This window comes from Mauremys reevesii, linkage group 2 (assembly GCF_016161935.1).
Source record: "Mauremys reevesii isolate NIE-2019 linkage group 2, ASM1616193v1, whole genome shotgun sequence".
Classification (NCBI taxonomy): Eukaryota; Metazoa; Chordata; order Testudines; family Geoemydidae; genus Mauremys; species Mauremys reevesii.
In genome coordinates this window covers 266499819-266614150 of record NC_052624.1, presented here as the reverse complement: position 1 = coordinate 266614150, position 114332 = coordinate 266499819, and the positions used below count along the sequence as shown (strand labels likewise).

General features: G+C 43.9%; 3 protein-coding genes and 2 long non-coding RNA genes across 14 annotated transcripts; 2 read left to right on the top strand and 3 right to left on the bottom strand.

Moving 5' to 3' along the window:
* Window positions 1–6489: 6489 nt before the first annotated feature.
* NDUFB9 (NADH:ubiquinone oxidoreductase subunit B9) lies at window positions 6490–14092 on the bottom strand. Of its 4 annotated transcripts, none has more exons than XM_039521893.1 (5): window positions 13959–14091; window positions 11537–11676; window positions 11258–11450; window positions 7889–8002; window positions 6490–6756 (listed from the first exon to the last, which is right to left on the bottom strand). In XM_039521893.1, the coding sequence occupies exons 2-5, from the start codon at window positions 11593–11595 to the stop codon at window positions 6625–6627; spliced, it is 498 nt and encodes a 165-aa protein (XP_039377827.1). In that variant the 5' UTR covers window positions 11596–11676; window positions 13959–14091; the 3' UTR covers window positions 6490–6624. The 4 variants fall into 4 exon arrangements, with proteins under 4 accessions (XP_039377827.1, XP_039377825.1, XP_039377824.1 ...); XM_039521891.1 differs by lacking the exon at window positions 13959–14091 and adding an exon at window positions 13521–13610; XM_039521890.1 differs by lacking the exon at window positions 11537–11676 and having other exon boundaries at window positions 13959–14092.
* Window positions 14076–41998, top strand: TATDN1 (TatD DNase domain containing 1). Of its 7 annotated transcripts, none has more exons than XM_039521885.1 (12): window positions 14076–14208; window positions 14923–14988; window positions 18407–18456; window positions 22135–22198; window positions 24286–24429; window positions 24519–24561; window positions 31877–31962; window positions 32069–32109; window positions 33275–33351; window positions 35047–35117; window positions 37233–37359; window positions 41875–41998. In XM_039521885.1, the coding sequence occupies exons 1-12, from the start codon at window positions 14187–14189 to the stop codon at window positions 41975–41977; spliced, it is 894 nt and encodes a 297-aa protein (XP_039377819.1). In that variant the 5' UTR covers window positions 14076–14186; the 3' UTR covers window positions 41978–41998. The 7 variants fall into 7 exon arrangements, with proteins under 7 accessions (XP_039377819.1, XP_039377820.1, XP_039377818.1 ...); XM_039521886.1 differs by lacking the exon at window positions 14076–14208 and adding an exon at window positions 14215–14338; XM_039521884.1 differs by lacking the exon at window positions 14076–14208 and adding an exon at window positions 14283–14420.
* Window positions 16514–40940, bottom strand: LOC120396796. The gene is made up of 3 exons (XR_005593394.1): window positions 40017–40940; window positions 17785–17919; window positions 16514–17350 (listed from the first exon to the last, which is right to left on the bottom strand). It is a non-coding gene; the product is annotated as an uncharacterized LOC120396796 (long non-coding RNA).
* A 1891-nt stretch (window positions 41999–43889) lies between the features above and the next one.
* RNF139 (ring finger protein 139) lies at window positions 43890–53031 on the bottom strand. Its single transcript, XM_039521881.1, has 2 exons — window positions 52579–53031; window positions 43890–45770 (listed from the first exon to the last, which is right to left on the bottom strand). Exons 1-2 carry the CDS (start codon window positions 52757–52759, stop codon window positions 43969–43971), a joined length of 1983 nt encoding a protein of 660 aa, XP_039377815.1. The 5' UTR covers window positions 52760–53031; the 3' UTR covers window positions 43890–43968.
* An 11242-nt stretch (window positions 53032–64273) lies between these two features.
* LOC120398316 lies at window positions 64274–107923 on the top strand. Its single transcript, XR_005594313.1, has 4 exons — window positions 64274–64355; window positions 79130–79294; window positions 106717–106809; window positions 107505–107923. It is a non-coding gene; the product is annotated as an uncharacterized LOC120398316 (long non-coding RNA).
* Window positions 107924–114332: the final 6409 nt, after the last annotated feature.

Genomic DNA, 114332 nt, shown 5'->3' with positions numbered 1-114332 from the left:
TAGTTGCTAAAACAAAGGAGCTGTTGGAACTAGTTTATGGAAAACATCTCAAACTATCCTGATTTTTGGGTGGTGTTTTTAGATTGCAAGTTTATTTGATAAAGGCAATAGTGCTGACGTAATATATTTAAGACTTCTGTAAGACATTTGACTTGGTACCACACGACATTGATTAGGAAGTTGAAATAATGCAAAATCAACATGGTACATATTAAATGGCTTAAAAACAGGTCTTAAAATGTAACTATAAATGGGGAATCATCAAGCAGGTATGTTTCTAGTGGGGTTGTGCAGGGATTGGTTCCTGGACCTATGCTATTCAACATTTTTATCAATGATCTGGAAAACTGTCATCACTGATGAAGTATGTGGATGACACATAGATTAGGGTGGTGGTAAATAATTAAGATGAAGTGATCTGGAATGTTTGATAAGCTGGGCACAAGCAAATGTGTTTTTAATACCACCTAATGTCAATGTATATGTCTAGGATCAAAGAATATAGGCCATTCTTATAGGATGGGGGACTCTTGAAAGGACTTTGTGCTTCTGGTGGCTAATCAGGTGAACATTAGTTCCCAGTGTAAACCTGGTGGGCAAAAGGGCTAATGCAATCCTTGGATGTATAAACCGGCATCTCAAGTAGCTTGAAGAGGGAGGTTATATTACCTCTGTACTTAGCACTAGTGGAACTGCTATTGCAATACTATACCCAGTTGTGGTGTCCACAATTCAAAAGGGATGTTGATAAATTGGAATTCAGAGAAAGCCATGAGAATGATCAAAGGACTGGAAAACATACCATATGGTGATAGCTTCCAGGAGTGCAATCTATGTAGTTTACCAGATTCAGGTGTGACTTTATTATTATGTAAATACATGGGGAACAGAAATTTGGTAATAGAAGGCTCTTGAGTTTATCAGAAAAAGGTGTAACATGATCCAATGGGTAGTAATTGAATCTAAACAAATTCAGACTAGTAACAAAGGACATTGAATAATTAGGGTAATAAATCATTGAAACAACTTACCAAGAGTCATCATGGAGTCTCCATCACTGGCCATTTTTAAATAAGGATTGGATATTTTTTCTAAAATATCTGTTCTAATTTGAACAGGAATAAATTTGTGTAAGTCCTATGGCCTGTGTTATGCAGGAATCAGATTAGATAATCACAATGGTCCCTTCTGACCCTGGAATGTATTATTTTGGACTGGCTAACTTCCAAAATGTTGCTGCAATGCTACAAAGAACCTAGCTCTGGCAGAGAGTGGTTTACAAATGCATGCGTAAAGGAGGCTTAGATGGGACTCCTGCTACAAACAAGTCATCTCTACAACAGCCCTGTCACTGAGAGCCACCTCCTCCCTCAGCCCAAGACATAGCAGGGAGCTAAAGGGGGAAGAGGAACATCCTGTGTCTGTGCAGAACAGTTTTGTGCTAAAGATCAGGGGTCATATGTAAGAGAGAGTCATGCTCATGTTGGAGAGGAGTGCGCGAATGTGGCACAGAGACCACCTCCTGAAGGGAGAAGGCCCTGTTCTGTTGAAGATCAATAATCTTCAGGCGGGTGTGCCACAGAAAAGCTAAAATGTATATGAATTTCAAAAGGCAGATAAGTCAATCTTAGTTAAGCAGTGCCAGTGTATTTAAGTCTAAGGGAGGCACTGTGGCCCAATGGATAAAGCCTGGTGCTGTAGTCAGGAGACCCAGCTTCTAGAGAAAGGCATAACCCAGTCAACAGCTGGAAGTTAAAGCCATGTACATTTATATTATAAATGCCACTTTTTAATCAATGAGGGTGATTAACCATTGGAACAAACTACTAAAGCAAGTAGTGGATCCTCTGCTTCTTGAAATTGTCAAGACTGGAGGCCTTTCTGGAAAATGCTTTAGTCAAACAAGTATAGGACTCAATAGTGGGATAACTGGAGGAAATTCTGTGGCCTGTGATATAGAGGAGGTTGGACAAGATAGTCCTGTCTGGCCTTAAATCTATGAATGTCTGATTCTGGAGATTAGAGAGACAAAGTAGGGTAATATCTTGAGGCATACAATTATATTGCATGCAAAGACTGGAGATGACATTTCAGTTCATTTGTAAAGTATGAAATAGTCCAAGTGATTTAACTCATTTCCCCACATGAGTTTGTTGCTCTTACAAGCTCCATTTTTGTGAGCTTTGATAGAACTATGCTGAGGTGACTAGCCTGCAATGTAAAAAAGAGAATAAAGTAGCAATCAGCTTTATTCTCCGCTCTTCAATCTTGTGCACCCTGGTTAGAACTCACACCTCTCACTTCTCCCCTGCAACAGTCTAGCTGAGAACAAGCGTGGCTATAATAGAAGCTGCTGTTCTCTAAAGGTGGCACTGTTGGATACTGACTTACCTCCATCTTCCTAGACCAGTTTGGTTAGAATACCTTCAGTACCTGATACAGAGCTGGACCAACCTTCTGTCCTTTACCATGATTGCAGCAAACAGTGGTAAAGGATGTAAGTAGTGATTCAACAATTTTGGTCTATGACCCACCCACATCCCACAATCTTTTACAGCCACAGAGCACTGGAATTATGTCCCAGGCTGCAACGGTGATGCCTGTTGTTTCTGGTGGCTGTACAGACTGTGCCCTGGAAGGCACAATGCTTTTTGAGCAGGCTAAAACAGTATCCGCTTTCTGCAATGTCTACTTCAAACATGTCCAAATTCTCCAACCAGCTCCAGCTACAACCCACTAACATGATCACATGTTGCAAAACACCAGCTGAGAGTTTTTGGATTCGATTGCATTCACTATCTAGAAGTGAAGACAACATGCACATGAAAATTTTAAATTTCTCCCATTAAGTTGCCAGGAGCTAGTTTTATAGAGAGAGACACACTTCTGCCTTCTGGGCACCTGATGCTCCATAATCTCTTGCAATTGGGTTTTCTTCAGAGTCCTAACACATTCTTTTAACCTCTTCTCTAGTTTCACAAATAGTGCCAGCGGGTGGAGCTATTCAGAAAATGTAGTGTCACTCTCTGCTCCAAGGAGCAGGACTAAGGGCAGGTCTACACTAGGGGGGTGGGGGAAAAAAAAAAAAAAAAAAAAAATCGATCTAAGATATGCAACTTCAGCTACGTGAATAGCGTAGCTGAAATCGAAGTACCTTAGATCGAATTACTTACCGTCCTCACGGCGCAGGATCGACGTCCGCGGCTCCCCATGTCGACTCCGCTACTGCCGTTCGCGTTGGTGGAGTTCCGGAGTCGACAGGAGCGTGTTCGGGGATCGATATATCGTGTCTCATCTAGACGCAATATCGATCCCCAAGAAATCGATTGCTACCCACCGATCCGGCCGGTAGTGGCGACGTACCCTAAGGCTCTGGCTCCAGGCAGGCATGTTTTCCATTGAGTTGGCTCTCTATCGTCTGTGCCCTGCTGTAGAGAGAGGCTTTTTGATGACAGGAGTCTGCGTGAAACTGGTATTTAGGAGAAAGCACGGTAGCAAGTCCACATAAGATCAACAGGGCTTCTGCTCCCAGCCCAGCTGCATATTATGGCACCAAGGCAGAACTAAAACTATTTGGGGAAGAAAGTCAGCTACAAGAACTGGCTTTGTAGAGTCTCCAAACCCAGTAGGCTTTGCATACTTGGTGCTCCCGACAAGGTGCAACATGGTAGCAAAGGCCGACACCAACAGCAGCAGCTTGGCAGGCAAGTCTTAAGCAGCTCAGAATGGAAATTCAGTAGTACCTGGCATTTTGGAATCAACAAGCTCAAGGATGTTAAATATAGTATAGGAGCAGCTTCAAGATGCTGGAAAAATCCACTGAGCAAGATTCCCTGTCCCTTTCAGACTACTACACAAGCCTGTAATTGCTTCAGGAAGAGCTTTAGTGAGTTCTTTGTATGGTCAATATCTTGAACCCTCACTCTTCCCTCTCTGCTGGGCAGTCCTGATGCCTAGAGGCTCCAACACCAATGCCACATTACATCGCTCACCTAGCTCAGATGCCTCATATTTGATAGTACTAGTTGTTGCTATCCCATTAGGATAGCCTGAGAGTTCTATCCAGTAAGCCTGTTCTCTCAATTCCTTCATATCTGCATTACTGTACCATGGCCCTGCCTGCCACTCTCCTGCCATACTGCCAGCCTGTTGGTGATGAACCCTCTATTCCCCTTGCACATGACCTAGGCCAGTGTCATTTTACCACAGCTGTCGCCCACCCCATATTATTACTCCTGGGGGAATGCTGTACTGTGCACATGCAGAATTCATACACCCCCCCCCAGATTTTTCTTTCCCCCACTGCAGAATAGTGCATTCTAACCCATACTCCTACCCCCCCCCCCCAATCTTTTCTTACCAGTGCAGCAGAGCAACCTAGCTCATTATGTCAACCTACATGGCCCAAGGGATCACTCACATTTCTGGAATACACAAGTGTGATAAAGCTTTTCTCTTTCATAGGTGCCAACAGACTTGCCTACCATTTCATTCAGCCCAGTAGAGGTTTTCATTCAAGCAACACTCCCAGCTATTTAATTGCTCAAAGCCTCAGCATGAGGACTCCAATACACAATTTGAATGGCTATGATTCTACACTAAACAAGTACAAATTACCTATCCAGCATTTGTCTTTCTTTGAAGTGGCCAACTGGTGCTCTGAGAACCCCACCCAGGACATCACCTAATTGGCATTAAATTCCTATTAGAGGGAACGCTTTTCTTTTTCCCTTACAAAGCTTCCTGCAGAGAGATGGAGATTCTTAGAATTCTCACAAGGGACTCTTCCTTGCTGTAAGTCTTTTCCATTTGTTATGTATTAATGAAAGAGTAGCTAAGATAGTATACTGCATGGAGGAGGCTATCCTTAGAAAGGAGTAATCAAAATTGATAGTTTGTTTTCTCCACTTCAGCAGTTTTCTAGAGTTAGTGAGGCAATCAGTTTTCTAAACATGTCCACCTGCTGGTACTACATGGTAATGCTAGAGGGGATTAAGGGAAAAAAGGCTTTGTGCTTGGCAGATGAGGAATTGCTCAATTGTACTATATCAAGAGCACCATAAGCCAACTTCAGAGAAGGAAAAGTGGTACTTTGACCCATCAACCTTTTACCCTCAATCGAGGGTATTGCAGATGATGTATTCCTTACACCACCCAATCTTAAACTGAACTTCACACCCCTTGATAATTGGTAGGTTATTCCCTGATAACCAGAAACTTCTATGCTTAAACTCTGTACTAGTCACTTTTTTTAAAACATCTTAAGTTTATCTCAAAGAGCACTATGGGCCAGCTTCGGAGAAGGAAAAGTGATGCCTTGCATAAATAATGTTGGTACTGCTGCATAAACAAACTTGCATCTAGCATTTGCATTACCTTAGTTTCATTAAGGAACATTTAACTTAATGAATGCATGAGCATCCAGATTTCCCTGCTGACTAACACATTTACACAGTTTAAGATAAACAAGTCATTTATTCCCAGTGCTTGAAACTAGGACTTTTTCTTCCAGCAGGAGACTGCTGCATCAAGCCAAATACCATTAAAATGGTTCTTTACGGGTTGGTTTTTTTTTAAAAATCAAATCACTTTTAGTCCATTTAGCCAAATCAGTAGAAGGCTCACAAGCACTCTAATGTGAAACAAAATAATGCAACTAGTTTACTAGAGATGCACCCATAGTTTGTAGTACTACTTAAAATGTCTGATATCCAAATGCATTTTTGGACAACTGCTTACATTTTAGCTTATTCTGTCTTGCCATGTAGTAGTTGCGAAGTGCAGTGTCTTAAAGCAAAAACAGCAAAGAGAAGCAAGTAGGACTTTTGACCTTTCCTTCTGCTTCACTGTACAGAGGCAGCCTGGCCATCTTTTTCTGCTTGTCTTTCACTTTTGAAATTCATATCCTGTCTAGGAGGAAAGACTAATAGAAGAACTAGTGTGAATGATAACACAAGGCATGAGTGAAAGTTCAGTTATTAAGAGGATTAGAGACTGCTCATCACTGTTAAGAACTTGGCACGTGTTTAACTTCAATAAAAGCCTCAATCCTCCTCCTATCAAACTAGGAAAGGCCAGAAATTAACATTTCAGAAGCAGAATTAACATTTCAGAAGCAGAATTAACGTTTTACAGGAAGAGGTCAGTGCAGAGGGATGCACAGCACCCAACTAAAATGTTGTTTACTTTTTTTTCCAGCCATCTGGCCTACAGGCCCCAAATGATTTGTGAAGATACAGATGCCTACACACTACAGTAGAACCTCACAGATACAAACACCAGACTTACAAACTGACAGTCAACCACACACCTCATTTGGAACCAGAAGTACACGATCAGGCGAAACAGACGGGGGGAAGCAAATATATAGTACTGTTAAACTACTAAAAAATAAAGGGAAAATAGCATATTTCTTCTGCATAGTAAAGTTTCAAAGTTGTATTAAGTCAAGGTTCAGCTGTAAACTTTTGAAAGAACCATAACATTTTGTTGAGTGTGATGAACATTTCACGTTTATTTTAGTTTTATTGTGCATTAAGTACAGTAGTGCATGTTAACTGGAATTCCTACTGGTTATGGAGAACAAACCACAAGTGTAATTTGCTTGTTCATGCACAGATTCTTTTACATTGGCCGTTCTCGGGGTCTGGTTACATACTGCCACCACAGAGGTGGCAGATGCCCTTCTTTGCGAGCTGGGGGCAAGGCTTCATTCACAGGACCACCAGGTGGAGTTTCGGCCTCTAGTTGCTTAACCTAAAACATACAAGAAAACAACTTCACCTAGTATACTTAAGTCTTGAATCTTGATGTGTTTCTTTTGGTATTTCGCTTTGGTCTCAAATATAGGCCCAGAACAGTTCCTTATATCACAACTATAACCAGATGAAGAACTGACCTCATAAACAGGATAGAGCCAATACCAATAAAATTCCCTCATTTAGGTTGACTGCACTATCAAGTGCTCATTTGCAATTTCAGTTACAGATCTTCTGCCCCTACAATAGTTTAAGTTAAAACTTGTTAATGACAAAGCAATATTTTAAACAGAAGCTTGTGATTATTCCATTATTTGTTACAGTTAATGAGTATCCTCCCTCTGCTTTGGAAGCCTATCAGATACTCTCGACCACAAGCCAGCACCACTGGAGTCAGTAAGTGCCTTTTCATTGATTTTAATGGACTTGCTCTAATGTTCTTGCAGGATACAGCCTTTTTAAACATGAAATAAGTTCTGTATGAAGCGAAGAGCCTCAGCTCCCATTTGCTGTTATTTTGAGTTGATCGTTTCTGAAGTTAAGAATGTGACAACTAGTGTTAAGGTCAGCTTCACCACCACTATGTAATTGCACAGTCACAAATCCCATCCATTTACCTAAATATTAACGTTTGGAAAAAGTTCAAGATTCCAACATAATTAGCAACTTTTTTTCTCCTGAAAACTAAATGGAGAATAGGCCAAGATTGTTCTGAATTCTTTAAAGCACATTGACAAAATGAGCTTTTCAAAAGCATATATCTATTTCTTCAGAGCTACCTGCAAAAGGTATATTACAGTAATAATAATAGAGTTAGTCCTATTTGTCCTAGTGTAACACTTAACTTTCAGTGTACCTGGTGCAATACTTAACCACAACAGGATGAGACAAGGATATAATTGCAGCTTTAACTCTGAAATGATCTTTGAGTCCTTATGAAGGTGTGTCATTAAGAAAGCTGTCAGTATCACAGTGCTTAACAACTTTACTGGAGTATTCTATTAAGACTTCAGTAGGGAAATTTAAGTGTTTCTTGTCACCCAGTTGGAGTCTGGAATATGTTAAGTTTACTTCTTTGAAAGCACAGAGCCATATACTAAAGCTTCACTCCGCATTGAAGTAGCACTGACCTCTTTTTCCCAGCTTTCTAACTGCAGCTTCTTCCATTGCTCTCTTTTGGCGAAATAATCAGGATACATTGCCTTCTCAGAAGGATGCCAGAAATCCAAGACCCACTCAGGAGCCTGTCAAAAATCCAGGCACTAGATATGAGAAACTACAGAATATACAGCAACACAGCTTAGACAATCACATTAATACAACATAGGTAAGTGGTCCATAAAGCAAAGCATTACATAATACTACCTCTTATATAGTACTCTTCAGTAGTAGATCTCAAAGTGTTTTACAAAGGATGTCAGTATTTTTAAACTCCATTTCACAGAAAAAGGAAATGGAGGCACAGTGAGGTGAAGTGTCTTGCCTAAGGTCACCCTTAGGTGGCAGGGATGGAAACTGAACTCAGGCCTCCTGAGTTCCAGTCCAGTGTTCTGTTCACTAGGCCAATTACTTTCATTTTTGCCCTTGAAAGAATGCCAATTGCTTATACTATTAGTTAAGTTACCGAAGAGGGGTAATTTAAAAACTCATGTCCTCCTAAATTTGGGGTTTAGTTGCCAGCATTTGTGGTGCAAACCAGATGAAATGATGATGGCAAAATATAATTAGAACACCACAGTGATCCAACTTTCAGAGTTTACTTCTCCTTGTCTGCAAGGGTGTAGCTCAGCAGTCACATATCCAGAAGATTATGGTACAATCTGAACTCTGAAGTGATGTCTAGTCGAGACAAGGTGGTATATCTGGATTAAAGGTGGATGCATCTTCTGGGCTCCAAGTAAGACATACACAATCCCCCAGTAGAGAAAGATAAAATCGTAGTTCCAAGTACTACCCCTGTCCAAGACCTCATGAAAATTTTTATGTGGTACAAGTTCCTGTTGTAAATATTTTCCTTCTCTGTTGTAAGGTGAAAGATGCATATCATCAAGAGGAGAAAAGGGACTATACAGAGGAAACAATTAAACTGACTAGTGCTATCAAGTGCACAAAGTAAAAACAAAAGAGAAGAAAAAACATTTCTCTAACCCCTTTCAGTTTGTCATCTTAGGTGTTACTTATCCCCACATAAGTGTCACTTCTAAATTGATGGTGTCCCCTTAAACAGCATTTTTGCTGCTACTTGTTTCAAATCAGTTACTATACAAAGTGCTTTAATCTCAGTGACAATTTAATCTTCTCCCTGAAATACATTTTAAGAAAATGGGATTTGAAAAGCTGTAAAATGCATCAGACCAGCCAGTTAGCTACATTTACACTGTTCAACCATGATGGAGTCATTAGTGAACCCATTCTAGACTCAATAGGTTTTTTTTGCACATGCAAGCAAAAGTGTTCAGCTTGAAGCCTTGCATGCTTCATCTTAAATCAAATCAGAATTTTGGGAAAAGTGGATAAGCTATTTAAGTTGTGGTTCTTACAACTGAGAACATGGGGAGTGCACATTTTTGTTTTTAAGTCTCTAGGCACAAAGAATTCAGACACCTTGTACACATTTATCCTTAATTAAAAGTAGAATATAGACCTAGCTTTACTTTGTTGAGGGGGGGGTGTCTTCAATTATTTATAAATTCTGAACGAACAGGCACCACACGTGAACATTGTTAAAAAGTTCTTGTGTTAATATTCCTACTCTGGGGTCTATCTTCCTTACAACACTGGAGCATAAACTTACACTGGATTTTCCGCTCTTGTGAAATCCCTTAACCCACAATCAGGGGACAGACCCCTGCAGCAAAGTGATAGTACACCAAGGGAAGAACAATGAAAGATGAAGTGAGCCTGTTACTGACCCTTTAAAAAACAAAAAAACCACTGCACTTAATCAGAGGGTTATAAACTCCACAGCAAACTCCCACTCCCACCCAGTTCTGGCATTTTTATGAGGAAAAATAAAATAAAATAAAATAAATAAAGTCCCTTCCCAGCCCAGGAACCCCCTGTGGCATCAATACTGATCTAGTAAAATCATTGCGGCAGTGCCCCACCCAGGAAACTGCCATGTCTTGGGAGGTGAGGAAGACATAGGCATGTCTCCCATTTCCTGGACTCTTAGGGCAACTACTTTTTGAAGTAGCTGTATCCTTTTCGGACAGCCGGTGCTGTCCATCTAGCCTCATCCCCAGCAATTATGGTTCTACTTGGGATTTAGCCAAACAGGAAGAGAAAAGGAGAAGAGATAGTTAAAAAAAAAAATTATGTTGAGATGAATCTTGTCCATTTTTCTTTCATCATATACAATTCCCATTGATTTAATTCTGTAACTGTTGACACCACTATCATCCTCCCTATCACTCAGGCCCATGATCTGGGAATCATTGATTCCTTCTCCCTCACATCCAGGCCATGTACAAATCATGTTGCTTCTCCCTCCATATCATTTCCCAAACTGACTGTCTTCTGTGCATACTGTTAAGACTCATTCATCCCTCACCTTGATTACTGCAACCTCCTCTCTAGCCTCCCACAACCCATGTCCCTCCCAAGTCTGTTCAAGTACAGCTAAGGTGATTTCTTGTCTTTTGCACTGATCATGTAAGTCCACCCCCCTTTGAATCCTTCCATCACAGCAAATTCAAGCTTCTTCCTTGTTCTTGCTTTCAAGATCTTTCACAGCTCTTCCCTTTCTTATGTATTTGCTTGTTTATCAAGTTGCCATTCAATTCCCACTGCTATTGTCAGCCTTGCTTTCCATTTGTTTCTTTCTTGCTACCCTTTATGCATGGAACATCCTGCTGGATTTATCTGGAAGGCCATTATCCTCTCTGTCAAATCCTATTTACGGATGTAGGAAAGGATGTATCTCGGTTGTACCTAAGGTGACCAGACAGCACATGTGAAAAATGGGGATGGGGCTTAATAGGCTTCTATATAAGGAAAAAAGCCTCAAATATAAAATCAGGACATCTGATCACCCTAGTTGTACCATACAGAACTATAGTCTTAATGTAATGCATATAAGAAACAGGAAGAGATCAGACTTAGAGTTCACATAAGAACTTTAACTAGGAGTTTCTTTATTTTTAAATTTTTATTAACTTTACCATTCTAAGAACACTGAAGTAAGGCTCTTGTTTTTTCTTAGTGCCCATCATACTGTAGTATTCAAGTACCAAACATATAATTAAGATCCACAAAGCATCTTCTGAACATCTACAAATCTAGTTTGTAATATTAGTGGAGTAAGGCAATGGGGGACTGAAGTAGCAGAGGTCTTTCAATAGACCAAACTAAAACTAGAGTCCTGACAGACCAGCAAAAGAGCAAAACACTATAAACAGTGCTTGAAATTCCCATCTTCCACTCCCAACAGAACGAGACACAACTTATTAAGACAGGAGAGAACAACATAGGTCAAACATTCCACTGATACTACCTACCTTGTAACATTCATATCTCTCATAAGATGTGCCTCCAGGAGAATCAGGGAAGATGTAAGGTTGAGGATGCTGCATTGCCCAAAGTTCTTCCTCAGCAGCTCTCAGCAATTTTACTGCTTTCACCATATCCTTCTCATTTTTGTGTTCTTCGAACCGTTCTCTCAGCACGCAGGCAAAGAATCGATACTTGTCCCTATAGATACAAATAATGTGCAACATTTCTAGTGGTAAAAATATCAGGGTTGTTTTCTAATATGGGAATATTAGAAGTTTCCTCACCACAGACTAAAAGACTTGCCCTTGACCTTTAGAGAATTCACATCATCACCATTCTTCATGGAAATCAGGGATAGAAGAGCCTCCTTGTGTCATCTAGTCACTGGATGTCTACAGTAGGTTCTCCTTGTATACTGTCTAGTCTGAAATGAGTCAAACTCTTTATCTAGTTATAAAGAAGTTAAGCCCTTTCTGCAGTTCTACCCATCCAGGCACTGTCTAGACAATTCCTTCATAACATCTCCACAATCCTGTTTGTCCTCTCGGTCCACATCACCAGAACTCCCATAATCTTGCACCCTGACTACTGCAACCTCCCTGGGCTTGACTGCAAACTGACCTTCTCAAGTTAATTTGAAATACTGATGCTATGATAAGTGGTGTGAGCCAGGAAAACTATCACATCATTGCACTAACCTAATCCCTGCACTGGTTCCTTCTTGTATCAAACAGTACTTCTTGACTATCTTTAAGGCCTTCACAATTTGCCCTGTTCTAGCACTTGAGACACTGCCCACAGATAAGCTTCTCCCTTAAATTTTCTGCACTTGACCATGCTGCCCCTTAAGCAAGTAACAAAACTGTGCCTATTTCAGTTATTTTTATGTTCTATCCCCATCCCTAATCCTTTGTCTGCTCCTGTATTTTTTAAGACTCATGCCTTCCTGGGTAGGGGCTGTTTCTTTATCCATGTTTGTAATGCAGATGGCACAATGGGGCCAGGATTTTGATAGGAGCCTTTTGGCCTACTGGAATGCAAAAATTTGTTAGTAATAAGCAACCTACCCAAAAAAAGTGTTAAACCCTTTTGGGCAGAGAACATCTAAGTATTTGTACATCAACCAGCACAGCAGAGCCCTGATGATCCTATCCTGACTGAGGCCACTGGACACTACTGTAATACAAATAGATTAAGGCCAGAAGGGACCATTATGTTAATCTAATCTAATCTTCTGCGTAACACAGAAGATAGAGCAGTGGTGGCCAGCATGTCCCTGTAGCCCGCACTGCTTCCCACAGCACCCATTGTCCGGGAACGGCAAACCGCAGCCCCAGGAGCTGCAGGCGGCCGTGCCTGTGGAAGGTCAACATAAACACTGTCTCGCAGCCCACCAGTTGATTATCCTGACGGGCCGCAGGTTGCCCATCAATGCCATAGAGCCTCACCCAGTAATTGCTGCATCAAGCCTGTAACGTCTGTTTGAGCTATAGCATATCTTTAAAAAGAATAGTGGGTCCTGATTTGAAGTCCACAAGTGATGGATATTCCGTGATGTATCAGATAGAGCACTGGAGTGGACTTCAGGAGGCCTAGGTTCTATTCCTGGCTCTGTTGCTATTCTGTTGGGTGACCTGGGGAAAATCCTGTCAAGTCTCTGGGCCTCAGGTTTCCCCATCTGTTAAATGGAGATGATGATACCAATTGCCTTCACAAAGCTGTTTGAAGACTCTGGATAGAAAAGGCTAGTTTAGAGCTAGGTATTAATACAATGGACTACTGTTTAACTGCAACAAAGAGTCCTGTGGCACCTTATACACTAACAAATGTATCGGAGCATAAGCTTTCGTGGGTGAATACCCACTTCATCAGACGCATGATGGGTCTGATGAAGTGGGTATTCACCCATGAAAGCTTATGCTCCGATACATTTGTTAGTCTATAAGGTGCCACAGGACTCTTTATATACCTGCCCCTGGACATTTCCACTACATGCATCCGACGAAGAAGGTATTCGCACACAAAAGCTCATGCTCCAAAACGTGTGTTGGTCTATACAGTGCCACAGGATTCTTTGCTGCTTTTACAGGACTCTTTGTTGTTTTTTACAGATCCAGACTAACACAGCTACCCCTCTGATACTGTATAACTGAAAAGTTTGAAGTCAAGGAAAAGTTCAAATGAGACTGAACATAAGAGACTTTAGTACAGCAGCACCAATGCCAGAGATCTTTCAGACAGCGGAGATGGGCTGACGCCTAAACTGACCGGTCTCCTTTCAATGCCCTTTTCTTTCCCTTCAGGCCCCAGCGTGATCCCACCTCGCACCGACCCGCGTTCCGCCCGTTGATTACTGACCGTTACTGACATCAGAATATCACCGGTGGGCGCAGACAGCGACCTCCGCGCGCAGCAGCCCCATCCCCCGAGCTCACCTCCCGCCCGCCCCCGGGCAGGGGAAGGGGCCCGAGGTTTCAGCGCTGAGGTCAAGGGGCCTGCGCTGCGGAGGGATGAGAGCCGGGGGGGCGGGGAATGGGGAAGGCTGCAGCCTGAGGCGCCCTGCCTGGCGCCCAGCCCCCATGGAGACGGCTCAGGGGGCGCCCCACCCCGGCGCTCACAGGGCGCTTCGGCGAGGGGACCGTGCACGGCGCTGAGGGCGGGGGCGGCTCGTAGGGGGCCCGAGATCCCTCCGCGACCCGCTCTCACCGGTGGATGCACCAGGACTCGAGCTGGCGCATCGCCCGCTTGTAGAGCCGCATCACCTTCTGCTGGTGCGTGAGGTAGGCCGCCATCTCGGGCTTCGGCCCACCCCTCACCTTCGCCAAGGAGGCGCGCGCGGGCCGACGGGAAGGGGGAGGAGCCCGCGGCGCCCAGGCTGGACGTTTCCTTCCTTCCGCCGGCCCGGAACCAGGAGACTGCGGAGCTGCTGTAGCCATGAGCCGCTTTAAATTCATCGGTGAGGGGGCGGGCGTGGGGTCCGGCTGTGGGGAGTGCGGAGCCCGGGCAGAGGGCTCCGGTGTGTGCCCCCCCCCCCCCGCATGGGGCGCGGGAGAAGTGAAGGACGCTTCCCCCCGGGGCTGGCCTGTGTAAGCTCAGGAGCTTGTCTCGTTCACGGGCAGAAGCTGGTCCGCTGAAAGATGTTTCCTCCCCCGCCCTGTCTTTCTGCCGGTGGGTTGTCCCGGGGGAGGCCGGTCGGTTTTGAGAAGCTGCCAGCCACTGACCCAGCAGGTGCGGGAGACGCTGCGTCTTTCCCTGTGTCGCTGCCCTGCCCGGGACTGGCACTAGGGAGCACAGCTGGAGATGTGCCAATACACACCGTTACATAGTGGGCTTATTATTGAGGCGTTAGCTTTGCTGCAGGTGGAGTCGGGTTTTACACATTTTATAAGGTAGAATGAGTCTGATGCTTATTCCAAAACAAGCCAGAATTTGTCATTCTAGCAAGTCTAAGAAGAATTAGTTAAACTTCAGGCTTGTTGAAGAAAACACATGGTTACACTTTAAACTACTCATCTAGCTCTGTGGTATCGGGTGCCTCTCAGAACCATCATGTACACGAAGACGTATCTGTTTCTCCATGTCTTACTTTCAGCACCAACCCTGTTGATCTACATGTGAAAAAGAAAGACTATAACAGTTAATTCAGCCTGCATTGTTTTTCTCACTGCAGATATTGGTATTAACTTGACAGATCCTATGTTCAGAGGCATTTACAGAGGTACACAGAAACATCAAGGTAAATGTTTGTAACTTTTGACAAATTCAAGGAGTTTTTTTATCATATTTCTTACCTGAACAGTAAATATGAAATAGTCATCTTTTTTTCTCAGCAGTTGCGTATAGTATCTAAGCAACATTATCTATATTATGAGATTCCAGGGTTGTCATTCTGAAGCTTAGATTAAATCTCAGGAAAAACTTCCGAACTGTAAGAACAGTAAGACAATGGAACAGCCTGTCTCTGGAGGTTGTGGAAGCTCCTTCACTGGAGGTTTTCAAAAGGAGGCTGGATTGCCATCTGTCTTGGATGGCTTAGACACAATAAATCCTGCATCTTGGCATAAGAACAGCCATACTGGATCAGACTAATGGTCCATCTTGCCCAGTGTCCTGTCTTCTGACAGTGGCCAATGCCAGGTGCTTCAGAGGGAAGTAACAGGGTTATTGGCATGGGGTTAGACTGCTAGACCCTTGCAGTCCCTTCTAACCCTATGATTCTAAGCTTAGAATGTCTGTTTTAAGGTAGCGTGAAATGATGGGAACAACTACAAGCATAGTTGAGAGCTCTTTTTGTTTAGTATACCACCAGGTTCAATCATCACTGGAATTTGTGGTCTGTTAATGTCCAGTTTTCAAGTTCTCAGACATTTTCCACTTTTTTACACTTACTAACTTACACCCATACAAGGTGACATTGGTGCTTTAAAAATAAATGTTTATACCTTCTAAGTAGTGTGTGTGTGTATATATATATATATATATATATATATATATATTATTTTTTTTTGCAATGTAACTTCCATACAGATACTAGTCTAAGTAGCTGAACATTTTGGTAAAGTCTTTCCGAAGTGGTTTTACAAGGTTATACAGACAGATCTGAGTTTAGACCTCCAGCCTTTGTATTTTGTGGGCCAGATCATCAGCTGGTATACTTTGCTGTAACTCCATTGTAATCAGTGGAGCTACTCTGATTTGCACCAGCTGAGGCTCCTGTCCTATATTTTTAGACTGCAGTGTCTGTCTGGTTTAGATTGTAAGTTTTATGTGACAAGGTCCATGACTTCTGTTGTGTATGTACAGAGCTGTACCCACTGTCTCTCAGGAAATATTTATTAGTAATGACAGTCAAGATTTCTGTCTGTAAATCTTCAAGCTTCTTTTTCTCTTTAGTTTCCATGTGAATTATTTTGTGATACATTGTATTACAGGACATTAATTTCATATTTGTCAGAGAATTCTCTCCTACACGTTCCTTTTCTTTTCCACTCTCTTCTTTCAAAAAAAAAAGGGAGATTCAAAAATCTTAGGTGTGAGGTTTTATACAATGTAGTGACATGAATTCTAGATGATTATTATTATTATTTCAGTCCTAACACTGAGCAAATTTTCTTCTATTTTTCTTTCCTCTGGGGTTTTCTTCCTATACATTTTTGTTCACCTCCTTTTTATTGGTCCATCTTTCAGGGGAAGAGGAAGCCCCATCCTCCTGCCTCCAGCCCAGCTGGGACTAGCAGTTGATCCCGGCTCAGGGTAGGAGCCACTGACTGGGGTGTCCCCAGCCCTGCAGTGATTTACCTCTCCACCAGCTACTCCGGGTGCCTTAAACAATGTACCTGCACAGCTAGGGAGCAGAGTGTGACTGCTTTTGCACCTTCCCTTCGTTTCTCTGTCAGAAAGTCATTTTTCTGCAGGGAATCAAAGAAATCTGTGGGGGACATAAATTCTGCGCGCGCACAGTGGTGCAAATTTTTCCCAGGCATAATTAAAGAAACCAGATAAAGTAAATTGTATTGTATGGTATAATTTTGATGTTTTTTCTTATATTCACACAAAATAAATCTTTCAGCTGGTCACTTCTTCTAAAAGGAAGACACTTAAAGTGTAGCATATTATTATCCTGCATATCTTAACTCCAGTGCTTTCCTACTATCTACTTTTTTTTTTTTAGTTTGTGGGAACTTCAGCCCTAATCCAGTCCATCTCTTCTGCTGAAGACAAGATAGTTGGCTTCACTTTGTTATAGCTATCCAATTATTTATGTCCAAAGACTATTCATACCATATTAATCATAATACATCAAAGTTAAACAGCAATGCATATGAAATTCACACAGGTTTTTAGAGTGCATTTCTTTATGCTACAAATTCACAGAATCAACTTTGTCATATCAGCAGGAGTTGCATTTATGTCAGTATTTTAAATATTTAATTGGTCTATTTTGTAAACCTGATAATTGTTCTTACAGTACATGGGCAAATCATAGGAGCATATTCAAAATACAAATAAGTATTAGTTTGTTTAGATTCCTGAAGATAGTTTCCCTCAGTCTGTTGCTGTTTTATGATGTGGAAGGATAAAGTAGCTAAGGAGTATGGCTGTAAGAAATACACAAAGTTATAAAATAACATTGTAGTAAAAGATACAGAGTAGAGCCAGATAATTTTTTTTTATAAATGACTTTTTGGCTAAATGGAAATTTTTTTGAGAACATTTCCATTTTCATTAAAAAATTGTAAATTAAAAAATTCTCTATTTTTTCAGTTTTGTTTGGTGGCGAAAATTCTACTTTCTTTCACTTTTTTTATTCTCTCGTCTCCATTTTCTAGTGGAAAACAGTGGGAGAAAGTTTAAAGAAAACATGAGTGTTTTTTTTTTTCCCCCCACTGAAACAAAACTATTTTTTAAGTGAAAAATAACCTTTAGTTTCTTTTGAAAATGTTCATGAAATATGCTGACCCTTTTTCCAACCAACTCTAAAGCAGAGTTATTTAGAGAAGGTAAAGGGAAATTAGAGAATTTCTCCACTTACCAAAGAACTTGTAATTCATTTTCATTCTTCTCAGTTCCTTAAATAAACAGCATTTGGTTTAACTGCAGCCTTTCATTTGGATTTGATTTCAATATTGGAGAACAAGTATTGAGTGACCATGCAGGCAGCTCAGCTCTTGAGGGAGGAACAGAAAATTGGTGGGGTTAGTTGGCCTACAGTCACCTACAGACACGTTAAGCAACACATTCTCTACCCATAGAGACAACTCAGCAGATGGGGGTCCATTCGGGCAGAGTGAGCTGTCACTGTTGGTGTGCTAGGGCACAGTGGCCCACTATAAACTACTACTTTCAGCAAACACATTTTTCAGACATAGAGCTCAAGACGGCGTTTATGTAACTAGGTCCTGATCCAAAGCCCATTGAAGTGTATGGAAAACATCCTGTTAACTTAAATAGGTTTTAGATCAGGTTCTTAGTCATTTGCATCATCTTCCTATTTCCCTTCCTAAAGATTAAATAATTGTGTGTATCCAAAGATTATTCATACCATGTTAAGCATAATATTAACTATACATAAATGGCTTTATTGCAAAGGAATGTGCAAGTTAAATTATGTTTTAAGATCTGGACCTTAATTTACCAGATTTTTACTTTTGCAGATGACTTTTTGGATGTAATAGAGAGAGCAGTCAAAACTGGTGTTAAAAAGGTAACTTGTCTTATAGATCATGTATATGTGATTTTGTTATGATGTTCTTAATTTTTTAAAAATGGATTTTAACAGCCAGGGGTTTTAGGAATACTGAAGTTGTAACAAAAATAATTTTCTACTGAAATTAGCAACAATAAAAATGCCGGAAACTTTCTTTAGCATTGCAGAGTTCTCTGCAAAATCAAAATTCTTTGTACCCGGTATTATGTCCTCCTGTGCACAATGATTAGCTGGTCACAAAAATACGTGTAAGGGCATCCTTTTTTCAAAAAACTTGTGTATAGGACTCGTCATGACCTGTTTTACAATGTAAGGCTATGCAAGCAGGGAGGGAGGGGGAAGTTTTCTGGGTGTGTTGTATTGCAGGAGGCCAGTATTGACTTCTGTTGTCTATGTAACTCTCTCACTTTGTGATTACCTCTATCAGCCTACACCAAATATTCATGTGGCCTTGATTCTGTAAACACTTTAGTTCAATGGTTCTCAAACTGGGATCTGTGAGTCATGTCTGGGGCCACAGGCCCCACTGATCAACTCCTCCCACTCCCAGTGCCTCCTGCATGCCTCGGAATAACTGTTCAGCAGCATGCAGGAGGTGCTGGGTGGGGGAGGGGGAGGAGCAGGGACAGGGCACGTTCAGGGGAGGGGTCAGAAAGAGGCAGGAAAGAGATGGGGTCGGGGTGGAGCGGGGGTGGGAAGTGCTGGGGACTTGAGGATGGGGTGGAGTGGGAATAGGGTTGAGGTTGAGCACCCCCAAGGAAAATTAGAAGCCGGCTTTAGTTCAATCATCTTTATATGCTTTTCACCTGTGTAAAGTTAAGCATGTCCATAGATGTTTGCAGGTTCAGGCCATTAGCTGACTCTCTGTTAGTAGATGTAGGTGTACTGTTAGTAGAGTACTTGCATGTATTTAAATTTACATAATTATGTGAGTGAAAATTTGGAACTCTTTGACTAAAATAATTGTTTTCATAAATTGTCCAAAGGCTCCTTCCCAACTCCAGTGATCAGTGAATATTCAAGAAACAAATATCTAGTCCCACTCCTTTTTATTGGACCTCTGTAAAAATTAAGGAAATTGTTATTACAAACAAAAATATGAATCGGCAGTTTCATGATATTATAAAGGTATTTTACTCTGTTAATAACGCATACATTTTAGTTTGTTTTAAAAAGAAAAAACCCTATCTCTTTCACAGGAACAAGTATTTTAATCTGAAAGGAGTTAAAATTTGGAGAGCAAGGGAAAAGTTCTCAAAGTAACTAATGTAGAATCAGTAATACTTAGCACTTATGTGAGTGCTGTACAAACATTATTCAATCATCACAACACTCCTGTGATGTAAACAATTAGTAATATTCCTATTTTGCGCACAGAGAAACTGATAAGTGTAGATTAAGTAATTTGCCCAAGAGCACATAGCAGAGCTCAGATTAGAATTCAGGAATTTCTTACTCTCAGCCATGTGCTCAGTTGTTTCCAGCTTGCATAGATTTAGAGGTCTCTTCTGTCTCTGTATCCAGTTGCCTTAGAGTCTAAGGCTTAGACACTTGAATTGTTCTTTTGAAAATATTTCTATTTGTGTGAGTTAGTTGTGCCTTATTGTGTGCTTAAGATGTATGCTGTGAACATTTATCCTTAAACCTCGGCTGCAATGAGCTGGTTTGGGTTTAATTCACTCCTCTGATGCCCATTTAAGACTGACTATTGATTAGTTTTTTAAACTGTGGTAGTAATGACCCCACATAAACTCCCAAAGGACAGATAAGTATGTTACTTCTAGGTATTTCCCAAAAACTATTTCCTCATTTATAGGAATGAGATCTGTAGGTACATTTTAAATTGACATGCAGTGTCACAATCATTGTGTTGCTGTTTTGTTGCTCTCCCGATTAGTCCTAGAGAAGCTTACATCTTTCACAGTAAGGGGCTTGTTCTCCTCAACAGAGCACAGTGACCAGTAACATTCATGGGAATTATGGACATATATCAAGTAGACAATAAACCCCAGTTACGTCCAGAGTATGTGAGAATTTTTTAAATTGTTTAGCTATCATGAGCATTGTTGGCCCTGATTCTGAAAAAAGCTCCACCCCACCCCACCCCACCCCGCTTCCTGCCCACATTGCTCCTTGGCTGTAGGGGAAGAGGTCACTGTATGAGGCACTACCCCCCAGTCTGACCAACCCCCACCCACCCAGAACCTTCCCCACCCAGCCCAACCCCTCTGTATCTGGACCTCCATCCCTGCACCCAGAATCCCCCAACAAGCCCCTCTGCATCCAGATCCCGCGTGCACCCAGACCTGCCACCAAGCCACCTGCACCCAGACTGCCCCACACAGAACACTGACCTGGATCCCCCCACACTAAGCCCCTCCATACTTGGATCCTGAGCCTGCTTGCCCCACACTTGAGTCAGGGGGACAGGGCTGGGCGTGCAGGTGTGCGAGACTCTGTCTTCCGTGCACACTGTGGAGCCATATAGATGTACTAATATGCCTAGTAGATAATCTATTTGTCAAAAAACATTTCCTGAATCTTTTTTGTAGTCTGTATTGTTACAGACATACTTGCTGACCGGTATTTTGAAATAAATTACCAAAATAATTGAAAATTGTGTGATTATGTTGTGTTATTTTGACAAATAAAATATGCAGAATTTTGCAGAATTTTAAAATATTGTGTGCAGATTTTTTTAAATTTTTTGGAGCACAATTCCCTTAGGACTAATAATTGCACACCTTAACTTGTATGTGCAATTGATGTGATTGCATATCCCGATTAAATAATTATGTAGTCAAATGGCCAAATCTTGGCATTTGCACATATATTAACCTATTTGCACATGCTGTCAGAGCTATCAACTGTTCATTTTGCACAAGTAATTTAAAATCCAGTCCTGTGTTTCCAAAAACATACAATAGAAAATGTTCTATAGCGAAAGCATTACCTGGTTTGAAGAAAAACAAATAAGAGCAGAACAATCTTACATTTAAATTGCCTTTGTTCTCCCTTGGGAGAATGAGACATGGCTTTATTGCAGAGACAATAAAACACTGGATGTACATCCAACATATGAAAGGTTAAGAAGACACTTAAAACTACAGTGTTAATGTAACAAGCTCTGATGCTATGGTTAGAGCATGATACTGAGGGACAGAAACTCCTGAATTTATAATCCTGGGGTTCTAATACCGATTCCTTGAATGGCTTTTTAAAAATCACATAATACTTCTACTTTGATTTCCCCAACCGTAAAATGGGGATTATACTTTACAAATGAATTAATCCTCGCAGTACCAAGTAAAGTGCCTTGAAGATGAAAATCAAAAAGGTCAATATTGTAAACATTGTTATTAATAGTGGTATTGCAGTAATTGAATGGACTGTGACCGGCATTAAGGTGGGAGACTAATTTATGTACTACTGAACAAAAGCCACAATTTGGCCTATAGTACATTCACTAGTATGTCTCCTGAGTCTTAATGAATGCATGGTTTAGCAGAATACTAATATATTCATAATACAAATAGCTGCTTGGCTTTTCTCTGTCTAGGTTCTTCTATGATTTCTGTCACTGGTATCTGAGTGCCTTTTGAAGCATTTCCTGGTTGTTTGCTGTTAATTCAAAGTTGAACACACATTTACTAACAATATTTTTCTTCGTTTTAGTTTATGATTACAGGCGGAAATCTACAAGATAGTAAAGATGCATTGCAGCTGGCACAGACAAACGGTATCCTTACTTTAAAATACATGATATATATTTAATCTCCGGAGCTGTAGATTTCCCTCTTCCCCATGGTAATTAATATTTAAAATTAGTTATTCCTGGAGCTATTGGCAGAATCCACATGATTCAGAATAAAGAAAAGAAAAAATATATCCGGGTCAGATGGATATATTCTACATGATTTATTTCTTGTTATTACAGAGGGCTTGAGGTATTGGTGGATATCAGTCCTTCCTATCTTCTGTTTCTGTATTTCTAGATAAAACAAATGAAGAGTGTTTTTTGGAGGAGGAGTACTTCTCTATCATAGAAGAATGTACAGAATAGCCAGCTCCCCTTATTATCTATTTCAGGGATTTTCAAAAGGCATTTGACAGTCTGCAGAGGCAAACATTGTAGAATATTCTTCAGTCTTACGGAATTCCAGCTAAAGTTATCAGCGTTGTCAATGCTGTATACAGCAATGCAAAGTGTACTGTAGGAGTGAACTACCAGACAACAGCGTGGTTCAGCATGGACAGTGGTGTGAAACAGGGCTGCATTGTGTATCTGATAATGAAGCATATTACCAGCACAAACACTGGCATAGCATGGGTAGTTGCCAAATGCCTAGAAGGCCTAGACTTCTGGTGATATCGTGCTATTGAACGACACCCCCAAAAGCTACCATCGAAGACAGACACCGTGGCAAAAACAGGAAGCCAAGCAAGGCTCTAAATCAGTTACGCTAATACAAACATCCTTGAAACCCGAATGTTAAGCTGTGGCATCCTACTGGAAGGTAAAACCGTCAAGAAAGTAGAATAGAAGTTCATTTACATTTGGTTAGCACCAGACTAGCCAATGGAGACCTCAGGAAAGAAATGACAACAAGGATAGGAAAGGCATCCACAGCATTCACTAAACTCAACAACGTATGGAAATCAAAGATATAGAGAGCCCAAACAAAACTGAGAATTGTCAACTCAAACGTAATCTCAGTGCTAATAGAGCTGGAGCTCTACCAAACAATTAAACAAAAAACCACGTGCCTATGAAAATAAGTGCCTCTGAAAGATCCTAGGCCTTGGATGGAAAGATTTCATCACCAGTGAAGAGAGCCAAGAAATTACGAACCAGCAACTTGTCTCTACCAGAATCAGAAGGAAGTGCTTGATGTATTTGGGGCATATACTCTGGATGCCAACCCCCAGACTTTCACATGAATCTGTCAAGTGGAAACCAACTGGTGTGAGGAAACAAGGGTGCCCAAGAAAAATCTTAAGAAGCCTTAGTATGGAGGGCAGAACAGTTGGTCTGAACACCATAGAGCAGATGGAAGCAGCAGCTAATGACAGAAGGCGATGGAAGAGACTCACAACTCTGGTGCGAGAAGGGTGTAATAATAATACTTCTCTGGCCTCTGCCCTTCTGGAGCCAGCTGAAATGCTAGTATAGTATTTACTGCTCAGGCTTGCAGTGCCACACAGTGTGGAGTTTGTGCTGTTTGTAGTAATATGACTACCATGTGGAATGGGGATATCTTTCTTTTTATTGCAGTGTTTGCAGGTTCCCCTTTCTCTTTCTGTTTGAAAGCAACCTCCATCCACTGTTCACTTAGATCCCTATTTAGCAGATCATTTAAGCATGTGATTGATCCCATCCCTGTTCAGCAAAGCAGTTAAGCCTGTGCTTAAAATTCAGTATATGCTTAAATGCTCTGTTGAATAAGGCTGGGATTATTCATGTGCTTAAGTGTTTTGTTGAGTTGTGGCATTAATTTCCTTCACAAACATGCCCACAAATTCTGTTAATGTAACCTGTGGTATCAAAGTGTCAAAGCTTCTCGACAAATTACCCCCATACCTAGCCGGACTGAATCTCTCCCACCCCAACAAGGATTGCATAGGAGATTGGAGCCGGTGGGAGTAAGAAAGTCACATGTTAAATCATGAGCCTCAGAGCTGAAGGTCACCTGGTTTGCTTGAACCAGCCCAGTTTCTGCCCAGGGTTTGCCCCAAGGAGAAAATAAATTCAGTATGAGTTGCTGTGAATTTGATATAAACTTATTGTATTCCTGGAAATAAAATTCTAATACTGTTATGCACTAGACATGTTTTACAGTACGGTTGGCTGTCATCCCACCCGCTGTGGAGAATTTGAGCAGAATGACCCTGACCAATATTTAGCTGAATTGCAAAATCTAGCTGAAAAAAATAAGGGGAAGATCAGAGCAATTGGGGAATGTGGCCTGGGTAAGTATTGTAGGATAGCTCAAGATTATTCTATTTTGTTGTATTCTTAAAAAAAACAAGGAATTGATTGTTCTTTTTTTCTTTTGTAGATTTTGATAGATTAGAATTTTGCCCGAAAGACACCCAACTCAAGTAAGAAAGATTTGATAACTACAGAGATTGATGTATAAATCTTTACAGTGATTTACAACATTTTTCATTTTGCATTTTAGCAACTGGCATTTTGTTGGCATGTGGACCTTATTCTGTCTGTAAAATACACTTATTCTAACTTGAAGTCTGATAAGCTATTATTTTTTGACCAGCAATAATGATTTTATAGGAAAGAGACCTACATTCAAGAGACCTACATTGTACTTCTGGTGCAATTCACAAAGCAATTTAGGTCGCTAAATTCCAGATTTAGACACCTAAATCCCAGTGTACAACCTCACTGCAATCCATGAAACTCCTTGGCTGCCGCCTAACCCTCTAGATGCCTAAACTCACTCAGCACCTAACTTTTTGCTGTAAAAGTTCCATAGTTGCTTAAATTGTAGACCCTGGGACATGTGCACTGATGCCTCCCTCTAGGCTTCCAGACACCTGTCTCTCACCAGAGCCCCAGAGCAAACTGTGAACTGGGGGACAATAGGCATTTGGCCGCCTAAGTTGCATGCAGGGCCTAATGTGGTAAGCAACCTCTGAGCACACCGAACAGATTGGGTTCCATTCAGAATCCGGCTGGAGGAGGTTGTGGTGCCCACCTTACAACTTTTATCCCTGTGTTTAGAGCACTCACCTGGGATGTGGGAGACCCAGATTCAATTTCTCCCTCTCTGCCAGAGTTGTAGAAAGGATTTGAACAGGGGTCTCTCTCACCTCTCAAGAGGGTGGTCTAACCATGGGATATTCTGGTGGTCTAATCCATAGGATATTCTGATGTGGAGCTCCCTCAGTCTCTCCCGTTGAAACTGTTCCACTGTGGATAAATAATGAAAGAGTGATTGGAGCAAGGGGATTGGCTCCCACCTAATGTGCTGGCTTTTGCAGATTGCAGTGTTGTTCCTGTGATTTTTCTAGGCACCTAAAAGGCACTGTGATGCTCAGCGTTGCAAGGCTAAGTTCCTTTATGGAGTGTTGTGTCCAGTTCAGGGTGCCACATTTCAGGAAAGATGTGGATGAGTTGGAGAAAGTCCAGAGAAGAGCAACAAAAATTATTAAAAGTCTAGAAATCACGACCTATGAGGGAAGATTGAAAAAATTGGTTTTGTTTAGTCTGGAGAAGAGAAGACAAGTTTTCAAATACATAAAAGGTTGTTACAAGGAGAAGGGAGGTAAATTGTTCTCTTTAAGGTCTGAAGATAGGACAAGAAGCAATAGGCTTAAATTGCAGCAAGGGCGGGTTAGGTTGGACATTAGGAAAAACTTTCTGTCAGGATAGTTAAGCACTGGAGTAAATTTCCTAGAGAGTTTGTGGAACTCTGTCATTTGGAGATTTTTAAGAACAGGTTAGACAAATACCTGTCAGGGATGGTCTAGATCAGAGGTGGGCAAACTACGGCCCGCAGGACCCTCCTGCCCAGCCCCTGAGTTCCTGAGCTAGCCCCCAGCCCCTTCCCCGCTGTTCCCTCTCCCCCGCAGCCTCAGCTCACTGTGCCACCGGCACAATGCTCTGGGTGGCGAAATTTTGCCGGGCAGCACAGCTGCAGAGCCGTGTCCTGACCCAGTACTCTGTAATGTGCAGTGGCGTGGCTGACTCCAGCCAGGCGGCGCAGCTGTAGCACTGCCAGCCACCGGTGCTCCAGGCAGCGCGGTAAGGGGACAGGGAGCAGGCGGTGGGGTGGATAGAGGGCAGGGGAGTTCGGGGGTGGTAGTCGGGGTGTGGATAGGGGTCGGGATGGTCAGAGGGTGGGGAACGGGGGGTTGAATGGGGGTAGGGGGCAGTCAGGAAGGAGGGGGTGGGTTGGATGGGGCAGCGGGAGGGAGTCAGGGGCAGGGGTTTGGGGGCAGTCAGGGGACAGAGAGAAGGGGTGGTTGGATGGGCCAGAGGTCCTAGGAGGGCAGTCAGGAATGAGAGGAGGGGTTGGATGAGGTGGCGCGGGGAAGTCAGGGGCAGGGGGTCCAGGGGAGGTCAGGGAACGGGGCGGGGGGGGAAATGGGGCAGGGGTCCTGGAGGGGCCATCAGGGGGTGAGAAACGGGGCAGGGGGGTCAATAGGGGGTGGAAGACGGGCCATGCCTGGCTGTTTGGAGAGGCACAGCCTCCCCTAACCGGCCCTCCATACAATTTTGGAAACCTGACGTGGCCCTCAGGCCAAAAAGTTTGCCCGCCCCGGTCTAGATAATACTTAGTCCTGCCATGAGTGCAGGGGACTGGACTAGATGACCTCTTGATGTCCTTTCCAGTCCTATGATTCTATTCCACTCTTAATATTGTAAAACCACTCTTATACCTGACATTAAATCGATACTTCCCTTGCTGTAAAATCAGTGAGAATTTGTGAGTTTCTGGGTAGGAGAGGCATTCACTGACTTTGCTATTCAAGAACTGTCAGGAGCTCCAGTCTGGAGGGAAGCCTACAATAGGTAAAAACAACAAGGAGTCCAGTGGCACCTTAAAGACTAACAGATTTATTTGGGCATAAGCTTTCGTGGGTAAAAAACCTCACTTCTTCAGATGCATGCATGGTTTTACTCCATGCATCTGAAGTGAGGTTTTTTACCCAGGAAAGCTTATGCCCAAATAAATGTTAGTCTTTAAGGTTTCACCGGACTCGTCGTTTTTGTGGATACAGACTAACACAACTACCGCCTGATACTTGACACCATACAATAGGCAGTGGCATAGAAGCTGAGCTGTGGGGAAGGAAGGCTTGTAGAAGGGAGTGGAACTGTCAGAGAGGATAAAGCCTGCAGCGGATAAGGGAGCAAAATATTGGCAAGAGAGGCCGTAGGAGCAGGGCAGTCTAGGAAAGCTGGTGAGGAGCGGGCTGGTTTGTCAAAGGACAAAGCATGCATTAAGGAGCAGGGAAGGGGCTGAGTTGTTCTGATGGAGGCATGCTGGCACTGCACCCAGAGTTGGGTTGTGGTGTTGGGGAGGAAACCCTGCAGAAATGAGTGAGGCTGTCTAGGGAAGAAGTTGAGAAATACGTTTTTGACAGCAGATGATACATTTCAACAAAATGACCTTTGGACTTGTGGATGATGCTTGCACATTGCTGTCCGAGCAGGGAGAGAACTAATGTCATTCACAGAAGTGGAGAGGTTACCTAGGACTTTTTACACTTTGCACCTGCAGTATGAAGGTGTAGCTTTTGCTACAGAAGGTATAGTGGCTTGTAAATAGGCTAAAAGCTACATTATTACCATGCTACTGCTCTCGCCTCTTGTAGTAAGAGGATTAGCCAAGTGGCCAGCATATTTTTTCTTGTTCTTATTATTAGTTTCCAGTAGCAACCAAAATGTGCTGAATTCAGTGAAGCCTAGCCTGGTGAAGATTGTTCAACCATTGCTATGAAATGAAACACTAGAATAGTGAGCAGGAGTAGATGATGTCACTTTGAAGATTCTTCTGTTTCCCTAAACAGAGCTACTGAAATAAATCTTTAGTGTCTAATTGTTCCTTTCCACTATACAAGCTAACAGACAGCTATCTGAATCAGCATGGTCAGTGATGCAAGTGCTTGACTTATAGTTTTAGTAGGCTAGAGGAAAATCTCTAATCAACCATACTTAAATTGGAGTGGGAGGGTAGAAGAGGGAAAATGGAACAGGGAGATCATCTGTGAGTTGCAGAGGCAGAAAGTCTCTACCATCGGATTGTTCAGTGGATTGTGTGAAATAAATTGGTTTTGTCAGTTCAGTTCCTGTTGGCTCCACTTAGCATCTTTGCTGGAAATCACCACAGAGAAAAGATAGATGGGGGGTGAGAGGAGGGGAATGAGAGCAGGCAACAAAGAAATGTAAAATGGGGAAAGACACATGCCACTTTTAGATTTGTAAATTTAATTTTATTATTTTCCTAGATATTTTTGCATTTTGCTGCCAGCTGTCCTACAGATATCTGGGAAAATTACTGTTAAGAGAGTTTTAAAATTGCATGACATAGTGTTAGGGAAAGTTTTACAATTAATAATTTAAAAAACATCATAAGGATACGGAAAGAAAAAAACAAAAGGGTGGAGTGAGGGTAGCCAATTTTCCAGTTGTCGTGTTAGAAGGAGTCAAACTGTTATACTAGTTATTAAGATTGCTAGCAGTCAGCCAGATGTTATCCTGTAAGAGAAGAAAAGTGACACCATTTCCCAGTTATACCTGAGTATGGCTTCTAAGTTCCATTTCATGCTTAAACGTTATTTTCTGTTGTAGTGTAACTTTGTTTCCTTGGGGACAACTTTCTATGAAGATTAGAGGATATCTGTCACCTGTCTTGCACAGTCATTCATGATGAAAGTCCTTTGGTAAAGCTGCCCCAAGAGCAGTTTCTATCAAGTTTTCCTCCTTCCTCTTTCTCACCTGTTGCGGTGTAGAAATCATAAAAATTGGACAGGAGATTCAGGGATATGTATTAATGTAACATGAATAACTTTCAAGTTGATGGAATTCCTTTAGTGTGTTGTCTAGATACTGTGGTTATATTAATTTGGATTCTTTGGTTAAATAATATTTGGTTGCTAGGTATTATAGCTTTTGTGGTTAAATAATTGAGGTGGTTTGACAGCTGGCTTTTTTTTTTTTTTTTTAAATAGCTATTTTTTTTTCTCCCCTCTCCCTTGGGAAGACTAGGCTTTGTGTGACTGTCCCTTGATTGATGCTAGTTCTCTAGTGCTACCACTCACTCTTTTTTTTGCACTTGTCAAGTTTTTCTTTCCCCTTGTTCTGTATGTATGGTTATCATATTATGTATTTATTAATATATGTCCAGTCCACACTCGTGCTGTGCATCATACAAACCGGCATGTGGACTGGATCTTCCCTTTAAAGGGTTTTTTAGGTGTGAGGATAGGAATACTCTGTGCTTATTAGTTTAAGCAACAAAATATAAAGAAACTTGACAAATGCAGTAAGTATCATTTTGTTGGGCAGGCAGCAGTGTCCTCTTGCCTTGTCCAATTAATGTTATCCTCCAAAGTGTTTACTCACAGTGAGTCTGCTATTCATTCTTGACCATATGACATGCATAAGTGCCCCCTCAGATTTCCTGATCAGTTGTAATGTGCCAGTCTGGTGACAGCTTGGCAGCCAACCAACCAGAAATGATCAATGTAGCAATCTAGAGACAGAACTAGCTACAAATGGAAATTGACATGGTATGGAAATACTAATTGGTTTGCTTTGGTAAGTGTGTTGGGAAAACTGGCAACCTAGATGGTTTGCCTCCACCCACCCTTCCATATGTCTTTATAGAGCTCCTACATGACTACTACTGACCCTTCATCCATCAAAGAAGAGAATGGCAGGGAGAGGGAGACAGATAAGAGAGAATTAGGCAAACCAAATGCAGAAAAAAGGAAGGAGGAGAGGAGATAGATAACAGAAGACCTGAAGAGGGTTAAGATAGGAGAAATGGGGCAGAAATAATAGTAGTGATCCTAATGTTGGTACCTCAATCTTCCATTGAGAAATGACACACCAAAATTTAAAGTCTTTCTTGGTAGCCTACCATACAAGTAAAATAACTGGCAGCCTGCTACCTAGTTATAGCAGTTTGAGGATATAAAGGCCAGGGGAATGCTCCCCTGTTTTCTCCAACCCACAGATACACAATTTGATTGGTCTTTGTGCTGTTGATATCCAGATGACCTTAATCCCCTCCTGTTTCCTAATTTTTTTGGGAGAAGTGCTGCCACTGTGCGAAATTTAAACCTAAAGTTCCTCAATTTTTAAAGCTTCCTGAAGATAATTCAGTTGTTTTTTTTTAAGGTGGAGGGGAAAGAAGGAGGTCACACTTCTGATTCAGTGTCTGCCCAGCATAAACCCCTTTGCATTCCCCCAATGTTGCCATTCCTGACTTCTTATTAACCAGGGCTGCCCGGGGGGGGGAGGGGGAGGAGGAGGGGAGTGGAGCAATTTGCCCCGGGCCCCACAGGGACCCCCACAAGAATATAGCATTCTATAGTACTGCAACTTTTTTTTTATGGACGGGGCCCCCAAAATTGCTTTGCCCCAGGCCCCCTGAATCCTCTGGGCGGCCCTGTTATTAACTGACTTCCAAAATATATCACTTAATATAGTAAGATGCCCAGGGGAAGACTTCCCTTTAAAGATCTATCCTTTAGTCATTTCACAGGCAAAAACTCCCATTCAGTGGAACCATTAGTGCAGTGATACCCAGACTTCAGTGGTTCAGGAGCCAAACTAGCCATCAACATTATCTAAAAGAGCCACGGTAGTGCGAATTCATTGTTCCATTTACTATACATACCAGTGGTTCTCAAACTTTTTTTTCACAGACCACTTGAAAATTGCTGAGGGTTTCAGAAGACCACTTATGGCCTTTCCAAATGTTGTTTGTACCATTAGCTAACTATTGAAAAGCGCTTTGGATAAAAAAGTTATATTAAAAAAACCCTTAATAATAAACATTTTTTTGTTCTACAGATAAAGCGCACAACTCATATTTTAATATCCGTAGTCTTCACTTTCGAATGTGATGGATGTGCCCTCTCTCCTCTGCCGTGGCAGCCTCCGAGCTGGGGCTGGGAAGAAGGGGGTTCTCTCCCGTCCCACAGCAGCCACAGAGTTGCCATCTCTCCCCGGCAGTTGCAGCCCGGGAGCTGGGGGAAGTCACCTCTTTCTCTGGCCGCCGCAGGCCTGCACGTCCCAAATTCCCCCTTTCCCCTCTTCTCACCCACCCTTTATTGCCTCCCCAAGGCCACCACTTCACCTTACATGTGTGTCTTCTCCAGGGTCCAGGCTCGTAATTAGTGGAGCCAAGCCTGAATGGCTCCACTAATTAGGTGGGTAGCCCTTCATTCTCTCATGTGCGACCGCCCAGGCATACACATTAGAGGGAACTATCCACAGGCCGCCTGATTGGAGCTCGCGGACCACTGGTGGTCCGCAGACCACAGTTTGAGAACCTCTGATCTATACTATTTATGTATTTTATTTATATATAAATTATCACACCAAAATGACTGAGCAGGTATTCTACAATTGGCTAATAACATTGTAAAAGCATCCTGATTGACTAATAACTTAGATTGGTTAATAATTAAATCACAGTGTTTTAATATCACATGCTGCAAAGAGCCACAGGAGACCCATTAAAGAGCCTCTTGTGGCTCCTGAGCCTCAGTCTGAATATCACTGCTTTAGTGTCTTAAATCTTGTGGACAAAAATGCACATGGGTTTTTTTGTTGGTTTTTTTTTTTTAGCCCATTTTGCCTCATGGCATCCTTTACACCATTTTTATTCAATCTTGCACTGAATTTCTATCTTAAAAACATTTTTTTTTCTTACAGATACTTTGAAAAGCAATTTGACCTGTCAGAGCAAACAAAATTGCCAATGTTTCTCCATTGTAGAAATGCACACACTGAATTTTTAGGTGGGTTTTGCTCAAGACTGAATGTGACAAAAGTTTTTAATAGTTTGCTTTTGCCCTTTAGCAAACAGTTAGTTTTGCTTATATTGTTCTTTCTTTTAATTGGCAGAGATAATGAGAAGGAATAGAGAGAGATGTGTGGGAGGAGTGGTAAGTATGAACCACGTTATAATAAATTATATTCAATCTAGCACTTCATTATTTTGTGTACTATCCTTTTGTTTGTAATATAATCTCAGTAGATTTCCGGTTAAACCATATAAACCACTCCAAATCCATAGTAGCTTTACAATCCCTTTCACTACTTTTATCCTTCCCATTGTTGCTTTTCCAACAGTTTCTTGCAAGGTATGAGGATTAGTCAAGGAGAGAGAGACTTTGCAGCTGACATCAGCAGTTTTTATTGGCTTGCCAGAAGTGCAGCTTTAAGCACTTTTTGCTTAAACTGGCCCCTTCCCAATTCTGAAGCAGCTACAGTTGCAGTTAGTTGTAAGGAGTACTAATCCTGTCTATAAATTGAAACCCAATATCAAATGGTGGGCTTTGTACATGGAAATGGGCAAGGTTTAGTTTAGATATTGATTGGTAGGATACCGTATCACCAAGAGTAAAAAAATAGGTCATACTTTTAACATAAGGGTCATGCTTACATCACTCCAAACGAGTCTGTTTTAGTGATGAAGCCCTCTCCATCGTTGGTCCTACTGCCACTAATGTCTAGGATGCCTTTTCTGTGATTGACAAACTGCACTTTTTCTGGTGCAACTAACTTTGTACCACTGCATTTTTAATTTCTTGTCTGTTGCATGCTCCAGCATGAACTGTAGCCACAAACATTCGCTTTTTTATATCAAAACACTTTGTCAAAACCATGTCCAGATGTAACTTTCAACCAGTATATATCTGCAGAAATTAAGGTTTTATATTTTAATGTTAAAAATATAACTGCAAACAAAGGACAATTTTTAAAAAAACTCTTGCAGGTTACTTTAAGATATAATCATCATCCGTGGCTAAGAGAGAAGGGCAGGCCATCCTTCTGAAATGCTTTCAAAGCCAACACTACTTGTCAAGGGGCTGCATTCTTTTGTCAATATTCGGTTGCAGAATTCAGCCTGTTACCCTCTTGCCCAAAAGCAAAATTGCTATCAGATGAGCCTTACTGACTCTATAATTCACTGAATTCTATATAAATATATCTTGCGTATTACCTCTGGTTTTTACTTTATAATTAAGAACTATAAATATTTACACAAATATTAATTTTGGGTTACAGGTTATATACTTTATCATGTAATAAAAACATCTTTTCTAGGTACATTCATTTGATGGCACAAAGGAAGAAGCAGCTGCTATTATAGATTTGGATCTCTATATAGGAATAAATGGTTGGTAAGTTCTTTTCAACAAATGATATTTTAAAATAGTTTCATAACTTGAAATGTAATTACTTTTTATAATGAGGTTAAGTCTTCAAAGTTCATTAGACTAAGTGATCATTTGTAGACAGATTTAGATTTGTACTTATTAATCTGTTAACTGCAAAAAGTTCTTAATTCACAGGTCAAATACATTCCCCTTTACTCACTGAGATAATCTAGTCTTGGGCCCTTTCTGAGACTCTCCATGCCAATTCTTGTTTGTAAATAAATGAGGTGGTGGAGTGTAGAGGCAGCTGTATTTTTGGACAGACTATAAAAAAGTAAACTATATTGTCTAGTCCAAAAGTAACCAAGAATTAATGTGAGCAGCCTGATCTACCAATGGACTTGGCTGAAATAACACTATTAATTATACTGAGATGTAACTGTTTGATTTACATGAGCTCAGACTGCTACACCCTTTGGCAGGAGCCTTTAAATTATCCAGGTGAACATAGAAACCCAGCAGAAGCTTCCACAGGTTTTACCAGGTCAGTGTGGCTGTAGAAGCTAATTTGTGGAATGAACTAGGACTAACATAAGAACGGCCTTACTGGGTCAGACCAAAGGTCCATCCAGCCCAGTATCCTGTCTACTGACAGTGGCTAATGCCAGGTGCCCCAGAGGGAGTGAACCTAACAGGTAATGATCAAGTGATCTCTCTCCTGCCATCCATCTCCACCCTCTGACAAACAGAGGCTAGGGACACCATTCCTTACCCATCCTGGCTAATTGCCATTAATGGACTTAACCTCCATGAATTTATCTAGTTCTCTTTTAAACCCTGTTATAGTTCTAGCCTTCACAACCTCCTCAGGCAAGGAGTTCCACAGGTTAACTGTGCGCTGTGTGAAGAACTTCCTTTTATTTGTTTTAAACCTGCTGCCTATTAATTTCATTTGGTGGCCCCTAGTTCTTGTGTTAGGAGAAGGAGTAAATAACACTTCCTTATTTACTTTCTCCACACCACTCATGATTTTATAAACCTCTATCATATCCCCCCTAGTCTCCTCTTTTCCAAGATGAAAAGTCCTAGACTCTTTAATCTCTCCTCATATGGGACCTGTTCCAAACCCCTAATCATTTTAGTTCTCCTTTTCTGAACTTTTTCTAATGCTAGTATATCTTTTTTGAGATGAGAAGACCACATCTGTATGCAGTATTCAAGATGTGGGCGTACCATGGATTTATATAAGGGCAATAAGATATTCTCCGTCTTATTCGCTATCCCTTTTTTAATGATTCCTAACATCCTGTTTGCTTTTTTGACTGCCGCTGCATACTGCATGGACGTCTTCAGAGAACTATCCATGATGACTCCAAGATCTCTTTCCTGGGCCACCTCCCAAGGTTGTCATTTTTAGCCGTGGCTTGGAATCACAGCTGGGAACTTCTTTTAATATAAGTTGAAGCAAATACTTAAGCATTATTTAGAAATTAACTCTTTAAGAAACCACTTTTGCTAAGAAACCATTTTGTAAGCAAGGTAATTAAATAGCAGCCAGACAACACTGTAATTAGTTTCTAAAAGTTATGAGCTTCATAAGGCTCTGAGAAGATGATTCCAGTCACACAAGGCTTAAATATGGTTTGAACACAAAGCCACAGTCCTTTAACAAAATATCAACTTAAGTCCAAATTCATTCCCTATTTTTATGATTTCTAGCTCACTGAAAACAGAAGCCAACTTAGAAACACTGAAGTCAATTCCTAGTGAAAGATTAATGATAGAAACGGGTAAGTTGTTGTTCTGATGGACCATACTGCATTTGTTTTTAATGTTTTGAAAACTTTATTAGAAGTGGAGTTATGCTTGTATGGCAATGAATATAAAGGACAGTCTACAGACACAAACTCACCGTCACAGTAACGGGTCAGGAATAGGGAAAGGATTACCTTGTTCTCTATGGGTATGTCTACACTGCAGTGTAAGCCCAGGGTTGGAATTCAGGATCAAGCCTAGCCCGCCTTCCTTCTAACACACAGATCTCTCTAACCCATGTCTCAGACCCAGGACCCCAAAGGGGTGGAGGACCTGAGCCTGAGTTAAGCCAGGACCCACAGTTCAAACCCTGTTGCTCTGCAGCATAGACATAGCCCCACTGGACTTGTGGTCTGGGAGACTGCCAAAAGTATTCCACAATCCCACAGGCCAACTTTTTGTCCTCTAGACAGTCACATTTGAGGGACAGTCAAGTTTTTCCACACTGCACCATAATCAAAGGGCGAGAGCGGCCACATTTTGGGAGGGTGTTAAGAAATCTGGGCTATGGGTGGTTGGATTCAGCCCCACATAATGCAGTTGCTGGAGCCCCGGGTTGGGATCCAGGGTTCAACAATTCCTAACATGGGATTACAAATGCGTGTAGATGCTCAAGCCTAGGTTATAATAAACCCAGTGTCTGCTAAATTGAGTTCTGTTAACCCTGGGCTTACACTGCAGTGTAGACATACCCTAAAAATCCCTCTGCCAGACTCAGTGAGCAGAGTTCACAGGCTCCAGCAGTAATTATATTCAGCCCTCTTCTGCTAGAAAAGAACATAGATGACCTTGACAGATACTGAGGGCATGAATGAATAAAAGGGGAGACACTAAGCAGAGTGTAGATATGCCAAACACTATGGTAAAGAACATGATAAAGGCCGTCCCATTATCAGCAGTAATGGCACTTGGGTGCATAGCAGGAAATTCCAACTCATGAAGCAAAACAATATGAAAGAGGGCCTGAAAATACCTCCTGGAATAATTAGTTATGACTGAACTGATCCATTAGTGGATATCGGTTCTACTCACATTTATTTCAGACATCAGTAGTAGGACAGTTAAAAATAGATTAGGAGATTTAGTCAACAGTTATGTAATTTGGAATATCTGAAAAAGGCTGTTTTTAAAAACTCTGGTTAAATCCCTGCATTTCATTTGTGTCTTAAACAGAGGCACATCAGGGTGTATATCAGTGATACTCAGACTTCAGTAAAAACAAGGAGTCCGGTGGCACCTTAAAGACTAACAGATTTATTTGGGCATAAGCGTTCGTGGGTAAAAAACCCTCACTTCTTCAGATGCTTCAGATTCTTTAAGGTGCCACTGGACTCCTTGTTGTTTTTGTGAATACAGACTAACATGGCTACCCCCTGATATCAGACTTCAGTGGTTCAGGAGCCAAACTGGCAATCGGCATTACCCAAAAGAGTCATAGTAGTGTGAATTCATTATTTTATTTACTATAGTAATATATATTCCTATTTAAACAGTATGACCAGGAAATATTAGTTCATATATATTATTCTCACAGCAAAATGACTGACCAAGTATTATTGTTTTATCAACTACAATTGGTTAATATAGTAAAATCATCCTGATTGGTTAATAATTAAATCAGTGTTTTAATATGTGCTGAAAAGAGCCGCAGGAGATGCATTAAAAAGCCACTTGCGACTCACGAGCCTCAGTCTGAGGATCACTGGTGTGTATAAACTTTCTGTGGGTTACACAGTGGTTCACTGGCTAACAGCCCTTGTCATGATAGCATTTCTCTCCTGGCTTCTTTTATTGTACTGCATTATTGCTGAATAAAGTGGCTAATTTTATAATATGTAAAAATCTTACAGAATTTATTATAATGGAATAATAATTTGAAGTTATTTATTCATCATTATGGATGTTAAATTAACTAATCTCATAATCATTCCTTTATCATTTGGGAGAGAAACTGTGCTTAAGAGGAATGATTTCTAAAATGGGCTTTGGTCTGTGGAAGGTGGGGAGGACATAAATTGACAGAAGAGCAAACAATTATATGAAATTACTAAACGATTGTATACATTTAACTCTTGTTTGAATCATGCTAGATGCTCCCTGGTGTGGTGTGAAAAATACTCATGCTGGGTCAAAGTGTATAAAAACATCATTTCCCACAAAAAAGAAATGGGAAGTAGAGCACTGCTTGAAGGATAGAAATGAACCTTGCCATATAATGTAAGTATGTAATTTTTATATTTTAAACAAAGGTTTGGAAACATACACAAGTACATACAAAATTTAGGCTTAAACCAATGACAGTTATTGAATCAGGAGCAAGGTGGTGTACTCTAAGATATGTTTTACAAAATACATATATGTTTTGTGGCTAACTTTTCAGAGGTTCTTGCATCTCCATTGATTTCAGCAGGAATTTTGGAAGCTCAGCAAATCTTAAAATCAAGTCCTAAGTCATTTAATAACCCATGTATTCCTTCCCTCTATTTTGTAGTTCCCTTGTGTAACAAAAGGTTAATTCTCCCCTTAGCACTACCAAAATAGAGTCCAAATACACAGATTCTAATTAGTGTCACTGTGTTGCTCCTCCAGATGTTGCTGTTAGAGTACATGCAACACCAGAAGAGCCAACTGTGTGATCTTTTAAAGTGGGAGGGTGTAGCGGGACATAGAGACAAGTTACCACTGGTTTAAGAGTATTTCCAGCTGATGAGGAAGCTAGTGTTGGTGTAGCTGTAACCTGAGGATCAGTAGCAAAATGAAACTGATTAAGATCACATCAGTTTTGTTCTGCTCTACAGCCAGTAAAAACACCAGTTTGAGGTTTGGAGATAAACAAGAATGCCCGAAAAGGGAGTTTGGAGAGGGAAACTCTTCAGGTGCCTATGGACCCCATTGCTCTAGAATCTAAATGTCTATAAAAAACAAACAGAAGAGGGTAAAAGTACTGCTTTTGATTTAAATTTTATTAACTAGAATCACTAAATGAGATTGGTGGCTGAAATACTCAAATCTTATCAAATGCTGATCCCTTATTGTTTCAGCCTGGTTTTGGGGTTAGATCTGCTTTCTCCCATTTCTACCCACCACCACAAAACATTAAGTGAAATACCATGATTATAAGTAGGCTTAAAATAGTTTGATTTTTATTATTTTATAATGTCAGAGAATTATTTTTTCCCCGTTTTTATCAATTTACATTTCACAGTTGTGGGAAATTATGGGGGAGGTGAGGCAATTATTTAATGACAGTGGATGTTGAGAGTCAAAAAGTTAAAGCTGTATAATTGTAAAAACAGAAATGGTCAATATCACATCTAAATATCCTTTAATCAAACTCTAATAAGTTCTCAAGCAGCATTTTTCTCTATCTGTAAATTTCAATTATCAATGGGAAAAAATTTCATAGTTTGTATATGGTGAAATTGACATTTACCTAAAAATCGAATTCTCCCAAGCCTAGTTGTGACTTTAATTCACTTTTGGCCCAGTAACAGTTTGCAAGAGTGTCCCTCAGCAAGAATGTAAATACATTTGTAGTAATCAAAATCTGAAACTAGTTTACTAATCATAGAAATGTTCAGTCATTTTGAGCAAAAAAAAAAAAGTTAGTTTTTAAAAGCTAGTGTCTAAAAAAAGGTCTTTGGATACAGCTACTAAAGAGTCCAAATAAATTTGGCAAGTAATCCACAAGATAGTTGATTGATCTTACTTTGATATGTCATCATCTATTATAAAAGTGTTCAGAAGCTCTTTGTGCGTAACAATTTGTAGGAGCCTTTGAATAACGTGTGTACTTTCCATACTTTTCAATACATTATCAGACCTTATAGGGACGTAGTTAGATTTAACAATTTCTAACAATATTTTGACAAACTTGTATATGTCCTCAACTTGTAAAGCTGATCTGCTCACTGCTGCTGTTTTAGATAGGTTATCTGGATGAACCTCAAATTATGTTGAGTCTATTCCTCCCCTTCTCTACACACATGCTTGTCAGCTGCTTCTGTTTCAATTTAGCTGGTAGCAGTCAACACCTTGTTACAGAGAGTGGGGGAGAACATGCATGGGAGTTCCCCATCCCGCCCCCCGAGCAGTACATGAGATATGAAGTGCAACTAACTATGGATAAAATTTTATTTAGTAATTATTTTACTGGGAGGGTGGGGGAAGGATTTTCTAATTTCAGTGACAGTCAGCGACCTGTAACATTAGGTATAAAATGTTTAGGTCAAAATGTGACTAAAGTCAGTCACCCTTTAAAATGATCACAAATAGCATGCAGCCAACTTCAACCCTGAATATCAACTGTCAAATGTAAATTGGACAAAACAAAATCTTTAGTTGGTTACTTTAAAAAAACCACTTTAGTCTCAGCTAAAATGAAGTGTGGTAAGTGACATTGGAGGCTATCTTAAGTTAGATCACCAGAGATTTTGGTACCTAACTGCCACTTTATATGCCTACATTCAACTCTTGCTTTGCTGCTGCCTAAATTCCTGCTGGTGGGCACATGCAAAGCTGACCATGTTCTGATGCTCAGCACCTATTTCATGCCTAAACCCCAGTGGGATTCACAAACTAGACTTTCATCTATCTTGCCTGCAGGTTCCAATTTGGTAGGCATTCTCAGGGGTCACTTAAGAGCATGTCTACTGGAATGGACCCTAGAAAAACACCGCCTGAAAGGGAGGCAGAATACTTTGTCACTGGAGCAGAGACCTGAGTCTCCCAGGATAGTATGCTAACCCCTAGGCTATAGTGTTGTTCTCTCTAGGTTGATGATTAAGTATGTGACAAAGTAAAACAGCTTCAGCAGGAGAGATTGAGACACTCATCCCAGAATACCCTGTTAGCCTAACGGTTTGGGTACTGACCCGAGAGGTAGAAGACCTGTGTTCAAGTCCCTGTTCTTAATCAGGCAAAGTGGACATCCGAACCTCTCTCCCCCACATTCTGGCAGAGTATGCTAACTACTTGGCTACTGAGGTTAAGGGCAGTACCCTCCTCCACAGTTTTACTTGAAAAAGGGCTGAGCTGATTTAGGGGTCTAATTAGGAAATGATTCACAGTGGTGGAAACAGGCACCTAATTTCCTTTGAGGGGGTGAGGCTTAGGCAAAACCTCTCTTTGGCATTATCTACTGGTTAGTTTAGGCAGCTTCCTGCTCAGCCTGTGGTGCCTTTTGTGAATCCCTTTTTTAGGCACCTAACCATCATGCACGGTGCAGAGAGCATGGGAGCCTGACTTGGGGCTAAGGTGTCCTCTGGGTGTCAGAGCACCTAAATGTAGACATTACAAGGCTGACCCTACATCCCCTTTATGGATCAAGCCCTTCATCTTTAACAACAAAAAGATGTGGCTATTAAAGGAGGAGGGTAAGGTGGAAAGTACTATAAAAATAAAACTACATCAGGCCTTTGTCATAGGCCATCTGGTGATGGTCTGTTCTCCATGAGGAGAAAATTCCGTTGTCATTGTCAGAGCTACAGAGATTCTCACCTAGTGTTAGTTGGGGTAGCTACATAAGCTTCTGTAGAGCTATGCCAATTTACACTAGCTAAATGTCTGATTTTATGGACTTCAGGTTGAGATTTTCTATTCAGGAACTGGTGACTGGTTTTTCAGAAGTGCTGCACTTCTACTGAAATTAAGGGGAGCTGCTGGGTGTACAGAACTTTAGGAAAAACAGGCCACTTATTTATTGGCCTAAATATGGACTTCAGCTTAAGATTTCCTAGTGAGACCTCCTGAGGCCAATCCTCAGCTGGGGTAAATTGGTTTAGCTCTACTGAAGCTAATGTATCTACAACCAGCTGAGACTCTGTCCCTTAATTATCACTTTCTACTTACTGTTAATGTCTTGTACCTACAACAAACAACCTGTGCAGAAAATTTTCTTGTAAACTGAAGCTTTAGTGGAAATAAAGATCTTGAAAGAACTTAGCTGAGTTTTTTCCTGAGATGTTAAGCAGAAGTGTATCCACTAATTCAGCTGCCTCTAAAGAAGTGCAATATTGCATTAATAGTCAGAAGGTAGTCCTAAGGGCCACCAGGGATCACACAGTAGTGGAAGGAATAACTATTCCATTCTTGTCTCTCAGCTACTAATTGAAAACCTGTATTTTCTAAATACAAATAAGTGGCAGTGCATTGCTCCACCTGTCAAGGCTTTCAGGGTAACAGTTTTTTAAAAGTGCAACTATTAAATTAGTCTTATCCTGTGGCTTCTTCCCCATCCCTTTTAACAACCAGATTTGTTAGAATACCATATTCTTGAAGTGTTAAACACCTAAGAACTTGTTCATTAGAAATAAAAAATGTGGATAGGAAGCAAGAGTATAGGGTACTTAAGTGACTACACGCTTAACAAATGTCACCCTTTGAACTTCTGATGGCCTAGATGACAGATTTATTCTGCACTTTATCCAAAATAGCAGAAATTTCACCCCTACAGCAGACTCACTTTCACTGGAATGTAAGGTTGTTTAACTACCTATGTAGGCCAAGCGAAAGTTGTCAAAGGATCAAAGATTAGGAGACTACCACAGTGGTTGATGTTTTAAATGGCAGAAGCTAGTTACTGTGTGCAAATGAAACTAAAGTATACTTGCAGCAGTAAGTCCCAACCATCTTGGTCCCCTCACAAGTAGTGTACACATGAACTAAACTGACATTAGTATATTTACCATTACACATAACTGAGTAAAATTAACTTTTTTTTTTTCTTTTTAGTCAGGTACTGGAGATAATGACGACAGTAAGAGAGGAAGATCCACTGGAACTGGCCAACACTCTTTACAACAATACTATTAAAGTCTTCTTTTCAGATATGTAATACTATGTTTCTTACCTTTATTTTGTATAAAAGTATGCAAAGTCTGTTAACCTTACTATAAAACTTCAAAAAAAAACAAACCCAAAAACCCACTCCTGCGATAACAAAAGTACTATTATATTTTGAGGTATGACAAGATTAAACCTGTCTTTATAAACCTCAAATACTGAACATCTAAAGCAAGGGTTCTTGCAACAAATTTTTGGTGGCCTCAGAGTGTGGCTACCTACTCTTTCTGGTGGCTGCTCTGATCATTTTTCTTAATATTTAATTAACTTTAGGAAAAACAAATATAGCCATATACATGTCCAAATCACTGTAATTTATTTATGATGGGGTTTTTTTTGCAAAAACTCAATTAAAAAAAATACAATTGTCTCTATTCTTTACTGAGCATAAACAGAATAGAAACAAAGTACTTTGCAGGGTTTGGTGGTTGGCTTTTTTTTTTTTGGGGGGGGGGGGGGGGTTGCACTGTTGTGGGATTTGTTTTTTTAAAGATTTGCTAGCTTGTAAGTCTGTTTCTGTGAAAAGTGATATTTGAATGCTTTTCACTTTTCACAGCAGCAGGCTTGTTAGCTAGCTGGAAGACAGTGAAAAGTGATACACCTCTACCCCGATATAATGCTGTCCTCGGGAGCCAAAAAATCTTACCGTGTTATAGGTGAAACTGTTACATTGAACTTGCTTTGATCCACTGTAGAGCACAGCTGCTCCTATGTCCGAATTTGTGTTATATCAGGGTAGAGGTGTATTAACGTACAAATATCACTTTTCACAACAGACTCACTGAGTTCTGGCAAGCTGGAGGACAAATTAAGCCCTGGATAGGGAGGTGGGTAGGAAAGCAGCTGCAGTCAGGGTAAGCCTAAGGAGCGGAGCCCTGCAGCTATGTGACAGGGGTAAGAGGCCATAATGGGGGCCAGGAGTGATGTTGGTGGAACCTAGGCCTGGAGCCCAAAGCACCATTTCCAGGGGATAGAACCCACTGCTGCAAGCCTGGAGCTGCTGCCTGCCACCTCTGGTGGTTGTGGTGCCCAAGGGGGTAGGGTCCACTGCTTTGCCCCCCTTCACTGCCCAGGAGGCTGTGGCTGCTGACCTAATGCCTCAACAAATGTGGTCTGCTTTTTGTACAGTCAGTTTTGCAGCTCTACTTCCCTCATAACATTCTAGGATCAATTTTAAGGGTAGTCCGTAGCAGCTTGTTTATGGATTCATCTTTGAGTACTCTGACTTTGTATCAGATTAAAATAAAAAGCAAAATTCCTATTTTGCATGGTACTGTCTTGTATGGTGGACACCTGAACTTCATTAATATTACATCTTGGTTCTGAGAGTTTTCCAGAAAACATAACTTCATTCTTATATTCCACACACACAAGTATTTAAGTTTGCTACAAACCTGAACTTTATTTTGAGATAGCTCAACAGTTTTATAGCTATAATGTTCTGCTAATGTTTTTAAATTTATAGGTAGACCAGTTCCTGTTCAAAACTTTTCATCTCTCATTGTGTCTTCTAGGCATACTGAAGGTCTCATTTCTCCAACAGGTTAACTCTCACCCCAAAATCCTTGTTCTAGAATTATTAGTATGCAGTCTTTGGCACAGCAGATGGATTACGTGTCACTATGTCAATTAAGTGTTTGTCCAACTTTGTCTTCACCCCAAAATCCTTGTTCTAGAATTATTAGTATGCAGTCTTTGGCACAGCAGATGGATTACGTGTCACTATGTCAATTAAGTGTTTGTCCAACTTTGTCTTAAAAACGTGAAAACATTTTATTCCATGTACAATAATGTACACAAGTTTAAGGTAGTCATGAAAGAGACCAGAAATAATTAGTGGTATATTTACAGTAGCACACCAGAGTAAATGACAACCATTCACAGACAACACTTAGATACCACTGTTGTGCTTAAGTATACAATGATGAAGTGAAACTTTTATTCTGTTGCTGAACTCCATTTTAAACAAATACCTCAGTGATTTTAGTCACCCAGGGAGTCAGAATCAACATTAAGAGTCTCATTGTGGTGATCTGCCACACAGTCGTCATCATCACTATCAGTACTGTCATTATCTTCATTTATTTCATGTGCAGCTTCAGCAGCTTCTTCTGCAACGTCTACAGGATTTTCATTAGGTGCAACAAACCCATTGTTAGAGATATTGGCATTTTCCTTTTCTTCAATATATACTTTTTGATGGCACATTGGACAAGTGTCTTGAATATAGAGCCATTTCCGAAGGCAAAGTGCATGAAAGTAATGATTGCATGGAGTAATACGAGCAGATGCAGTAAACTCATGGTAGCAGATTGCACATACATCATCTATTTCATGTAACCGACTTCCTTTTACTTCAGGAAGTGAGTTTATTTTCTTAACAGCTGTCCTGCGATTTATAAAAGTTTTCCAGCCATTCTTGGCTTGCAAGTAGATGTTGAAATAAGCATGTAGACACATCATGCAAGCCCGAATCTTACTTCCTGATTCAAATACCATGGTATAAGCTCCATTTCCAAACATGATTACACCAAATATAAACTCAATAATATTGCCTGTTGAACGAACATAGTAGACATAATCATCAAGCTTTTCCCATAGGACATTATAGTAGCCATCAATCATGAATAGTACATAAACAGTGATAGAAACAATTACTTTTAGGCAAAGTTCCACACAAAATGCTGTAACTGCAAAAAGCCATGTATTTAATGCATAGTGGTGCCAAAGGATATAACTGAGCAGAACTGGAAGAATAAAAAGGCAAGCTGAAACAAGAAGTACAGGGAAGTGTCTGCGAAATGACGACACATGGGAGGCACTGAGAGACATTAGTACAGGGTCTGTCATTCCATGGATAAAATGCAGGACTGCAGTTAACAAAAGGCACATGTTTCGACTTAGGCGAACTAGTCTCTCTTCTGGCTTTAGACCACTTAAGCCAGTCTGCAGAGCCAAAATAAAAAATAAAACAGGTGCTACAAAACCAAGCCTCTTGTCATCTTCATCAGTTGATCCAATAAAAGCCAAAATACCCAGTCCCAAATAATGGGCAATTGAAGAAATTACAGCACTCATGCCTAAGACAGTTAAAGTAGAATCACACCCACTTATTATAAGACTGCAAACTAGTTCCCAACAATTTTCCCAAGAAATCAAGTAGAACTTCTCTTCTGTATTAGTTTCTGCCATCTTGACAACATAAGTTAACACAACTGCTTGTGCTGTAAGTCTCGTTAGCCAGAACACACGCAGTACAGCTGGAAAACGAATCCTTTTCCACGTATCTTCCATCAATAGCTGTAATCCATAAATGCGATACATATGCCTTAAAAGGAGATAAACGTATCGTGTGGAATAATAGAACCATTTAATTTTCATAACTAAATTGATTGTGGTATATAATGTCAGAATTAGACCTGAAATAAAAACTAAAATCTGTCTGACATTTAAAGGTAATTCAATGATCAAGCCTATTATAGGAATCAGTATATCCAGTATGATTAGTTGGGAGTATATGGACTGCACGTTTAACAATGTAACATATCCAATCCCAAAGGTAAGCTGAAGGATAGAAAGTGCCATCCATAGTGAAGGTCCTTTATGAGGGAGGAACTGAATTCCAAAAGCTGCTGTGTAGTAGGCACTGTAGAAGTTTATGTGCAAAGAAGCATAATAATTCACCAACACTGAGGTTGCAGCTAGCAGAAATGCCGAGCTGATCATATAAAACTTGAAAAGTGCTCGCTGTTGCAAGACCAGAACAACACTGGATACAAAGACCCCTAAAAAAACAGAACAAAATCATTTAGTTTTCAGCAGAAATTAGACACACACATTTTACCTATTAACTCTCATGATACACAGTTCAGAGTTTTTAGCTTCAACGCTTTTATTTACCTTTAAACTTTTCTATAAAAAACATTTGTGAATAGAGCTACTGTTAAACTTTAGCTTTTTCTGTGCAAGAGGCACCAGGGTACATGTCTACTTAACTTGCCTTTAATACACACAAAACGTGAGCATCCCAGACCAATTAAGCAAAAACAGTAAGACACCACCACAACTGTCTGTCTTTTTTTGCAATTTCAATATGAAGACTTAACTACTTTCCCCATCTCGGTAGAGTGGGCTCCTTCCAGATCAGTGTTGAGGCACAATGCAGGGAGATTCATAGATTTGAAGACCTGAAGGGACATTAGTTCATGTAGTCTGACTTTCTCTGTATCACACACCACTAAATTTCCAGTCAGCTACACCCATATTGAGTCAAATAACTTATTTTTGACTAAAGCACTGAATTGCCAATGCCTGAACTCTTCAAGTACTGTGAATCTATAGAGGACTTTAGTCTCTAGGACAATTAATCCAGAGCCTTCCACTAACTTTTTTTTTTAATTATTTTTAAAACTTAGAGAATATAAGTAAAGTGTTGCTATCAGGATATATTTTGAAACCTTCAGACATTCTTAAATTGCTGCTGTTTTGAGGTGTTCACTTCAATCATCGTTCTAAAAAAGTCAAGCTATTACAACCTCCTAAAATAATCTAGTGTCCAATTCATTTAACTTTTTAGTTTGACAATAGGAAACCAATTATTTTTGTAATATAAGAAGTGTGATATTAAAAGAAAACCAAGAATACAACTGTGCACATTCATTTTCATACAGGATATCATATTCCTATCCAGATCTGTAGCAAGTTGCTGAAAACCTAGGGTAAAACCTACAATTTTTTTTACATATTTCTAATTGCTAATTTTGACTCAAATGACAAAACAATCTGCTCCATTTGCTTGAGGCAGCATGTTTCAACCTTTTGAGGTTGGTGACCACTTATTCAAAGTCAAATCTTGCAATCTAACATTTTTACTCTTAACAATGATAAACATATATTTTTGTGTGTTGAGAGATTGGTAGGGAATACTTGATTTGAAGGGTAAGGGTCTGCAGGGAATAGGGCAGCAAGATTTTCTTTTAGACTGTGACACCCCCACCTCCCCAACCCATTTCCTTTCATGACGCTGCTGGGGGTTACAACCCACTGGCTGAGCAACACTGGTCTAGAGAAACCAAAAACGTACTGACTGCCCTTACAAGCCGGGAGACAATCTCAGAAATTACACCTAATTGGGAAATAGAATGGATACTAGTCACTGTAGGCCATTCCCCATAGCACATTTTAAAGTTTGTTTTCTCAGTTTAGATAGATTTAGTTTTCCTGCATTACGGAGGGAATTTTAGGATTCGGTTCCACAGCTTAGTAGATTGTCAGGAAGTTTTCAGATAAAATGTTTATTAATTTCATCTTGTAACTCCTACATATACATCCTTGTACTACCCTAAATAATTTGATGTTTATACTATTCAGATATTTTTGAATTGTTATGCCTCATCCTGTGTCATTTAATCTTTTTTTTAATAAGTGTACAGATTTACTTTTATTGATTTTCTTTGAACTCCCTCTAATTTATCTCTCTCTCTTGTAATAAAGTGTCCAGAACTGAACAAAGTCATACAGAGAGGAACTACTACCTCCTTGTTTTGTAACATGACGCTTTTGTACATGCATCACAAAATCGTATTGGTCTTTGCCTGCCATATCACAGTGCAAACTCATACTGAAATGGTTGTCTGTCAATTTCAGGTCTCAGCATATCTGTTTGCCACCTTTTCCCCTCATACAGAATTTGTGATTTCTTTTGCCCCAGAGTTAAAAACTTGCATTTTTCCATGTTTAATCTCGTTTTTTTCTTAGGCCAGGGTTCTAATCTCTATAACATATATTTGCAGTCTCTGTCCTTCCAATGCTTCCTTCTTTAGTATTATCTATGAATTTTATTAGTGTGCCATTTATCACCTCAACAACCACCTCCAAGTCATTAATGAAAATGTTATATACAATGGGATATCTCACTTGTCTCTGTGATACCTCACTAGTTCATGGCCCTTCTATCCATGCAACAGTCTTCACATCCTAACCAGTTTGGATAAATTTTGACTAATATTGTGAGTTGCTAGCAACTTCATTTGGAAAATCCAAATATATCATACTTGGTTCATGTGTTTTATATAAGGACAGAACCCAGTTGCTTTCTGAAAATATTTTAAATTGATTGTTGCACAATGCTCTAAATCCTCTGAGAACAAAGACTTACAAATAGTAAAAAACAAACAATTATCTCAACATTAGGATGACATTACTAATAGTGTCATTTGTATCTTCCCTTGTATTGTAATCAATACCTCTAATTCCCTTGTTTCTATTCTCAACTGCACTCCCTGCAATTTGTCAATATCTTTCTGGTAATGTGGTACCCAGAAGAGCTATATTAGAAGGAACTATTACTTACTTTTCATACAACAATAGTTTAGTTATATATTATAGACTTGTAGAAAGAGACCTTCTAAAAACATTAAAATGTATTACTGGCATGCAAAACCTTAAATTAGAGTGAATAAATGAAGACTCGGCATACCACTTCTGAAAGGTTGCCGACCCCTGCTGTACAATTATGGTACATTATGGAATCCTGTTGCTGCCATTTAAATTTTTGTATTCAGTTCTGCCCTGATTTACTTCCTATGTAAGTAACCACATTGGCTTCAACTGGGATTAGGGGAAGTCAGGGCAGAATGGAGTCCTAAAACAATCTGCAATCTTTTTCTAACCTTTCTGCTTAACCTCTCACTTTGTGTCCCTAGTTACACACTCTCCTTTCACCATCTCCTTTGGCTCCCAGTTTTCTTTAAGCATTAAAATCACTTCTGGGGTCAATGCAGAAGTGTGTTTAATGCATTTAATTGTCACTTCAGAAAGCAATATCTCCTCTTTGGGGTGTGCTGATTTGACAGGTTCACTGGTGATGTTGCTTTCTAAGTGCAGATTGAGCTTGAGGTGGATAGAGTTGGGGGTGCAAAGACAGTTCAGTGGCTGATTAAAGAGTTAGAAAATAAATAGTATGTGGAGAAGTAAGGGTTTTTAAATGTTTAAGAAGCTTCATTTAAAATTAAATTAAAATGCAGAGCCCCCCAGACTGGTGGCCAGGACCTGGGCAGTGTGAGTACCACTGAAAATCAGCTCGCGTGCCGCCTTCGGAACCCATGCCATAGGTTGCCTACCCCTGTTGTACAGTATTCCATTCATTCTTCTCAAAACAAGGTATACTATCTGAAATAGAGTTTCAAAACTATTCAACAGCACTCTCCAAAAGTATCAATGAAATTTCATTGGGAGACAACCTTTCCTCCGATCCATAGGATAAATACCCTAACTTAGCTATTTTTTAAAAAGTCAACTAGTTAAAAGTAGAATCAGTCCAGACAATCACTGCCTACATGTTGGAGTTTTACCAACAAAATTCTTCCATTATTTCAATATGGCATAATCTATGGTATTTCAGAGTCAAATAATATTTCTGTTTATGTTGATCTCAGTAACACATCTGTCAGCTGCAAAATGAACAGTCTTCAAGTATTCAGAATATAGCTAGTTGACAAAATACTGTCTCAAGTATGTCTTAATAAAGCTGTTTCTGATTGCGAATGTAGACTGTAACAGCTATCTTTTCTTATTTGGGGGTAGGGAAGAGAAAAAAATATAGGGAGAAACAGTCACTTCATTACTGATCAATATGAAAGATATCAATATCTTAAGGAGGTTCTCCAATTAAAAGTGGTCAACATCACTTTTGGGTAGGAAATGTGTTTATATCAGTGCAGGATTGTTCCTACAGTATATCAAGTGCTGCAACCAGTTTAATTTTTAAGTGCCTCAAGCAATGAAACTTCCAAAACTTTCCATGGAGAGAAAAAAAAATGATTACCCTCTCCAAAAATCTATCATACAGACACCATTCTGAAGATTGCCTTAATCATATCATTACACACTTAACAGAGATCATCCAATAACAAATGCACCAAGTCTCATTTATGTGGGATTAATTTCAAAGCACTTTCTAAAGCATCTGCCTCATATGATGCAGGACTTTGAAAGGTGTTTCAATGAGACATTTAGAAGTATCACTTTAAAAAATAATAATTAATTTATCAGTTTGAGGTAGTACCCACACCAGCTCAGGGAACAGAAGGAGTAAGTCAGGGCCTTCCAGTCCCGCAAGACAAAGAGAGATCTTTCTAAAGCACAGGGACCATTTATCCCCTTCCCTTTCTCCCGACATACAGAAAAGCAGGAACAAGAAGGGCTCCTTCTCCAAAACCACCAACACCAGCTGCAACTGGTGGGCAAGTGGTGGTGCACAGTGGGCAAGTGAAGGCTTTCTAGCCTGCATACTAGAATCCAAAGAACCCACCTAGGCACTGAGCCACGTAGCCTACCCAATTCTTCACATGAGCAGCAGCAGCCAAGAGAGGCCTTTGCAGCCTCTGGACAGCATCATTTACTCAACTCTGAAAAGATTTGTAATTGTAAAAAAATTTCTATTTTATCACTAAAATTTACACTCTCCCCTTTTATCTGCTGTATTGCTGTTGGTTGCCTTTTATCTCTCTTCCACCCCTTTAACACCACAATTCCTCAGCTACTCAACCTCATTCTCCTTCTCATTGTATTTTGTGTTCCTTTTCCCCACCTTCTGCCTCTCTCCTGTCTTTTGGGATGGCAAACTCTATACAGGTGGGAACTGCATTTGTACCATGCTTACTACAATAGTACCCTAGTTCTGTTTACGGGACACTACTGTAATATAAATATATTATAGCGCCTAACCATCACACCCAGGAAAACAATGAAAAATTACCCAATATCAACCATGACTCCTATCAAGTTTCACTCTTATGAGGGTAACCCTCCCATCTGGGGATTCTTTTTCATGCACTTTATAAGCTATAAGATTGAAAAAACTGTTTAGTCTGAAGAAGAGAAGACTGAGGGGAGACATGATAACAGTTTTCAAGTACATAAAAGGTTGTTACAAGGATGAGGGTGAAAAATTGTTCTAGTTAACCTTTGAAGATAAGAAAAGAAGTAATGGGCTTAAATTGCAGCAAGGGAGGTTTAGGTTTGACATTAGGAAAAATTTCCTGTCAGGGTGGTTAAGCCCTGGAACAAATTTCCTAGGGAAGCTGTGGAATCAATGTCATTGAAGGTTTTTAAGAGCAGGTTAGGAACACCTGTCAGGAATGGTCTAGTTATGTAGTCCTGCTTTGACTGCAGGGGACTGCACTAGATGACCTCTTGAGGTCCATTCCAGTCCCACACTTCTATGATTCTATTACACTCAAAGACTTTGCAGTATGTTTCAACAAAGCATATCACACTTCTGACTGTTGTTTTTTTTAGGTGTATAGGTGTAAGGACACCAAGCAAAGGACTGTGGAAAATCTCCAGACTACACAGAACATTACACAATGTCAAATGTGGAGAAAAAGAAAAACTCGAAAGAGAAATAGATAGTAATGCAAAATGGTCACATGGCAGAAGACCCATTCCCATTGTGTAATCTATTTTAGAGACACTGAAGATATTATCTTCAGCATCACTAGCAGGCCTTGTTAGCCAGATAAAGTTACAATCATAATTCCTAACACTTATATGGAATTTTAAAATTTTCACGAGTTCTCAAATTGTTACTGAGGGGCAAAAATATCTCATTTGAGGGCAGGTTAGGAGCCGCGCGCAGAAAGCCAGAGAATGAGGAAAGAGGAGAAGAGAGCCCTTCAGTTTAATTCAGTTAGGAAATATGTAGCAGAAGGGATAAGCTCTCAACCTGCTGCTGTTAGGAGGGAGAGATGCTGAAGCAGAAGGAAGAAAAGGGTGAGTGGAGAATAAAAAAAAAAAGAGTGAAGCACTATGAGCTCAATGAAGTGAGACCAGCAGCAGGAGAGGAGGGAAGTGCAGACATCTCTGCTCAGTGCAGGTAAAAAGGAGCGGTAGCGAAACAGAACAGAAACTAGAGACTGGAGAACACAAGATCAGCTGGTAGTGAGACAGAAAGAAGAAGAAATGGGGAGGCAGGAGGCGCTCAGGGGAAGGGCCCTAGATATAGAGGGGTTAGGAGGAGACAGAAGGCAGCAGGGAAGGGGCATGAGACACCGAGAAGAGTTATGGGGAGAGCAGCAGCCACAAGGAGACAGGGGCAGGAGGGTGACTGGGCTGACCTGGGAGTGGGGAGGAAGGCAGCCTCCAGCAAGGAGGGCGGCGGATAACTGGGAAGGGAATGAGAAATGCAGGTATCTCGGGGCCCAGGGGATACCCAGCCCGCCGCGGCAATGCCTCCAGGAGCCGAGGTGGGATAGGAAAGAGAATGGAGAGAGGAAGAGGTCTCCCCCAGCAGCACCCCCAGGAGCCCGGCGCACAGGGAGGGGGAGAGGTCTCCCCCCCAGCAGCACCCCCAGGAGCCCGGCGCACGGGGAGGGTCTCACCCAGCAGCACCCCCAGGAGCCCGGCGCACGGGGAGGGGGGGTCTCTCACCCAGCAGCACCCCCAGGAGCCCGGCGCACGGGGAGGGGGAGGGGTCTCTCCCCCAGCAGCACCCCCAGGAGCCCGGCGCACGGGGAGGGGGAGGGGTCTCTCCCCCAGCAGCACCCCCAGGAGCCCGGCGCACGGGGAGGGGGAGGGGGAGGGGTCTCTCACCCAGCAGCCGCAGCAGCACGCCCAGGAGCCCGGCGGACAGGGAGCCCCCCAGCAGGGGGTACGAGTTGAAGATGGCGTCGATGAGGAAGAGGCTGGGCACCCGCAGCGCAACTTCCAGCCCGGTTCGGAGCCGCGGGCCCAGCCGCAGCCCCGGCAGCTGCGGGGGGCCAGGGGCCGCCATCCCCCGGGACCCGCCGCCTCGTACCGGTCTCTGGCCCAAGGACCTCGCTATAGTCCGGCTCCCGCCTCCCGGACGGGCCAGGCCCCCCGCAGTGCGGCCGCCTCCATGTTCCTTTCGCGCTCGGGCCTCGGCCTGCGGCCGCCCGCACCGCCCTAGGGAGAGGCGGGGACACGGCGCCGTCACAATGCGCGGCCCCGCCCCCGGCTTCCACACCGGGCGGGCTGCTGCTGCCGGTGGGTCCGGGAGTGTTCCCGCCAGGAGCTCCCCGGCCCCCGCACGGCCGCCCCTCTTCCTGCCGTAACATGAACCCGGCCCTCACTCTGCACTGCTGCCCTCCTCAGCCCCCACTGCTGTCCCCATCCCTTTCACACTACACTGCCCCCCCCATAGCCCCCCATTGCTGCCCCCACCCCTCACACTGCACTGCCTCTATAGCTCCCCCTCAGACACTGCACTGCTGCCCTATAGCCCGCCACCCACCCCACTGCCGCCCCCACCCCTTCACACTGCACTGCAGCCCTATAGCCCTCCACACACCCCACTGCTGCCCCTCCCCGTCCCTCTGCACTGCTGCCCTATAGCCACCCTCACCCCCACGGCGGCCCCCAGCCCTTCCACTCTGTCTTCACTGCTGCCCTATAGCCCTCCTCACACCCCACTGCCGCCCCACCCTTCACTCTGCACTGCTGCCCTATAGCCCTCCTCACCCTTCACTCTGCACTGCTGCCCTATAGCCCTCCTCACCCCCACTGCCGCCTTCACTCTGCACTGCTGCCCCTGCCCCCAGCCCTTTCACACTGCTGCCCTATAGCCCTCCTCACACCCCACTGCCGCCCCACCCCTTCACTCTGCACTGCTGCCCTATAGCCCTCCTCACTCCCCACTGCCGCCGCCACCCCTTCACTCTGCACTGCTGCCCTATAGCCCTCCTCAGCCCCCACTGCCGCTCCCACCCCTTCACTCTGCACTGCTGCCCTATAGCCCTCCTCACACCCCACTGCCGCCCCCACCCCTTCACTCTGCACTGCTGCCCTATAGCCCTCCTCACCCCCCACTGCCGCTCCCACCCCTTCACTCTGCACTGCTGCCCTATAGCCCGCCACACCCCACTGCCGCGCCCACCCCTTCACTCTGCACTGCTGCCCTATAGCCCTCCTCACTCCCCACTGCCGCCTCCACCCCTTCACTCTGCACTGCTGCCCTATAGCCCTCCTCACTCCCCACTGCCGCCTCCACCCCTTCACTCTGCACTGCTGCCCTATAGCCCTCCTCACACCCCATTGCCGCCCCCACCCCTTCACTCTGCACTGCTGCCCTATAGCCCTCCTCAGCCCCCAGTGCTGCCCCCATCCCTTTCACACTACACTACACTGCTGCCCTATAGCCCTCCTCACACCCCACTGCTGCCCCCACCCCTTCACTCTGCACTGCTGCCCTATAGCCCTCCTCACACCCCACTGCTGCCCCCACCCCTCACTGCACTGTGCTCCATAGAACCTCTTCACACTATACTGCTGCCCCCATCCCCTTCACACTGCACTGCTACCCCATAGCCCCCTCACACCCTACTGCCACCTCACCTTCCTCACACTGCACTGCTGCCCCATAGCCTCCCTCACACACTACTGCTGCCCGCACCCCCACATTACACTGCTGCCCCATAGCCCCCCACACCCTACTGCCACCTCAGCCCCCTTCACACTGCACTGCTGCTCCATAGCCCCCTTCACACCCTACTGCCACCTCACCTCCTCACACACTGCACTGCTGCCCCATAACTCCCCATCACACCCTACTGCTGCCTCTTCACACACAACCCACAGCGCATTGCCGACCCATAGCCCATCACTGTAACCCCCCTCACACCCTACTGCTGCCCATAGCTTGTCACTGTAATCCCCCTCACACCCTACTGCCACCCATAGTCCATCACTGCAACCCCTCTCACACTGCACTGTCACCCCATAGTCCCCTGCAAACCCCATTGCCACCCCATGGCCCCCTATAAGCCCCACTGCTGTCCTATAGCCACCAACATATCCTACTGCTACTCTACCTACTGCTCCTCCTCACACACTTTAAACTTTAAATTGCCCCAAACCCTGCTGCAACCCTCATAACACCCACAAACCCCACTGCTGCCCCCTCGCACCTCCTAATGCCCCTCAGACCTCTCAGATGCCACTGCTGCTCCATATCGCCCCTGCAAACCTCACTGCAACCCCCTGTCACACCTACCTACTGCACCCATCACATACCTCAAATCCCCCCTGCAGCCTCCTCCATAATCCCCACAAACCTCATTGCAACCTCCCTCTCACACATCTCAAAATCCCGGTGCAGCCCCTCTAAAATCTCCACAAACCCAGTTACAGTCTCCCTCACACACACACTTTAAGCCCCCTTTGCAACTCCCTCATATGCCCCCCAAACCTCACCTATACACAAACACACATGTTGAAACCCCACTGCAGCCAAACTTGTGCATCTAGGCCTTGTCTACACTGTAGAGTTTTGTTGACAAAAGTTATGTTGACACTCAAAAAGCGCTATAATAAAAATTGGTATTGCAAGTTCGCACTTGCTCCCTCTATTGGCAGACTGCATCCATGGTTGGGGCACTATCATCCACAGTGTGAGCAATGCACTGTGAGTACCTATCCCACAGTGCAGCTTGACACCTGCCGCTAGGTCTAGTGGGAATGCGGAGCAGATCAGCGCGCATCTTGGGATCAGGTTCAATGTCCCATGATGTATTGTGTTCCTTGCCAGCGTTCCATGGGCTTCTGGCCTTCTTTCACGGCATTTTTCAACGACCCTTGTTTGCTGTGCACCCTGGCATCTTTGTGTGAAGGGATGGATCCCACACGGCTCTCCTATGCTCTGATAATTGTCATTAACACATCATGGATGGCAGTGCAGTTAATCATGAAGTTCCTAACTGAACAAGACTCGCAGTTGCCTGACATGGTGTGTGATATGGATAGGAGCAACTTTAGATTTCTTTTGGCATTCTCAGAACAGCTGCACACAGCGGACCATCGCTTTTGGGCTTAGGAAATGAGCACTGAATGGTGGAATCGTACTGTCATGCAGGTCTGGGATGACAAGCAGTGGCTACAGAGCTTTTGGATGTGGAAAGCCACCTTCCTGGAACTGTGTGCGGAGCTCACCCCAGCACTGCGGCACAAGGACACTAGAATGAGAGCTGTCCTATCGGTAGAGAAGCGTGTGGCAATTGCAGTGTGGAAGCTTGTGACTCCACACTGCTACCGGTCGGTCGCAAATCAGTTTGGAGCTGGGAAGTCAACCATTGAGTCTGCGTTAATGCAAGTGTTCGGGACACTTAATTGCATCCTGACATGAAGTACCGTTACTCTGGGAAATGTGCATGAAATAGTGGATGGCTTTTGGCACCAGACGACCTTGCAACAGAGTACATCAATAGGATGAGGTACTTCTGCATGGTGTTGCAGGCGCTTCTGGATCACCATGGGCAATTCGCTGACATCAATTTGGGGTGGTCCAGGAAGGTGCATGAAGGCTTGTATAGAAAGCTGCAAGCGGGGACTTTCTTTCCAGACAAGATGATTATAGTTGGGAATGTTGAAATGCCCACAGTGATCCTGTGAGACACGGCGTACCTCTTACAACCATGGCTCATGAAAATTGAAATACACAGGAAAATTGGATAGCAGTAAGAAGCGGTTCAATAACAGGCTGAGTAGGTGCTGGATGACCGTGGAATGTGCCTTTGGCAGATTAAAGGTGCGCTGGCAATGTCTTTATGGCAGGTTAGACTTCAATGAGGATAATATACCCATGGTCATAGTCGCATGTTGTATGTTGCATAATATTTGTGAAGCTAAGGGTGAAAGGTTTGCTCAGGGGTGGAGTGCTGAGGCAGACCGCCTGGCTGCTGATTTTGAGCAGCCAGATACCAGGGCTATCAGAGGGGCCCGGAGCAGGGTAATTCAAGGAAGAAATTGTGAAATTTTGGGCCTTAAGTCAAGTCAGCAACTGATTAAACTGCCTGTGTATGTCTTGGTAGTGCCTGCTATCTCAATTTGTAAGACGCAAATAAAGATTAGTTATTGTTCAAAAATGTTGCTATTATTTCAGAAAAAACAACACACACACACACACACACACACACACACACACACACACACACACAGAGTTGGTGGGAAATGTAGTACCAGGGAAGAGCAGATTTTCAGAGCTGTGTGTACGTCCAGCTATCATTTTGAAAGCTGTCCGAGGGGGTGGAGTGAACAGGAAACTGAGAACTTCCAGAAAGCAGAAAGGAATGTGCAGGTAGAGTTGGGGCGGGGATGGGAGGGCACGGAAAAGAGTTCTGAAAGCTGCAGGGGAGGGCGTGCACACATCTGCTCAGTCTGCAGCATTATTAAGGACTTCAGCATCTGTGTTTGCTCCTCCATGATTTTAATCATCCACACAGGAGCATTCTTAACCAACTCCTGATTTTCTTTTCTGTCCTGCCTTTTGGCTTCCCTCCACTCCCTGCTTTCCCCTTTCTCTGCACTGGAGAACTGCATTACCTCCCAGAGAGGGCTGGATTAAGGCAGGGGCTTTAGGGGTTGCAGCTCAGGGCTCTGCAAAAATAAATCACAGGCAGTGATCTCCAGGCCGCTAAAAGGGGCTCTCAGGCAGGCTGCCTGCCTGACATAGCTCCACGCTGCTCCCGGAAGCAGGTCGCTGCTGGCACATCTCTGCAGCCCGTGATGGGGTGGGGGGGAGGTGGCGCCGCACGCTGCTCCCACCCCCAGCATTGGCTGGGAGCAGCGCTTGTGGGCGCGGGCAGTGTATGGAGACCTGCTGCCCCCCTCCTCCCAAGGGGCGCGCAGAGATGTGCTAGCAGCCGGTTGCTTCCAGGAGTGGCGTTGGGCTATGGCAGACAGGAAGGTAACCTGAGCCCTGCTGCGCCGCCAGCCAGGAGCTGCTTGTGGTAAGTGCCTCCCAGCCGGAGCCTGCACCTCGCACCCCCTCCTCCACACCAACCCCCTGTCACAGATCAGAATGCCCTCCTGCACCCAAACTCCCTCCCAGACCCCGCACCCCTTCCTGCACCCCAATCCCCTGCCCCATCCCCTTCCTGCACCAAACTCCCTCCCAGGAAAAATACTTGTATACCGGGGCCCCACAAAATCTAATAGCTCTGGGCCTACAGGAGAGTTAATCTGGCCCTGCTCCCAGAACGTCTTCTTTGCTCTGTCTTGGGCCCTTTCTTATCTGGCGGAGACACTTTGCTGGTGTGTGTGGGGTGTCCCTCAAGACCACATCTGCAGAAGCACAAGAAACAATGCACAGAAACATGATTGTTAAGTTCACGCACAGCATTGAAACATTTCAGCAAAATACCCCTCTGGTAATATTACAATCACTCTCTCACTGGAGTCACCACCAAGAATCGCATCCCGCTCCTTGTAGAACTGGCAGGTCTTGGGTGCAGCACCAGAGTGCAGGTTTGCCTCCCTTGCACTGTAGATTGTCCTGATCATAGCCCTTTTCGCACAAGCCTCGCACAAGTATCAAAATTCCTATGGCTGAAGTACAGCTGGGATTGCACAGACTCTTCTCCCTAAATACTGAGCAGATACAGCAGCTCCGCAGCAGGAGAACGTTTGCTGCATGAAGCCACCATGGTCACCTGGGAAGATGTGATGAGACCTCTCCATGACGAGCAAACAGGAAATGGAATTTCAAAAATTCCCAGGGCTTTAAAGGGCAAGAGGCAGATGGTTGTTTACCTGATTGCAGGGCAGCAGAGTTTAAATTGCTGACCAGAGCGGTCAGGATGGGTATTGTGGGATACCTCCTGGAGGCGAATTAAAGCAATAAAATCAAGCGTGGTGTCTACACTGGCACTTTGTCGACATAACTTTTGTGCACAAAGCCTTATGTCTCTCATCGGGGTGGTTTTATTTTGTTGCCAAAACAGGGCATTTTTGCCACCAAAAGTCGCATTGTAGTGTGTACACATCCACTATTTTGGCAACAAAAGCTGCCTATTGCCAACAAAACTATAGTGTAGAGAAGGCCCTAGAATGCTCTCATGCCCACACCCTCACCCCAAACTCCCACTGGGCCCCTGACACAACCCAAACCCACCACAATCCCACTCACATATATCCCTAACAATGATCACAGTGCCTCTACACACACACCAACCCCATTGCATCCGAGCATACTCACTCACGTACACAGCAAACACCCCCTCAGAAAATCCACCACATCCCGTAGCCACCCTCTCTCACATACACCCAGCACTAACCACTAGTACTGAAGTTAAACAGAACATCTCCTCATGCCACAATTCATCCACATATACTAAAGTTACACAAATCCCCATTCATTACTAAAATTAATATGGCAGTATGACCCATTTCACATAATACACTCCACACAGATAGCACATATCAAAAATGTGACATCCTATATATGTATATGAAACTCATATGCCATTATTCAGAAGTTACATATAGAAAAATTCCCCAACCCACAAAGCGGCTTTTTAAAAATAAGGAATCCATTTTTAAACAAACGAAATGTGTGTGTTTGATTTTAATAGCAATGGATCTCGAACAATCCTGAAACTGAATCTAAGGCAGGAATGGTTTCAGTTTGTTTCAACACACAATTATAAAGACTGCCATCTCTCCCAGCACACCAGTGTTGATGTTTTTCTGTTTTTACTAGCTCAGCTATCTTATTTGCTCACAAGAAATTGTATGTAGTTTGCACTTCAGGCTGTCTCTGCACTGTCCTTTTTAATAAAATTTCTCATAGGTGCCAGCATTTTTACCCCCATATTGTCTAACCTCGCTTAGATACAGGCAAATTTAGCGTTGTCATTTCCTGACTTATGAGTGAGTCATTCACCTTCAAGTGTCAATGTTCTTTTAATGTTGGGGGTGGGGGAGGTGTTGCATGGAATTTCCTATTTTTATGTGTAATCAATAATGCAGAAGCTCTTGTCTTATTCTCTGCACACCTTTCTATATCAGATGGAAGAAGGCAGTACTCCTTTGGAACCATGTCTCCTTTCCCAATACATCTTTTCTAAGGGTATGTCTACACTACAAAATTAGGTGGAATTTATAGAAGTAAATTTTTTAGAAATCAATTTTATACACTTGATTATATGTGTCACCATTTAGACCATTAATTCAGCAGAGTGCGTCCATAGTACTGAGGCTAGCGTCGACTTCTGGAGCATTGCACTGTGGGTAGCTATCCCACAGTTCCCGCAGTCTCTGCCGCCCATTGGAATTCTGGGTTGAGATCCCAATGCCTGATGGGTCAAAAACATTGTCGCGGGTGGTTCTGGATAGATGTCATCACCCCCCCCGCCCCCCCCCAAAAGCAACAGCAGACAATCGTTTCTCACCTTTTTTCCTGGGTTAGCCATGCAGAAGCCATAGCACAGCAAGCATGGAGCCCGCTCAGCTCACCGTCACCATATGTCTCCTGGATGCTGGCAGACGTGGTACTGCAATTGCTACACAGCAGCAGCTCATTGCCTTTTCGCTATGCCAGGGCAAATTAATCATTAAACATGCTTGGTTTTAAACCATGTATAATATTTACACAGGTACATTCACCAGAAGTCCCTTCTCCACCTGGCGGGTCCAGGAGTCAGCTTTGGGTGGGTTCAGGGGGTACTGGCTCCAGGTCCAGGGTGAGAAACAGTTCCTGGCTGTCGGGGAAAACGGTTTCTCTGCTTGCTTGCTGTGAGCTGCCTTCAACCTCCTCCTCCTCTTCTTCCTTGTCCCCAAAACCCGCATCCCTGTTGCGCGCTACTCCATTGACAGAGTCAAAGCACAGGGTTGGGGTAGTGGTGGCTGCACCTCCTAGAATGGCATGCAGCTCATCATAGAAGCGGCATGTTTGGGGCTCTGACCCGGAGCGGTCGTTTGCCTCTTTGGTTTTTTGGTAGGCTTGCCTCAGCTCCTTAAGTTTCACAGGGCACTGCTGTGGGTCCCTGTTATAGCCTCTGTCCTTCATGCCCTTGGAGATTTTTTCAAATGTTTGGGCATTTCTTCTTTTGGAACGGAGTTCTGATAGCACGGATTCATCTCCCCATACAGCAATCAGATCCCGTACCTCCTGTTTGGTCCATGCTGGAGCTCTTTTGAGATTCTGGAACTCCATCATGGTCACTTCTGCTGATGAGATCTGCACTTATCTGCAGATTGCCACACTGGCCAAACAGGAAATGAGATTCAAAAATTCACGGGCCTTTTCCTGTCTACCTGGCCAGTGCATCTGAGTTGAGAGCGCTGTCCAGAGCAGTCACAATGGAGCACTCCCGGAGTCCAATACCGTCAAATTGCGACCACACTACCCCAAATTCAACCGGGCAAGGTCGATTTTACCACTAATCCCCTCATCGTGGGAGGAGTACAGAAATCGATTTTAAGAGCCCTTTAAGTAGAAAAAAACGGCTTTGTCGTGTGGATGGGTGCAGAGTTAAATTGATGTAATGCTGCTAAATTCGACCTAAACTCATAGAGTAGACCAGGGCTAGGAGACAGGTCAGGCCCTACAGCATTGCATACAAACTTGCCTATGCCTAAGCTATGTCCACATTAACAGAACCAATAGAACATTGGCAGATTGCTAAGGATTGCATTACAAATCCAATAAACATTCAGAAAGAACAATTAATAAAATGGACAAAACTTATCTTTGACAATTCACAACTAATTTCCACTAGATACTGATAGGCATATCTGCAACCCTGGAACTATTTCCATGCCAAATTAAGTTGTAGGTTTTGTTTTTTTGTTTCATAATGAGAAATGTGTACTTTTTAATGTCCTCATTCTTGAAAATGGCTGATGCCTATAATAATATTGATAATATTGTTCAATTTGAAATAAAAATAGAGAGCAATACAGGCTTGAGATGAAGTATTTGAAATAAATCAATACTAATCATTTTTGAGGAGGAAAGGAGAGCAACGTGTATATACCTGATCATTCTGAATTAGATATATTGAAAATGTTTATCCGTATGGGGTATAATTTAAATTAACTTTCAGCTGCAAAGTCTTCCATGCAGAAGGACCGCTTGGCCTGCATGGGGCCCCATTAACTACAGTTGGGTTCCTCACCTTTGCAGAACAGCTTGCTTGAGAGGAGTTTATATTGCTATTTCATGTTGCTTTAAAGGAGTTAAGCCAACGGTCCCCAAACTGTGACACATACCCCTTTAGGGGGGTGCATGTGGAGGAATGCTCGGTGGTGGGGCCTGGGCCAGCCCCCAAGGGGATGGGTGGGAAGGGAGCACCACCCAGCCCCCTCTGCCCCCAGCTCCACTCCAGCTCAGGCCCTGCCCCCAGCCGAGGCCCCGGCTTTGGCTCCGCTCCTGACTGCAGCTCCTGCTCTCAGCTGCAGCTCCCGGCCCCAGCCACAGCTCCAGTGTCAGTCCCCAGGGGGCTGGGGACAGACAGATTACATTACGAATAAGCAGGGAGCCGTGACATAAAAAGTTTGGGGACCACTGAGTTAAGCGTTAAACACAGTGGTCTAGATTCGCAGTGATTCATAGATTCAAGGCCAGAAGGGACCACTGTGATCATCTAGTCTGACCTGCTGAGAAACAGAGGCCAGAGAACTTACTCCAAATAATTCTTGTTTGAAATACATATGCATGTTTACAGACATTTACACAAACTAATTTAGGCACATAAGTACCATCAGGTGCATGTGCATATATGTGTGTTGGGTATTGTGTGTAAAGCAACTCCAACTTGTGTGTATCCATCAGGTGTAAGGTCTAAAGTGGGTCAGATCAAATGAGTATACAAATTTTTGTACATATGCTTCTGAAAATCTGGCCCAGTGTTTAACATTGCTGCTGTTATTTTTAAAAACTTTCTAAGCTTGATTATTAGCAAGCATATAGTATGAGTAAAGATACCATCCATTGCATATTTACATTTTGTGCTCCCAAATGTAGTGATGATCATTTGGAATAATGAACCAAATTCCGCTCAGTTACTCTGGTTTGGAACCTCACTGAAGTCAATGGGGTTGTATACATGAAGTGACTGTTCCACTGTGGATAAATACTTACTAGTCATTGGGTGAAAAGGAGTGTGAGCACCACTTTCTGTATTTTTCACTCCATGCATCTGATGAAGTGGGTTTTAGCCCACAAAAGCTTATGCCCAAATAAATGTGTTGGTCTCTAAGGTGCCACAAGCACCCCTCATTGTTTTTGCTGATACAGACGAACACAGCTACCACTCTGAAACATGAGAATGAGTGTAGTTCAGTGATAAAGGCACCTACTCAGCAGTAGGAGACCCTGGGAACCACTCTCTCTGTTCCAATCACTCTTTCATTATTTATTCAAGAGCTTGAACACGAGAGGTTGAGGGAACCCCCATATCAGAATATCCCATGGCTCAGTACACCCACCTAGTAGGGAAGAGATCCCTCTTCAAATCCTTTCTTCCTCTCTGGCAGGGGAGGGGGAGAATTGAACCTAGGTCTCCCACATCTCAGGTGAATGTTCTAGCTATTGGGCTAAAGTTATAAACTGGTTTCTATTTCTGGCTAGATTCTGAACTGGACCCGATCCACTAGCTGAGCATACCTATTGGATCAGACCCTGCAGAATACTTTGGCAGTTGAATACCTATCTTCCCCTGATTCATGACTAGCTCTGGCACTTATATGGGAGATAGACCCTGAGGGAGGCAGCAGTGCACATGCTCAGAGGCAGAAACACAGGCACCTGGGGAAATTTTCCCTGAAATCTTAGGTGCTAAACTGAGTTTAGGTGCCTACTGCATTTAGAAGGAGTGGGGCTAATCCTGGGATTTAGGGCTGAAGACTGGACCTTAAGCACCTAAATTCCCTTGTGAATCTGAGCCTTAGTTTCTTGCTATATAGATTGGATATAATAATTACCTGCCAAATTGCATTCTGAAAATTAATTAGTGTTTGAAAAGTACTTTGAGATTAGAGCCAGCTGAGGATTTTTAAAATTTTGACAAAATGAATTGTGCAAAAATGTTGTAAATTTTTTTACAAATGATTTTTATTGTTTTATAGTCAGCTCATCGATTGGTCAAAATTCTTGAAAATTTTCAAAAATTGTTCACTACACTTTTTCTACATTTTTCAACCAGCAGGGTTTGAGCTTGTCGGTGAGAGGTGTTGTATAAATGAAAAGCATCAAGTATGGACTGCAACAGTTTGCTTGAGCTGCAGCTGGCTTAACAAAATGAACACAAATAAACTGGACATAAACAAGAAACATTTGCTGGAGCTCAAAACACTCAAATTTGCATATTAAAGAATGCCCTGGTACAACCACACACTTCTCAAACCAAGCCCTCTACACCTTGTCACCTACTGAAGTCAGATTTGTGGGCCTTATGAAACTGCCACATCTACATCAGCTGTTGGGGGGAAACAGCTGACTCATGATGACTACTTCTATTGCTCAGGTGCTATAATGGGCCCTACACCCAAAGAGCAACAGAGTTGCCGAAAGGTCAGCACTCAGATTACACATTATAAAATGACAGGATTCTGCAAAATCCACATTCTTAAAGGTAAAGAAAAATGGGGGGAAAACTTTGTGGTTGTATTCCTGTTTCTAGCTACAAATTCCTGAGAAGCATGTCAATGTATTTAGGGACCCTTCTCCCTGTGTGGTCAGATCCAAAAAACAAAAGTTATGTAAGAATTATAAACACCTGCTATTTGTTAAGAGACTCAACTCAAAATATGGGTACTGAAAAAATCAAAGTTTGTACACAGCTTGAAAATAATGTAATAATTAGATGTCTTACTGTATTTCAAAAAGAGCTTTTTTCCCCCTTCTAAAGGCTTAAGTCTTTTGGAACCAATGATTTGAAAATGATTTAACACTTCTCATTGAAAAGCTCTGTGCAATAGCTCATTATTTTATCACTGGGTTTTTCACTTTAGTAAGAGTGAGGATTTTTGTTCACTGGACTGGTATGAATGAGAACTGTGAAAGGAAATTGGAGTTGAGGACAAGGGTTTTTTTTATTCCCCTCACTGAATGATTTTCTAGCATTAGATAGCAATTAAAAAGGAATGTGCAAACATTCATCTAAGTATTACTGTTTATTAGTATGGGCTTTGATATACTGACTATGCAGATGACATCTAGCCTCTTATAGAGGGACAAATTCTGTCCTCAGTTATGCTGTGTAAAATGTTAATAGGTTTGTAACGTGTACTGACTACAAGGTCAATAAAATACATTTAGTGGGTACTGCACGTAAAGACTTCAAATATCCTGAACCTGCACCTGTTGTTTTGCAATTCGATATAGATGGACTTTTGCACTATACTAGAAGCATGAATGATACTTAAAGACCAGAGCAGTTGCTGCTTGGGGCTTAATGTAAGAAAATTACAATTACAGTATCTATTTTTCACATTATAATTAAAGACACAGGTAAAGTCTTTGCCAAGAACAAACAGTTTATATCTGCATCTGCTACTTATGAGCAAAATAACGAAAACACAGCAAACTAGAAGCTCCTTTGAAAAAGAAGAGCAACTGACTATAACAGTAGTGGTAAATGTTTGCTGATGCCTTAGGGACATCTTTTTGATATTTTAATAATCGTCTCTCTTCCCTTTTCCCCTGTCCAGAAAAAAGCAGGTGTCTAAGATTCAGCTGCTAGCAAACACAAACCTCAGAAAACTGTTTACTCTTTGATCTTCTTCTTCTCTGCACTACAAGCCAAGAGTTTAGTTTTCACTTTTGAAACCAAGTAAAAAGTGTGTGCAAAGTAATTTATTCCTATTAAATACTGACAAGTCACATGGTAATAATTTATTTCTGTGTAAAAAAAACTATTTTTATTTCACATTTCAAAGAGACATCACCAGAGCATCTAGGTACCCATTATATAACAATTCTCTCAAAAGGGAGATGAAGATCTCTTACCCATTGTCTGGGAAAACATGCTCACTTAAAAAGGGAACAGATTCAGGAGAATTTACCTTGTACAGAGGAAACACTATACAATGCAAAAAAGACACTGCAAAGTGCTTTAAGGATCCAGTAATAATGATCTCCAGGGGCAAACATACAAAATCGTGAAGTATATGTAAAGTAAAATATAGCAAAGTAGTATAGCAGTAGCTATAAAAATGTTAGTTTATCCTGGGCTAACACTGTCAGTGTTTCTGGATTTGTTATGGTTCTTGTTGCTCTTTAGAAGTTTGTAGTAAATAAAATACTAGACCTGCTAGTGCATTGTAACATCATTTAAAAAAAATCCTAAATAGTAACATTCCCGATGATTCTATTTTATATATTGTTTTCCATAGCTAAGGAAAATGAAAGTATTTTACACTCTAGATCAGGGTGGCAAAAACTAGCCGGCCGGCACATCCATCCGGGACTGACTGTCCCGCCCCCCCCTCCTGACCCAGGAGGCTCACTCCAGCTCCCCCCTTCCTCCTCCCCCCCCCCCCCACCCCCCAGCTCGTCTCGCTCCGCTGCGCTCGCAATGCTCTGGGCGGCGGGCTGGCGGCGGGGCGCTGGGCAGCAGCTGGCCGCCCGCCAGCCTGACAGCTGCTGTGTGCTGCTGGGCTGCAGTGCTGGCGCGGCTGTCCGCCAGCACTCCAGCCAGTGCTCCAGGCAGTGTGGTAGGGGGGGGGACAGGGGGAGGGCAGAGGAGAGGGGTGGTGAGGTCAGGGTGTGGGGGGGGGGGGGCGGGAGGTGGGCAGGGCAGCGAGCCACACATCCATGAGCCACATCTGGCCTGGCCCCCTGCCCCCCCCCCCCCCTGCCCTCCCGCCTGCCCCCCCCCCCCCGCCTCGTCCTCCTCCCCGCGCTCAGCCCCCGCCAGCTGGCTGCGCTGGGCTGGCTGGCGCTGGGCTGGGCGGGCGGGTGCAGGGCAGGGTGCGTGGTGCCAGGCAAGGGGCTCCCAACAACAGGGGGCAGGCCGCAACCTCGGGGCGGGCACTCGCTGCACTCAACTCTGCACTGGCTGCACATATGCACTGGGGCGTGCGCAGCAGAGGGCGGGAGCGGCGCGGAGGACGAGGGGAGGGAGGCACTGGGAGAGCCGGCCAGAGAGAGGCCAGCCCAGCCCGGCCGAAACCTTGCGCTTCTCTGCTGCTCCTGGGCTGTGTCTGTCCCTGTTCCCTGTTCCCCCCCTGTTTCCCATTCCCTAAAGGGGGGGGAAGGGGGCTGGGGGGGGGGATGGGGGGGAGGTCCTGGAAGGGGGGGCTGGGGGGGGGGGGGGGGGGTGGGGGGGTGGGGGTGGGTGGGGGGGGGGGGGGGGGGGGGAGGGAGGACAGGGAGGGGATGGGGGGGATTGTTGAGGGGGCAGGAAGGGGGGGGTGGGGGCAGGAGGGGGGGTGGGGGGGGGTGGGGGGAGGGGGGGTGGGGGGGGGCAGGCTGGGAGGGGCCTGGTCCTCCCTTTCTGCCCCCCCCCCCCAGTTCAAAAAAAAAAACCCTCTAGATGCATGTAGTGCACTGATTATGTAGGTAAAGAACTTAAGGACCTGATCCTGCTCCCCAGTGACTCTGGTGAGGCAGGTTCATACCCCATTTACTTAGTTTCTGATAAATCTTGAACACTGGAACCTGTTTTGCTTTGAGAGAAAATGTGGGGAAAGACACCAAAGTCCCCTTTGTCTTTCATTGGCACCTGGACAGAGACACCACAGTGGAAGAGGTCATTAGAAGTTCTGGTTCTCGTGATGTTTTAGCCCATAATGAGTGAGTGTTACCAAATGATTGATATTGATCATCTTTTTAACCAGTAAAATGTTGGAATGCAAATATTAATCTATTGGCACCTTCCAACAACTGTATCTGAAAACCCTGACCCCCACTCTCAAGTAGAATTGTTTCTTACAAGTGTATTTGTAATACATTTTACATAGAAGAAGCAGGAAAATACCGAATGGATTTGATCTTACAAAAGTTTTGTACATGCAGCTCAGTAAGAATGATTATTTATTTGTCTCTTGGTTATGATAAAGTGCATCAAGAAAGAATGATGTGTCGGTGCACAGAGATCTAGAACTGACAAGCTAGGGGCCGTTAGCTTGAATTTACCAAGCCACTTGAAGGTGTTGTTTCAGCCTGTCACTCCAAGTGTGCTTAGAAACAAACTGGAATCTGATGCTGACCATGAGCACATCTTTAATTTGCTCCCTGTGGGAAACACTGCTAAATAAGTGAGCGGCAACATTCTACACCAGTTGAAGTTTCTAAGGGGCCTTCAAGTATCACTCCTTGTAGGGTTTGTTTTATAACCTAATCTGGGTGGGGGAGGGGGAAGCACAGGTAACTGTGGTGAGATCTGCATCTGAAAGACAAGATCATAACATTCTAGCTAAGCACACACACAGGGCTGGTGCAAGGATGTTTCGCGCCCTAGGCAAAACTTCCACCTTGCGCCTGCCCCCCCCCACCCTTGCGGCAGCGCCCCACCCTCCGCCCTGAGGCACCCCCCCGCCCCAGCTCACCCCTGCCCCACCTCCTCCCCAAGCACGCCGTGGCTGCTTCACTTCTCCCGTCTTCCAGGCTTGCAGCACCAATCAGCTTAGGCGCCGCAAGCCTGGGAGGCAGGAGAAGTGAAGCAGCCACGGCATGCTCGGGGAGGAGGCAGGGCAGGGGTGAGCTGGGGCGGGGAGTTCCCCTGCATGCCACCCTTCCCTTACTTGCTGCAGGCGGCCCTCCCCGCACTCCCCTGCCCCAGCTCCCTCCGCCTAAATGCTGGCGGTGACTGGGGCGGCTGAAGAGCCGGCCGCTGCGGGTCGCTGCTGAAGAAAAGGGCATCCCCCAAATCCCAGTGCCCTAGGCAACCGTCTAGGTCACCTAAATGGTTGCACCGGTCCTGCATACACACAATAAAGCCATCTTGGCAACTGCTGCTGTCAGATATTCAGCAGCCATTTGGGATATAATTACAAGATCAGGCCCTCCCCCCTTGTCTATCTCTCTAACAAAAAGCAGGCAGATATTCCCAAAGCTCTCTACTGGTTTCCCTCAGTCTAATATCATCTCTGTCTTTCCTTGGCTGAATGTGACCCAGCTCTGTTTTCCTGTGGGTCCCAATCTGACTACACTGAGAAAGCCAATCAACATTGCTGACACAGAGCTGGTTGTCTCTTGCCTACTGAATGCACCAAAGCCCACACTATCTCCCCAAGTAGTCTCTTACACATACTGAACAGAGGGAATGACAAGACCCTACCTGAGCCTGCATGCATATGCAGCACAATGCCAAATTAAATTCATTATTGACAAATCCAAGGTAATGCACATGGGAAGGAATCATTTGAGCTATCCATGTACATAGCTGAGTTTTCATTTATCTATAACCACTCGGGTTAAAAGGGCCAAGTGTCATTTGTGGGCAGCTCAGGTGAAACCTCTGTTCATTGTGTAGTAGCAGTAAAAAAAACAAAAAATACCAACAACAGGATAGAAATAAAGATGAGAACAATTGTGATGTTCTTATAGGTACCCTACCAAATTCACAGCCATGAAAAACGCATCACAGACCATGCAATCTGGTCTCCCCTGTGCAATCTGGTCTTTTGTGTACTTTTACCATATATTATACAGGTTTCACGGGGAAGACCAGAGTTTCTCAAACTGGGGATCCCAACCCAAAAGAGGGCTGTAAGGGGGGTTGCAAGGTTATTGTAGGGGGTTGCAGTATTGCAACCCTTACTTCTCCACTGCCTTTAGAGCTGGGTGGCCTGAGAGCAGTGGCTGCTGGCCAAAGGCCCTCCTCTGAAGGCAGCAGTGCAGAAGTAAGGGTGGCAATACCATACCAGGCCATCCTTACTTCTGCATTGCTGCTGGCGGTGGCACCGCATTCAGAGATGAGTTCCCAGCCAATAGCTGCCACTCTCTGGCCACCCAGCTCCGAAGACAGCATCGCTGCCAGCATCAGCGCAGAAGTAAGGGTGGCAATATCATGACCCCCATAGAATAACCTTTTGGGTCAGGACCCCCACAGTTACAACACCATGAAATTTCAGATTTAAATATTTGAAATCGTGAAATTTATTATTTTAAAAATCTTATGACTGTGAAATTGACCAAAATGGACTGAATTTGGTAGGGCCCTACTTATAGGTCAGTGATTCATTCTCACCTTAAATGTTGCATTGATAGACACGTCAAGGTGAGGAAGATGATTAGAAACATGAAGAGATTTTTGTCTGAGGAGAGATTGGAAATACCAGAAATATTGCGTTCAGGCCACTGTTCTGCAAGCTGCTTCATGTGGATGGAGCCCTACACCCATGTGGGATCTCCTTGACTTCTGTCAGGCTCTGGTTTATGGCTTCATGGAGCATCTACAGGGTGCAGGGAGGATCTAGAGATGAGAGGAGAAGAAACAGTAAACCAAGAATTCCTGTTTACCCTTTTTCATAATAAAAGAACAAGCAAATAGTTAAGGAAATTGAAAAGTATAAATTTAAAGTGGACAAAAGGAAATAGTGGTTTGAACTTTGGCCTGCTAAACCCAGGGTTGTGAGTTCAATCCTTGAGGGGGCCATTTAGGGATCTGGGGCAAAAAAAATAGTTGGGGGTTGGTCCTGCTTTGAGCAGGGGTTGGACTAGATGATCTCCTCATGTCCCTTCCAACCCCGATATTCTATGATTCTAAATACCTTTTACAAAATGCATAATTAGCCTTTGGAAGTCATTGCCAGAGGATGCTATTGAAGCCAAGAGCTTAGCTGGATTCAGAAAGGAAGTAGGCATATAGATAATCAGAACATCCATAGCTATATTAAGTAGGATACATTTTTTAAAAGAAGGGATTAAAACACTCATGCTTAAACCTGCCACTAACTGATGGGTGGTTGGAGGAGACTTCTCTTACAGGCAGACTATTCCAAAATTGTCTGCTCCAGGATTTCTTGCAGCTTCCTTTGAGAGGTAGTGGTCATTGTCAGAGACAGGACGGTGAACTAGATAAACCACTGGTCTGATCTGTTATTGTGTTGCCCATGTCCCTATGTTTTATATTTTTAATGACTGATTTTAATGATAATTTATTTATAAAGAAGGCCTGATTACATTCAGGAAGACAGAGTCTATGCTTTTCTCCATAACTCAAGGGCCATTGAAATCTCATAAGCCCAGGATAAGGCAACTTAAAATGAACTCAAAACCCTTACTAAGGACTCAAAATCTTGTCTCTCTCACCAAGAGAAGTAGGTCCAATCAGGGCCAGCTCCAGGCACCAGCGAAGGAAGCAGGTGCTTGGGGCAGCCAATGGAAAGGGGCGACACGTCTGGGTCTTCATCGGCAATTTGGCGGCGGCTACCTCGGTCCCTCTCTTCCTCTTTGAGCTGCCGCCAAAGTGCCCCCAAAGAGGAAGAGAGGGAGCGAAGGACCCACCGCTGAATTGCCACAGAAGAATGAAGTGGCGCGATTGAGCTGCCGCTGAAGTGCTGCCGATCAGCCCCCCCCTCCCCCCGCTTCGCCGCTTGGGGCAGCAAAAAAACTGGAGCCGGGCATGGGTCCAATAAAAGATATTACCTCCCCCACCTTGTCTCTCTGCGTTCACATAGCATTTACAAATTGGCACAAAGTCTTCAAATATTATAGAGCTTCCCAGGGTGTATCTTCCTTGTGGATTTTGATAAATAACCCCCATATGTCAAAGCTTTTCAACTGTAATCTTTCTCAGCTGTAGGAAGAGCCTGATACAGAACCTGTCTGAGGATCAGATTTATGAGATCTGAGAAGGTCAGAGCTACTTATATTCAGAACACGCATATATCATCAGCTTTTAGATTTTTTTGTCAGGGAGCTAACCAGCTCCAGATGACACCAGCAATTAATCAGCTCATTAATACTAGCTTCTATTTATAGAACCAGTTGAAACTGGCAACTGCTCTGTAACGTAACAGTTTGATTAATAAACAGGACATTTTTCAATTAAAAATTATCTGCTTCCTGGGAAGATTCCCGTCTCTGGTCTAGCTAGCCTTAAAGGTATCCGTTTTCAGTCCTTTCCTGAGTGTCAAGAGAGGAGCTTGTCACTTGGCATCGGAATTATTTGTCTGTGAAATTTTGCATCTAGATGGCAAGATAAGAGTTTGGCTGGGGAGGTGGAGGGGATGAGTGTAAATAGTTGTAGGTTGGTGGTAGCATCGCAGATCCTGTTAGAACAATTGTTCTGCACTGATCATTAATACCAGCTGTCTTCAATGGGAATTCCACAAATAAAATGATCTCAGGACTGCAGTAGCACACCAGTTTCAACAGAGGTTTGTGGAAAACATATTATGATGCTACATGATTAAGGGTGTAGCTCACTCTTGTGCAGAGGGCAGCACAAGGCTTACGCTAGAATTAAGGCTTAGGAGGGATTTAAGTGATGCACAGATTTGATGGCCCTCTGTACAGGGATGAATTTCACCTAAAATAATAGGCCAAATTCTGATTGGCAGCATGTATATGCGGATTACAAAATTACAGGTGGCAGGGGAAGAGCTCCATGGAAGTTGTTCTCCTTGATTCCATAACCTCCAGAAAGTTACGTAGGGCTAGGTTCACAAAGGAACCTAGGTGTGGCAATGCTGAGTGTCACCACGCCTAACATTTAGGCACTTAGGCCTGGTCTACACTAGGACTTTAATTCGAATTTATCAGCGTTAATTTGAACTAACCGCTCAACCGTCCACACCAGGAAGCCATTTAATTCGAACTAGAGGGCTCTTTAGTTTGAATTTACTCCACACCCGGCCTGGCAGGTGTACAATTCGCGCACTTGCTAGCTCTCGTGGGGGAGGGTGGGATGGATGCGAACTTAGCAGCTCCGAGCTATCACAGTGCACCCACTTGTTGACGCTCTGGACAGCAGTCAGAGCTTTTCTTCTGCCCACCACCAGAAATGAATGACCGCGAAATGATTTTCCTGTTTTTTCCTGTCTGAAATGAATCTGACGTTCTGGTCGGGCGATCATTCTGAGCTCGGCAGCACCACAGAGCTCTCCAGAGCAGTCAGGCAAGCCAGAGAATCCCAGAATCGAAGAATTCCCCCAGGGACTGACCGGGAAGTCCAGGATCTGATGATCGCTGTGTGTGGTGAGAGGTCTGTGCTCAGACTGCGCTCCGGCGCAGCGAGCAGAGAGAGAAGAGAAGGTCGAGAAAAGCCAAGGATACACAGGATGCAGCCGGGATGCGGTGAAGTGCAGTGAAGGTGAAGGAGGGTATCAAAAGTCAGAGACAAAAGCAAGAGGGCGGAGGGCGGCCCAACCCCCAGACCCCAGATGAGGCACTGCATGCCATTAGCATGCCATTCTAGGTGGGTCTGCCACCCAGTGCCCCGTGGACACCAGGAGGGAGAATACAGTGACAGTTCCTCCTCCCTCCCTGTCCTGGGAAGGAAAGGAAGAGATTGAGGGTCTTTTGAGGGGCGACGGACGCGACATGAACCTCCGCTTTCCCTGACTGACAGGATCTCTTCATCATCCTCACCCTGGACCCCCGTCCCGCCCCCGCCGCCGGACTCGAGGACTCAGGGGAAATCAGGAAGGATCAGAGAGGCTACAAACAGGGACATTTTTATTTTTTAGAAATATATATATATATAAAAAATAAAAATACTATATATAAAAATTTAAATATGAAACTATAAACACAGCAGGTCTACACATAGGAATGGAGCAATAGTCCTTCTGGGGATAGTCAAAAAGCAAAAGAGCAAGCAGCAGCAAAAAAGCTCAGCAAAGAGGTTTCTTGGGAGGTGCTTTATTGGGTGCTCCGTTGAAGCACACTCGCCATCCTCAGCACAGGGGGACCCAGGGACCATTACCTCTACCAGCTGAGCAGTCTGTGGTCCTGGTCTGGTCTGCTCTGGCTCTCTCTGTGTCTCGTCTTCTCTGTGTCAGGTGGATGTGCGTCCTGAGTGCTGCAGTTAGTGGAATTAGTGTGTAGTTACTATTGTGCGCACTGTTACTGTTGTTTGCATGAGACTTTGACTTCGCTTTACTTTGCATTACTTTGACAGAGCTTAACAGAGTTTAGCCATGCAGGCCTCAGAGGAAAAGCGCGTGTTGCAGTTCTCAGAGGAAAAGCATACAGCCCCGTTCACTTTCTCTTCTGCTTGATGCGCAGCAGGCTGCTTCTGCTTTGCAAGAAGACAAGCACAGGAGAGCACAGCTAAGCACTAAGCTGGTAAGGCTTTGCATGACTTTGTCTCTCGGACAGCTTGCAAGAGTGCAGTGCAGCGCCTCTGCTCATCAGCGCATGCGCCAATCTAAATCCCGGAATCTCATTCACTCCGAGCCCTCTCCCTTGCTCCTCCCTTCTACTTGGTTCCCTGTTTGAGTTGACTAACTGAAAATGTTTGTACTTGACTAAACTGTTACACATGTTCACAAATCACCTCACATCCTCGACTGCCACCATCACCTCGCTGGCTCCCTGCCAGACTGCCCTCCTTCGAGGAAAAGACTCTGATTCAGACGAGGCCAGGAAGAAGAGACCAGAAAGAGAAGACAAGGGAAGACATGAGCCAGGCGGGCGGCAGGCAGAGCGGAGCAGCAGAGAGCGAGAGGAGCAGCAGGAGGACACACGGCCACAGCAGGCATCGCACACACCTGGGCGAGGAGAGGACAGCAAGGCAGCTTCTCAAACTTGTTCTAAACGGGCTCTGCAAGGATGGGAGGAGGAGACGAGAAGATGTCCGTGCAGAGACAGCACTGGAGGAGAGAAGTCCTGTCCAGTCCCCTCACCTGTCCTGTCCCCCCAAAAGTCCTGAGACGACCCCCCCCTCACCGCCGCAAGCGGAGGCCAGTACCGCCGGAGCCGACTGTCTGCACAGCGCACACTTGCACATGTTCGAACTGCTCTTCCAGTCCCAACTCCAACAAGCTCTTTCCACTGTGTATCACATTACCCCCAATTAAGTTTATTAAACCTTACTGTGTACATTATTATTAGCTGTTGGTTCTGTTACTGGGTGTTTCAGCTGTGTTTCTGTTGGGGTCTGGTGGTGTGCAGTTCCCACAGTGCCACCCAATGTCAGTGCACTGCTGGTCAACTGCAGGGCAGCAGTGGCTGCACACTCAGGGACACCAGGGACACACACAGGACAGTCTGTGTGGCACCCAGGGACAGTCTGGGTGGTGTATGTGTGCCAGGTCTTTGCAGGATACTGAAGCCTGTGCAGGTATGGCCTTGCAGGATCCCCTCACCTAAGGCACTGATCCCACGATCAAAGAGACCTCAGAGAGGCCTCTCGGTGCCCCTCCCCCACCCTCCCACACCCTCCCCCCCAAAACCCCTCCACCCCACCCACTCCCACCCACAGCCCCCCCGGCCCCCCCCGTCCTGGTAACCCCCTTCCCCACCCCCCAGTGCACACCTTGCACACAGAATGCTCACAGAATGCTTCCCAAGAAAAACAAGAAAAATCCAAAAGCAAACGAATTTAAAGTCATTATTATTTTATTAAAAATTAGTAACACAAATTAAAAGTTAGTTTTAAAACGTCCTTTAATTGATCAACTTGGTTTTAGGTTTAAGTCACAGGTTACCCTGCAGGTTACCAGGTTTACCCGCTCCTGCTCTGCAAAGCCTCCTGAGGCCGCTGGGATAATTATTCTCTCAGCTCTGCTGTCTGGGCCTCTCAGCATCGTGAAGCCGCTGCTCCCGAACCTCCCAAGCCTCCAAAGCAACCTCCCAAGCGGCCAAGCACAGTAGATTGTGGAGCACAGCAGCAGCAGCAACAATGGAGGCAGACTTCCGCTCAGGGGATGTTCTTTTTAGCTCTCGCCCATCCCGCCAGTATCCCCGAAGCACACTCCACCACCATTCTGCGCCTCTCCCGACATTTTCTGTCCTTTCAGCAGGTGTCCAGGCGCCTTCTTTTCAGTGTCAGCGCCGGTTGGCCTGGGCTTCATGAGCCAGTCACCGGGCCCTGGGTAGGCCAGGGGATTAGAAGGCATTGGTCCTGCATCTTCCGGCCTGCCTGGTTGTCCGGTCTAAACAGACCAGAGTTCCTGAACACTAAGCAAAGATGTTCTTCCACACGCCCCCGCGTCTGATGTTGGTAAACACCCCCATGAAATGTTGGTAGCTGTCCCCACCATCCACCACAGCTTGCAGCACCATTGAAAAGTAGCTGTTCGCTGGCATGCCGGATAGGTGTGGTGGTGGGGTGGTGTGATGATAGGGATGTAGGTGGCATCAGCCACACATGGGATTTGGAATCCCATGTGCGATAGTTACTCATCATATGAGTGACAGTTGCTCACAGACAGTCACTATGAGAGCAGTCGCTAAATTGCGTGGGGGCTTTTGCCCACGCAGCAATCCCCACGTGATTTTGCTTACGCCAAAGTGGCGTGGTTCTCTACTGACGCTGGGCTGTGTTGGTTGCAAGGTCAGGCTGTTGCTGCTTCTGCACCCCTCGCTTCAGGGCTGGGACCATCCTTCTGTCCAGTCAAGGAGGGCGCGCAAGACGCATCCAACACACAAAGTGCAGCCTGTGTCATCCACATCCTGCAGCACTATGCAGTCCCTGTGTCATCCAGACCCCAGTTGCTCTGTGCCACCCAGTCCCAGCTCCCGCTTGTCCCCAGAATCGCGCCACCACACTGCCCACTGAACTTGACCCATTGCCACTCTGCACTGCCTTCTGCCACTCCTGCCTCGCCTCGGTCTGCGCTCTCCCTGCTCTCAGCCGGGGTCTGGAAGAGGTCCTCGCCCGGTTTCAGCATCTGACTGTGGAAGAGGCGATGAACACGCCATGCTCGAGTTGACAACGGCAGCGGTGCAGCGCGTCTTGCAGCTGTGGCCATGCTCTCATTAACCGGCGCTCCGCCCTGCGCCAATAGAAGAGAGGAGGCGTAGCGCAGACGATCGGGAAGGAAGATTTTTTCCCCGGATGGACGGGGGGGAAATCCGATTGTTTGGGGAGCGGGAAGGGGGGGGGGAAATGGGCTTCCAATGGGCAGCCAGGAGGCTATCCCTTGGGATAGCTTTCCAAAGTCGAAGCTTCGAAAGTATGTGGATTAGTATGGATACACAAATTCGACTTATTAAGGTCGAATCCACAAATTCACACAAACGATTCGAAAATTCGTAGCCCTTAGAAAATCCCTGTGATTCACAAAGCCTGAATTAGGTGCCTAGACTCCCTCTACAATAGATAGGGGGAGAGAGGCACCTCAAAGTGCTGTGTAGACATAAAGAAAAACCCAGGGCTGGCCTGTGCCAGCTGACTCAAGCTCATGGGCTCGGGCTGCGGGGTTGTTTCATTGCTTTGTAGACTTCTGGGCTCTGGCTGGTACTCAAGCTCTGGGACCCTCCCACCTTGCAGCAGATTGGGTCAGAATCCATGACAGAATTAACAGGTTGCTGTGTTAACGCACACGTGGCTTATCATGCTATTGCTTCATGCAAACACGCAGAACTCTACAGGTTTCCTCCTGCCTGCACCTGGCACAGTTTGGGGCAAAAACTGTCACCCCACTTGTACTTGGGAGAAATGATTTAGTCACCCACAGACACCATGGATTACCTCTAGATGAAATGGACTAGATTTGGAAATAGAACACTGTTTCCCAAACACACACACTGAGTTCACTGTTTCCAGGCAGCTTTGTGGACCGAGGAGGGGTGATTACAGAGCAGCAACTTTCAAGCCCTTCCTACTGAAAGGAAAACATGAGTGACCCTAGCAAACATCTGTGACTTTACAGCGAAAATATCCTTTTGAGCTGTTTGAAATTCCCAGTCACCATTTTGAACTTCACGCTGAGGGGGAAAAGGGGACACCACAGTGCTCTGAGAAAAACCGCCATTGGCGGGCACACGCTGCTAGCCAGGGCTTCTCATAACTTTTGCATTGCTGCTTAGAGCAGAAATCCCTCCCATTCCTGTAATAACAAACTATTAATTGGAGTCATAAATTTTCTGAGCTCTTGAGCAGCTTCTGTCTCCACTGAGTTTGCTACAGGCTCAGCAGTGGGCTGTTCCCGGTGGTGGTGGGGAAATCAAACAGCTCTTCTGAGTAGGGTTGCTCCAACCCAGTCCACCAGGTCGTCAGGAAGCGCAGTTGGCTCAGTGCTGAGTGCAGAGCCCCGCACCCGGTCAAACTGCTCAAAAAACAGGCAGGTCATTGGTGAGTTGTCTGTTGTGTGGTTCTTGTCCCTCATCTTCTGGTACTCAATCTTCAGCCTCTTACCATGCTCCCTGCACTGACAGGGCTGGCTCTAGGCTTTTTGCCACCGCAAGTAAAATAAATAAATTTAAAAAAAAGAAACCCTCCGAGAGCACAACTGCCGAAAGGAAAAAAAAAACCCCACCCAGAGTGCTGCCCCTGGAACAGTGCGGCCCCAAGCACGTGCTTGGTTTGCTGGTGCCTAGAGCCGGTCGTGTACACTGATCACCTGTCTGGAAAATCTGCAAAGCTGCCAGCTTTTTAGCTATCTGGTGGTACACGTCATCATTCGTGGTGCGTTTGCTAAAGTCCACAGTTTTACTGACCTCATACCAGAGAGTCACCAGAATTTGACTGTGCTCCCGTGACCATGAAGCAGCGTGTTTTGTAAAAGGCATGCTCTGCTCAGTCTCCATTGCAAACCCCAGGAGGCTCTGCAATAGAGTGCTTGCAACTCGGTGAGTAGAAGAGAACCGGTTAGCGCTGACCTGAGCTGCTGCCCTATGCCAAGACGAGGGTGGGGGTGGCTTCCATTTTCAATAGAGTCAATTGGAGATTGTTTGGATAGAAAGGACTAAGAGAGTTGGCCCCTGGAATTGTGGGATACTTCTGGTGGTCTCCCAGGACACGAGTCAAGAGGCGCTGCATCTCCACTGCAAAGCAATAGGGCTCGGACCCTGGGTCCCAGCCGGACTTGTGCTCAGACCCTGCAGCCCTGCAGGGTCCTGGGGCCCTAGGTCTGAGTGCAGTGTAGATGCAATGGGGAAGGGGCTAGACTCGAGCCTGAGCTTAAGTATCGATTTACGTTGCAGTGTACACACACCTTCAGAGGCCAGGTCAATTGACTCAGGCTCATGAGGCTTGGGCTGCGGGGCTAAAAATAGCAGTGTAGATGTTTGGGATTGGGCTGGAGCCTGGTCTTTGAGACTCTCCCCTCTTGATGGGTTTCAGAGCCAGGGCTTCACCCCAATCCTGAATATCTATCCTGCTATTTTTAGCACTGCACTCTGAGCCCCTTGAGCCTTAGTCCATTGACCCAAGCTCTAAGACTCAGCACCGCAGGGGTTTTATTGCAGGCTAGACATCACTTGTGGTTGGAGCAGTCACCTGGGAGTAGGAGACCCAGGATCCAGTCCTCCTGCTCCAATTACTTTTCTATGTTATTTATCTAGCCTGAGGGAGCTCTGAGCCCACTTACCAGACTGGTCCCTGCAGGCAAGTCAGGTGATGCCACCAGTTCATGTATTCACTGGGGAGTCTGCACACAAGAGTGGAGCAGCAGCATGCATGTGCAAAGACCGACACATAGGCGTCTAGGGAGCCTTTACTGCAAAAATGTAAGTACTGAGCGAGCTTAGATGCCTACATGGTTCAGCAACCCCTCCCCCAAATATTTATTGTGGATCGATTGAAACATTTTGTTTTGACAAAACTGAATTGTTTCATTTCTATTTGGACTTTTTTATTTCCTAAATAAAGACATCAAAACAAGTCATTTCAAAATGAGAAATCAAAATGTTTCCTTTAGAAAATAGCAAACCAGGAGGTTTCAACATTTCTGGAACTCCTCCCCCCCCCCTCCATTTTTTCTCCAAATTTAAATTTTGGCAAAATTGACATAATTATGTGAAGCATTTCTGTTTCAGTGCAATGAGTTTCTGAAGAAGAATGCTTCTGTTAAAGGGTTTCTGACCAGCTTTATCCTGGATTATTGCTACTCCTGAACAAATGCTGGGGCTGTATGCGTGGTGGGACTCGAGCAGAATAAACTGCATGTCGACAATGTTTGTAGTGTACATACATGTCATTTGATGGGGTTATGCCACCCTTGCTGCATTCACCAGAATGTAGCCCTATATGTTTATATTTTAATAGAAGATATTTGAAAATTAGTTTCAACTTTGGCTAAGTCCTGAGTTCAGAATTTCATGTTTCCCTGCAACAACTGATGATTTCAGAAATACATAAAACAGATTTCCTAGACCTGAGTTCAGATGCAGATAAGTGAAGGAGGAAATAACTTTCAGATATGTATTTAGTTGTAAACTTGAAGATTTTGGGGATCTCAGATAGTTCAAGGTCTTACTCTGCACTGCCCTACACATCCAGTTAGTCTCTTAGTATGTCACCTGTGCCCACCAACAATGCCAGCATCAATGCTCCATTTGTCCATTCCCTTCTATGTTTTTTTTCCAGAGTCCCCCTTACGTATTGAATACCTTCACAATTCTGGTCCATCAATCTATTACCCTGTCCATTAATATCCCTCCTGAAATCTTGCCTCTCTCACCAACAGAAGTTGGTCCAAGAAAAGATATTACTTCACCCACCTAGTCTCACTTCTTCTGTGATGCTCACAAAAAGACAATGATAATATTTTTTTTCTAAAAATACTAATTATTTCCTCCTGCAGGCTTCCTAGTGCATCTTGTGTATATCTGTCTTGTTTATACCATAAGCTTTTTGGCCCAGAGACTATCTGTATGTTGTGGTTTGCTCTTCCCCTTATAGATACTTAAGGTGGATGGATCAAATACAGACACTGACATTCCTGAAAATGACCAGCATGATCTGTCTGGCTTGCTGGGTGATTCATAGATTTTAAAGCCAGAAGACATCATTATCTAGTTATGTTGCCTGCATAACACGGGCCATAGAATTTAATCAAGTAATTCCTGCATCAAATTCAATAACTTCTGGTTGCAGTAAAGCATATCTCTTAGCAAGACATCCAGTCATGTTTTGAAGACCTCAAGTCATGGAGGATTTATGTTGGAGAACTTGTGTTACCTCTGAGCAAGCAAGCAAGTTCTTCATCCCCAGTTAAAAATACTTCATAAAGTTTTCTTGAGTGGGGTCAAATTCAAGTGGGTCAAAAGGTTAATGTGTTTTGGCTTTTATTAGAACAGTGTGAAATATTTTCAGTGGAACCTGGCATCGTACAAATGCTACTACAAGTTCTACTTCAACCTTGAAACTGAACAAAGGTTCATCCAAATTTTCTATAATAGTTTGTGAACCTTGGGCCCCTTTTGTGGACAATCTTGGTTTGACGCTGAAGCCATTAAGATGTGAGGTTTTAATGCAAAACTAGATTAATTTTGGTTGTTTCAACTATGCGTGACTCTTAGACTGTTCGGTAAATGCAAACCTAAAGGAATGTTCAGGGAACGTAAACACTGCAGAGAGAAACCAAAGAAAAGATTAACATGAAGGCTTGTGAACCAAAAGAGAGAAGTTTTGCATAACTCTAGGGCCAAATTTGTCTCTGATGTAATTGGGGGAATCTCTGTTAACATCAAGGGTACCCAGTCTTAATTTGGTCCCCGATTTCCTTGTGTCAGGAACTCTCAGTATAGAAACTTTCATGTGAGATTATTTCCAGTAATCCAGCCATTAAACCAGGGTATACCTTGGTTTGACCACAAGATGGCAGGCATGTTTTGTATGAAGAATTAGAATAGCCTCGACAAAGTTTTTCAGTTTATAGTTTTGGAAAGATTTCCAAGCAGGCTTGTGTTTTAGTTTTAAGAATAAAGTTACGCAAAAGTAAGACATTTTGACTGTAAATCACGCCACTGAACTCAGAAGAATAATAATTACTCTGCTGATATTAAAGTTACTATATTCTCCCTTCTAAATCTGAGCCCCTCTTAGCTTCTTGAGTCTGTACCCACTTTCACAATTGGAAGGAGATTATAATTTTCTGCCTTAGAAAAAAACAGAGGAATTATCACCCAGTGCAAATTCTTTGGTTCATGTTATTTCTATTTTCTTTACCTTTTTATAATTTACCCAGGGATGGAAGGGAGGAGAGAGAAGCAGTGAACTTTTCGTCTCGCACAGGGTACTGGGACAACTTGTGCTGAGAACCATTGAACCAAACTGTAAACCCTGTATGTGATGGAAACTACTCCAAGCCAGGGGGTGCGGCAGCACCTGCAGCACCCCTAGTTCCAGCACCTATGCCCTTGCAACAAGCACCAGGACACTCCCTTTACTACTTTAGAAGCACTGCCTGATTATCCTCCCAGCTGGTAGTGACTGGATGTGACTTCTAAAGTTTATAAACATTGTTTCTGAGTTGGCGAAATGTATGACTATAGAGCAAAGCTGTAGGAATTATTAATAATGTTTGAAATTATTAATATGGGAAATTACCAAACACCAATTTAACCATAAATTCCATTATTAAATCCAAAGGCTAAATGGTACTTTATGTAGTTGCTCTAAACATGTCCAAAAAGCCTAAATAATAAGGCTAGGTACAACTTCAGAGGATTGTGAAAAATTTAGATGTACACAGATGTGTGGTAAATCATACGTACAGCCTTTGAAAAGGACTCTGAGGAGGATAGTGCTGTATGTGAAAGTTAAAGTCTTGAAAGTACTTCCAAAAGAAGAGATTGCAATCCAAATGACTAAATTAGCCTTGAATCAAGAAGAAAACCCAGTTATTAGAAAACGTCCCGATAAGTGAACTTCCACCTTATCTAGGCTGATTGGTCAGTGGCACATCATCACAATCAAAGCTAGTGGTTCATATTTCAATACTCTCAGCACTCCCTCCACTTGCTCCCCCATGCCCACTATACTAAATTTAAACTTGTCATTCTCTTCTCAAGGCCCTAAATAACTATGCTCTGGCCTGTACCTCAGCTCTAATTTCTTATTGTCTCTCCCCTCCCCTGACTTTACCATTGAAGTCAGTCTTGATGAGATGTAGTCTAGCCAAGGAGTCCATCCTATGAGACAGAAGGGGGGACATAAAGAACCCAAACTACAACTCCCATGAGGCACTGCAGCAACCTTCACAGATGCAGTTTAATGTTGACCTGACTTGAAACAAAATGCAATTCAACAAACTGAAATGTTTTGATTGGGGTGAAACCTCACAAAAATAAAATATTTCATTAGATTTTCCTGACAGAAAATAAACAAATTTCAGCAAAATAAAAATTTTTTTTGGCTGAAACTGTGTTTTCTATTAAAATCATTTGATGGTTAGCAATTATCCAGGTCTAAAAATGAACAAATTTTTCATAAATACTGAAAAAAACAAAAAATGCTGAAAATTTTATTTCTATAAATAAAAATAGTGGACCAGATTCTCAGCTGGCATAAATCAATATAGCTCCATTTACTTCTGTGGATCCAAGTCAGTTTACATAAGGTGAGGATCTGGCCCAATACTTTAAATCTAAACATGCCGAAATTGCTGCTAGATACTTTAACCTAAAAATAAATAAAAACAAACAGCCCCTAATAATCAGGTGACTAACTCTTGGTTATTGTTCATCTTCTTGCACACAATGCTCTATGTAACGACTGTCCTATTCATCTTTATTGCTGTTTTCTCTATTATTATTATTTATTAGTGTGCATAGCACCCAAAGGCTCCAATTAAGATCAAGGCCTTTTTGTGCTGGGCACTGGACAAATATGCAGTACCAATTTGCATGTATCAATTTGCTTACGGTTTGATGTCCTGATTTTGCAATTCACTTCTCAATGGCAGATCCCTGGGCCTGCTCAGATCTCATTGCAAGATCAGGGTTTAAATTAGGGTTGCCAGTTTTGGCTGGGCAGATTTCTGGAAGTTTTATCACATGACATAATCTTTAATTAAAGATTAATCTTTAATTCCTGGAAGCTTCGGGACAATCTTGGAGGGTTGCAACCCTAGCTTAAATAGGTCATGTACAAGATGCAAGAAGGAGTGAAGAACACAACATGGGGGGAAATGGCAAGACAGTGATCATGGAAATAGAAACACAAAGTTGCATAAGGCTTCAGAATTGCTGTATAGCTAATGTGCTTTATCTCATTCGAAGTGTTCAGTTTAGGAAGCTTGGCATATTGCTGTTTCTGGGAAGAGTGGATGATGATCAATTAGCGTGCAGCTGCTACAGCCACTTATCCCAGGATCCTGTTTCAGTGTATTGACTACATTTCATTATTAATACTATATCCAAACTAATGGTGTGTATCCTGCTTTACCATTCAGGTTGCCCCATTATGGTGCATTATGTTATAACACACTCTGCAATATAGGCAGATCTGAGGAAATGTTGTACACATCAGCAGGTCTGACAACCTGTAACTGAATCTTAATTCTGTAATTGTTTCGCAATCGTAGGTGGAGAAACCACAAGCCCAGACACTCTCATTCCACTCTTCACACACAATATGTTTCAGTGCTCTGTACTCTTATTTACAAGCTTTCCCTCATGAAGAGAAGCGATTAATCTTTAGCCTTCATGAATCCGGGCATAAGCTGATCAGCTGGAGGCTGTGACAGATTTCCCTTTGGGTACAGAACTGAATGGTTAGGTATATTACAGAGATTTGATGCCATCCTCAAAGTATCCTGCATTAGCCATTATGAGAGGAAGGGATCTGAGGATGTTGGTTATGGAAAAATGTTGCTGTCCCTGTACTCTCAGAAGAGTTTCAATGAATTATTCCCATTCGGTGAAAAAAAATTGCCCATTCTCTTTTTAAGGGCCAAATACTTAACCCCTGGCCAGAACCCTAATAGATAGGATTCCTTCCCATGCTGCCAGCTGTGGAGCACTGTGCAGAGCCTCTCTACAGTTGTCATGGAAGCCTCAGGACTGCACCAGCATCTCTGGCCCCAGAATCAGGGGCGGCTCCTGTGTGCTTGGGGCGGCATGCTGCGGGGGGCGCTCTGCCGGCGCCGCAAGGGTGGCAGGCAGGCAGCCTTCGGTGGCATGCCTGTGGAGGGTCCGCTGGTCCCGCGGCTCCGGTGGACCTCTCGCAGGCGTGCCCCGGAGCCGTGGGACCGGCGACCGGCAGAGCGCCCCCCGCGGCATGCCGCTGTGCTTGAGGTGGCGAAATGTCTAGAGCCGCCCCTGCCCAGAATTCCCCCCACCGTAGTGATTTTGGCCAGAGGATCTACATAGTTGTTGACCGTCTCCAATCACCCATCCCCGAACCCTTCCGCACTGGCCCTGAGGAAAGTCACCATGGTGCACTGCTTTGCTGCGGTGGTTGGTGGAGTCTCCCTATGTGCTGCCCACAACTTGGGCAGCAGAACCATGGCAGTTTTGGTGCATTAGGGCCCTTCCCTCTACAGAAGGGGGTGGGGCATAATATCTCCTCACATATTATTTAGTTTGATGTTGTAGTAAGTGAAGAAAATATAATTTACATTATGCTGGTACATAACATGAATTCATCACTAAGGGCCTGATTCAAAATCCATTGATGCCGATAGCGAGATACCCATTGACTTCAGTGGCAGTTTGATCAGGCCCTAAACCATACACACATGCCTACCCTGATCCTCTGAAAACTAGATGGTACTGTTTCTTTTAATTAAATGTGGCCTGTCAGACACCTGTAGTATTACAAGATCTATGTCAACCTATAACTGATGCTGCAATAGCTTCAGTAAGCCTCATGATAGGGTTTTTTTCCTAGTAGCACTCATAATATGTGACAGAGGTGGATGAAAAACAAGTAAAAAAAATTCTTGACTTTAAAAAAAAGATTGGATTTTCAATATTTGATTTAAAATTTTTTTTATCAACCCAGCAATCAAATTGGTTTAAAATGACAATTTCTCTATGAAGAGATCTTCAATGGGAAAAAGATTTTGGGGCGGGGGGTGGGGTTGAAATTAGAATTTGCAACCAAACATTCATCAAAAGTTACGCACTTTACAAAGGCAGAAGAAGACATGGCCCATGTCACAGTTCAGGGCAACGGCACCTTTAGTTCCTCTCAGTGGTTTAACAAGGGCTCCCACATCAGTCTTCTAGCTCCCCAGCTGTTGGGTTTCTTGGGTAGAGACATGCATCTGTCTCTGCTCTGACTGACTGGGATATTTCCAGGCTGCACCGATCCCTCCCTTCACTGTGTTATCTCCCACAAAGACAGTCGGCCTAAACAGACCTGCTTGCTTTCTCTTCAGATACTGATCACAGACTGATTGCTACAGGTACCACACAGCGCTTTCTAAGCAAGCCTCCTTTACTCTTTAGGTAAAAAGCATTACAGAGAAAACATAGAAAAAAAGAAAAGAACCTACACACATGCTAATAAGTTCACCAGAGTCCATCCCAACTCTAACAGGAGTTCTGGCAGGAGATGTCCTTTAACACACACCCCTCTCCCCCACAAAGGGATTCCTTGTGGTTACAAGTTCATCACAGCTTCAGTTCATAACAAGCACCCAAGTCTTGCCAATCTTCCCCTAAGGATTGGGGCCCTCTTTGGACCAGGGGTCCTGCCCATTTGCTGGATCAGGAAGAAGGCCCTGAGCCAGCTTAAAAACAGGCTTTTTATCCAAAAGTCCTTTCTTTGTCTGTTGATCTCTGGAGAATCCAGTTTGATCTAGTATATGCCTATATCCCCAGGCAGTGACTTCATAGGGTTAATAAAGGAGGAAATGCATTAGCATCACCCCTCTCTACTAGTGAAGGGACATACAATGCCACATACACAATTGCATTTTTAGTACGGTACCCCAAAGCCATTCAGTTAGGTTTAATTTCAATAATAAACCTTATTGAATTAGAGGTTAACTTAAACTTTATAAATTATCTTAAGTCCATGAGGTTTGTTCAGGATATTGTCAATTCATCACAGTCCCTACCCCAAAGAGCTCATAATTTAAAAAATCCTGAAAGGGAAGCTGGTAGTGATTGTGGGAATAAGATAGGTAGTAGAAAACAGGGCTATAGTTTGGATACCCTGTGGCATGGACATTCTTTGGGGTACCTGACCTTAGAAAAATTTGCATGGTTATTATGATTAATTGGCCCATCCCATATTTATTCTGTCCACCTGCTGCTGCTTTTCTGAGAGCATTTCATCACTGTAGCACTTTGGTTTTGCAAAACATAGTTTAAAAATAGAAAGCATCTCAAATGGAATAATTTTCTTCTTGCCTCAGTAAGTAACATCTGTAGGAATTATGAATGCACTAATCAAGAAATGATTCATAGATTTGTGTGTGTTTGTGCACGCATGCATGTCAAAAATATTGCAACTCTAAATGACAGATTAGTTTCCTGGAACACACAAAATAAAAATAGCCAATCCCCAAAGCCTTTCATACAGGAGGACTATCTCCATTTCAGATAGATTATTTCATCCTTGCACTATATTTCTGGAATAATTAAAGTGTGGCCATCCCTCTGACTGACAAGCTAGAATGCCTAAATTTAATTAACTCTAGTTCTGGGAGTCACATTTTTTGTTTTTGTTTTTAAATACTGTAATTAGCACAATGCACCAAATCTTAACTCTTCCTGCATCAGGTACTGTGCACTGGATTAATGTATTGTAGCTACTTTGGGCCAGATCCTCAGCTAGTATAAAATGTTGTCATGCTTTTGGTTTCAGCAGAACTACACACTAGCTAAGGATCTGACTTTATTTATTTTGTACTAATACTTTCTGTTTAGTGATGACACATGGATGGCTTTCTACTTTTGGCAAATGTTGATACAAAATTTAAATATTTGTGTTTCAATGTGACAAAATGAAGTCACAACATTCTCAAAATTGCCAGAATCTCTTCTTAGCTTAAAATTTTCAACCACCAAGGGAAGATTTAGAAAACAGCCCTTACTTAATAGGCTTTCTTCTGCTGCAGAAGTGTGCATTGCAGCTGGCAAAAAGCACTAAGAATTCACAGTAACTTGTCCTATCATTAAAGAGTTGAAATTCCATTTTGCTAATAATGTGGAGCACGCTGTCTGACCTATGATAAACAGTGAGTATTCAAATAATTTCAAATACAAGCTATTACTAGGTATTTTCACCTTGGGTGAAACCCAGGCTTCATTCATGGAAGTTTTGCCATTGATTTCATTGGGACTAACATGTAATGCAGGCCTTCTATTTCTATGGAGTTTAGATAAGACAGTGACCAGCAGTCTAGAAATACTTAAGCTAGATATACATGTATATATTTGTTTAATGTATGCTGATTTCGTCAGCTGTGGTTGTTCTGAGCCTTCATGTCTTTCTGTGGTTGCTAGAAATGTAATTGTTTGAAGATGACTCTCCAGTTTTCTGACCAATCTACCTGTTCAAGCTCTCATCAAATATCACTTATTTCAGTTAACCTTCCATCACTGACCTGGGCCCTTACTCCAGACACTGTACCAAACCCTAACATCTTTTATAAATAAGGGAACCAACAGACCTATATGTAGCAATAATCATGTTGTTGGTGTTATCCTCATAATTCTATCCTCTTTCCCACACTCTTTGGTTATTGCCATTCCTTATTGTGTTATTTTTAATTTAGATGGCAAACTCCTTGGGGAATGGACCGGTCATTTTATTTGACCATAAAGTTATATGCACACAAATGGTGATCAGTCTAACTGTTCTAACAGTTGGTGGAATAGGTTCCATAGCTATTCAGATTTATATCAATAGGTCATTTTATACCTGGAGTGAAGAAAGTACCAGAGAATAATTTGTAAAGAATGTTCCTGCACTGGACTCCAGGGGTTAAACTAGATTGGCCTAATAATTATTAGTTTTCTCCATCTCTCATTTTTACCCTAACTTCATTCAAGTAATGGCAAAATTCCCAGTGACTTCAATGGAGCCAGGATTTTATCTTTTGTTTTTACAAGATTCTTAGGTGCTATATTTAGCATATGGCAAGTGTGTATTCTTTCCCTCTCTTTTTTAAGTTTAATACTTTTATTTGAATTTGGAGCAAATTAATTTCATATAAACATTTGATACTCTTAGCATCTCAACATTTATACAAAGTTAAGTCTAGTATATTGAATGCTATTTTCCAGTACTAAATAATTGTTCCATAGCTATTCAGATTTATATCCATAGTGATATATATGAAATAAATACTTAGAGACTGAGATTTCTATGTCCAGTTCATAAATATTGTTACATGGTAGGATCAACTTCTTAATGACAAAAAGTACCCTAAATTTGGTTGTGCATTTTTACTCACCATCCACATTTCACCTCAGAGCTGGCTGCATTTCAGTGGTAGGTGAATCACCATTTAATATTCTAGAGAGAGAATAATTTTGCAAAATGCCTGCCTTTTATGCTTTGGAAAGGAAATATATAAATTCAAAATAGATACCATGCCTCAGAGAGCCCTATTCATTGGAATGATGCAGAGATAGTGACAGTAAACTCTTCAGGGGAAGACCTAAATGCATTAACTTAACTTTATGTTTAACAAGTTTGGGTCCCATTCTAGTTAGTGCTGATCTTCCTGAACTCCCACTGAGTTCAATAGGAACTGAAGATGATTGAACTTCACAGGAAGCACTCAGAATCTTCAGTCCTTTATTTTCCCCATTGCAGATTTCTGCAGAGCTTGCTCCTTGTAATGGCAAATACAGGCAGTTTTTCACATTAAAACAGAAGCAAGGGGAGCACTTCACTCTTTATATTCCTGCTATGCTATTCATTTTTAATTTCTTCTCCAAACCCTCCTGTTTTTCCACAACATTTAATCAGTACCCCAAGCACAACCACCTCCTCACCTCTCTGTTCCTTTACCGTATTGTTGTTCCACTGAATAAGGCTGTTAAACTCCTCGTGGAATGTGTTTTCTTCTACATTGTTGTATTACCAGAGAGGCTGGCTGGTAAATGCCAACAGTGCTGCTATAGGTGTTTGTATACCTAGATCCCATTGAAAATGATAAAGTAAGAAAGCAACGTGAACAGTTAGCAAACAGAGAGAAAAGTCTCCCCTGAGCCATTAGCTGCTTTTCACAATCCTGTTTTATCTTCACCCAATAGATCTGAGGATATTAGACTCAATCTACTGCTAGTCATTTCAGGAAGTGGTGGGAGCCAGCAGCTTGATTCAGTTTTTAAGGCTTATTCATTTTATTAGAGGACAACTTTGAAGGGACACTGCTGTGTTACTGGAAGTGAATACTCTCCCTTTTCACCCACCCTTGACACACTTTACGAGGAAGCATGGTCTAGAGGTTAAATCAGAAAACGAGGGGTGAAATCCTGGCCCTATGAAGTCAATGGGAGTTTTGCTATTGGCTTCAATGGGGACAGAATTTCACCATAGGCATTAAAAGATGGGTCTCCTTCCACTAATTTGCTGTGCGATTCTGAGGAAGTCACTTAACTACGCTGATGGGTAAACATGGGTGTGACACTCTATACCTCAGGGGAGCACCCTGTAACCTCCATATTAATCATTTATATATAATTGTGCTATTTCATATAAAGCATGCCATGTAAGCCATAGGTGCCATCTTTATGAGTTGCTGGGGAGTGCTTGACCCCTCACTCCGCCCCAGGACCATCCCCCACTCCACCTCTTCCCCCAAACCCTTATCCCCCCTCTGCCTCTTCCTGCCCCTGCTCCACCACCACCAAATTCTGCCCCCTCCCCCGAGCACACCCTGCCCTGGCTCCTCTCCCTCCCTCCCAGCACCTCCTGCATGCGCTGAACAGCTGATCTGTGGTGGGCGGCAGGCACTGGGAGGGGGAAGAGCTGATCAGGGGGGCTTCTGGTGGGTGCTGAGCACCCACTATTTTTTTTATGTGGGTGCTTCAGCCCCAGAGCACCCATGGAGGTGGCGCCTATGATGTAAGGACAGGGCCGCCCAGAGGATTCCGGGGGCCCGGGGTCTTCGGCGGCGGGGGGCCCTTCCGTTCCGGGACCCGCCGCCGAAGTGCCCCGAAGACCCGCAGTGGGGACCCCCCGCCGCCGAATTACCACCGAAGCGGGACCCGCCGCCGAAGCACAGCCTGGTCTTCGGCGGTAATTCAGCAGCGGGGGGCCCCCGCCGCGGGTCTTCGGGCACTTCGGCGGCGGGTCCCGGAACGGAAGGGGCCCCCCGCCGCCGAATTACCGCCGAAGACCGGGCTGCGCTTCGGCGGCGGCCCCCGCCCCGCCCCCAACCTCTTACCCCCAGCTCCCTCCTCACCCGGAGTCTCAGCGCCTCGCCGGAACAGCCGCAGCGTGTGGCTGGCGGGGCCTGAGCTCCGTCCCGCTCAGAGCCGCGTGGGGAGGGGGCGGGGCTGTGAGCTCCACGCCGAGCGGAGGGAGCCGAGCTCAGCCCAGAGCTCCCAGCCCCGCCCCCTGATGAGGCGGCTCTGAGCGGGGCGGGGCTCAGGGGCCCCGGCGGAGACTCGGCGTTTGATGCGCTGAGGCTCCAGGAGAGGGGCGGAGGCGGGAGCCTCCGCTGTTCTCTTGGGGGCCCCTGTGGAGCCCGGGGCCCGGGGCAAATTGCCCCCTTTGCCCCCCCCTCTGGGCGTCCCTGTGTAAGGAAAGGTTATGATCTGCTGAAAGCCATTGTTCTATCTAACTATGTATATTATTAGTGCATATGAAGTTATGAGATTGTGTTGTATGGTTTGTCACTAAAATATGTTGTGAGTTAGGGAATCGCCCAGATATTAGATCCCCAGAGACAACAAAAAGGGAGGTAACCAGCACCTGAGCGGGTGTTGAACAACTATCAACAGCCATTGTCCAGCAAGGGAGTTACAATTCAATGACTCGCTTGTACAAGGCCATACCAGGGGAATTGCTCCGCCTTGCCTGGTGACTCAGCAATGCCCACCAGACATGCCTGGACTTGTGTTCTCCAAGCACATGAAATGAGGATATAAAATAGAGGACAGAGGCTGCATGGTTTGTCCTTTCTCCTCTCCCACCTACATTGAAGGCAATGAGAATGCTGGAGCTGAGGAGACTGGTCCTCAAGCTAACAGGGAGAGCCTGTGTATGAAAGACTGTAACCAACTTGCAGTGTCCAGTAGGGTGAGAAAAACTGCTTAATCCAGCTATTCCAAGTCTAATAAAATTGAGACTTTAGACTGCGTGCTTATCTTTTATTTTCTTTTGGTAACTACTCGGACCTTTTGCCTATCACTTATAATAATTTAAAATCGATCTTTTGTAATCAGTAAACTTATTCTAATGTTTATCCTTACCAGTGAGTTTGACTGAAGTGCTTAATAAATCGTCTCAGGTTACAAAGGCTGGTGTATGTCCACTATCCATTGACAAAGTGGTGAACCAATTAGTAAACCTGCATTTGCTCAAGAAAGGGTCTTGAGAAGTGCAAGACGGTATATTCCTGAGGTATAAGGCTAGGAGCTGGTGGTGGGAGGAAGGAATTTGGCTAGTGCCTTTCACTGTGTGTTTCATGAGTGACTCTGGGAGCGTTCATGAAATCTAGCTGGGTGTAGGGCTCCACATGTAGTTGTACTGAGTGGTAAGAGCATCTGCAGGGGTTTGCTGCTTGTCACCAGTAAGGCATTGTGAGAGACAACCTAGATTCGTCAGTTAAAGGGGCACAGCAATCTCACAGTCCCAGATTGCACCCTGGGGATCCCGTCACAATGGGAATCCATATTTGAAACTTGGGAGCTTAAAGCCTTCCTTTGGGTGCTCTAACCACCATTTACAAGGGTTGCCTAAAAGGGCATTTAGTGTCTCAAATGCTTTGTAAGTGGTCAGCTGCAGGTTTTAGGCACAAAACTATGAAAACTGAGTCCTGTCTGAACAGGAAATAGGTAGCAAAAAAAAATGAACTGCTTGAGTTGAATATGAAGAGAAGATGGGAAACAGAAAGCTGTTGTTTTCTGAATGACGTGATTATATTCATGACAGTTATTTTCAGTGATTGAATATAGTTAAGGGCAAGGTTTCCTGTTTGGGAAAATTATTTGTGTGTATATTGGTGGAACGTCTCAAAATACTTGAGCTGCTAGTGGTACACTGAAATGGACAGGCAGGTGTGTGGAAGCTGCATGACAGATATTAGGAGAATGGATTTAATTGGTCATATATGATTTCTGTTTGGAAGCCAGGAGGAGTTCACCCCCATCTGTCCTCAATCAGAGGATCTGATAGTCCACAGCAAATGTTGGTAAATTTGCCTCCCCCTTTTCCCTCACCCCTGCCAGGAGTCATCTCACAAAAGATGATCATGTGGAGACTAGAATAAAACCGCAATTTAATTTTCACATATGACCAGAGACAGGACTTGAATTCAAGTGATAAACTAGTGCATTAACTAACCCCCAATGCCATATCAAGAATTAAAACCAAGCAATCAGCATTTTAATAGAACATTCCTGATTTCTGATAAGGGTCCAAAAAGCACTTGGCAACCAAGGTCCAACATTAAAATCAATTCCAAGACCAGGAAATTTACAGGAAAGCAAGCTTGCATCTACCACACAGTGCAAAAATTGGGCTTCTGAATCAGTTACTGCCTCAATATGCATAAAAGAAGTAGTCACTTTCAACGTATTGAGATAATTACTCTTCTGTGCTCAAAGACACAAATATTTAAAGACCGATATCAGTAAGGATGCATGTCACAAACTTTCACAGGAAAAACATTGCCAGTAGGTTTCACTCCTCCTCCCTATCTTCCCTCCTCCATAATCAGCTAAAATAACATGAAATGTCAAGCAGAACACCAAGACTAATTCAAGGGTAAATCGTTCCCAAAATGTTTATAGAAGCATAAAAAGTTACATTTTATTTTATTGTGTGAATTTTCATATCATGCAATGACAGCTATTGTGGCAGATTCCATCCAGTTATTGTGAGTGATCTTAGTGTAATCCAAACATACACAAAGACCTAGTCTGGGACCCAAAGTACTTATATTCTCAGAGGGACAGTCAATACAGTATTGCCACAAAATCCACAAGTTAGCTAACAGAAACCCCCAAAACGAGGAAGATGGAGATTCCTTCTGTAAGATGCAGTTATGAGTAGGGTTCTGTGTCCGTCATTGAGGTTGCGGAAGTCACGGTTTCTGTGACTTCCCATGACCTCTGTGGCTCTGGGGCCAGTTGCTCAGGTGGTCCCCAGGACAGCCACACCAGCCACTGCTCCGGCGGCCCCATGCAGCAGTACCCGGCTGGCCAGCCGAAGCAGCCTTGATCTGCTGGTCCTGGCAGCGGTCCCCGGCCAGCCAGAGCAGTCCTGTTCCATTGGCCCTGGCAGCGGTTCCTGGCTGACCGGCTGGCTGGCTGGGGCAGCCATGGTTCACTGGCCCCAGCAGTGGTCCCTGGCTGGCCGGCTGGAGCAGCTGCGATATGCTGGTCCTGGCAGCAGTCCCTGACCAGCTGGCCAGAGCAGCCTCTCCCCACCCCCTGCGGAAGCCCTCCCACCCCCCAAGATTTAATCACAGGTATTTTTAGTGAAAGTCATGGACAGTTTACAGGCCATGAATTTTTGTTTAATGCCTGTGTCCATGAATTTTACTAAAAAATACCTGTGACTAAATCAGAGCCTTAAATATGAGATATGAATTGTGGAAGTATAAAGAGACAAAGGAAGTGGTTAGGTGGGCCAGTTGGTGGAAAGACTGCAAAAATGTAACCTGAAGTGGAGTTGTGCAGGGTCCTGAAGCTGAGGACAAGAAATCTGAACTTAATGCAATGGACAGTGACGAGATGTAAATAGGGGAGTGACATAATCACACTGGTGAGAAGATTGTTTTCACAGCTGCATTCTGGATGGGCTGGAAGGTGGCAAGGTGAAAGGTAGAGAAGCCAGAGAAGAGAGGATTGCATTAGTCAACACCACAAATGACTAAGGCAAGGGCTACCATGTTAGCTGTAGGCATGAAAAGGAAAGGATGAATTCTGGAGATGCCTTGGAAATAAATACAACAGTATTTGGCAAAGGTCTGGATTTGTGTGTGTGTGTGTGTGTGTATGGCAGGCAGAATGGGGAAAGGAAAGAATAAACAAATGACATCCAGTTTGGAAAGCCAAGGTGGTGGAATCATTGACAGTGATAGGGAAAGGAGGCAGATGGGAAGGCTTGAGAGGAAAGATAAGGAGTTCATCTTCTATCATATTGAGTTTCAGTTTGTGGCTAGTCATCCAGAGTGAAGTATCAGAAAGTCAGCCAGTGAAAGAATTGTATAGTCTGTCAGTGGGAGAACCTTGTCTTTATTCATGAGTTGCAGAGTCCTTCAGTAGAAAATTTTCCATGACTCTTATATGTGGGTTGATGGATCTATAAATCTGGAGCAGATAAAATAAACATGAAAAACAAAAGTGCATGTCAGTTAATATTATATAAAATGTATTGCTGCAACATGTCACTGAGTCCAAGAACTTAGCAGGCTACAGAGAAGAATTAAACATTTGTATTGATAATGTTACATTAAATAGAATAAAAATCGAGGGCTACAAATCCTCATGCTTCAGGGTGCAAGCCAACCATTGGTGACCTAGGGTTAAGAAGAAATTTCTCCTGTGGACAATTTTGTAACTTTTTGCTGAGCTGACTGTTTCCCCCCCATACTCACGGAATGAAGCTTTTTCAGTGAGATTCGGTGCACCGAGGGCTATTCCAGCCGGTGAGCAGGGGGAATCACGTCGGGGTCACCAGATGTTGCAAATAACGAAGCCAAGTCCGTCAGTCTGTTCCAGTGGAGCGCCCCAAGCGGGGGTTTTCCACGTCCTTTTATTATAATGGTTACATAAATCATTCTATTATGCGCATGTGCAACCCCAATCCAACTCCCCGCCCCCTCCCCTGATTGGTGCTCTATGCATTGCGTGTTCCAGTGGTACACACCTGGTCAGCGCTTAATCGAGTGTGGGGGGGTGGGAACCACTTCGGCCGCTCTAAAGTCGGGGGCGGTTTTCCAACCCCCTTAGTGCTTGAGAAGTGTAAAGTTCCTACACAATTTGTTCCATAATCATCTCTTTCTTGGAAGCAGTCTGGCATTGTTCATTGTTGGTGACAGAACTAGGTGGACCACTATTCTGATTTGGTACGGAAATTCCTATGTGGCTTGGGAAATGAATTTATTGACAGTTTTTCATGTTTACAATTCCATCTTGGAAGTTATACAAATATTAAATTAAAAATATATAATAACTCCATAATCAGCTTAATACCAGTGTTCCCTGTCTTGAATGATTGCTGTGTGTGAAACACACAAAACATAAAAATTCTGCATTTAGAATTAACAGATTTAGTGGTTGGATGTAACATAGGTATATTCTAAATAAATGATTCTTAATCTTTGTATTCATCCATCTAGTCATGAACAAAATCCCACTGTATCCAACTTTTAGTTCTTTAGCTGCAGTGGAATGAGGATATCTGAGAGTAAGAAAGCACTTACTCTCTGTGAAACAATGTAGACTAAAGATAATTTCTTCCATAGATGTTAGGACGGTTGTGGCTTACAAATCATGATCATGACTATACAAAATAATTTAAATGGAAATTCTTGATTATCAGCAACACATGTTCTTTCTCTCCAGAATACTGATGAATAAAAACCACCCTCATCTTTACTGTAGACAAAACAAATAACAGGCAAAAATAGATTCCTGTATGTCAGAGGTTTGAAGAAGGGGACTTATTTATTTTCATTCATTTTCTGCCTGTATTTTCCAAACATTTTGCCAGACAAAGACATGACAGCAGGAGGCATTGTGTAGTGTGTTGCACCCACTTATTTGTGTCTTATAAAAGACACAACTTTTTTGGTAGAGGATGGCCTATTGGGAGGATAGACATTTTGTAAACACTCTGATATTCCTTATGTGTTAAAGAACAACCTTCCAGAAGCAGTGGCTGTATGGCTTATCTTGCCCATGCCTCCCATATGTCTATGAAAGGGTTTGATTTTGTGTATCGTGTAATAAAATGGAAACTAGAATTTCACTTTGAGGGTGGAATTCACCTCTGTGTGTAAGGCTCTCCAAAGCGCTTAAGTCTTTGGGCTGCACTCAGAGGATGTGGTGGCCATGTAGGAGTTAATATGCACACCCTGTTGCCTCAGGAAGTGTCCCCACATTGGCCCTATACAGGCTAGTGAGGAAGGTCACGCTGGGGTTGGACAAGAGGCAGAATGGAGAGGGGCCGCAGATCTGCATTTTCATGGCTCCAGTGGCCACAGGGCTTGTTTAAACCAGTATTCCAGCCTATAGATAGATTTCACCTCCATAGTTTCCCCATGCTCCACCTGCACAGAGAAATACTATCCAGACAGAGTGAATTTCTTTTTCAGTCAGAATGGTACCATGCACATTAACCTGTTTTCCTGTTAAATAAGATTTATAGTCATTAAAATATATATTGAATGAGGTGTGTTCAACATCAGTATTCATTATATTAATAGAAAAAATTCCTACTCTTAAATACAATATATATGCGAGTGTTAAAAATAAAGTGAATGGAAGCCTTTTGAAATCTACTCTCTATCAGAAACGTAATGCAGTATACTTGACTTACTCCACTTCCTTATAGTGCAAAGGTGGCGGCATTTAGTGCACTAAACACAGGCCCGAAGCAATGAGCCCCAGTAGCAAAATCCTGGTCCCACTGAAGTAAAGAGCAAAACTCCCATTGACTACAGTGGGGACATGATTTCACCCCTAAGTTCTAATAACAGCTCTTACAGGTCTGGTGTACAATGGGGAAATTTCCTCCCAAATTCTAACTGGTTTTAAAACTAGGTCAGCTAAACAGATTTTAAAACTGGTGGGAGCTGAGGTGTAGACCAGGCTCCACTGTTTTTGCTGATGTTGTTCAAAACCACCCTAAGCAAGTTTTGAATTTGGTTCAGGCTGCCTGGACCCTGACCTATTCTATGGCTCCAACCAGTTTCAAAATCTGTTTAGCTGAACTGATCTTGAAACTGGATAGAGAAAGTGTGTGTGTGAATGCGTGTGTGGCAGGTGTGGGTGCTGCAAAACTTCCTGTCTCAATATTTTACCTCGGGCAAGTCCTCTGGCAAGCTGCCCTGCACTACCTGGCTCTGGCTTCCTGCCTCCGACCTGGCCGGGGGCGGGGAGAGGAGATGGTGGGAGGAGGTGTGGAGCTCTCCCCTGGACTGCTGTGCTCTTGTGCTGCAGTTTGGGGAGGAGCAATGCCCTCCATGTCCCCAACTCTGCCCAGGGGCTCAGGGCTTCTGCCCCACAGGGAGCACCAGGGCTCAGGGCTTCAGCCCTGTGGGGGGCGCTGGGGATTGGGATTTCAGCCCCGCCCCCCCAGCTTCAGCTCTGCGGGGGGCATTGGGGATTGGAACTTCAGCCCCACGCCTCCTGGCTTCAGCTCCATGGGGGGCACCGGAGATCAGGGCTTCAGCTGTGGGGCCCTGCGGCCCCCTTGAAAGGGCTCTGGGGGTCCATGGACCCTGGTTGAGAACCGCAGATCTAGATGAGTTGGTGAACTCCCTGGAAGACCTCTGCTTATCTCCCAAGAGCTGTGTATGCGCCCCTGGTTGAGAACCACTGAGCTAGAGAGACTTTTAGAGATGTCAGTAATACAAAGGTCTTTCTGTACCCGGTGAAGCATAGGAAGGAAGTTACAGCTGAAGTGGAGGAGGGACAGGCTGAGATCTGTTAATTCTAGAAAAGTGACAGTCTGTCATACTAGGAAGGAAAATAAAAGTAGCTGACGGCCAAAATGAAAACTATAAACGTCTATGGGCCTGGTCTAGCTCCAATTGACTTGAATGGTGTTGGGCCAAATCTCCGTGCCGGAAGCTTACAATCAAAACTAGATGATCTAGAATGGCTGGAAACAGAAGAGGACCATGACATAACAGGCATTTGATGAAAAGACAAAGATCATTGTAATCCGTGGTTGTAATTTCTACAGGAAGGGCAGATTATGGCTGTTCTCAATCTTGGTAAAAGTGGTCAGATTTAAATGGTGCACATTGGAGACAAGACTTTTGTGCAGAACAGGGGCCTGGATTTCTGTTGTTTGCTTCTCGATGGTTTATCAAAGCTTAAACTGGTTGATCTACAGGGCATCATGCAAGAGCTACCTGAATGTATTACATATGGATTTGAGTAAATTGTATTTGTGGTTCAGGGTGTTTTTATTTTGTTGGTATTTTTATGGTACTAGATAACACAGGCGCTGGCTTCCTCCTTTCCCCAGGGGTGCTCAAGCCCCACTCAGCCACCGGCCCCACCCCGCCATAACTTCACATACAATGATAGCACATATAACTTAACAGGATATTAAATGTTCAACAGATTAAGACTTTTACAATGATACTTAAAAGGCATACTCTGTGCAAAATATATCACAATTGTATGACAGTGGTGAGTATGGGAGTATGAGGGTGTTGCTTTGGGGTACAGAGGGTCACACTTATTCTATTTATTCACTAAATACAAATTTATAAGTAATACTTAAAAGGAAAAAAATGCCTTTGAGTGTGGGTGGATGTGGGCGCGGGGGCGTTTGTTGGCTGTTTTTTCTTTTGGCTAGCAAAGCTCTTCATGAAATAATCCTTGTGTGGTGTTATAGTACATTGGGAAAATAGGCCATAAAGCAATCAAAATGCTTTTAGTGTTTTTATAGTACTTTCTGTGAAATGCATAATTTGCCCATATGCATATTCAGTAGGTCTCTTCACTCCATGTTTGAAAAGAAGGGAACGAAAATGAATTTTCAGTGTAGAGAGAAAAATACAAAAGCACAACAGTGCTGTACTACAGGTGGAATAGACTAAAACTTGATCTGCCATTTCTTCACTAATAAACAACAACAACAAATGGTGACAGCTTTCATTTCCAAAGAAAACAGGTTACTTTTTTCAGTACCACTTTCCCACATGTTACTGATGTGTTGAAACGTAGGCAGGTTACAAACAAGACAAAATGCTCAGACTTCACAGGGGAGATGGAAAGGAGGAGCAGCAAGCCTTCCACTCTATCACACAGAAATCCTGGACGCCCCATCATCTCTGGCATTGGAACTCTCACTGAAGGACTGTCTGGATATGTGGACTCCCTACTCAGACCCTATGTTACCAGCACTCCCAGCTATCTCCGTGACACCACTGATTTCCTGAGGAAACTACAATGCATTGGTGACCTTCCAGAGAACACCATCCTAGCCACCATGGATGTAGAGGCTCTCTACACAAACATCCCACACACTGATGGAATACAAGCTGTCAGGAACAGTATCCCTGATGATGCCACAGCACAACTGGTTGCTGAGCTCTGTGCCTTTATCCTCACACACAACTATTTCAAATTTAATGACAATATATATCTCCAGATCAGTGGCACCGCTATGGGCACCCGCATGGCCCCACAATATGCCAATATTTTTATGGCTGACCTGGAACAACGCTTCCTCAGCTCCTGTCCACTCACGCCCCTTCTCTACCTACGCTACATTGATGACATCTTCATCATCTGGACCCATGGGAAGGAGACTCTAGAAAAATTCCACCATGATTTCAACAGCTTCCACCCCTCCATCAACCTCAGCCTGGACCTATCTACACGGGAGGTCCACTTCCTAGACACCACGGTGCAAATAAGTGGTGGTCACATTAACACCACCCTATACCGAAAACCTACCGACCGCTATGCCTACCTTCATGCCTCCAGCTTCCATCCCGGGCACACCACAAGATCCATTGTCTACAGCCAAGCACTGAGGTACAACCGTATCTGCTCTAACCCCGCAGACAGAGACCAACACTTAGAAAATCTCCACCAAGCATTCTCAAGACTACAGTACCCACATGAGGAAATAAGGAAACAGATCAACAGAGCCAGATGTGTACCCAGAAGCCTCCTACTGCAAGACAAGCCCAAGAAAGAAACCAACAGGACTCCACTGGCCATCACATACAGTCCCCAGCTCAAACCCCTCCACCGCATCATCAGGGATCTACAACCCATCCTGGACAATGATCCCACACTTTCACAGGCCTTGGGTGGCAGGCCAGTCCTCGCCCACAGACAACCTGCCAACCTGAAGCATATTCTCACCAGCAACTGCACACCGCACCATAGTAACTCTAGCTCAGGAACCAACCCATGCAACAAACCTCGATGCCAACTCTGCCCACATATCTACACCAGCAACACCATCACAGGACCTAACCAGATCAGCCACACCATCACCGGTTCATTCACCTGCACGTCCACCAATGTAATATATGCCATCATATGCCAGCAATGCCCCTCTGCTATGTACATCGGCCAAACTGGACAGTCTCTAAGGAAAAGGATAAATGGACACAAATCAGACATTAGGAATGGCAATATACAAAAACCTGTAGGAGAACACTTCAACCTCCCTGGCCACACAATAGCAGATTTTAAGGTGGCCATCCTCCAGCAAAAAAACTTTAGGACCAGACTCCAGAGAGAAACTGCTGAGCTCCAATTCATTTGCAAATTTAACACCATCAGTTTAGGACTAAACAAAGACTGTGAATGGCTTGCCAATTACAGAACCAGTTTCTCCTCCCTTGGTTTTCACACCTCAGCTGCTGGAACAGGGCCCCATCCTCCCTGATTGATCTAACCTCGTTATCTCTAGCCTGCTTCTTGCTTGCTTATATATACACACCTGCCCCTGGAAATTTCCACTGCTTGCATCCGAAGAAGTGGGTATTCACCCACGAAAGCTCATGCTGCAAAACATCTGTTAGTCTATAAGGTGCCACAGGATTCTTTGCTGCTTCTACAGAACCAGACTAACACGGCTACCCCTCTGATGTTTATCAGTTTGTTCACCTGAATGGAGAGAACCCCTTACTGAAGGCATTGGAAACAATGGAATTGCCATACTGGAGTAGAGCTAAGGTACTCTGCTACAGATAGGGTCCTGCACTAGTGGCCACTGGCAGGTACTCCAGAGAAAGGTGTGAGAATCCCACAGTAGGCAAATGTGGCCTAATCTGCCCCCATCATTAGTCCACTGCCTGGTCTCTAATAGAATGGTTTAAGACCTGAAATATGACGTTTCGTAGTCTTTCTAAAATTTGTTATAATTAATTATAACTGTCCAATTAAATGTCTAATCCTCTTCTGACTCTTGGGTGGGCTTGGTGAGTTCTGTAGCATGGCCTTGGGAGTTTATGGTGGATAGGCTTCATAACCCCTGCAATGCCCTCTGGTGGCACTCTCCATAGCAGCATAGAGGAAATTTAGAGGCTAGAGCTGCGTATGAGCAGTGTGGCCAGTGAATTCAGGATTCAATGGCCGAAACCCATATTTGGCAGCATACATAGAACAGTGGCTCTCAACCTTTCCAGACTACTGCACCCCTTTCAGGAGTCTGCGTTTGCTTGCGTACCTCCAAGTTTCACCTCACTTAAAAACTACTTGCGTACAAAATCAGACCTAAAAATACAAAAGTGTCACAATACACTATTACTGAAAAATGTCTTACTTTCTCATTTTTACTATATAATTATAAAATAAATAATTTGCATATAAATATTGTACTTACATTTCAGTGTACAGTACATAGAGCAGTATAAACAAATAATTGTAAGACATTTTAGATAGTACTGACTTTTCTAGTGCTTTTTGTGTAGCTGGTTGTAAAACTAAGCAAATACCTAGCTGAAATGATGTACCCCTTGGAAGACCTCTGTGTATCCCCAGGGTACATGTACCCCTGGTTGAGAACCCCTGACATAGAACACTGGCGATGTTCCACCCCACCTTTGAATCATGAAAGATTTCATATCCTCCAATCCCAGCCGCCAGCACTGGTCTCCTATGTAAAGGCTGTTCACTCCAGTTTGTAAATTGGACTGGATTTTGCCCGTTGTATATTTTGAAAATGCAGTTTTTTAAATTAAACCCTGTAAAATATGCTATGAACAGTATAAATAAGTGCAACTAGTATAAGTATCTTGTAACTGGTAGTGAACATTTTAATATCAACTTCCCTAAGGTCTCTTTAAAGTTGGTGCTCACAAAAGTTTTCAGGTGTACATTTTTGGAATTCCCTTTTTATACACAGAATTGGTACAGCATGGATACTTCTTCAGTGTTCCTTAACAGTGACCTCAGGAAACCACATCTGAGGATGAAATAATACTTCAAGTTTCTATCTCCATGTTCATTCAGTTGCAACAGTCAGCTAGGATGCCATTGTGTCAGCTAGGCATGAGCTGAGACTGTCAGTTCAGATACTGAGATGATGAACCCAACATAACAGATTTCACACAGGCCACTTGTCAAGCTGTCTGCAGTGACTCAAGAGTCTGAGTACTAACCTCAGGACAGACTATTAGGGAGCAACAAACCCCAAATTGGCTGAGAGTTCTATACATAGACTTTACCAACCAATTATCAAGTGTAAACTCCTCAGGCACTCTAACTGCCTTAACATGGAGTCACAGGTAGTCCTCCTGGATTCTCCAATCTGTCTTGTGATAGATGATGCCTTACACCAAGAATCACAACAATATTCAGGTTACGCTCTGTCGCAAAAGACCCATCACTTACCACAGGTCTATCGCACCTTAGATTTCACACCAAAGACAATGTTGGTAGCTAATCCGATAATAACTATATATAGATTTATTAATAGGAAAAGGAAATGAGAGTTATTTACAAGGTTAAAGCTGGTAAACATATATACACAAATGAATTACAATATTAAGTCCTGAAGATAATAGAAGCTTCTGTAATAAGCAAGCTCTGTATGTCCTTTAGGGTTAACCCAGGCTAAACAACTAGGGACCTCTTGCTTATGCCTAGAATACCTTGCTCTCCAGAGTCCAAGCAGGATAGAGATACAGTTTTTCTTCTTGTTAGGGGTTTTTATCCTCCTCCTCCCTTGTATTCTAAGATGCAAATTCAGCTGACGGGAGGAATCCACTTGCACGATTCATCTTTATGGGGCAGTGATAGAAGAACAACAAAGTCTTTAGTCCTCTTTAATGTTGCAAAATAATCCATCTCTTGTTGAAGGACCTTCCCTATTCGGCAGGATGTAACACATTCTGTTGGAGACCAGCACTTCACAATAGTTAATGTCTCTCTCCTGTCTGATGATGATTTACAGAGGCTTATAATACAAATGCTCAAATATTAGCTTACAATATGGAATACAGATGTTATAAGCAGGGATCCTCGTTTTCCATGATAAAAAACCCCCAAATTCACTAATTAATAATGCACAAATACACGTTTTTCTGCGATTAAAATGAAATGCTGAACTTTAGTGTCCCTAGCCACATTGTATAAAGGTATCAGTTGAACACAGTGTTTTGTTGATATATTTACAATTTCAAAGCAAGTTCAAAGCCTACTAGTGCCATGAATCATTATAATAAAATAAAATAGAATGATCCAGTCACAGTGCATTGTTTCTTTACTGTTGTCGATGACCCCACTGTTTCAGCCTCTTGTTTTCCTTTCTTTTCATTGTTTGTTTAGCACTTTCCATGTTTTCTACAATTGTCTGCCTTCTAACATAATCTACAGCCTTGCTGCATACAGCACAGCACATTACCATCAATGTGAAATTTGTCCTTGCCAAGCTCAGTGACACAGTCTTTAGGGGTGATTTTAAAAGTTTTCAGCATCTTTTCATAACTTTAATTACTCATGTCTGGAGGCTGAAGTGAAATTTGAGATTCATTAAAAAACCTTTATCTTTACTTCCTGTTTGTATGCACTAAAGCATTGTTTCAAAATATTCTTTTTGTGGGAACTGACATTGTTAAAAGAGCCACCAAGTTTCCACTTAGAGGCGCATAGTATTATTATGAGATGTCTACAGAGGAGACCATATTCGGGTGGTTAAAGTTACCTTAAATGGAATTACCCACACAGTTCACAACACTGAATTCATTTTGATTAAAGAACAAAAAAGTTTAACTACATAGAGATTTTCAGTGAGTACAAATATTAAGGCATTAAAGTCAGAAATGGTTACAAGAAAAATAAAGAGAAAACGCTTCCTAGTACTTAATAAACTAGACTTGGTTCAAGGTAACATTTTTACCACATGATCTCAACAGCATTACTGACCAATCTTCAGGTCAGGATCCCTCCCAAAGTCAAAGAGCTGGATTCTTTTGTCATCTTACATTCAAGAGAGATGGGTAAGGAGAGAAAACTTGGGGTGTTTTTGCCACTCACTTTTATAGCTGTCACGCTTTGAAATGCATTCCCTGAAAATGACCCCTAGATAAAGTTATTTTTAGCTGACAGCAAGGAGACATGGAGTCTCGTGGGTTGTAGGTTTGATGCTGTCCCCTCTCTCCCCCCTGTTGGCTAAGATGCAGATTTTCTTTGTCTTCTTCCTTCTTTTTGCTGTCAGGTCTCTGTTTACAGCTTATATGCAAATTGAGGTAAACACACATCTCTTTGTTTAAGACAGAGGTCGTCAACCTTTCACAAGTGGTGTGCTGAGTCTTCATTTATTCACTTTAATTTAAGGTTTCGCGTGCTGGTAATACATTTTAACATTTTTTAGGTTTCTCTCTATAAGTCTGTATATAATATAACTAAACTACTGTTGGAGGGAAAGTAAACAAGGTTTTCAAAATGTTTAAGAAGCTTCATGTAAAATTAAATTAAAATGCTGATCTTAAGCCGCCGGCCTGCTCAGCCCACTCCTGGCCTGGGGTTCCGTTCACCTAGGCCAGCAGCGGGCTGAGCGGGGCCAGCGACTGGGACCCCAGCTGGCAAGGGGCCAGCAGCCAGAACCCCAGACCGGCTGTGGGCTGAGCGGGGCCAGCACCCCAGGCCAGCAGCGGCTCACGGCAGGGGGCTGGAGGGATACGCCCCACTCCTACCCCCCTTCCCCAAGGCCCCGCTCCTGCTTCCCTTCCCCGCCTCCCTACTGGTCTGAGCAGCGAGGGCGCTGGGGCTGCTTTTCTCCCCTCCCTCGCAAGGGCCATCGGTGGCAGGGAGGGAGAGGAGGTGGGGCTCAACGCAGCACCCTGGGGGAAGAGGCGGGGGAGGGGGAAGCTTGGCTACCGGCGGAGCCTGCACTACAGCAGCAGCCGGCAGGACCAAGCAAGCCAGAGAGAGTGGTAGGCGGGGGGCGGAGAAGAGCGGGCTCAGTTGGGCAGCATTTTTAATGGCACGCTGCTGCCTGCCAGGGTCTGGGGTTCAGCAGCAGGCTGAGCGAGACCCCGGAAGGCAGCAGCGTGCCATTAAAAATCAGCTCGCGTGCCGTCTTTGGCACACGTGCCATAGGTTGCCGACCTCTGGTTTAAGACATGCTTGATCAGTTTTACTTAATCAAGGCTACTTGAGTTTGAACATGTGCCTTTATCATCATACAGGGGGATTTTATAACTTTGCACAAGAATATTGCTACATACCTTTTCACCATGGTATTGTTGACTAGTGAATTATTAATTTTCAAATGGTACCCTTGAAAGCCTATTTTGTACAAAGATTATTACAATAGTGTGTAGGGCATGGATACAGGTGCATTTGATCACAGTATTTCAAAGAGGGAGCTTACCAAATTTGTCAGTTACCGGTATTTACTTCAAGATTTGTAATGGTGCCTGGCATTACACATCCCCTCCACCTCCCCCCCAAAAAACAAAAACAAAACCCTCCAGCTTACTAATAAAATACTTTTCAAAGTAAAAGGAAACATTGCAGTACTGTTTTCTCTATGTTTCACATACAAAATTTCAATTTTTCAAAGTGGCCACTGATTGGGGGGGTGGGTCTAACTTGAGAGACCTTAAACCTGATTGTTTCAGAGATACTGTGCATCCACATAGCTTGCTGATTTCAATAGGAGCTGAGTGATCAACTGCTCTGAAAAATCAGATCCAAGGTCTTTCAAGCTGGGTACCCAAAGACAGAGACACCTAAAATAGATGGACGCTTTGGGACATATTGGCCATAATGTAGAAAGAGTATAGAACCCAAAAAGTATACAATGCATAAAGACAGAAGAGCTTCCTGAGTTTCATTTCCTTTGTTGCATGCATTGGCATTGCACAGACACAAGCATGAAAATATTAATACATTTCTATAAACAGGAAGTTTTCAAGATTTCAAGAGCGTTTTTACCTTAGGAGTCTGCAACAATCCAGGCCGCCATTAGAAGTCTCCTTATTTCATTATTGTTCAGGGTGAGTAAAATATCACTCTTTCTCATCATAGTAAAGAATGGGCAAGTATGTTTTGTGCCTAGGCTGCTAAATGTTTAGACAACTGAGCAAGGCTACTCTAATATCTCATTCCCCTTTTAGTGCTTATAAGTATATTCTTCATACCAACATATGAACTCAGACACCTTAAACTACCCCAAATATTCTAAAATGTATTGCTACGACCCTGTTCTTACTTCACATGCACCTCTGGCAATGTACATAGAGATGTACATAAAACCTTTCCACTTCTGAAAGACTGTACACATTAAGGCCCTGATCCTTTTGTTGTATGTGAGCAGACTGCTGGGCTCTGTGCAGATGCAGCAGTTTGCCCACACAAAACTAACTGCAGGATTGAGTTCCAAGTTTGTTAAACGAACAAGATCCTCTTTGGGGATGTGATGCAAAGAAAGACAGTTGTGTATGCCTCACCAGAAGACCTTTAATTATTTTCATAATGTGTAATTTCTTGCAAGTTAGATGTATACAAGTTTAAATATAAAAAACAATAGAGATTCTATTATATTTACAGATACATTCAGTACCGAATCAGAAAAATGTACCCATAACATACATAATTTCAAGTTATGGTGTTATAAAATATTTTACGAAGTTATGTTACAGTTTAGGGTCTTGGTCTCTTTTCAGCTAACATGGCTTACCTTTACCTACAGCAGGCATGATACCACCCAGGAATTAAATTTTGTAAGTGTAGCCAGCACCGTCCAGACTACTACTGCTGCTCAAAATAAAAGGCCCTACAAACTTCTGGATGGACTAGGGAAGACTAAGAAGAGGAACCAATCCTGTCCTTCCCCAAACCCTGGCTCAGATTCACAAAAGGAGCACTTCTTTTAGCTGTACCTCTTAGAGTTGGCTATATGTCAAAGCTGTAGTACTTTCATGCTGGCATTCTGTGGAAATCTTTTTGCACTTTCCAATATATTTTAAAATAGTCTTCAGACCTTTTCCGAGTGATGAAAGGTAAATTATTGACACTGCTTTATCAGTTCTCATTTGCTTCCTACATAAACACTTTTCCCCATCCTAGGTGTTAGGCCTGGACACTGCTTTTTCAGCTGCATTATTTTAAAACATCTCCACTAATTATGTCAACTGTTATGTAAATCAGCGTTCATTGCGTTGGTCATTCATCAGTTTTCCCCTGTTATGAGAAAATTAAGCTATCAGAAAGGAAAAAGGAAATAAAAAAACTTCTCCACTTTTCAAAAGGCTGTGAGACTAGGATGATGTGAGAATAGGATGGAAAGTCGTTGAAAAGATCTACTGACCAGACACCCAATGTCTGGTTATTGTGAGCAGGGGAGGCAGAGAAGCGCTGAGTCATCACCCGCACCTGCCTCTACTCAGCATAGGCTGCCTCTCACCAGTGTCGGGCAGCTGCAGCTCCTAGCCCAGGTAAGTCCCTGCTGACCCGGGCTGGGAGGTGGATGGGAGGTAGGGTTGCCAACTTTTTAATTGCACAAAACCGAACACCCTTGCTCTGCCCCGCCCCCACTCACTCCAGCCCCCCTCCCTCTGTCGCTCACTCTACCCCACCCTCACTCACTTTCACTGGGGCTGGGGTGCAGGAGGGAGTGAGAGGTCCAGCTGGGGGTGCAGGCTCTGGAGTGGGGCCAGAAATGAGGGGTTCAGGGTGCAGGAGGGGGATCCAGGCTGGGGCAGAGGAGTGGATGTGGAAGGTGGTGAGGACTCTGACTGGGTGTGCAGGCTCTGGGGTGGGGCTGAGGAGTTTGGGGTGCAGGAGGGGGCTCAGGGCTGGGGCAGGGAGGTGGGGTGCGGGAGAGGGCTCAGGGCTGGGGCCAAGGAGTTTGGAGTGCGGAAGCAGGCTCAGGGTTGGAGCAGGGGGTTGGGGTGTGGGAGGGGGTGTGGGCCCTGGCTGGGGGTGTGGGCTATGGGGTGGCATTTGGGAGTTTGGGTGCAGGAGGGGGTTCCAACTTGGGGTAGGAGTGTGGGCTCCAGCCTGGCGGCACTTACCTCAGGCAACTCCTGGTTGGCGGCGCAGCAGGGCTAAGGCAGGCTCCCTGCCTGCCCTGGCTCCACGCTGCTCCCGGAAGTGGTCGGCACGTCTAGCCCCTAGGCGGAGGCACAGCCCCCGCTGGCACTGCCTCTGCAGCTCCCATTGGCCATTGTAACCAGCCAATGGGAGCTGTGGAGCCAGCACTCGAGGCTGGGGCAGCGCACAGAGCTTCCTGGGCCACCCCTCTGCCTAGGGGTCATAGGGACACGCCAGCCGTTTCCAGGAACTGCGCGGAGTCAGGGCAGGCAGGGAGCCTGCCTTAGGCTCGCTGCGCCGCTGACCAGACTTTTAACAGCCCAGTCAGCGATACTGAGCAGAGCTGCCAGGGTCCCTTTTCAACTGGGCCTTCTGGTTGAAAATCAGACACCTGGCAACCCTAGTGGGAGGGGAAAAGCAATGAGCAATAGGGGGGAGGGTGGAAGAGGGGTGGACAGCATCATGGGGCCTTGAGGGGGGAGGAGGTGGGGTAGGGGAAGAGGCGGGGCATATGTGGGGCCTCAGGGAAGAGGCCGGGCAGAAGAGGTTCTGGTGCTTCTGCTGGAGTGTCTGTTTTTTAAATACTACCAAGTTGGCAACCCTGTGTGAGAATTTACCTTTGTAGCAAGCTCACAGATCCTGCTGGAGTCTCAAAGGTTAATCAGAGTTACTATACATCACGTGATGAATCAGGTTAAAAATAAGGTCTGATTAATCAAAATGTCTGCTTGCCAAAGGCTTCAGTTCCACTTTCTCTTTAAATAAAAGTAATAGCAATGAAAGATATTAGATCATTTGGCCCATTCCTTGCCAGTGCAGGATTGTTGCGTTCAATGTTTTTATACTGAATTTATCCTACGCAGTTTTGTATGGAACCACTGCTATTCCCTTGAGAGACTCCACAATGTACTATACTTTCTGACTTTGAGCTATAACTTGATATTCAACAGAAGATTTTTGTTTTCTTAATGTTATTATAACATAACTAGTTTAATCCCCTTGACTTCTCTTTTGTCTCCTGGTGTTGTGTTTATAGATCTCAACTATCTTTAGGCTGTTATGTCTATATCCTTAAGATCCCAATCCTGCAATGAGTTCCATGATTGAACCTCCATTGATTTCACTGTTGTGCTGCACAGGGCTCTGCCTGTGTGTGGCTTTTCCCAGGATCAGGGCGCTAGATTGTGAGTGCCTTCTGATGAGAACAGACACTTCTTGAATGTTTGGAAAGCCTCAACCACATTTGAGCTCTGTCACACCACACCCAACCATCATAAATAATAATTGCAGGAAAGTTTGAGCAATACTGGGAGTTTTGCAACACACTATAGAAAGGACTGAGCCCAAAATCTAATCAGTCTTCTCTGGTAGGTCATTCTATAGCAGGGATTGGCAATCTTTGGCACACAGCCCATAAGGGAAATCTGCTGGCGGGCCGGGCCTGGTTGTTTACTTGCAGCGTCCGCAGGTTTGGCCGATCACAACTCCCTCTGGCCGCAGTTCGCCACTCCAGGCCAATGGGGGCTGCGGGAAGCGGCGTGGGCCGAGAGATGTGCTGGCCGCCGCTTTCCGCAGCCCCCATTGGCCTGGAATGAGGAACTGTGGCCTGTGGGAACTGCGATCAGCTGAACCTGTGGACGCTGCAGGTAAACAAACCATCCTGGCCTGCCAGCGGATTTTCCTGACGGGCTGCGTGTCAAAGGTTGCTGATCCCTGTTCTATAGTCAAGTGCTCTTTATGGAGCATTCCTTAACTCTAGCTCTCAAGTCTCCCCTCATAATGGTCACTTCTCCAAAGATGTCACATTTGGCTGAGTAAATCCTGCTTTGGTACTCTGTTGCTCTCAAAATTCCCAATTTCTTCATAAATTAAAGATATAAAGATGCCTACAAGAAGAAACAAAGGGCCAGGAGTTAGGGCTCCTGGGTTTGTTTGGTTCTCCCATAGTGCCGACTCAGCATCCACTGGTAGCTCCCCTATCAGCACCTCCCCCTCCAGCACGGATCAGCTGTTCCGCAGTATGCAGGAGGTGCTGGGGGGGAAGCAAGGGCAGGGCGTGCTGGGGAGTGGGAAGAGGCAGTGTGAGGAGGTCTTGGGGGAAGGGGAGGAGTGGTGGCAGAGCAGGGGTGGGAAGAGGTGAGACAGGGTGGGGCATTGGGGGAGGGAGTGGAGTGGAGTGGGGCCAGAGCAGCCCCTTGGCACATTAGATGGTCAGCGCCTATGAGTTCTCCCACTGACCAGTTCTGTGACTTCAGCCTCTCTTCCCTGTCTGTTTTCTTATCTGTAAGATGGGGACAGTACTTGCCTCACAAGGGTGACATGATTTAGGACTCCATCCTACAATTAAACCCATGTGGGTGGATCCCTGCACCTCCATGAAGCACCATCATATTCAGTAAGGCTCCTTCCAGGCACAGGGGTCTGCCTGCAAGAACTCATTGTAGAATCAGGACCTTAATTAGCACAGCTAGTTGGTAAATATTCTCAAGAAAAGGAGAAATTATAAAAAATGGGGAAAAATTGTCAAAATTCTTCTTCAAAAGTTCTTAGGATTTTACAAGAAACATACACCCCCCCCCCCCAAAATGAAACAAAATTTTTGACAAGTATTATTTCTTCATTTTTCATCTGAATTTGTTGAAGTTTTCACTTTCTTGGCAACCCCTATTTTCTCTTCACCCTTCAGAAAAAAATTCCTAATGGGGCACTTCCTATGGAAACTTTTGTTGTGGTAAAAAGCTATTTTTAGCTGAGAAACATTTTTGAATTAAAAAAATGTTGACCAGCTTTATTAATTAGTTAATATTAATAAAGATCTCTATATGTGTAACATCGATTTCAGCATAACTCACCAGATAGTTATGTTTTTAATAAGGTACCACAGATACTAAAAATGTGCAGAGGCTATCATCAAAAGCTTAAGTTTTCTGGACCAGGAATAAGAGCTGGGAGAATGGATTATAGAACAGTGACATTGTTCTTGCATTTCAGACATGAGTTAGTGCTCCAAAACCAGTTGACTGCCTGATAAAAACATGTTCAACTGGAAATAAATGCCAACACCCATCTTTTTCTCTCTGTTGTTTCCCTTAGTAGGCTGAAAATTACAAGCAGTGGATCATATATTATATATGCACTGTTGAAGAAACCCCACTTATTGTGACATCTTTGTCTCAGAACTTGATATTAATCCTCTGCAGTGGTTGGACAGGACAGGCAAATGCTGCTGTTGCATTTACAGTCACGTGCTTCTAACTTCTCCCCAGAGTGAATGGAGAGAGGAGTGGCCTGGGCACTCTCCCCAGGAAAAATAGCAGACACGATGCTGTACCATCTGGACTTGCTTTCACGTTCCATAAGTCTTTGTTATTCTTTCAATTAAAAGAACCAGCAGCAATATAAATAACTTTATAAATAAACCCCTTGTAGAAGAGGTGCTTGAGATCCTGCACAACTAAGATGTAAAAACCACTAATTGCAATAAGTGTGTCTTTTTTTTTTTTTTAAAGCAAGCTTAACAACTGGGTTGCCACCTGTCAGGGACTGGACACTCCTGACTATGAATTTTGGCCTGGCACTTTCTTTGCACATAAATTAATTCCCAGGACAATAAAAAGATCAGATTGTGTGTTAGTGTATTTAAAAAGCTTCCCAATTCCTTTAAAACTTTGACACATTTTTCCTAGAGTGTTCTGTTGAAAAAGATTGCACTTTAGGATCATATTGGATAGTTAGTATTAATTTTTAAAAAATGTATTCATTTGCGAATTTTGCAAAACCTAATTGAAAATCTAAAATCTTTGTGTTTATAAAAAAGAGCAACTATCTTTTAATTTAAAAAGAATTCCCCTGCAGTGATTGCAATCCAAATGTTGAAGCACTGTCCTGTTGCATGGGGGGAGGGGGGTGAAGGAGGAGGGAAGAGAAAAGGGATGAAAAAACCAAAGTGAAACATAGTTTGTTTTCCACTGCCTAAATCAGTGGTCCCCAACGTGGTGTCCGCGTGCGCCATGGCGCCCGCGTGGGCATCTTAATGCACCCGCGTCCTGGCCCCCGGGAGAGCACCTGCCGGCATTTCAGCGGGGACACCTCTCGATGACATCACTTGTCGGCGACAAGCGGTGTCATCGAGAGGCGTCGCCCCCGAAATTCAGCAGGTACGCCTCTCGATAATGCCGCTTGCCGTCAAGTGATGTCATCGAGAGGCGTCGCCCCCGAAATTCAGCAGGTACGCCTCTCGATAACGCCGCTTGCCGTCAAGTGATGTCATCGAGAGGCGTCGCCCCCGAATTTCAGCGAGTATGCCTCTCGATAACACCGCTTGCCGTCGACAAGTGATGTCATCGAGAGGCGTTGCTCCCGAATTTCGGCGGGGACGCCTCTTGATGACGTTGCTTGTCGACGGCAAGCGGCGTCATCGAGAGGCGTCCCCGCTGAAATTTGGCGGCATTTCGGCGGGTGCTCCACCGCCGCAATGGTCCTTTGGCTGGCACCCGCCAGCTAAAAAGGTTGGGGACCACTGGCCTAAATGATAGGGTCAGGGCCAGCTCTAGGTGTTTTGCCACCCCAAGCAAAAAAATGTTTGGCTGCCCCCCACCCCAGCCCTGGGCTCTCACCCCCCCCATGCCGCCCCAGCCCTGGGCTCTCTCTCCCCCCCCACCGCACCCCCTGCCGCCCCAGCCCTGGGCTCCTCCCCACCAGTGCTGACTCTGCCCCCTACTCCCTTGCCTCCAGCTGGTCTAGTGCTGGCAGGGTTGGGGTAAGCAGCCGGGCTCCCGGGCCGTGCCTCAGCCCAGGGTCCCTCCAGCCAGGGCTCCCGCCTCCAGGACCAGCCAAGACCCGGGAGGGGAGAGCGGGGAGACTGCCCTGGCAGGGGGCTGAGGAGCCGGGTCAGGATAGCCCCAGAGGGAGCAGAGCCCCGGAGAGCGGGATGCGGGCCCCGCACGGCAGTGCCCTGCCCTCTAGGCCCTGCTGCTGCTTCTGGCTGCCCTGCCGCAGTACCTGGACGGCTCGGGCCGCTTTGCCCAGCCCCAGCTACAGTGCTGGGAGGGGTAACCGCCCTGCAGCACCTGCTGGCGGCTCCGTGCTCCCCGTGGGGTGGCCCCCAGTCCGCGTGTCCCCAGCTCGGAGCCTGCCCTGCCCAGTCACAAGGTGCTCCCCTGCGGCGCTAACCACAGCAGCCCCAGGGTGCCCCCCATGCACGAAGTGCTGCTGCTGCCAGCTCTAGGCTTCTGCCACGGAAAGCAAAAAAAAAAAAGAGCCACCCCAAGCACGTGCTTGGTTTGCTGGTGCCTAGAGCCTGCCTTGGATAGGGTATTGGTTTGCTGATGTTTGTAACATGTTTTGATTATGTAAATCAATGTTAAGCTATTACTTATCAAATGTATTAGTAATAACAGGAAATAACTTTTTTTAAAATCTGGTTTGTATCTGCCAGTTTTTAGTTACAACGATGACACTCTTCCGATGATTCATGCTTGCCCAG

Bases quoted from the DNA above. Each gene is read 5' to 3' on its own strand.
- TATDN1 (XM_039521884.1), top strand. From the start codon at position 14,390: ATGTTTCCTCCCCCGCCCTGTCTTTCTGCCG. The intron at 14,421-14,922 runs GTGGGTTGTCCC...TTCTCACTGCAG, and splicing joins CCCGCCCTGTCTTTCTGCCG to ATATTGGTATTAACTTGACA. The intron at 33,352-35,046 runs GTAAGTTCTTTT...TATGATTTCTAG, and splicing joins TATATAGGAATAAATGGTTG to CTCACTGAAAACAGAAGCCA.
- RNF139 (XM_039521881.1), bottom strand. From the start codon at position 52,759: ATGGCGGCCCCTGGCCCCCCGCAGCTGCCGGGGCTGCGGCTGGGCCCG. The intron at 45,771-52,578 runs GTGAGAGACCCC...CTGTTTTTTTAG, and splicing joins CGTGCTGCTGCGGCTGCTGG to GGGTCTTTGTATCCAGTGTT.
- NDUFB9 (XM_039521890.1), bottom strand. From the start codon at position 14,044: ATGGCGGCCTACCTCACGCACCAGCAGAAGGTGATGCGGCTCTACAAG. The intron at 11,451-13,958 runs GTGAGAGCGGGT...TTGTATCTATAG, and splicing joins GAGTCCTGGTGCATCCACCG to GGACAAGTATCGATTCTTTG. The intron at 8,003-11,257 runs GTAGGTAGTATC...GATTTTTGACAG, and splicing joins AGAGATATGAATGTTACAAG to GCTCCTGAGTGGGTCTTGGA.